We start from the raw sequence: 144,179 nt of genomic DNA, 5'->3' as shown, positions 1-144,179 counted from the left end.
CTCTACCAGGAGCTAAGATTCAGCCTGCTAACACAAGCCATAGATTCATTGAAGAACCGCAGCGATTCTGACAAAGTGATTTTGCTTTTAAATTGCCAGGACTTTAGCTGCTGCCTTTCAGTGGCAAGATTCCTGAATGAAGTCTGCAAACTGAATGTGTAGCAAATGAGAAGCCCTTTTTTATTACGTGTACTATGTTTTATACTCTCTGCCATGTTATGCCAATAAAGGCTTTTGTATTGTTGTATCCTAATATGATCTGTGCATCACTTGGGAAGTGCTCTCAATATTCCTATCTCCACAAAAACAAAAATCTGTTCTAGAAGTGTAATAAAGAGAAGATGCTTATAGACTCTGATATTATCTATAGCAAAATATAGCTAAGATTGATTAATCGTTTTTCCACTTTTGTAAAGGACTGATACATGATTTTAGCCTCAGAAAATCTAAAGGGCAAAGTTGATGAATTTGTCTACATACATTACAATTTTTCAGCTTACACATGTCTTTGCCAAAATGTGGATAACAACATAACAACGTGTGTAAACTAAAGGACATTGTTGTAATGGTTCAGGATTTCCCCCCTTGTTGCTCACTATTGGACTGCTCTAATAGCACAGGGTTTGCATGTATAGTTAATATGAATGACAGACAGCTGCCCAGATAAAGCTTCTTAGAGAAAGAGATATGTTTGTCTGTACTTAGAGGAGGAGCCAATAATGAAATCCGGTTTGACGTCTCCTGAATGACAGGCAGCAGAATACATTCCCAGATGTTTGTACCAGACAGCTAAAGGCTGTGAGTGAGAACAAGATTATTCCCTACTGAAAGGTTGTATCATAAGCAAGTGTTACACCTTGTATCGCCAACGATCCTAAAATGAACTCCGGTGTCAGTATTATGCTACTGACATATCCGTCAGAATTGCTTATTGATTCTTGTGAATGCTATGGCCAATATCCGATTATTATCTACCAGTTCTGTCAAGAATCTCAGTGTAGTTGTTGATTTTAACAACCTATAAGGAATACATTAAACGGTCCATGTCAAAAGCTGTTTTCTCTATTTTGGAACATTACCCACTGGAGACCTTGTCCTTTTGTTATGGTTACAATTGATTACTGTAATTCTCTGTAGGCTGAATTCCTAGATCATGTTCTGAATCATTTTGGCTCGCATCTAACAATGTTGTTTAGTAAAAAATAAAAACAACAACAACAACAGGTACTAAGATTCATCTTGGTCTGATTTATCTAGAGCATCCTTAGCAATTTCATTTTTTTACATCCTGCCAGGACTGAAATTTCCCATTCTTCACTTCTCAGTGGACTGATTTGATAGATGGAACTTGTTTCTAAGATGCTGCAGAAATATGCCAAAGTCCACTGTGAAATTGAGTTTTAAAAAGAAAGGAATATCTGAAAGCTCTTTTTGAGCATGACAGTCAAAAACCCTTGATGGGTCTAGGTGACTATGTCAAATAAGACTTTTAAAAAATAGAAGGTGGGATAAAGTAAAAAACAAATTGCCCCATTTTATTTCATAGAATCATTGAGCCTGAAAGGACTCCGAGGGTTATCTGGTCCGAATGTCTGATACAAATAAACACACAATTGAATCACCCCCAATATGGCCGATCAAGCTCTACTTAAAGACATCCCAAGAAGGACACTCCACTGCTTTCTGACGCACTCCGTTCCACTGGAAAACAAGTCCTTACTATGAGAAAGTTATTTCTAATACTTAAGTGGAATAGTTTGTCTTGCTATTTCCATCTTTTGGTTCAATGGATTGGTTGTTTCGATGGGGGAAGGAGTCAGGTCTCCTATTACTGTGTGTGCTTGTTTTTCTGTTTCTTGCTTTCTTAATAGTTTATGTTTGTCACTGGTTTTCATTTTTTCAGTTTTGATTATTTTCACATTCATATCAATTGTTGTAAACTACCTCGGTTCAGGAACTGGGGGAAAGCTGGAATATAAATAAATAGAGAAGGAGGAGCTGCTGTTTTTCATGTGAGTATGTTCCACCTCCTATGTTATATCCCTTCTGATATTTCAACATGACGATCATTATCAGCTCTCAATCTTCTCATTAAACTGGAATGGACGAGGATTGGAATGAGAGAATATAGCTCTTTTTGAATTGTCATTGCACTGTCTTTTTTGTATAATTGCACTTAACTGTTTTTGCTTTTGTATTATATTGATGGCATGGTGCCGATATGTAGACCGCCCTGAGTCGCCTGCGGGCTGATATGGGCGGGATATAAGTGATGTAAATAAATAAATAAACTACGTATCAAAGTACTTAAGCCATTCCTTGTAGAGCTTGGTTTCTATATTATTGGCCATTTCCCCCTCTCCTCTAAAAGTATTCTAGTTTGTCAGTATCGTGACACCATTACTTTCCTTGATTCGGATGCTGTATTCCTTACATGTATACATCCTGGATAAGAATAGAGTCCTTCTGACCAGACAATGTATACTGGTCTCTATTTCAGTGGGAGTTTTAATTTAATGATATTTTTTCCCCAAAATTAGAAAGATTTTGAAATGTGAAAAAGAGCTCTGGTATATTAAAAGAAAAGGAAGGAAGGAAGGAAGGAAGGAGAAGGGGAAGGGAAAACATATTGATTCACCTATGCCAAAATGGGGCTGAGAAGGAACTTTCACTTTTGCTCACATTTAATTTGGGTTGCTTCTAGTAGCAATATATGGATACAGAGAATCACAGTGAACAATTTAGCTGGTCCTACCAACCACCTTTAAAAATTAGCACATGATAAATTTAGAAATCCCATAAGTTCTCACTGCATTTTGAGAGGAGCTTTATGGCAAATCAACACAACAGAAAAGCGGAAGCCAACTAACCATCTTGTAAAACAGGGTTGAGCAACTTTAGTCTGTCATCTGGAAGGCTACGCCCTCACACCCAGGAGACCTTGGCGGGTACGTCTCACAGCTCCAGCAAAGAAAACAAACTAGATGTGTACTGAAATACTCTCTAGGGGACATGAGGAGCACTCTCTTTGCAGTTTGGGGCCTTTCTCTTCCATCTTAGACCCTAGAGAGACCCTTTTCCAACAATGAGAAGTGGCAGAAGTCCCTTTTTGTTCCCTAAAACTCACAATTGCACAAACAAATGAATAAATCAATTGAAAGCCCAGCAACAAAGATCAACTAAAACTGTAAGGTATCTTTATGCTTTACCTACTTTCATTTTGACCAATATTAGTATCAAAGTATTTTTTGTAGTGTAGGTTTTACTTACAGGTGGAGCGAGTGTTCTTTTGAGCTGGATTTCAGCTTCACCCTGCTTTGATGTTTCGGGTTCTGAAAATCAAGAAAAACAATACCACTGCATTAGAGTCTTGCTGACAAACAACATAATTTGTAAAAGGTGTTAAAATTTTTTCCCATGGAGAATTTTCATACACAACTGAAGTCATCAATTTAAGCAATGATCTTTTTGAATAGCCAAGAAGTGTTAGGTATCATAGGCATCAGTGACACACCTGGATTGGAATGAACAGATTCGGAATCCCCGAATCTTGAATTTTGCACCTTTCCTCAGCTCTCCTTAAGAATTCATTGCACTACCTGAGCCTAGACCCATCCTGATTCTGTTTTTCAGCCATGATATTGTTTTCATGTTGTTGTTGTTGTTGTTGTTGTGATTGTGTTGTGTTTTTATCTGAATGTTTTTAATGCTGTTGTGTTTAATCTGTGATTCTCGGGCTTGTCCCCATGTAAGCCGCCCGACTTCCTTTGGGGAGAAGATGGTGGGGTATAAAAATAAAGTTGTTGTTGTTATTATTATTGTTGTTGTTGTTGTAATTCACTGAAACTCTGGATTAACACATGGAATGGATTCACTGCTCCACTCTTATTTCCAATGGTGTTTAAGTTTAGTTTCACAGAAAGAAGGTGGCAATTGAGATTAAAACAAGTGTTAAATTCAGGTGTTGTCCAGATGTATCCTTCACTTTCCTATCTACTGTATCACACTAGGCATATTAAAACTCAAGACAGCATGCAGCCTCACCCATGAGAAATATCTGAAAGTCAAAGTCTATTGGATTACTATCCTAGCAGCAATTGGGAGATCCTTTTCTCTAGACCAGGACAAAAAATAATCTGGAGAGCAGGCCTTCCTTCTTTGCAATGCCCTTGACCCTGCTCAGTCAAACGCTAGAGCCCGTTCTGCAGGGGCAATTTTAGGGAATGGAGAGGAAGAGCTTCCGGCCACTTAAGAGAAGGAAGAGAGCCCAGGAGTATAAAACTGCTTCTAATAAAGATCCAGGCCAAAAGAGCAATGGACTGTTAGAAGATGCGGCAAAGAGACAACATGGAATCACAGAGGATAATTTCCCAGTTCTGGGTATATTCAGAATCAGATTTGACATTGCCAAGCATGGATGATTTCTAGCTAATTAAATTCCTTCTGGCACGAGAATGGACTGCCTGAGTCAATACAAGAACTGGCCCTTTGTCTCAGATAATGCGTTTTGAATCAGAATCAGCTTTGTTTTTCTTGACATGAACAGGTACTTCCCTTATTCTCCTATCAAACACCATTTAATATTTCAATGGGGTCTGGGGAGAGGGATACTCTTCACCAAGTACCAAACTTTCTACCATTATGTATGACTTTTGGAAAATCACAAAGCTGCTCTGCATTTTGCAGATTTTTTGTGGTTGTGCATATTCATGTCATGGATTCAGTAACAAAACATGAATTAAATACAACTGAAATTTAAACTGAGCAAGCTGATTACTCAAAATACAAAGCCAGTGTTGGCTCTGGAATTTGGAAAGGCAGAGAAAGAAGGCTGAGTATCCCTTATCCAGAATTTCAAAATGTAAAATACTCCAAAGTATGGCTGGATGGTGGAGAGAACGAACCCCTTTGGTGGTTCTATGTACACTGACTTTGCTTCCTGCACAAATTTATTGCAAACATTGTAATAAATGATAGAAATTAATTTCATGCCTTGTCTTTGATCCTGTCTCAAAAGTAATTCATTATGTACATATGTGCAAATCCAGGCATTCAAATATCCAGAAAATATATAAAAAAAAACAAAATCCATAACCTTTCTGGTCCCAAGCATTGTACTTACTCTTATCAATGATGCGATAAGGATAATATATCCTGTTTGGGGCAGGAATGGGCTGAAAAGAGAAAAAATGCATGACATTATTTATCATGCCGCTAAATAATCCATCTGAATAAATAAATGACCCATACATGTTCTTTTTTAGTGGCTTTCCTTTAAAAATGAAATTAACTTTCTTGCTATAGAAATTAAAATTCCCATACTGAATAAAATTAATATTAATTTGATTTTTGTGAGTACTTTACAAAATGGGACTGTTTTTCCTTATTAAAGTTGAAAAAAGCCTATTTAGCACATCTTAATGATTTCCTTTACAGTCTCAATGGTAAATCTTTAAACTTAATTTCTTTCCTGATTAGTATACTCAAGGAACCAGATTACAACACAGATACATTCCAAAATATAGCTAAATGTGATCATCAAAGCCTAAATACCATGAAGGAACCAGATCCATCTGAACTTGGAAGTGAAGCAAAGCTAGCCCTCATTAATATTAATATTTGGACAAAAGACCAGCCATGAACACCAGGTATTTATGCTATGATTCAGTGGGAGAAACAGGCAAAACCACCTCAGAGTATTCCTTGACTAAGAAAACCCTATGAATCAAGGGATCACCATAAGTTGCCAGGTGCATTGAAGGCATGTACACATCCATGCAGCAGTAGCAACAAAAGCTGGCAGATGATTCTGCCAAAACTGTCAACCCAGAAAGCATTTTGGGATATCAGTTACAAGAGGATCTGTCAGTTCTATATTCGATTATCGCAAGGCCATTTATATCCTGTGTTATGCCTTTCATGTTATGCCATCCAGGACATCACTTTTTAACATTGGAAATGCTCCGTGCTAATTGTCACTTCTAATTTGGGGAATGCCACTGACACGCATAAATGCAAGACACAAAGCAGACAATATCAGAATAATGAAAAGACACTTAGAGGTTTTTGTTACTCTCCTGAAGCATTTGCAGCCGTCTGCCATGGAAATCTTTCAATTTATGCAAAATAGATGTGAATATCAGACTGTAAGCCCAGGCATCCTTGTGTGGAAATATGTCCCAGTGGAAGCAGTGAGAAGAATTACTTCCAAATCACCTTGATTTATGTATTTAGAAGACCTATACCACCCAAGGCTGCCACAGGGGTTGAGTGTGGAAAGAGATCCACACCTCTCTGTTGCACATTGAAAAAACAAACCAATATGATCAACCTAAAAACCAAGACGGTCGACTACACTATGTCAACGTGTCTGGGAAGGAAGAAGTTGCAGGGTCGCGTAGCTTCCGGTTTTGTTGTTTCCTCTTGCGACCAAAAGAAACAGTTCAAGTTGCCAGACCTCATTGAGTGTTCGTCCATCCCTCGGAACAAAAAGCAAATTGTTACCCGAGAAGTTGTGGAGGCCCATCCTCATCTGCGAAGGCTGAAGAATGCCATGCCACCTTTTCTGCCAGATGTGGACATTGCCCTTTTGCTTGGTTCGGACTGCCCGAGCTTGTTCTGCGTGAACGACCAAGTTAAGGGACCTCCAGGTGCGCCTATTGCACAACTGCTGCCGTTGGGCTGGACAGTTATAGGCCCAGTATGGATAAACAAGATGCACCCTCCATCATCGTTGGACTCCAAGCAAGCACACGTGCTTAAAGGTGGACGTCCCACGATCATGCACAGCTGTCTGAGCCACATCTCAGTTTACTGTCAAGGAATAACGCCAGAGTATTCCTCCATCTTCGAAGTCTCTGAGAGGGACGACGCCACAGCACTCTCAAAGGACGAACAGAGGTTCTTGGACATCATGAACTCTCAAGTCTCTCGAAGTCCAAAGGGAAATTGGATAGCCCCTCTGCCCTTTAAGTTAAATAGGCCCACTTTGCCTAACAACAGGCACGTGGCAGAAAAGAGACTTTGGTCTCTAAAAAGAAAGATGCAAAAAGACCCCAAAGTTAAAGAACAGATCATTGGCTTTATGGAGGACATGTTTCAGAGCAACTATGCAGAGGCCTCTAACCAAGGTGAGGACGGGGAAGAACATTGGTTTTTACAATTCCATAAAGTCACGCATCCCCAAAAGCCTGATAAGGTCCAAATTGTTTTTGATGCCAGTGCCACATGTTGGGACGTTTCACTTAACAATGTTTTGTTAAAGGGACCAGATCTCTTAAACAGTTTGCTCGGCGTCATCTTGAGATTTAGAGAAAAGGAGTTTGCTGTCATCGCGGACATTCACAAGATGTTCTATGCCTTCTTAGTCCGCCCTGATCATCGCAGGTACCTCAAGTTTTTGTGGTATGCTGACACCCAGAATTTGAGTGACGTTCGAGTCTTCCAGATGCGCGTACACGTCTCCAGCCGTTGCAAACTACTGCCTCAAAAGAACTGCAGAAGAGTTTGGTCACCTGTTTAGTCCCGAGGTCGCCAGCATAGTCAACCACAATTTCTATGTAGATGACCTTTTGGTTTCTTTTGGATCTGTCAATCAAGCCATCCAAATAGTACACGAGGTGCAGACTTTGTTAAAGGGTGCCAACATTCGCCTGCACAAACTGCTGTGCAGACAAATTTTGCAAGCCTTTCCCTCAGAAGACCTGGCGGAAAGCAATGTTTGTGAGTTATTTAAAGAGTTAAGTTCCCAGTCTAGTTTAGGGCTTCTCTGGGATGTGAAAACGGACCATCTTTCTTTGAGAGCGTCCAAATTTCAGTTTGTGAGCACTAAGAGACAGATGCTTTCTGTCATCAACGGGGTATTCGATCCCTTAGGCATAGCTGCCCCTGTTCTGATCACTGCTAAGCTTCTGTTCAGGCAGGTGATTCAAGAAAAGACAGGATGGGACCAGGAGCTGACCCCATCAGTGAAAGCAGCTTGGGCAGACTGGACTTCCCAAGCTGAAGGACTAGAAACCATCACAGTTCCCAGACAATTTGTTCCCTGCAAGACGATGATAGAACCTACCACAGAACTTCACATCTTCTGTGATGCATCTGAGCGAGCCATAGCGGCTGTAGGATACATGCGGCAAAGGGACAAGGATGTTTGCCACATTGGTTTCATCATGGCAAAAGCCAAAATAGCTCCTATGGGGACTTCCATACCCCGGCTGGAATTGTGTGCAGCAGTTCTTGCAGTCCAGCTCTGGCGCATCATACAGCAAGAAATAGGAGATTTGTTTCAAGACTTTCATTTTCACACAGACAGTACGGTTGTGCTTGGCTACATCAACAACACAACCAAACGATTTAAGGTATACGTGGCTAATAGAATCAACAACATTCTATCTAGTTCTGCGCCTAGCCAATGGCATCATGTCGGCACCAGCGACAACCCAGCGGATATCGCTTCCAGAGGAGCTTCAGCTCAACGTGTTTTATGTTCCAGTTGGCTAACAGGTCCCAAATGTTTGACAGATGTCAACTTTCCGTTTGTTTTTGCTCCCTCAGAAAGCATAGAATTGCCAGAGTCTGTTCCAGAGATAAAGGCCTGCAAGACGACCACAGAGATTCAGTTGGGCCAAAGATCTTGCCTGGAACCACACCGTTTCGAGCGTTTTTCGGAGTGGCATAGTCTTCAGAGAGCAGTTGCTAGACTCATACATCGTTTAGCTTGCAAAGACAGTGAGCCTTTACAGGTCCAGGACATGATAAAGGCTAAGGGAGTCATACTCAGATCAGTTCAGAGATATGAGTTCAAACAGGAAATAGCTAGGTTAGAGCAAGGGCTCAACACCCCTAACCAGAGTTCTCTTCATGAGTTAAACCCATTTTTAGACAAAGAGGGCATTTTGAGAGTGGGAGGGAGGTTAGCTAAGGCTAAACTCAAAGTGTGCATTAAAAACCCCATCATCATACCCCCCAATAGCCACATTGCACTGTTGCTCGTTCGCCATTGTCATGAGAAAATCCATCACCAGGGTAGAACCCTAACTGAGGCAGCCCTTAGAAATGAGGGTCTGTGGGTGGTTAATGCCAAAAGGTTGGTCAACAGTGTAATTTTCAAATGTGTTAAATGCAGGCGCCTTAGACGTAGCTGCCAAAGCCAGATAAAGCCAGATAATGGGGGGTCTGTCAAAGTCCATCTGAACATTAGGAAGAACTTCCTGACTGTGAGAGCCGTTCAGCAGTGGAACTCTCTGCCCCGGAGTGTGGTGGAGGCTCCTTCTTTGGAAGCTTTTAAGCAGAGGCTGGATGGCCATCTGTCAGGGGTGATTTGAATGCAATATTCCTGTTTCTTGGCAGGGGGTTGGACTGGATGGCCCATGAGGTCTCTTCCAACTCTTTGATTCTATGATTCTATGACAAGGGTTTCAAAAAGCAACAGCTGCTGAATTTCCTGACTTGGAGGTATCCATCATCTGAGGTTGTTTGGTGATTGTTAGACTTTAGTGGCCATCCTGTTCTAGCTTATAAAAATCCAAGGCTCTCCAAAAGCCATCATTCCCTCTTCCCAAAAGGGCGCCCAGAGTATCTAACAAATAGAGGATCAATAATCAAATCTTGGCTGCCATGATACCCTAGAGAGACAGGGACAACACAAGGAGCCCACAGGACCCTGATGATGATGATGACGCCGTGATCGTAGTTTAATTAAAGGACTGCGCAGAGCCACTGAGATCTCAAGTGGCTTCACATAATGTTGCTGACCTGTTTTTGATTATAGCAGGCCCTGGGGATCATGAAGTGCTGGGGTAAGGCACCTTAGTATGTTGGGTGCCAGCACTTCTCCAGGAGCTTCAGGGATTGGACCAACCACACAACCTGTTTGGGTATGGGCTTCACCTCAATGGGTACCATCAAATAATTATGCCCTAGAATAGCAACTCAAGCATTGCAGGGTAGGGACTGAAGAACTAGGGTCACTTCATTCAACACACCCAGGAGACCTTGGAGGGTAGGCCTCACAGCTCCAGCAAAGAAAACAAACTAGATGTGTACTGAAATACTCCCTAGGGGGCATGAGGAGCATTCTCTTTGTGTTTTGGGGCCTTTCTCTTCCATCTTAGACCCTAGAGGGACCCTTTCCTAACAATGAGAAGTGGCAGAAGTCCCTTTTTGTTCCCTTCTATATTATTGGGGGCGGGGGGGGGGGGGCTATCTTGGGCATGAATTGACCCAGGAGGTCACAAAACATGGTGTAAATGTATTGTCGAAGGCTTTCATGGCTGGAATCACTAGGTTGTTGTAGGTTTTTTGGGCTATATGGCCATGTTCTAGAGGCATTTTCTCCTGATGTTTTGCCTGCATCTATGGCAAGCATCCTCATGAATGAACTGAAAGCCCAGCAACAAAGCTCAGCTTAAACTGTAAGGTATCTTTATGCTTTTCCTGCGTTCATTTTGACCAGTATTGGTATGGAAGTATTTCTTGTAGTGTATAGGTTTTACTTACTGGTGGTGCTGGCGGCTGTTTTGGCGGAGCTGCCTGGACACTGGAGGAAGGGGTGTCCTCTGATGTTAATCTATCTGAAAATCAAGAAAAGCAATACCACTGCATTAGAGTCTTGTTGACAAACAACATAATTTGTAAAATTATTGTGAAGAAAGGTGTTAACATTTATTCCCATGGAGAATTTTCATCAACGACTGAAGTCATCAATTTAAGCAATGGGGACTATTTTTTGTTCTCTTAGATCAGGGGTCCTCAAACTAAGGCCCGGGGGCTGGATGTGGCCCTCCAAGGTAATTTACCCAGCCCTCGCTCAAGGTCAACCTAAGTCTGAAATGACTTGAAAGCACACACAACAACAACAACAACAACAACAACAACAACAACCCTATCCATCAGCCAAAAGCAGGCCCACACTTCCCATTGAAATACTAATAAGTTTATATTTTTAAAATTGTTCTTCTTTTTTATTTATTGTATTGTTTTAAGTTTATTTGCACTACAAGTAAGATATGTGCAGTGTGCATAGGAATTCATTCAAGTTTTTTTCAAATTATAATCCGGCCCTCCAACAGTTTGAGGGACTGTGACCTGGCCCTCTGTTTAAAAGGTTTGAGGACTCCTGTCTTAAAGCATCAAGTACTGTGCTGGCACATCATCATCATCATCATCATCATCATCATCAACTGCACCTGCATCTATAATGCAAGATGGCAATATTTCAGATTTTTGACTTGTCTCATGACAAAATTGACAAAAGATTATTCCAGCTATGCTGGTAATAATAGCTCCATATTGATAAAGCAAATTTTACAGGCTTTGAATTAAAGCAGGAGAAATAATGGTTGGTGTGCCTCTAGTGGCTGCAGGTCGCTCCCATGTGAGAGAGGTAGAGAGATCCATCCAGGTTTCGGCTAGATTTAAAGGTGGACTTTTTCAAGTGCTGTGCCTGTTTAGGAATATGATTCAGGGCACCAAATAAGGACTTCAAAACCTGGATGTTCTCTTGTGCCTTAGATTAAGCAGTCCACCAGAGAAGGACTTGACGCTATCTATGCTCCTGCACTTTAGTTCGGCTCACTCCACCAATCTCAACACTTTATCGCCGAGGTATTCGGTCTAGATGGGCACACTTGAATTTTGCACCTTTCCTCAGCTCTACTTAAGAATTCATTGCACTACCTGAGCCTAGACCCATCCTGATTATGTTTTTCAACCATGATATCGTTTTCGTGTTGTTGTTGTTGTGATTGTGTTGTGTTTTTATCTGAATGTTTTTAATGCTGTTGTGTTTAATCTGTGATTCTCGGGCTTGTCCCCATGTAAGCCGCCCCGAGTCCCTTTGGGGAGAAGATGGTGGGGTATAAAAATAAAGTTATTATTATTATTATTATTATTATTATTATTATTATTATTGTAACTCACTGAAACTCTGGATTAACACATGGAATGGATTCACTGCTCCACTCTTTTTTCCAATTGTGTTTAAGTTTAGTTTCACAGAAAGAAGGTGGCAATTGAGATTATAACAAGTGTTAAATTCAGGTGTTGTCCAGATGTATCCTTCACTTTCCTATCTACCGTATCACACTAGGCATATTAAAACCCAAGACAGCATGCAGCCTCACCCATGAGAAATATCTGAAAGTCAAAGCCCATTGGATTATTATCCTAGCAGCAACTGGGAGATCCTTTTCTCTAGACCAGGACAAAAAATAATCTGGAGAGCAGGCCTTCCTTCTTTGAAATGCCCTTGACCCTGCTCAGTCAAACGCTAGAGCCCATTCTGCAGGGACAATTTTAGGGAAAGGAGAGGAAGAGCTTCCGGCCACTTAAGAGAAGGAAGAGAGCTCAGGAGTATAAAACTGCTTCTAACAAAGATCCAGGCCAAAAGAGCAATGGACTGTTAGGAGATGCTGCAAAGAGACAACATGGAATCACAGAGGATATTTTCCCAGCTCTGAGTATATTCAGAATCAGATTTGACATAGCCAAGCATGGGTGATTTATAGCTAATGAAATTCCTTCTGGCATGAGAATGGACTGTCTGAGCCAATACAAGAACGAGCCCTTTGTCTCAGGTAATGCCTTTTGAATCATAATCAGTAGGCTTGGGTGATCAAAAAAAAAAGGTTCAAAACTCATTTCGGATGTAGGGGACACTGGCAATTTGATTTTGAGATTATTTCCAAAATTTTCTTGAAAAAAAAGATCGGAAATATCAGGAAATACGAATCGCTTCATTTGCTTCGTTAATGGGAGGTGCCCCTCCCTCCCTCTAGAACCATTAAAATCTCGCAATTTCTCTTCCTTCCCTTGCGGCGAGCTGTGATGCAGAGGGACGAGGCGGGCGTGGCTAAGCACAGCTCTTCTTGAAGGCCACGCCCCCAGTGGCCTTCAGGAAGAGCTGTGCTTAGCCACGCCTGCCTCGTCCCTCCGCATCGCAGCTCGCCACCAGGGAAGGAAGGGAACTGCGAGATTTTAAAACTAACCTCGCAGTTTCCCTTCCTTGGGTGGCGACAAACGGTGATGGATTGCAGAGGGAGGTGGGCGTAGCTAAGCACAGCTCTTCCTGAAGGCCATGCCCCCAGCGACCTCCAAGGAGAGCTGTGCTTAGCCGCGCCCCCCTCGTCCCTCTGCATGACAGCTCGTCAGGGGAGGGAAGCTGCGAGATTTTAAAAGTGTTCGTTTTGAAATCTTGCAGCTTCCCTTCCCTGGAGAGCTGCCATGCAGAGGGACGAGGGGGGCACGGCTAAGCACAGCTCTCCTTGGAGGTTGCTGCGGGCATGGCCTTCAGGAAGAGCTATTCTTAGCCATGTCCACCTCATCCCTCTTTGCATCGCTGAGCGTGCAAAGCCACATCTGAAAATAATTCCGAACAACAGGCAAGTTGTTTCAGTTCGGAATTGCTCCTCCCACTATTCCTGCATGGCTCGAAATTGGATCAAAAGGTAATTTTAATCCGAATTAATTACGATTTTAGAAACTAATGAACAAATTTACCCAAGCCTAATAATCAGCTTTGTTTTTCTTGACATTAATAGGTACTTCCCTTATTCTCCTATCAAACACCATTTAATATTTCAATGTGGTCTGGGGAGAGGGATACTCTTCACCAAGTACCAAACTTTCTACCTTTATCTATGACTTTTGGAAAATCACAAAGCTGTTCTGCATTTTGCAGATTTTTTTGGTTGCGCATATTCATGTCATAGATTCAGTAACAAAACATGAATTAAATACAACTGAAATTTAAACTGAGCAAGCTGATTACTCAAAATACAAAGCCAGTGTTGGCTCTGGAATTTGGAAAGGCAGAGAAAGAAGGCTGAGTATCCCTTATCCAGAATTTCAAAATGTAAAATACTCCAAAGTATGGCTGGATGGTGGAGAGAACGACCCCCTTTGGTGGTTCTATGTACACTGACTTTGCTTCCTGCACAAATTTATTGCAAACATTGTAATAAATGATAGAAATTAATTTCATGCCTTGTCTTCAATCCCGTCTTAAAAGTAATTCATTATGTACATATGTGCAAATCCAGGCATTCAAATATCCAGAAAATATATAAAAAAGCCAAAATCCATAACCTTTCTGGTCCCAAGCATTTCAGATAAAAGGTACTCGACCTGTACAACTGAAACGTGGTTGGGCTCCATTATAGCCTTTTACAGGCATTCAAGAACTGTAAGCAAAGAGACCAGAAAGGGACACTCTCCCCCCCCCCCCCCCCGAGCATCCCTTGTTGGTGGAACAGTCTGAAGAGGAATGGCAACAATATTCAACTGATTGTACGTATTCCACGGAATAAGGAACCCTCTTTATATTTATGTTAGCATGTAAGAAATTTCTACTGTCCTAGTAGACTACCACTGGCAGAAACATCTGTTTGTAGAAGACATGTTGGTGAAGGGAGGGCAAGAAACAAGAATGAGGAATTGTGCCTCCTTTATAATTAATAACAGTGTACCCCAAAACAACTATTATTTATTTATTTATTTATTTAGGACTTTTATATACCGGTCTCAGGCCCGTAGCCAGGATTTCCTTTCAGGGGGGACTGAATTTTTTTCAGGGGGGTTCAGGGGGGGCTAAGTTTCGGGGGGGGGGGCTGAGTCTGAGTGAAAGAGGGTCTAGCCTAGCAAACCTTTTGTATCATTACCCCAATACCTCCATGCATATGGGATATATTGAGTATGGTGATCAGATCATGATATGAATAAACATAACAGTTTAAATAATGCACCAGTAAAACCATCATGAGAATTTCGGGGGCGGGGGGCTGAAGCCCCCCGAGCCCCCCCCCCCCGAGCCCCGCAGAGGGACTCAGTCCGATTCACAGCAAAAGATTCATAAACAATGATTTAAAACATTGCATCCCATAATTCACTAAAACATTAAAATACAATCATATAATTACATAATGCCAAAACGTCAAAAAGAAGTCAAAAAGAACTAGTGCATTGTACTTACTGTCGTCAAAATTTTGGTAATAAACTATAAAGTCTTTTGACATTGGTGTTTTCTGAAAAGGAAAAAAAAATGCATGACGTTATTTCTCATGCCGCTAAATAATCCACCTGAATAAATCAATGACCCATACATGTCCTTCCGCTCTTCTGCTTGCCTAGGAAAGAAATCTCATTTTAGGTTTCCCAAAACTGCAATTAAAAACTCAGTCATATTTAGCAAACTTGGATTTTAGGGGAATGTTTCACATGTTCCCCACTACTTTTCACTGATCAATTTCATTTTAAGGTCTAAGCCTCCCGGTGTTTCCAAAACGTGTGTTGAATCTAATTTGCAGGCTTCAAATTAGCCAATTTTTAAAATGATAATGCTGTAGCGGTTTTTATGTCTACAAGATGTCAGGGCGTATGCGCACAACACCCCCCCCCCCCCAATCTTTGGGCTTCTTGGTCTCTTCTTCCTCTCCATGTGTCACGAAGGCTCCCTCCCGAATGCCGGATGGTTCTGTCCAGCGCTGGCCCAGCCCCTCCCTCCTCCCCGGTGTGCTCCCTGCCGACCACCACTGCTGCCTTCCTTCCAGTCCACCCGGGCTGCCCCACTGAACTTCCCCGAGGAGCTGCACAGGCAGAGAGTGAGGCTCCTGGTCCCCACAACCCCAGATTGAGCCGGGGAGGGGGCACCCTCAGTGGGACGGAGACTGCTGGTCGCTTAACATACACCCCCTCCATTTTGTATATGGTTTTGCCCTCCTCAGCCCCCCTCCCTTTGGACATGTTCACCCTTCTTCTCTCTCTCTCTCTCCTGCTTTGCGCATAGGGGTTTGCCAGGATGTTTTACTATCCTGTGGGAGGTTTCTCTTTATATATCGATGGAAGATTCAGGCTGGGAGGAAGGACTCTTTTCTACTAGACCCAAGTGACACCTTGATTAACAATAAAGAGCCTTGCTGCTTCAAAGCCTGGCATCTTCCTGTCTGGGGGAATCCTTCGTTGGAAGATGTTACCTGGCCCTGATTGGTTTATGCTGGAATTCCTCTGTTTTCTGAGTGGTGTGCTGTTATTTACTGTTCTGATTTCAGAGTTTTTCAATGCTGGTAGCCAGAGTTTGAAAAACAGAGAGAAGGAGACACTGGGGTCGCTCCCTGGGAGGGCCCTATGGCCTATCTCAGCAGGAAATAACACGGGGACACGGCCAACGAGGAAGCCACACCCCTGCTATTCTCCCCAAAGGGTTAGCGGACAAAGAAAGAGATCAATATCCAGTGGAGCCACCACAAATATTACCTACCCACAACCATTACAAAATCACATCCAGTATATCTGAAACCTCCTCTTTCCCTATCCTTTCTCTTCCATTGAACCTGAGTGGCCCACAGGCAGGCCAGGCAAAAAACACCAACAAAGCCCTCCAGGTTGATGGCCAGCCAGCCACATAGACTCACATGCACACCCATGACAGGTATCACACATCTGAAGAGACCCCAAGAGCCATCCAGCCCAACATTCTTCTACCATACAAGAAGACACCATCAGAACCCTCCAGGCAGATGGCCAGCCAGCCACAGAATTGAAAACACACACACATATACATACCCATACATAGACACATGATAGAGAACATACATCTGGAAGAGGCCCCCAAAGACCATCTACTCCAACCCTCTTCTATCATGCAATAATACACCATCAAAGCCCTCCAAACAGATGGCTAGGCAGACATAGATATAATAAACCATATACCTATCTGTCTCTACATCTCCACAGACAATGGAACATCAAAAACATTGTATACCCACAAGCAATATCAAACCACATATATTAGAAACCAGTTATTTCTCTTTTCTTTCTTTCCTATTTCTCCACAAAGTGCCACGACAACACATGGCCAGGAAGGAAAAAGGGAAGAGGTAGAGAAGGAAGGAAGGGGAGACAGAAGGAAATAAGGGAAGGAAGGAAGGAAGGAAGGAGGAGTAAAGGAAGGAGAGAAAGGAGGGAGAAAAAGAGGGAGGGAAGGTTGGTCACACCAACGTGTGGCGGGTACAGCTAGTCATGAAATAAAATGTTAAATTAAGGCTGGGATCTTATTGGAAGCTGGCAGAGTGTACACCTTCACTAGCTTATTTATACTGGAAGTCCAGAAAGCTCCTTTTCTCTTAGCTGCCAGGTATGCCCTTGCAGTCAATGGGCATCTGTGTTCTCTCCATTGTAGAGTTGGGAGAAGTACTGCTTAAGGATGTACTGTATACACCTCCTTGTACGTGCCTAAAAAAGTACTAAATTGGCATCAATCATGGACAGACCATTGTTAACCACCAAGAGGATCCTGTCCTGAGTTTGCCTACAGTTCAGCCTGCAAAACCAGTATTCAAACATAGATTAAAATGTGATCTAAAGCAAAACTTTCCATGAAAACTGGACTGTTTTGATAGCTTCTGGTAGCTCAAGTTCTTCACCATTCTTGATTTCCACACTTCTCATTAGTTCACTGCCTCTCGGCAAATATTCCAATTAGTGGGTTGTTGTAGGTTTTTTCGGGCTATATGGCCATGGTCTAGAGGCATTCTCTCCTGATGTTTCGCCTGCATCTATGGCAAGCATCCTCAGAGGTAGTGAGGTGACCTCACTACCTCTGAGGATGCTTGCCATAGATGCAGGCAAAACGTCAGGAGAGAATGCCTCTAGACCATGGCCACGTAGCCTGAAAAAACCTACAACAACCCAGTGATTTCGGCCATGAAAGCCTTCGACAATACATTATTCCAATTAGATTTTCTTTCCCAGCATACATTGGTAACTCATCTGCCATATCTAGAATAGTAGTAACTGATCTCAACTGCCTGCAAACACAGACCTACAATTTCCAAGTTTTTCATTTCCACCAATGCCTTACAAGAGAGGAATTTCTTAACTGACCAAGGAGATAAAAATGGGCAATTCTACTTACCAGCCGCCTCTCAAACCTCCTCCTTCTTGCTGGCAATTCAAGGTTTTCATCGCTACAAAAGAACAAAAGAAGATACTATAACAACACAGAAATCCTCCAGCTGCTTCCTGATAAAGCTAGCAATAGCCCTGCGGTTTTAACCGGTTTTAAATGTGGAAAACCCAGAAAACTGGACAAAAAGTTGATTGGATAGTATCATTTATTAGTAACCTGTTGATGTAAACATTCACATGACAAAGCACTGTGATCCAATTTGTGTAGCTTTCTCAAGCCTGAAAGGGTAGTTATGTCTAGTGGTACTTTTGAGGTGACAATTGCTGAAGCTTAATGCAGTACAAACCCTGGGGAAATAACGGTTTGAAAAGTACCTTGTGTTTCTAAGGAATTGTGACCCAATGCACTACAAAGAACTGGATGGTTTCTCGTTTGTTTTGAGACTCCCAAAGATAGAAAGAACACTGCGCCTAGTGCAGTGGTTCTCAACCTTCCTGATGCCGTGACCCCTTAATACATTTCCTCATGTTGTGCTGACCCCAACCACAACAATATTTTCGATGCTACTTCATAGCTGTAATTTTGCTTCTGTTATGAATCGTAATGTAAATATCTGATATACAGGATGTATTTTCATTCACTGGACCAAATTTGGCACAAATATCTAATACACCGACATTTGAATGCTGGTGGGGTTGGGGGAGGGTTGATTTCGTCATTTGGGAGTTGTAGTTGCTGGGATTTATAGTTCACCTACAATCAAAGAGCATTCTGAACTCCACTAATGATGGAATTGAACCACACTTGGCACACAGAACTCCCACGTCCAACAGAACATACTGGAAGGGTTTGGTGGGCATTGACCTTGAGTTTGGGAGTTGTAGTTCACCTACATCTAGAGAGCACTGTGGACTCAAAGAATGATGGATCTGGACCAAACTTGGCACGGATACTCAACATGCCCAAATATGAACCCTGGTGGAGTTTGGGGAAAATAGACCTTGACATTTGGAAGTTGTAGTTGCTGGGATTTCCAGTTCACCCACAATCAAAGAGCATTCTGAACCCCACCAAAGATAGAATTGGGCCAAACTTCCCACACAGAACCCCCCATGACCAACAGAAAATACTATGTTTTCTGATGCTCTTCAGTGACCCCTCTGACACCCCCTCAGGGGTCCCTACCCCCAGGTTGAGAAACACTGGCCTAGTGGTATCGTCTGAGTTTAGGATTCTTTTTCACTACGCGATTGTAGTGCTATGATTTAATTTTACCTGGCATGGATCCATCCAATGGAAATCTGAGTATTTTAGTTTGGTGAGATGCTATATCTCTTGACAGAGAGCACTAAGCATCCTACCCTCAACTGCAGATCCTGGGGTTCCACCAAATATTATCATGGAAGTAAAAGTAGGAATTTAGTGCTATAATTGTTTGGCTTGGTTGAGCCAAAAAAAATGGCTCAAAACCCGTTTCGGATGTAGGGGGCGCTGGTGGTTCGATTCAGAATTGAATTCCGAATTTTTCTTTAAAAAATTTAGAAACTTTCCGAATGTTTTGAAATTTCTGAATTGCTTCGTTAAAGTTGATTTCACACCTTTAGGAGAATATTTTGACTATATGGGATTTGTAGTGTCTTTTCTGGCAATGCAAGGCAAACAAAGGAAACAAACAGCAGAGAGAGGCCTTTGTGGTTTTGGAAGTTGATTTCACACCTTTAGGAAGGATAGTTTGTGTTCAAAGAGTGGCTTGAATTGATGGGAGATCTAGATTATTGAGGCAATGTACAACACAGAGGCCAGGCCAGAGAGACCTGCTACAACGCTGGTGCTTTGTTTCCTCCATGCTGTTCCTTCCTTCCACCCACCCACACCACGCCACGCACCCTCACACCCCAATATGGGTAATATTGGCCAAAACACCTGGGGACCCACAGGTTGAAAACCACTGCACTAGTACCTCCACTGACTAAACTTGGATCTATGTCATCAAATAATGCAGTTTGAACTGCATTATATAGGCACTGCAGTGTGGACCCATATAATGTAATTCAATGCAGTTCAAACTATAACAGGTTTCCAACCTGTTTTTGACCAGGGACCACTTGACCACTCTTCACCATTAGCACCAAAAGGGTTACAAATCAGTTTTTGGTCAACTTTAGATTTAGTTTGGTTATTTGTGATGCTGATTCAGAAAATTATATTGGATAGAGCACATCAGTTCTAGTTTCTGATACAGAACATATGCCATCAAGAAGTGGCCATCTGCTCGCTCACAGAAAACCATATTTAATCATCTAGAGCTAATGTGGTCTATCCAATGCAATTTTCTGAATTAGTAAACCAAATAACCCCAGGAACAGGCCTAAAAATGAAGACACCTATAATTTTTTTGTGTTATTATCTATGGATTTTGTTAATGCTCATGTAAAAAAGAAAGGGGAGGGGGCCGAGGTTGAAAAAAAATACAAAAAGCAGAGAGCAAGACCAAAGAAACTGTCCTTAACAGTTATAACAACAACAACAACAACAACAACAACAACAACAACTTTGGGGGACTCAGCGGGGTTTTGCAAAGGGCTCATTCCCATTACCACTCTTGTGTTTGGAATGAGAGATAATAATAATAATAATAATAATAATAACTTATCTACTTTGAACTGAGTTATATGACAGTGTGGACTCAGATAATCCAGTTCAAAGCAGATACTGTGAATTATAGGCTATGTGGAAGGTCTTGCTAGGTTGGAAAAGGAAAAGAGAGCAGAAAAGAGCATCAGAGGAAGCCCTCCTTCCAGTCAAAAAGGAAAAGGGAGGAGGTGGACTGAGCGACATGAAGCCTGCTTGTACCTGTGCCTGAGCAAGGCCTGCAGTTCATTCACCTTTCAACAGTGGAAGGCCTGGATTTCCAATGGACCTAATGACCGTTCCTATAGAAAATAAACCTCGATGCACCTCTTCCAAGCAGGCAGCCTCAATGCACCTCTTCCAAGCAGGCAGCCACCAGTCCAGCTTTCCAGTTTGTCGAGCCAGTCCCTGGGGTTGTAGGGGTCCCCCCACCACCTCTGCTCTTGGGATGCTTCAGAGCCATGGCAAAAGGGAGAGGCACCTGACAAGCAGACCCTGGACCCAAACATCAAGCCAAGACATCGCCTTGCCAACCAATGACAGCCTGCCCTCTTCCCCATGCGCGGACTGACCCACCGGATCCATGCTCTTTAGTGATGTGTCTCCATGCCAACCATGGGGCAATTCTCTCCCTCAGCTTCTCTCTCCCCCCCTCGTGCGTGTCACCAGGTGAGTCTTATCTGCCATCCGAGAAAGCATGGGCGAGGGCAATGTGCTGGCGTCTCCTTCCTTCCTTCCTTCTGTCCCTCTCACGGACTTTATTTTAGGTCTCACGGCCCACCTATGGGCTGGGGCCCACAGGTTGGGTACCACTGTACTACACTGACCATATAATGCAATTCAAAGGCCATTATTTGGCAGTGTATATCCAACACAGATGCTAACATGCTGCCACTGGAAGAAAGCATGGTCTCTGCTGGAGAGGAGAACATGTGAGTGTGTATTTTAAGTGCTTCTTATTAAAATAGTCCTGCTGTTAAGAATTGTGGGATCTGAAGTTCAAAACATCTGGAGGAGAACAGTTTGAGAAACTCTGCTCTACTACACTGATGACATTTGATGAATTGTCTTGCTTTTCAGGATATGTGTAACAAAATTAAGACGGCTGCAAACCCTGCTGTGAAATGGAGCAACCACATGTTCAATATGATTTTTGTGTGTTTTCCTCTTGATGTTACCCTTAAAAAACAGTGAGGTGAGTCAGTCTGAAACACAGTCACTATGCAAGGTTCACCTAGTGTGTTTCATGAGCCAGCAGGGATTACAACTCCCAAGTACTCCAACCACTACACCACACTCGGACATATCTCAAGAAATAAAATAAACATAATCAAACTATGGTACTGTTCACGCTATTCTAAAAAATTGGGTGTGCAGAAACCTCCTGTACTGATGAAGGGAATGCAATTCTTGGGTGCAGTTCAAATTATTTATGATTTGCTGCTCATCTAGAAAAGAAGGGGGAAGTCATAGAAGGGAATACATCCTCTATAACTACTACAACAACACATACACATACAAGGGTTACGAAAAGTGTATAAACTTACAGAACCAGCAGATCGATGGCGTTGAAATTTTCTTTAATATTGAATTCCTCTAGGAGGCTTGGTGTTTTGCTGGGCTTGCGAGCCATCTGTAACAAAATATAGGGAAATATGTCAGCCCTGCATCAGCATCCCTTGTTATTTTCACTAATTTGTTTTTAAAAAACCTATAAGCTTATATAGGACCAAGCAGGGCTGCCCAGGGAATGAGAAGATAAGGCTGAGGCAATGGGCTCTCACAAAGCAAGCACCCTTCATGCATCACTTTACACATTGATCACCAGAGATGCTCCCAAAAACTTGTAACAAAATGTAGATAAACAAAATATAAAAATCTAGCCAAATTTAATACATTGGCTAATGAATGCACCACTTTCTTCAGCAGTCAGTGAACTGGCAAAAGCCAGCCCGAATAAAAGAGCCTTTCCCTGCCACTGGAGTGGATTTCCATAGTCTGGGAGAGACCACTCAGAAGGGCCTTCCTCTTGTCCATGTGAAATGTGCCTGTGGAGATGCTGGGCCTGAGCAAACCTGAAAGTCTGCACAGATTCATGTAAAGAAATGAAGCATTCATGATCAGCTGTGAACCTAGAAGATGACTTTAGTTGTGTTGTTACATATTAGCCCAACGCAACCATGCCTGCCGTGATCAACAGGGATCTGTTCCCTTGTGAATCAGGAAGTACCTGATTGACATTTCCATTCCCTTTTGTGAGTGACATACATTATGACATGCAGAAGCAGGGTCCTTGCCTCAATTCCCCTCTCACAGTAGAAAATACCCTAAATAAGAACTGGATGACTTCCACAGTCCCTGTATAGTATCTAGATTGAGGGAAGACATGGTGTCCCTCTATTTGGCTTTGGTCAGATTTCACCTAGAGTAGTGTGTCCAATTCTGGGCACCACAGTTCAAAAGTGATATTAATAAGCTGGAAGGTGTTCAAAGGAGGGCAACTCAAATGATTAAAGATCTAGAGACCATGCCCTATGAGGAGCGTCTTAAAGAACTGGGCATATTTAGCCTGCAGAAAAGAGGTTGAGAGGCGACACGATAGGCAGGTATAAAGATGTGAAAGGATGTCATAAGGAAGAGGGTGCAGGCTTATTTCCTGCTGCCCTCGAAACTAGGACTCAGAACAATGGGCTGAAATGACAGGGAAGGAGGTTCTACATGCTCACGAGGAAGAACTTCCTGACCATAAGAAGAGCTGTTCAGCAGTGGAACTCTCTGCCTCAGAGTGTAGTGGAAGCTCTTTCCTTGGAAACTTTTAATCAGAGGCTGGATATCCATTCTCTTAGGGGAACTTTCATTGTGTTTTGCCTGAATGGCAGGGGTTTGGATTTGATGGCCCATGTAGTCTCTTCCAACTCAATTATTCTACTATTCTTTGACCCAGTTATTGCCTACTCCCCCCTCTCACCAACAACCCTGCAATTTAGTGGCCAGTGGAGTGTAAGGAAAGGGAACTATGTCCTGGCAGCTAGATGCAAAACAACACCATCCTCAGGACCTCTAGAGGACCCCAGGGGATGCCTTTCTCACTGCATAGCCAGCTATAGAGAAAGAGCTGGAGATTTCATCACTACCAAGTTCTCTCCACCAACCACTAAATGGTCATGCCAGTGATGTGTGTACTTCTATAGGTGACGTATGAGTTTCAAATGGTGGTGGTGGTGGTGGTGGTGGTGTGGGGGGAGAGATTACACAAGGTAGGCAGCAAAATCCTCCCTGTTGTGGCTGGCATTGGTCACTCATAGAACGCCAGCCACTCGTCCCTTATATGAGCCCGCCCATATTAAATAATAATAATAATAATAATAATAATAATAATAATTTTATTTATATAACCACTCTGAGTCTTGCCGAGGGGTCTCAGAGCAGTTCCCAGGTAACATCACAAAACATGCAAAGTAAAACAACATAACCATAAGATTAACAAAACAACATAAGCATAAAAATTATCGCCATAACAGACATAAATTAAAAATAATCCTGCCTGTTCAAGGCAATTTAAAAATTTAAAAGGCCGGGCCAAGATTTGTGCAAGCAACAATAATATTAGTTACGGGTCTGTGGCTGTTCATTCCGGGGCCGATTAGAGGAAGTGATCTGGGGAATTGGTAGGAAGAAGAAGGCCGTATTCGACAATGTGTAAGACTAAGTTAGAACTGGTCATTTTCAAAGTCTTGTGGAAACCACTGTTGCAGCTACGGTGTTGCTACTTTATAGTTGGGGTTGTTTTTCGAACATTCAAACCCCCTTCTTGGAAGCTGCGCCCGGTTGAGAAAAATAATACAATCCACAGAAGACAAACTTTCTTCCAATAAAGTAAATGTTTATGCAATAGTCACAAATAACAGTTTCAATCCATGGATCCCAATATTCTAGCAAACTTTCCTTGAGCTTTTACAGGAATCTATTCCTCTTCTTCTAGCTCTCATGAGAGTCTCTCATCTCATCATCACCATCAGCATTCTCCACTTCTTCTCTACTTTCTACATTCTCAGTCTCTTAATTTGTAGTAGCTAAGCTCTCACAGGTGGCTTGACTGTTGCTGGTCATACAATGACTGGACATGATTCTTACAATCACTTACCCATTTTTCACTTAAGAAATGATCTAAATAATAGAAAACTCTGACAACCACCAGGTCTTCAAGCTCTTACAAAAGGAGGGGAGGGATGGGGCCTGTCTTATTTCCTTTGGAAGGGCGTTTCAGAGGAGGGGGGCTACCACCGAGAAGGCCCTCTCTCTTCTCCCCACCAACCATGCTTGTGACGGAGGTGCAGACACAAAATATACATGGGCAATTATTCCTAATTAGAACTATGTATGTAAGAAGAAGTCATCTCAGATTAATTCAGCACAGTCTGTCTTACAATTGTGCAGGTGAGCATTAATGTGTGAAACACCTTTCATCACCTCAGCATCAGTAGAAATATGAATGCTTCTACCATAATGTGTTTTGCCAAGCTTCTTATCTTATATACCAGACTGCTGAAGAGCATACGCAGAGAGGTGAAAGGGGAGATAACGTTTTTATGGCACCAGCTGAGGCAATACGGAGCACTGGGAATGGGGGGGGGGGGGGGGCTTAAGGTCTGGTTTGGCTCAGACTGAGAAAGAGTTGGAAGCAATATTCTCCATCTTCAGCTGCACATACATCCCCCCCATGCCTGCTTCAAACATATATCCACACATACATTCAACAGTGGAACTCTCTGCCCCGGAGTGTGGTGGAGGCTCCTTCTTTGGAAGCTTTTAAACAGAAGCTGGATGGCCATCTGTCAGGGGTGATTTGAATGCAATATTCCTGCTTCTTGGCAGGGGGTTGGACTGGATGGCCCATGAAGTCTCTTCCAACTCTTTGATTCTATGATTCTATGATACGTCCCATTGAATCATGCAGCATTCATTGGTAGTATTTCAGATTTATGGAAAATTTCAAAAAAATATTCCCCTTCCTTTATTTTCCTTTTAACAAAGCAAACCAAAGTTCAGTAACTCAATAAATTTTGCAAATGCTCTTTGTCTCTCTCACACATACTCTCGGACTCCTATTTCCCACACAAAGAGAGTTGGTGTCTTTGGAGAAGGAGTCATAGGACCTCTTCACACACCATGCCGTTTCACCAGCAGGTGCCCAGCGTGCCCTCTCTCCTTTCCCCATCATATGGTGGGGATGGGACAAGGCACGTTGGCACCCTGTCCTCATCAGAGGACAGCAACGCACATTGCCCCCTTCCCCATCCCAAAGAGGGGAAAGGGGCCATTAAAACCCGCATGTGAAGAGGTCCATAGAGTTACAGAACTATAGAATCTAAGAGTTAGAAGGAAGTTCTAGGGTCATCTAGTCCAACACTCTGCTCATTGCAGACTCTCCCTAGCAGATGTTGAGAGAAGGACTTCAATGGTCCTGCTCTTAGGCACAGGTAGGGATCTCAAGCAGCTGTTTTAGATGTTGTGAAGGACCAACAAATTAGTTTTTATTTAATCTGCCAACGTTGCATTTCCACTTCCAAGGTCTAAGCAGAAAAGTTTGAAGACTTTTTTACCCCACTCTCTGCTCCTCCCCGGTAGCATTTTGGCCATCTTCCGACCTGGGAGCCCCATCTTCCCATAGCATACTGACATATCTCTGGTTGTGCTGGTCCATTTAGTTTTCTTGGTGGTTTGCCATTGCCTCTCTGCCATGACCGACCCGTCTTGGGTGGCCCTTCACGGTTTTGCTCGTGGCATCATTGAGGTGCTCAAGCTCCAGCGCCATGACAAGGCAGCGATCCGTTGCCAATTGCATCTTCTGAAATATAGCCTACAGCACATGGGATTGATAATTTAGTGTCTCCCACCCAAGGATGAACCAAAGAGGAAAAGAAGGCCTGAAGGAGAGTAACTATGCTGAATATCCTCCAGCTTGTCTTGTGCGAGATCACTGGGCCCTGACGTTGTTTCCGATTGGATTTGTGGTGGGATGTCACTTTGACAGGAGAAATGATGAGCTTCTTCAGAAACAAAAGCAAATTATATCACAGGGAATTGAAACCTGGAGAAGTCGTCACATGGAGATAATGTTTCAAATGAGATGATTGTGTCATTGAGTGAAACAAAAATTGTTAGTCCCAGGCCATCTATTCAATTCATGACTTTAGCAGGAGCTTAAGAAATTACTTTTAAGAAGAAACACATAACATTTTTTTCCCAATTATGAATGGATGTCATTGCATTTATTTTTCTTTAGAGTAAAATTCTAAAGTTTGCATTTCTGGAATTTCTTCTCTGGGGACATACACATGAGATCTTTTTTCCACCTTTAAATAAAAAGAAAATGACAACCAGCCTTAAAAAAAAGGAAAAAAAAGAATGAACCAGAACTAATGTCAGATAGATATATACCCAATTTGGGTGTTTGTTTTCCTGTGTCTTTTTCTGACTCTAGAATCATTTCACAAACTAAGACAGGATAGAGCTTACCACTTAAAAGGATGAAACTCTATATCTCCTATCCTCAGAATATTCGCTTTTCCTCAATGGGAAATACACTCCAACACTCGATACACTCGAAGGCAACCAATACACTCGATGGCAACCATCAACTGATATTTTTTTAACTGTCTTTCCGGTGTCATCAGTTTCCATGGCGCTCCAGCTGAGGTCACCATGTGTCATTGTTAAATGCTGTGATTTGCTGTAGTGAAGGGCCAACTGCTTAGGTAGCCCTTCACTCAAGAAGATGAATGAGTGTAAACCAATGTATTTGTTCATTCAGCATATTCAGAAAAACATTGGTACAGCCATGCTTTCAGAACTGACTGGCAGGCAGTGCCCCCACAAACCAGTACAGAAATGAACTGTGAATGAATGATCTTGATTTTAACTATGAGACGAGATGAGATGTTATGATGTTTATTGATTGTTATAATGTTATTCTTTTAACTTGATTTTAACTGTTTTTATCATGTTTAAGTATTGGATTTGCTTTGTTAACCGCTCTGAGGGCTGAGAAGAGTGGTATGCAAATATAGTAAATAAATAAATAATAAGTAAATGTGACTTTCTTTCTATCCCGCCCTATCTTCCTCAGGGGACTCAGGGCAGATAGCAACATATAGACAGGTAAACATTCAATGCCATATAAAGATGCAAAACAACATAAACAAAAAGATAAAAACCCAATTTACATTCACACAAGCAATTACAGCTCAGGATGGACCCATTTTTATTTACCGTGTCTAGACCAACAACACATGTGACATTTCTTCACCAGAAAATGGTTTGATCTTATTCTGTGGAAATATTATCATTTGAAGTAATGTTTAAATCCTGGAATCATGATGTCAGGATCCAAATCTCAATGGATCAGGTCCAGAGGTGGATGAACAGAAGTTTCCCCATAGGAAGTAGCTTCTTGGCTCTTTCATCCTACAACAGCCCATGGCTCTCACACCCAGATTGGTTCCGGGGTGTAAGGAACATTCTAGATTTGCAAGTCTAGGATACTGAAATCAAAGGAACGTAGTAGGTGGACAAGTGCCTTTCTAGTCAAGTAAGACAACTCTGGATTCATATCAGTGTATCTTGTCCAAATATTGACATTGGACTTCTTCCTTTTGAAAGTTAGGCATGAATGAAGTGATATCATTTTGGTTCAGTTGTGTCACTATTGAAACAAAATATTAGACTTTGGTGATCAGATTGCTTCAAATACATTTCACCATCTTTTTACAATAAAGGGGTGACATGCACGTCATCTGACACCCAAGACAGGTAATCTGATTATTAATAATCAATTCTGCTTGGGGCCAGGGGCACCGCGACACCAAACTGACATCAGGAGTGACAACATTTCTATTTTCATGTTTGCCCTTTTCACATTTGTGTTGGTTGTACGTGTACTAAGGGAACAAAGCTGCCGTATTTTGCAGTTTTGAGAGTCTGGGTCCATCTGGGAATGTCTCTTTTAAAATAACTTGAGCAATTTAAGGGGTGTTTTGAGCTGGATTCAGCAGCTGCCAAATGGGTATAAGGGGACTCATGTAACCCCCATGACACATTTTTCTCACACCATTGTGATCAGCCAGGCATGAAATTTGTTGATAGTTGAATAAACAGATTATTCTTGTGGGCTGTTGTAGGTTTTTTCAGGCTATATGGCCATGTTCTAGAGTCATTCTCTCCTGATGTTTCACCTGCATCTTTGGCAAACATCCTCAGAGGTAGTGAGGATGCTTGCCATAGATGCAGGCGAAACGTCAGGAGAGAATGCCTCTAGAACATAGCCATATAGCCCGAAAAAACCTATAACAACCCAGTGATTCCGGCCATGAAAGCCTTCAACCAAACATATTATTCTTGTTATTGCTTTTCCACTGTGATGCATCAGCTCATTATAAAATAAACAAAGTCATACAAATAAAAGTGATTTTTTTCCTGTGTGTTACACATCTAATCAATTCAGCTTTGAAATTTAATTATTAAATGGTGCAAGAAATACAAGGGTTGGTCACGAAGTCTATCCCATGAGGGATTCTGTTCAAAGATGAAGTTAGAATAGATTAGTATAGCCAAGATGTAGAATTATAACACTTTTATAACACTTTAACTACCATGGATAAATGATATAGAATCCTGGGATTTGTAGTTTGCTGTGGTACTAGAGCTCTACATAGCTGACAAAACTACAAATCGCAAGATTCTATAGCATTGAGACATGGCTGTTAGTCATTTCAAGATGCTATAATTCTGCAGCTTGGCTACTAAGTGCCTTCTCTTCAACATAGGCAATCTGAAACACTGGGTTGTTGTAGGTTTTTCGGGCTGTATGGCCGTGTTCCAGAAGCATTCCAGAAGCATTCAGAAGTTGTGAGGTCATAGACAGACCTCACAAAATCCGAGGATGCCTGCCATAGATGCAGCAAAATGTCAGGAGAAAATGCTTCCAGAACATGGCCATACAGCCCGAAAAACCTACAACAACCCAGTGATTCCAGCCATGAAAGCCTTCGACAGTACGTCAAACTAAAACAGTTAACAGCAGTGCACTTTCTGTTTTTGTTATACTTAGAATTGTATTTGATTCAAACATATGTCTTAAAAAACATGATCAGAAATATTTTTTAATTCTCCATTGAGGTAAGAAGCTCTCCGGTTGTTTGCTATCATAATTTTCGGCAACCTAAATTTAGGTATTAGTTCCAACTCGCATAGGCTCATAAAATCAAGGGCATTTACATAGGTGTCGACACTGTTGTTTATGTCTTCATATCATTTTCGAGTTTTGTTGACCCTACAGTAAACACATCGGAGGGAACAACCTTGGAAAGAGTCGTTCTGAGGGGGTCTACCATGACCTTCCTTTGAGACAGGCTCTCTATCCCAGGATATGTTCCCAGGTTTTCTGCTTTAAAGTGGATTATGTGAGTCTGCATTGCCAGATAATCTGAGATAAACAGAAAACCCGGGATCAGATCCTGGGATAGAGGACCTGTCTGGAAAGACCCTGAGACAGTATTTATTTATTTATTATTTATTGCGGTTACTTCTACCCCGCCCTTCTCACCCCGGAGGGGACTCAGGGCAGCTTACAAAGGCACAATTCGATGCCGGCATCAGCATAACAATAGAATAAAACAATATAGCAGCAATTCAACAATTAACACTCAGTTTCTGCATTACAACAATAAACCCAATAAACCCAATAAAACCAGTTTCATCTAATTAACGCTCAGCGTTCGCCATCTCATAGTCCAAATTCCAATTCCACTTTGTCAGTCCTGTCAGTCCAGTCGTCTGATTGTCCTTATCTAGTTGTCAGATTGCCCGAAGGCCTGGTCCCACAACCATGTTTCAATTTCCTCCTGAAGGAGAGGAGGGATGTTGATGCCTTGATTTCCCCCGGGAGTGAGTTCCACAGGTGAGGGGCCACCACTGAGAAGGCCCTGCTCCTCGTCCCCACCAACCCCACTTGTGATAGTGGTGGGGTCGAGAGCAGGGCCTCCCCAGATGATCTCAAACTCCCGGGTGGGACGTAGAGGGAGATGTGTTCAGACTTCTTTCCATTCCCATTTTTATTTTGTATGAAGTTGTGCCACTTTTTTGTTTTGTTTTTAACAAAGTAGTTAGCGCAATCTTGAAAGCTAAAGAAGAAATGGAAGGATGGGAGAGCTGTGTGGAATAAGGTAAGAAAACCATCCTATTCTTCCTGTCTTCTATCTGGCTCTCATTTCCAGTAGAGATTGGGTACACTCCAGTGGCCATGGTAGGCATTACATTTTCTTGTCATTCATCCACTGCTAGAATTCTTTCTTTCATCTATCTATCTATCTATCTATCTATCTATCTATCTATCTATCTACACACACATATATTACATTTCCATTTTTTCCACACACATACAAGGGAGAGAGGTTTAAAAGTCAGGTGAGAATGAAAAGGGGAAGAAAGGGGTTTGGGAATTCTCGTTAGTAAATTAAATCTTTACCATATATAATATTTCACAGGGGGAAGAGACAAGAGAAAAGGCAATGTACACAGTTATGATTATTACATCTAATTTGTCATTTCCATTACACTCATTTTCATTACTTAAAGCAGGGCTCCTCAAACGTTTTAAACAGAGGGCCAGGTCACAGTCCCTCAAACTGTTGGTGGGCCGGATTATAGTTTGAAAAAAACATGAATGAATTCCTATGCACACTGCACATATCTTATTTGTAGTGCAAAAACATTTAAAAACAATACAATATTTAAAATTAAGAACAATTTTAACAAATATAAACTTATTAGTATTTCAATGGAAAGTGTGGACCTGCTTTTGGCTGATGAGATTGGATTGTTGTTATTATTACGTACTTTCAAGTAGTTTCATACTTCGGTTGACCCTGAGCGATGGCCGGGTAAATGACCTTGGAGGGCCGCATCTGGCCCCCGGGCCTTAGTTTGAAGACCCCTGACTTAAATATTACAGAGTTTGTTATGTGCTCTGTAGAAAAGAGAAAAGGGATATCAATTAGTTTCAGATCTGATAGTTGTTTTCTTATAGGTTCTTGTGGGTTTTTTCGGGCTATAGGGCCATGTTCTAGAGGCATTTCTCCTGACGTTTCGCCTGCATCTATGGCAAGCATCCTCAGAGGTAGTGAGGTCTGTTGGAACTAGGACAATGGGTTTATATATCTGTGGAATGGCACTGCAGACTACTTCAACCAGAGAAGTCAGCCATAGCAGAGCACCTGAGGAACCAGCCTGGACACAGCATATTATTTGAGAACACAGAAATGCTGGACCACACCAACAACCACCATGTCAGACTACACAGAGAAGCCATTGAAATCCACAAGCACGTGGACAATTTCAACAGAAATTGTCCACAAGAGACCATGAAAATGAACAAAATCTGGCTCCCAGTATTAAAAAAACTCTAAAATTACAACAGCAAAACAGCAGAGAGGAAACAACCAGGCACATCTTAACACCTCTCAACATAAGATTTTCCCAGGCTCAGCCAGGCCTTCAGATGCTAATGAAGGTGGTCAGTTGAAACACTCACATCTAGGTCCAGTAAAGAAGAGCTCCTTGCCCCACCCCAGCCATTCCACAGATATATAATAAACCCATTTTCCTAGTTCCAACAGACCTCACTACCTCTGAGGATGCTTGCTATAGATGCAGGCGAAACGTCAGGAGAAATGCCTCTAAAACATGGCCCTATAGCCCGAAAAAAACCCACAAGAACCTAGTGATTTCAGCCATGAAAGACCTTCGACAATACATTGTTTTCTTATATCTTCTTGTATTCTATCATATTGTTCTTTCTTCTTTTCCAGCTTTCCTGTTTCCAAGTTCATCTCGGTTATTCTGGTCAGATTGTTTCTTTTAAATCTTTATCTAAATCTAATTATTACTTAAGGAATCTAAAAATTCAAGATACCGGACTCCCCAGACACCAACCACCCAAGGAACGCTTTCATTCAGAGACCATTTCATCCTAGATGTTCTGTTTTTTCTCCAGAATGGACATCCCAATGTTCCTTTCTCTCCCCAAATTTGCAAGACCCTGCCCACTGCCTCTCACTTAACCTTTTCCTAACCATTCCTATGGCACACAGCAAACAGGAATTGATCAACAACTGAACAAGAGGTTTGGGAAGAACTCACCATGATTTAGAGGAGTTGTACTTCACCTTCATCCAGAAAGCACTTTGAACCCAACCACTGATGAATCTGCACCACACTTGCCATGGATGATGGATTTACAGTACTGCCACTCAGTTCCAGAGATTACTGCAACCCCCACGAATGATGGACCTGGACCACATTTGGCACACAGACCGCCCATGACCCACTATACATCCTGGTGCAGTTTGGGGGAGGATGGAGCACAGAGGATGGGATATGCAGTACCTTCACTTGATTCAACTCCAATAGACGACTGCAACCCCCACAGATGACAGACCGGGGTCACACTTGGCACACTTGACTCCCCATGACCAAGAGGTTTGGGGGGGGGAATGACCCATCCATGCGGGAGTTGTAATTGAACCTGAATCCAGAGACATTACCAAACTTCCTATAACAAACAATGCCCTTCTCAAGGAACCCGGGCATTGACGGGTCCCCAAGCTGATACTGAATAAATATAATGGCTCAGAATATGTAACAAAAAAGGTCACATTACAAATAATGTTGCAACTGGTTAGTAACTCTGATAAAATACTGCAGTAATAAAGAGTCCCTAACGTAATTACAAAGAAAAGACAAGCAGAAAGGACCAAGGCAGGCACAACAATAGAGCCGCTAACATCTTCTTTTTTTAAACTTATTTTTATTGAAAAGAGTTTAACAACATAGACAAACTGACAGACAAGACAAACAAATCGACATACAAGTTAAAAGGGCTACTACCTTGTTGGCAGAGTGCTTTCCTCTCTATATATTACATTCCTACAAAACGTCGCCTGCATCCCCCCTCCCCCCCCCCACAACGCATTACAATACCTATACACATATCGACATATATACATATAAATTACCCTTAACTTCCTGTTTTATTTCGTTCCCACCTTATCTTAATAATCTTTGACCTAATTTTAACATCAATTCCAGGATTCTTCTTTCCTTCCCCTTTAAAAATATTTAAAATTGATTTTCTTTAAAAAATTAACGAAGTTGTTCCAGTTGGTGTTATTTGCTATTTTTCTGTTTTTCCTTATTTTCCGTGTTGTCAAGTCCATTTTCATAATTTTCATAACTTTATTGATCCATGAAGTGAAGGTCGCTGTAGCCTTGTTTTTCCATATATGGGGAATCCATATCCTCGCTGCCGTAGTCAGGTAAAAAAAAGAAAGAGCCGTTAACATCTCGAAGTCCTCAAAATAAACAGCTCTTTACAGAAACAGGCATGTAGAAAATCCCAACTTCCCCCAAAGTAATGGGATTTTCAAGACGACTTAATTCATGCTCCTAACCCAGGATTTGGTCAACCAATACCATCTGCAGGCTTTGGGCATGAAGTCTCATAGGAGACTTAGTTCCTCCTTGAAGCTCTCAGCAGTATTCATATGGATATTATACACAAGTACAGGCAGTCCCTGAGTTTCAAACGAGATAGGTTCTGTGGGTTTGTTCTTAAGCTGAATTTATATGTAAGTTGGACTGGTACATTTGTTTTTTAAAATTTCTTTACCATATTTATACCCTGCCCTTCTCACCCGGAAGGAGGCTCAGAGCAGCCTTACAGATAGGCCACAAAGTCAAAAATAAGGCAAAAATGTGTGCTCACAAGTGCCATCCAACCCAGCCTGCTTCCATACAGGATACTCACTCAAAGCACTCCTAACAGATGGCCATCCAGCCTCTGCTTCAAAACCTCAAGGGAAGGTTGGCTAAAAATGATGCCTCAATGGTACCCGACCCCTCTTTACAGTCTCCTGTAACAATTAAATTAGGTTTTGGGAAGCGCGATTCTAACATTTTTATAAAATCTTCCAGTTCTGGCCAAGTACGGTTTAGCTCTTCCCTTTTGGGGTTGGGGGTAATATATACATTAACCAGGAGTAGGTGTGTGGGCCCATGTTCTATATGACAAGCCATCCTTATGTGGCTGCAAGTGTCAACCAGTTTGATTTTAGCACCCAGAGAGGTAGCCAGTAAAACGTCCAGTCCTGCTTTCAGTCGCCCGCTGCCTTTTCCCATTCTTGCCGGGGAGCCCATTATGGCAAATCCATTAAATCTAAGGGCTATTTGCTCCACGCCTCGTGTAATGAGATCACATCAACATGACATCACAAATGTACCCACCCCTTTCTCTTTCTCTCTTTCTTTCTGGTCTGCATCCTGCTATGGTCCAGGATAGACAATTTGGGTAAGAGGATTTTAGATGCAAGTTTTTCCCTTTGGCAACTTTGGGGGGTTGCAGGATTATGGACTGAGTGGGAGATGACTCGGTCTTCCTTTTGGACTTACACAGTCAGTTTCCACTTGGAGGGTGGCTCACAGGTTCCGATTGTTGCCCTCCACTGACCCACCCTTGAGGCACTTGAAATGAAAGACTTCCTCCTCAACTTACCTACAGGTTTCAAAGCGAAATCTTCCTCTGTTGTGTTCTCGCTTGCTTCTTCGTAGCTGTCACGTTGCAAGATGTCACACTATTGCCAAAATACAAAGTTGCTGTTAGTCAAGTTCTCAAGTGAGTGTATGCCAGCCAGTAAAGACTGTAGCGTGCACAGGGATAATAGGAGTTCTCTTTCCTCTTTATGCCCTTACCATTTCTGCCTTTTCATTTTTCTTAATTTTTTCCATGGCGTTGGTAGAAATCCCCATCTCAGGCACAGGCAGACGGGAAGCACCCATTTCCTTCTCCAGATTTTTCTTCACAACTTCTTTCTCTTCCCTAGATAGAAATGATAAAAACAGTCAAAAGAGCTGCTCACAATTAGGGAAATTCCTCCTGGGCTGGTATAACTAAATGCCTATGCAACCAAAACCAAATATTGCTATAAAATGCAATAGGGGCATCGTGGGGAATATTAAAGGCCACCTCACATGGAGGCCAAAAAGCCAGAGAGTGGCAGGGGAAACCGTGGGCCTGTGTAAGGCTTTCTCCCCTTACTGTCAGTGGTTGTGGGATCCCACCCCATGATCTTTCCGTGCTGTCCCCAGCTTCTTCCCTCTTCCTTCCTTCCTTCCTTCCTTCCTTCCTTCCTTCCTTCCTTCCTTCCTTCCTTCCTTCTTCTATGAGGAGTGGCCGCTGTCTACCCAACTCCTCTGGGCTCTTTCTCTGTTGCCGGCACAGAACCCAAGGGAACAACCCTTCTTCTCCCCGTGTCATTTCCAATTCAGACTCCATTTGTTTATTTCTTTGAAACATTTCTATTCTGCCCTTCTCACCCCGCAGGGGACTCAGGGTGGAGCACAACATATATATGGCAAACATTCAATGCTGGGACATAAAACCATAAATATACACAAACATTAAAATCTCTTCTATCCACTTTAAAACCAGTAACTTAAAAACCATCTCAGGACACCATTCTATCATTGCCACATTGCACTGCCCCAAGAGCTTGGTCCCACGGCCAGGTCTTCACAGGAGGGAGGGGGCTGATCTAATATTGCCAGGAAGGGAGTTCCATAGATGGGGGGCAATCACTGGGAAGGCCCCCTCTCTCGTCCCCTCCAAACATGCCTGTGACAGTATCAGGACAGAGAGCAGGGCCTTTCCAGAAGATCTTAGTCTTCGTGGCCGTTCATAAAGGGAGATGCGTTTGGACAGGTAAACTAGTTAAGGATAACCCCATGCCAAATTCACTTTACAGCCCTTGCTTTTTCTAGTGATTACTTTATGCCAAGATTGGGTAGACGGGAGCTTGGGGGAACGCAAACCATTAAGATTTGCCATTTTAGCAAATCACCCCAACCCCAAAGTGAGCACTCATCAACTGGGTAATCCCTTTACCTCATGTGTACTCTCTTTTGGATCACTGTTTCTACAATGTTTTGTTTTTTTTCATTGAACAGTTCCGCAGGGATCCTGGGTCCAGACATGAATTCTACAAGGAAAGAGGAACTGTGTTAGTGAATATGAATTACTCAAAAAACCCATATACAGTGAGCTCTTGAAGCATCACCTCGTAGAGCTCATGTCCAACCTGCAGTGGATTAACTGTCCCACTGATGTGGAAGCCAATAGCCCTTTGTGTGTGTGTGTGTGTGTGTGTGTGTGTGTGTGTAAACAGCTAAAGAAAGAGAGAGAAAGCACATTGTTGTTGTTCATTCGTTCAGTCGTTTCCGACTCTTCGTGACTTCATGGACCAGTCCACGTCAGAGCTCCCTGTCAGCAGTCACCACCCCCAGCTCCTTCAAGGTCAATCCAGTCACTTCAAGGATCCCATCCATCCATCTTGCCCTTGGTCGGACCCTCTTCTTTTTTCCTTCCATTTTCCCCAGCATAATTGTCTTCTCTGAGCTTTTCTTCCTTCTCATGATGTGGTCAAAGTACTTCATCTTGGCCTCTACTATTCTTCCCTCCAATGAGCAATCGGGCTTTATTTCCTGAAGTATGGCCTGGGTGGATCTTCTTGCTGTCCAAGGCACTCTCCAGCACCACAGTTCAAAAGCATCTATCTTCCTTCGCTCAGCCTTCCCTATGGTCCAGCTCTCACATCCATAGGGGTTGGCTATGGGGAATACTATTACTTTAACTATCCTCAACATGCGAGTGTGGAGAAGAGCAAACCACTGACCACCTGCTGCAATGCAACCTGAGCCCTGCCACATGCACCATGGAGGACCTTCTTGCAGCAACACCAGAAGCACTCCAAGTGGCCAGATACTGGTCAAAGGACATTTAATCGACTACCAAACACACAAATTGTGTATTCTGTTTTTTGTATTTTTGTATTTTGTCTGTTTGTTTGCTTTGTTCTGTTAGAAATGTAATATAACTGATTGGTTGCTGATGACTCGATAAATAAATAACTATGTGGATCTTTGTTGCCAGTGTGATGTCTCTACTCTTTACTTTTTTATCAAGATTGGTCATTGCTCTCCTCCCAAGAAGTAAGTGTCTCCTGATTTCCTGGCTGAAGTCTGTGTCTCCAGTAATCTTTGCACCTAGAAATACAAAGTCTGTCACGGCCTCCATGTTTTCTCCCTCTTTTTATGTTTAGCTGCAACCCAGCTTTTGCACTTTCTTCTTTCACCTTGATTAGAAGGCTCCTCCGCTCCTCCTTGCTTTCTGCCATTAAAGTGGTGTCATCTGCATACCTAAGGTTGTTAATGTTTCTTCCAGCAATTTTCACCCCAGCCTTGCATTTGTCAAACCCCGCACATTGCATGTTGTGTTCTGCATACAAGTTGAATAGGTTGGGTGAGAGTATACAACCCTGCCAGACGCCTTTCCCAATCTTGAACCAGTCTGTTGTTCCATGGTCAGTTCTGACTGTTGCTACTTGGTCCTTGTACAGATTCCTCAGGAGAGGGACAAGGTGATTTGGTATGCCCATCCCACCAAGAACTTGCCACGATTTATTATGATCCATACAGTCAAAGGCTTTAGAATAGTCAATGAAGCAGAAGTAGATGTTTTTCTGAAACTCCCAGCCTTTCTCCATTATCCAGCGGATATTGGCAATCTGGTCTCTCGTTCCTCTGCCTTTTCTAAACCCAGCTTGAACATCTGGCAACTCTCGCTCCATGTATTGCTGGAGTCTTCCTTGCAGGATCTTGAGCATTACCTTACTGGCATGAGAAATAAGGGCCACTGTAGGGAAGTTTGAGCTGCCTTTAGCATTTCCCTTTTTTGGTATAGGGATATAAGTTGATTTTTTCCAGTCTGATGGCCATTCTTGTGTTATTCATATTTGCTGGCATATGGCATGCATCACCTTGACAGCATCATCTTTCAAGATTTTGAACAGTTTAGTTGGGATCCCGTCATCTCCTGCTGCCTTGTTGTTAGCACACTAGACTCTCAACCCTCATATTACTATAATGAAAACTATTGGAAATACCCCACAAGCCATCTAGGGAGGGGAAGGAAGGGTGAGACTCCTCCACTTCTTCCTTAAATGATTGGGGGGGGGGGGGTTGTGTGTGTTAGCTTCCAGCACAGAAGCTTTTTTTAAATGTTATTTAAGTAGACATACATTTGCAAGTGTTTGTTGCATACAGTGCAATACTTTCTATCTATTAATGTTCTATAATCATTTATCTGATAATATATTTCTATTAAGGGGTCACAGTCTACTATCTAAATAATACATAAAAAGATATCATAGATTCTTACTTTACATCCACTTCTTCCTTGTCTACAGTCTTATAGGATCCTCTATATACATTTTTAATTTAACTTTACATTAAGGTGTTGAATCATTGGTTGCCATTCATTAACAAAGTTGTCTAATATTTCTCCTCTTAATAATACAGTTATTTTGTCCATTATCAACATATCTATTATATATTTTTCCCATTCTTCTAAAGGAGGTATCTCTGAGGTTTTCCAATATCTAGCATATACTATTCCAGCTGCCACTGTTGTGTAAAACAAATTTTTCCAAATTTTCTTTCTATTTCTTCCTCGGGCATATTCAAAAGGTACATTTGAGGTGTCATTTTGAAATTTGTGTTTAACATTTTTTTTCAAGAGATACATGGATCTGTTTCCAGTAACTTTTTACTTTGCTGCAAGTCCACCATGTGTGGTAGAATGTACCTTTTTCTTTCCCACATTTCCAACATTTGTTGGAGCAATTATACATCTTAGCAAGTTTCTCTGGAGAGAGATACCATCGCAGGTGCATTTTATAAACATTTTCCTTTAGGCTTTGACATGCAGTGTATTTCATTCTTCTCTTCCATGTCTTTTCCCACTGGGACATTTTTACCTCTTGGCCTATATTTTGGGCCCATCTAACCATAGAATCTTTTACTATTTCCTCTTCCGTGTGCCAAGTCAGTAAATTTTTGTATATATATGATATAAGTCCTTTCAGTTTCTGAAACATTGTCACATCAAACCATGTTTTCGCTGTCTGGAAGCCTGAGGTTCTAAGTTGTTCTTTAAATTTCTCTCGCAATTGCATTTAAGGCCCTTTTGGTTCAATTCTTCTAGGGATTTCATTTCTGGATTTTCTAAATCAGTCTGGATCAGTTCCCTGTAGGTTAGCCATTTCCCTTGAAAGATGTTCTCCCTTTTATAATATACCTCTTGTGGGGACATCCACTCCGGTGTATTTGTGTAAATTCTGTTTTTATATCTGTTCCAGGTATTTAGAATTGGTCTCCGTATATAATGATCATTAAATATGCCTGTTGGTTTGGTCTTTTGTACGTCCAAATATGCATGCCATCCAAATTGAAGATTTAGGCCTTCTAAATCGAGTAGTTCATTGTCTTCTAAGGTCACCCATTCTTTAATCCAATCAAAACAGCATGCGTGAAAATAGAGTTGTAGATTTGGAAGAGAAAGACCGCCTCTTGTTTTATCGTAGTTAAATATCTTCATTTTTACTCTTGTTTTTTTTTCCAGCCCAAATAAACTTCGAGATATCTTTCTGACAAATTTTGGGGAAAAAATCATTGTTGATGATGGGTATGTTTTGGAACAAAAATAACATTTTCAGTAATAATAATAATGATAATAATAATAATAATAATAAGGCCAAGCCCACAGTACATCAATAAACAAAAGTAATAACAATAATCAATACAAAACAGTTAAAGTAAACTCAAAAACAGAAAATACACAATAAGCAATAGACAATAACAATATCAAAACATACAGCATTTAAAACCTATGGCCGGGCCAAATGTAATAATTCAAATTGAAAATCAAAAAATGATGGGCATGAACAAGGTAAGGCAAATTAGAATAGGGTTTTCAGAGAAAGGTGAGGGTGCGCAGACAATCCTAAGTCAGTATTAAAGTGTATTTGAGGACATATTGCTAAGAGTTTTCTCTATTCTGGGAAGGCACACTGGAACAACCACATTTTCAGGTGCCTCCTAAAGACTGCCTGCATTGGGGCATGTCTGATGTCCTTAGGGAGTGAATTCCAGAGTTGAGGGGCGACCACCGAGAAGGCCCTCTCTCTCGTCCCCACCAAAGGAGGTGGGAGTGTGAGCAGGGCCTCTCTAGATGAGCGAAGAGATCGTGTGGGTTCATACACAAAAATGAGATCACGCAGGTAGGCGGGTCCCAAACCGTTCAGGGCTTTGTAGGTAAGAACCTGCGCCTAGAATTGGGACCGGAAAATGAACGGCAGCCAGTGGAGCTCCTTAAACAGGAGGGTTGACCGCTCTCTGTTGTCATCTTGATGGATGATATCCTTCCTAATAGGGAGAGTCCTCGTTTGTCCATTCCTCTAATTCTTTTCTTATCTCTCTTCACACCTTTTCATAGTTATATTTAAATAGCTCTGCATTCTTTGTTGTTATATATATTTGACTTTTTGTGCAATATTGTATTCTGCATTTTCTTTTAATTCTTGTTTTTTTCCAATTCTGTCAGATTCTTTGCTAAGAATTGACTTTTCTCTTGGTTTACTTTTAACCCAGCTAATTCTGAGAAGTTTGTAAGGATATTTTTTAGTTCTTTCTTTGAGTCATTGGGATTTTCCAGAGTCAGGACAATATCATCAGCAAAGGCACGGATCTTGTAGTCTTTGCTTCCTGCCCGTACACCCTTTATTTCTTTGTTCTCATTTATTTGTTTTATGAGCATCTCTATGCACATAATAAAAAGGAGTGGTGATAATGGACAGCCTTGCCTGGTAGCCCGTCTAATTTTGATTTGTTGTGTTTTCTCCCCATTGATTATTAACTGGGCATATTGGTCTTTGTATATATTTTAACTTAACAATGTGGGTCACAACAGCAGCCTTAGGGCCTGGCTACAAACTATGCAACTCACGTAAGGAGATCCCCAGAATGAGTAGCAGTGCCAGGATACGCAGCTCCGTCCAGGGAGACTTCCTTGGATGCTTGTTTGGTTTTGTCCAAGTGGGGGCTAAGAAAAGAAAAGATTGGTTAGTTTCTGATGTTCATGTTTTGTGCCCCCAGAGGGGGATTTTATAATAAATACCTTTATCCCCAAAGTTTCTAAATCAGGGCAACAGACCACATGATCAGCATAGCCTTTGTGCCCATCTGGCAGGTCTAAGAGAAATAATAATAATAATAATAATAATAATAATAATAATAATTTATTTCTCTACCTCCCTCTCTCCCTGAGGGGACTCAGGGCGGTTTACACATAAGGCAGACATTCGCCGCCTAAGTGAGTACAAAACATATTACAAAACATACATGGAAAAGTTTATTTGTTTATGTATTGTTGAAGGCTTTCATGACCGGAATCACTGGGTGGTTGTGAGTTTTCCAGGCTGTATGACCATGTTCCAGAAGCATTATCTCCAGACATTTTGCCAGCATTTATGGCAGGCATCCTCAGAGGTTGTGAGGTCTGTTGGAAACTAGGAAAATTGAGTTTATATATCTGTGGAATGTTTGTTCATTTTTAGATATTTGTTTATTTTTAGATTTATTGAAAGCAAACAGTTATTATCAAGATTTTTAAAAAGTAGATAACATTAAATATTTCTCGCTACGATCCACCTAGGGCCCTAAGATCATCTGGGGAGACCCTGCTCGTTGTTCCCCCATTGTCGCAATGGCACCTGGTGGGGACAAGGGACAGGGCCTTTTCTGTGATGGCCCCTCGGCTATGGAACTTCCTCCCAAGTGAAATTAGATCTGCTGCATCCCTCTTGACCTTCCGGAAACAAGTGAAATCCTGGCTATGGGATGAGGACTTTGTAGAATAGGTTGACTTGCTGACATGATGTTTATAGAACTGACTGACTGGCCCTTGGATGATGAGTCAAACCAGCGACTGCTGACTGCCTGATGGTTTTTCTATTGTTTTATACTGTTTTATTGCTATACTGCTGTTAAATTGTGTATTTATGTTCTGGTATAGGCACCATGAGGTGCCGATTTGTTAGCCGTCCTGAGTCCCTCTACGGAGGTTGAGAGAGGACAGGATATAAAAACCCAAAATAAATAAATAAATAAATAAATAAATTGAAAAGGCTAAATGGATTTGGTGTATCCTTTAAAGTTGGGATTAAACCCAGAGTGGGTTCTCCCTCCGAGTGGCAGAGGAGCCACTCTCTCCCACCCCACCAGCGGCCAATTGCAGAAAAGCAAACCTTGCTGAAGGTCTGAATGGGCAAGTTCACCCCAAGGCCATCAGATATACATTTACCACAGCAAGGGATGCTGTCCGTCATGTCATAGTCTTCGAAGACTCTTCTCATAGCAGCAGAAGACTGGCTTCTCCTGCGGATCTTTTTGAAGACCCTGAAAAAGAAGATCCTGGTTTGTACGCTCAAAAGAACCTCGAGGTTTCATTCTGCTTCCCTTCCAACACCCTCCTGCCGCCCTGATTTGGCAGAGACTGCCCCAAATCTTCCTCTTGTCACCCCCACTTTTCCCTCTCTTCTTCCCATTGTCCCTTTTGCTTCTCGGCTGACTTCAATTGCTGCCAACTGACTTCAAAGCCCAAAACTAGTTTGCACTCCATTATCTCCCCAGAGAGGAGAGTAGAGGAGCGTGAAACCTTACCCTTTGCAAAAGCTTCAGGCAAAAAGCAAACTGCTGCAACTTCTCCTAACTCATGGTTCTTCTGCATTAACACCTTTTGCTGCCTTGACCACACTCTGTTGCCTTGCCACATGTGTGTGGACTTCATAGATCAATGGAAGTACTGTGCTTACATGACTGTACCTCAACTCTTTTCCTGTCCACCAACATTCTGTTTTCCGTTCTTGAGTTGGGAATATAGTATCTGCTTTGGGAGATGGTGATCGGGCATTTGGTGAATGGTAAGAGCTTATACTGTGCCAGAAGACCCCAAAAGAAGCACCAACCCCTCTACTCTCTCCACCGTTGTGGAGATGCTGGAGAAGCATATGAGAAGCTCGGCCTTTCATTAGACTTTGAGAAAATCGAGGTGCTCTTCCAGCAGTCAGCAGCCAATCCCTCTAAAATGCCAGAAGTACAGCTTAATAGTGTAACATTAGAAAATGTTGACTATTTCCACTACCTTGGCAGCCACTTCTCCATTGACACCAAAATACAACACCACCTGAGCTCTGCGAGAACAGCATTTTTCTGAATGAAGCAGAGAGTGTTTGAGGACTGGGACATCCGTAGGGATACCAAGGTGCTTGTTTATAACCCTGCTCTATGCCTGCAAAATGTGGACGTCATACTCAACTCCTGGAACGATTCCATCAGCGTTTCCTCATGAAAAGACAGGCTGACAAATGTCAGTGTGCTGGAAGAAGCAAAGATCACTAGCATTGAAGCAATGTTCCTATGCCATCAACCCTTTTGGACCTGCCATGTTGTCCAAATGCCCAATCACCGTCTCCCAAAGCAGTTATTATACTTTCAACTCAAGAATGGGAAACATAATGTTGGTGGACAGGAAAAGAGTTATAAAGATGGGGTTAAAGCTAGCCTTGAAAACTGTAGCATAGACACTGAGAACTGGGACGCCCTGGCCCTTGAGCGCTTTAACTGGAGGTCAGCTGTGACTAGCAGTGCTGTGGAATTTGAAGAGGCATGAATGGAGTCACCCTGGACAGTGCTCTGACCTACAAGAAGCACTGCTCAACTGTCAAGCAAAAAGTGGGGGCTAGAAACAATATCATACAAAAGCTGACTAGCACAACCCGGGGATCGCAACCCGATATAGTGAAGACATCTGTCCTTGTGCTTTGCTACTCTGCTGCTGAGTATGCATGCCCAGTGTGGAACATGCTAAAACAGTGGATGTGGCTCTTAATGAGACATGCCGCATTATCACAGGATGTCTATGCCCAACACCACTGGAGAAATTATACTGTATAGCCGGTAATTATACTGTATAGCCGGTGGTATACCGGCTACTGTATAGCCAGTATACCACCTGACATCTGCTAGGAAGCAGCAGCCAGTAATGAAAGGACCAAGGCAGTGACATCTCTGGCCCATCCCGTTTGGATATCAGCCAGTATGCCAATGCCTTAAATCAAGAAATAGTTTTCTAAGATCTACAGAGATACTCGCAAGAACACCTCAGCAAGCAAGAGTCCAAAAGTGGCAGGAAACCTGGAAGCTCAACCAAATGAAGGGACTCTGTCCCCTCCCGCCCCTGGGCATACAGAAGGCTGGGCCAACCTTAAGAAATGGGGCTACAAAGTGGAATCCACGACATGCGAGTATGGAGGAGAGCAAACCACCTCTTCCAATGCAGACTGAGCCTTGCCATATGCACAATGGAGGACCTTCTCACAGCGACACCAGAGGCACTCCAAGTGGACAGCTATTTGTTTATTTATTTATTTAGTGTATTTGTATACTGCCTTTCTCAGCCCATAGGTGACTCAAAGGACATTTAGTATAATGCTAAGTTTTTGAACTCTCTCTGTGTGTTTTTTAAAATACATTGCAACTCTACCCTTGGTTTGCTTCTGATACAATAAATAAATAAACAATTCTTACCTCTTGACTCCTGTTTCTCTGTAGGAAACCGGCTGGAGGGCAGCCAACCTCTCGCTCCGTCGTTGCATGTTTCCGAAGAAGCTGCAAATGTGAGAGATCCCGATCAGCGAGGTCCATGAAAACTTCAGTACCTCTCTTGTAGCCTTCATCAAGAAGAATGAGGGTACATCTACACTAGCCTTTTAGGTCAGCACCCACACAACACTTGGACTGAACCTGGAGAAAGCCACTGAATGTGGCTGCGTCTCACAGAATGTGGCCTTTAAGGAGAGTCTGGATGGCTATTTATTGGGGGTGCTTTGAATGCGATTTTCCTGCTTCTTGGCAGGGGATTGACTGGATGGCCCAACTATGATTCAAGGCCTCCTGCTTTTATATTCAGAAGAGGCAGGGTTTTTTGTTGTTGTTTTTTTTAAAAAAAAACTAAGGATAAATATATTAGTTGCATTTCAGAAATTCAACTTAACCATAACTATTAGATCTGAAAAGCAACTTCCCAAGTTCCACCAAGCTTCCAAAGTTAAAAGTAAACTCCACACAGACAAGTTTGTGCATAAGGAAACATGAAAGCATTGAAAAGTCAACCAACTGGTATGACAATGTACCCATGGACCACACGCCTCCATCCGTTGCTTGGCCAGTCTATATTATCAGGGACCTCATCCCAAGAAGGCGCCCAGAGCTTCTCCACACAAGGAGGAATACTGACTGGAACGAGGCAGTACACACACAAACAGAGTTCCTTCTTGCAGATGGCAAATGCACATCTGGCACACAGAACAAAGGCAGAGGGCACAGCTGCCAGGCTCAGCTATGCTACTCCCCATCCCCCAATTTCATCTGGACACCCCAAAGTGGACAGTGAACACGTCTAAAGAAACCAAATATAGTAAATACATATACAAAAGTAACACGAGGTTCGTAATTGTTTTACAATAGGCCCTCCAGTTTCATTATGCTGCATGAAACCCTCCTGAGTAAAATTATTATTTGTCCCTTCGTGCCTGCAGCAGAGAGTTCCAAAGGCTGCAGACACTAAAAGAGACTTGTTTGCTTTACACGTGTTCAGACAATCAGGAAACTAGCTACAGACTGCTGATGATCCCTTAATAAATCGGTTACCCTGAACTCTGTGCTTCTCTTGCCCCTTCCTTGCTGTAATGTATCTCTCCCAGCTATCATGTACCTCTCCTTGCTGTAATTCAGCTTTTCCTCTTTTCTTCTTTTTCCGGATAGCTGGTTCCCTCATTAGAAAGCCTTTGGTAGTTTAAGCTCTCTCTGCTCATTATATTTATCTCCTGCCACCCTCCCTGTCTCAGAGCACACTCTCTGGCCTCTTCTGGGGCCTAACTCAACCCAGGGATTCTGAAGACTATGCTTTCCAAGCCTGAGAAACTATGTCTCCCAGGGCTGCTGTTAAAAAGAACTCTTTACTTGCAGAATACTCATATGTTCTAAAGTTGTTTTCCTTATCTGTTCCCATCCTTGCAATGTATAACCTTCCTGCCTTTTTGTTCCAAAGTTCCACTAAAAGCCCGTTCTGCATGTTCTCTTTCCCCCAGTATGGAATTGTATTATTTCTATGTTTTTTCCTTTCCTCGTGCCTTGATCTACATACAAGGGAGCCTGGCTTGGATATCTGTATGTACTTGGGAAAACTATGTCTCTCTTGTGCATGAAAAATGCCTTAAAACTCCCTGCCTTTTCCTATGTGTTCCTATGTTTTGTTAATATATTTTGTGCTTCTGAGATTTCTTGTTCCTTTACCTGGATGGGAAATTGTATTGCTGACCCCAAAAGGAAGTCCAGCGTCCCATATGATCATACGGCCTGTGAGAAGAGACTCCAAGCTGGGGATTCTTCAATCAATTCCCGACCTCATCCATATTATGGACATTATCTGGACATATGTAACACAATAGTCCAACGGACAGGACAAGATGCCCCATTGCCTTTTCCTGCCCGCCTCAGGGGAAGTAGCTACTCTTCACAATGCGCCTTTGTGTGCGGGACCGCTCGTCATGCAAGGAAACCTGATTGTCTTTTTTTAAGCCCATCTCCTCTGCCATTTGCATGATTGTGCCAATGTGTACTGCTTTTTGCTACCATGATCCAACATTCTGTTTTCCGTTCTTGAGTCCAGAGTAGAGCAACTACTTTGGGAGACGGTGGTCGGGCATCCGGACAACGTGGCCGGTCCAGCGGAGTTGATGGCAGGGGACCACCACTTCAATGCTGGTGGTCTTTGTTTCTTCCAGCACGCTGATGTTTGTCCACCTGTCTTCCCAGTGGCTGCCAAGGTAGCAGAAATGGTCAACATTTTCTAATGTTACACCATTAAGCTGTATCTCTGGCATTGGAGAGGGGTTGGTTGGTGTCTGCTGGAACAGCACTTTGGTTTTCTCGATGTTCAATGACAGGCCGAGCTTCTCGTATGCTCCTGCAAAGGTGTTCAGAGTGGCTTGTAGATCTTCTTCTGAATGCGCACAGACGACGTTGTCATCAGCATACTGGAGCTCTATAACAGATGTTGTTGTAACCTTGGTTTTGGCTTTCAGACTGCTGAGATTAAACAGCTTGCCATCTGTCCGATAGATGATTTCCACTCCGGTGGGAAGCTTCCCATCAACAAGGTGAAGTATCATAGTGATGAAGATGGAGAATAAAGTTGGGGCAATAACACATCCCTGTTTGACGCCTGATTCCACCTTAAATGGGACACTTTGGGAGCCATTGCTATCCAGGACTGTTGCCATCATGTCATCATGGAGGAGACGCAAGATGTTCACAAATTTGTTTGGGCACCCAATTTTTTGAAGAATGGTCCAGAGAGCTCTGCGATTCACTGTGTCGAATGCCTTTGCAAGGTCAATGAATGATCCAGAACCGCTGGGTCAGCCCCCCCCCCCCCCGGGAGGGGCTCTGCCATGATCATCCTGCATACAATAAACTTTTCCTGGGTAGGTCTAAATGCCCCCAATCATTATTATATTAAAAGACACAAAAGAAAGATTAAAATGTGTTGTCGAAGGCTTTCATGGCCGAAATCACTGGGTTGCTGTGAGTTTTCCAGGCTGTATGGTCATGTTACAGAAGCATTCTCTCCTGACATTTTGTCTGCCTCAGTGGCTGGTGTCCTCAGAGGTTGATAGATCCCTCAGCCTCTGAGGATCCTGCCATAGATATGGGTGAAACCTCAGGAGGGAATGCTTCTGGAACATGGCCATACAGCTTGGAAAAAATCACAATAACCCAACAATTGAAATATAGGATACGAGTTTACTATTCGTGATTTGTAGTGAAGATAAGACCTCTCTCTTGTTCCTCCGGGGTTGTGGAACACCCTGCCTGAAGAGTTAAGATCCGTCCCTTCTTTAATGGCCTTTCAGAAGGGGTGAAGACCTTCCTTTTCACACAGGGAGTTGTTTCAGTCGACAGGACAAAAAACAACTGCCGGGGTTCTAGTCGGTTGAGCCAACATAGAGCTCGGAACCCAGTGATGTCACCCATGAATATTCTAGAGTTGTGGCTGATGTGGTTGCAGATGCACAACACAGGCTGATCACAGGTTGAATATCCATTAAATGCAGAGGCGGCCCTAGGTAATTTTCAACGGTAAGCAAACAGTATTTTGCCCCCCCCCCCCCCCAACCAATCACTGATATATATTTTCTGTTCGTTGGGGGAGTTCTGTGTGCCATATATGGTTCAATTCCATCATTGGTGGAGTTCAGAATGCTCTTTGATTGTAGGTGAACTATACATCCCAGTAACTACAACTTGCATATGTCAAGGTCTATTTTCCCCCAAGAGCGCCCCTGGGAAAAATCAACTATACTGCAAATGCTTACTTTGCGTAATGGGTTGAGCCGCCCCTGATTACATGTAAAGCTTGGGACCAGAAGTGTTTTGGATTTCAGACTTTCTAATTGCAGAATGACTGCATAGAAATGATAAGCTACCATGGAGGTGGGGCCCAAGTCTAAATATGACATTTGTGTATGTTTTACATGTACCTTATACATCCTTGGACATGGAGCCATCAGAAAACAAAGGTGTCACTGTCTCAGACACTTATGTGGGAAATCTTGGGAGTATTTTGCATTTGGGAATTGTGAATAAGGTGTCCACCTGTACCTATTATCATTATATTGGGGAAGACATAAAGAGGGAAAGAGAAGCAGATGTTCAGTGTGGGATTGCTACAGCGTGTCTGCAGTAAGCAAGGCTTTGGCTTGGAAGAAGTAGGCTTCTGCTCTTGTTGATCCTACTGTGAACTGTGTGCCAGTCTACAACTGATTAGGGAAACATCAGGGAACTGCCCAATACCCGATTGAACATGTGCAAACGGATAAAAAAAAGGGGGGGGGAGCAGAGATGACAGCCTCACCAGCTACCCCATGCGTGTTTCCAAAAAGCACAGGCCTTAACATTTGACTTTTAAATTGGAAGTCTTCACCAGACTATAATCTGGCGAAAGAAAGATCGATTCAGGAAGAGTGCCAAGTGTTCTCAGGAGGGCACACAGTGTTTGTGTCCACCTAGGCAAGCCGTCCCTGTTCCCCTTTAAATAAAGGCCTGTTGAAACATGTTGGCATGCTCATCTTTTTCTTAATGTAGGTTCTTATTCATACCCTTTCCATATTATTACCTCTTGTGGTACCACAGGCTCCATTAAAGAAGGATGCCCAGGAAAGCATTTGTTTACTCAACACCTCCCAATGACCGAGGAGACTCAGGGTGTATTGATGTGATTAGACCTGGAGTAGGCTGCCTGGGTCTCAAAGTGATGGAGGGAATACTTACCTGGAGCCCTGAGTCCATCCATAGACCCATGGCCTCGGGGATCAAGGCAAATTCACATTTTGGGGCATCCCATTCCCTCCCTGGAAGGCCTTGGCTTGAAGGTTATTTTAGGAACATCTTCACACTTTGCAGTTTTGTAGATCAAAGGAATCGGGTGTCTCATGTTTGTAAGCGATGGAGACGAGAAGGGAAGGAGAAAGAGATTCCTCTGGTCCCATCTACACTGCCAGATAATCCTGTTTATGAATCCAGATTATCTGCTTTGATTATATGGCAGTGTAGATCCAGTCTCAGAACACATACCTCTGGTGCCTTCTACACTGCCATATAAAATCCAGGTTATTTGCTTTGAACTGGGTTATAGGGCAGTGTAGATTCATAAAATCCAGTCCAAATATGTAATGTGGATTATCTACTTAGATAATTTGGATTATATGGCAGTGTAGAAAGAGCCTCAGTGGCTTCTTTGAGGCCTTCCTATCTCGTTGGGGCTCTGCTGAGCATCTCTTCTGCTAGTCGTCTTGCTGGAGGGCTTTCCCTGAAGTACAGTCTGTACTGGGTATGTAACTGGGATTGTCTGTACTGTCTGTAACTGGGATTCCCCCCATGGGACCATGGCTTTCCATTAATATATACCAACCTTCACAATATCTCTTTTCTTGGTTCTGCAGCTCAGCAAGTAGATCCTTTCCAAGTCAACAGTTTTCAGATATTGGGCAGAATTGACCAGAATTGGGGCACCATTGTATCCTATCATTCATGTGGAAAACATGAAGGACTGGGATCAAGTCTTGCTTTTGCTAAAAATGATTTACCTTCATGCCTAGTTGTGGAAGTCAGAGAAAGCGGAAGAGGAAGGCCCGAGTAATGGCTAAGCAATATCTTCACATTGTACATCATAGTGCAGTTGTACTAGACCATTAGGTAAGGCAGAATATTTTAGCCATTCCCAGAATAGATCTCTAGTGTTTCAAGTTAAGCAATATCTGTATGTTTTTGCAACAGAACTTGTGCTGTATTTCCAGCAACCTAGCTAGTTTAGAAATGATATGTTGCTATGTTATTAGGTTTTCATAATGGGGAAAATATTCCAGTGCAAAATGATATTTTGATTGCAATGGGATCAACCTATTATTTTTCAGTGGAGCACTTTAGAATGTAACATGTCATTTGCTCCGACCTGGACGCCACAGATACTGAAGTCTCTGAAGATGTACTAAGAAGACCTGCTTGTCTGGTTTTAAGGGATTCATTTCACTTTGTGCAACCCAAGGACGTTGGCAAGATTCATGGAGAAGCGAAGGCAACTACATGCATCCTGGCCCCCTGCCCATCCTGGATGATAAAGGAAGTCAGAAGGGGTTTGGCAGAGTGGGCAAAGGTGGTGACTATCACTGGACCCCACTGATTTGATCACCTTTTGGCCAATTTTCAATCTCCCCTTTTTGCGCAAAGTTTTGGAATGTGTGGTCACCTCGCAGCTCCAGGGGTTCTTGGACGAAACTGACTATCTGGATCCGTCGCAGTCTGGTTTCATACCGGGACATGGAACTGAGACAGCCATGATTGCAGAGAGCTCAAGAGGGGAAGTATGTCCCTGTTGGTTCTCCTGGATCTCTCAGCGGCCTTCGATACCATAGACCACTGTATCCTTCTGGGTCGCCCTATGAGGATGGGCTTTGGGGATACTGTTCTGCAGTGGCTCTGGTCCTTCCTTAAGGATCATAGCCAGAAAGTGTTGTTGGAGGACACCTGCTCGGCCCCACAGCCATTGCCCCGTTGTGTCCCACAGGGCTCGGTATTGTCCCCCATGCCGTTTAACATCTACATGAAGCCATTGGGTGAGATTATCCAGAGTTTTGGAGTTTGATGCCATCTGTATGCAGATGACGTCCAACTCTATTACTCATTTCCACCACATGCTAAGAAGTCTGTCCAGGTCATGAACCAGTGCCTGGTTACACTCCCCTTGAAGGTGCAGGTTCTCAGCTTAGGAGTCCTCCTGGAACCTCAGGCGGTGGAACCTCAGGCGGTGGCTGGGGGGGCTTTCGCACAATTAAAACTTGTGCGCTAGCTGCACCTGTACCTTGGGAAGCAAGACTTGGCCACAGTAGTCCACGCACTCTTTACATCTTGGATAGACTACTGCAATGCGCTCTTTGTGGGGTTGCCTTTGAAGGAGGTTTGGAAGCTTCAAAAGGTCCAATGAGAGGCAGCCAGATTAATAACTTCCATGTTACATCCGCTCAACAGGCTGCCTGTTTGCTATCGGGCACAATTCAAAGTGCTGGCTTTGGCCTATAAAGTGCTAAATGGCTCCGGCCCAATTTACCTGTCCAAATGTAATGTGTCAAGTGCTGTGAGTTTATCTGATGAGACATGCAGTACTAATGAATGTTCATGCTATATGGCCATGGTCTATAGGCATTCACTCCTGACGTTTCGCCTGCATCTATGGCAAGCATCCTCAGAGGTACTGAGGTCTGTTGGAACTAGGCAAAAGGGTTTATATATCTGGTGAGACTCTTCTCTGCTGGAGCTGGGTGTGAATGTTTCAACTGAGCACCTTGATTAGCATACCATGGGCTGACTGTGCCTGGGGCAAACTTTTGTTGAGAGGTAATTAGATGTCCCTGCCTGCTTCCTCTCTGTTGTTGTGCTGTTGCAATTTTAGAGTCTCATAGACTTAGCATGGGGATTTGGTTAACCAGTTAAAATTCATGACTAAACCAGGGTTTTTTTTAAAAAAAACTGAAAAATTTCGGGGGGGGGGGTTGAACCCCTTTCATATTCGGTTCACTTGGGGTGGAGGTTGAGTGTCATAGGGTCTCTGCTTTCTTTATCTACTCTAGATTTAGATGTAGCCATGTTTGCCTTTTAAATAGATTCCTTTCTTCCCTTTAATTCTAAAAATTACTATTCTCTGGTCTTCAGTTTAAGTTACTCTGTAGTTTGTTTAGTATACTTATATCTGTATTTGTTTTATTTTTATTTATTTATTTATTTCATTTTTATCTATCAATCAATCAATATTTTTATTTTTATTATTATATTTTTTATTTTAATTTTTATATATATATATATATATATATATATATATATATATATATAATTTATTTATTTTCTCCCCTTATCACTTCTTTATTATATTCTTTATTATATTTGTTCTATTTATTATTTTGTTTTGTTCTCTTCTTTGTTTCTTGCTTCAGCAGCTCTGTTAAACACTTCCTTTATTTCCCTTAGGGTGTTAATGTGGTGTCTTATTTGGTGTTTTATTATTTTATTATGCCTAAACTATCTTCTTTCTATCTTTCCCCCCTCTGCTATGGAGTCAAGGATTTTCTGTCTCCTTTGTTAGGCTATCTTTGGACCCTAGCTCGCCCCGGCACGATCCGCTATGCCCTGTGGACCACCTTTGCCGGGTCCTTTGGACACCACCCTTGAGGGGAGAGTGTCTCTTAGGACCGTCGGCAGGTCGCCCTGCGGGCTCTGCGGAAACCGTCCTGCAGCCGTCACGCCAACCCGGAAGTGGCAAATCTTTTTTTCTTTTTCTGTTTTAAATATTGTTTATCAAGTTTTCATAGTACATAATAGAGAAAAGCACTTGTTAGGGAGAGAAAAAAAGAAAGAAAAAAGAAATAAAAGGGGAGGAGATGTAGGGAAGGGAAGGGGAAGGGGTGTGTGGGAGTGGAGTGGTGGGAAGGGGGTTCGGGAATTTAAAACAAGAACCGGAAAAAGTGAGTCTGGAAGCTCTGAGAGGCTTCCAATTCCATCTCACTTCCAGGTGGCCTGACTGACACCTCAGGGACCATTGAGGCCTCTTTTGGCTGCAAAATAAATTCTTCATTCTTTCTTTCCTGGACTTTGGGAGCGGGATCCAACAAGGTTTCACGGTTGTCAGCACATACTTTCTCGCTCTTTTTTTTAAAAATAGATTTTTATTAAGTTTTGCATATATAAACATATATAGACATATATTAACATACAATACGATACAATACAATACAATCGGGTGAACAGGGGGAGGAAGGGGGAGGGGAGACAGATCTATCTGTATTGGAATCCCCCTATTTCTAATATAGTCTTTAAACGCGGTCCAGTTTTCCCTTATATGCGTTCTTTTTAATCTTTGTGAAAGACAGTCCATTTGAATAATGTCAAAGACTTTGAGAACCCATTCATCCAAGCTTGGGACTTCTTTATGTTTCCAGGATCTAGCAAGTACTATCCTTGCCGCCGTACTAAGCAGGAACAGTATTCTTTCCTGACTCTTGTCTAATTTCATATTCACAATTCCTAGCAAATATGTCTCTGGCTCTTGTGGAAATTTGTACTTTCTCGCCTTTGAAAGGCTCAGGTGCTGGAGTCACAGGAATCGGTATGGGCTTCACCTCCGTCAAATACAAGGCGCGGGAGAGCACCAACAAAGAAGGGGACACATTCTCTCTAAGATGCAGGTCCAGCCACGGGTTGAGTTGCTCCTTCGGCTGCTCCTTCGAAATGCCCAAGGACCTCATGCATGCGGCCTGGAGCTCAGACACACTCAGCCCATTGACACCTTCCCTGGAAATCATTTCCTTGTCTGCTTTGATAGACCTGAGCTTCATCAGAAGCTGGAAGCGGAGGAGGTTGTTGGTGCCAATGGGCTGCAGGTCCAGCAGTTTGCAGAGGATGATCAACTGCAGCCTCTCCAGGTGCTCCAGGGTCAGTTTGTTCTCAAAAGCTTGGAAAACTGAATAATCTCCTGGGTGCTGGGCTACTGGCTGCTTTGCCGGACCTTTTGAACATAGGAAGAGAATTGCTGTGTGGCTTCTCCTGTACTGGCTTTGTTCCTTCTGGCCAACTCCGCAATGGTCTCCTGTAAGAACTTGGCTAGCTCCAGCTTGGCACTCAGTTTCTTCCTTTGTTTTAATTCCTTTTTGGATTCGGTTTCAAAGGTTGAGGGAAGCATTTCAGGGAAGAGTTTCAAAAACACTGGCAAAAGTGAGCCGTATTCCAATGTTTAGTGTTGAAGAAAAGTAGTAATAACTAAAGTTATTATCAGGCAGTCTTCAACCTTTGGAAATATAGTTGGCATCAGAATAGCTTCTGTCCTCCCTCAGGATACTTGCCAGTCTATAGAGCATTCCAAACACTTTTCTTGAATAAAAGTTAACATACTTACAATTTTAACACTTTTACTGTTTTGTATTGGGATACTTCAAAGGGCTAATTTTGTATTAGACAATATTAACATAAAATTGGTTTACTGTACCCTCAACATTAGCCAAGACTATTAATAAATATGACATATTAAAAAAAAAACACTGGCAAAAGGAATTCCATAAAGGGTACGATGATGAACACCAGGAAAGGGACCAGGCGGAAGAGATCAGCAGACGTTCTCATCAGCCTTCACCTTTTCCTCTGCGTGAGCACCTGCCCATATAACAGTCTCCACACCATCCTAGCAGCAACTTTGGTATCTATCCAAAGCAAGTGGAATCCATTGTAATAGTGTTTCAGTTCATCTACAATCCTCTGTCGGAGTGATTTCTTGGCAATGGTGGTGGCTTGGTCAACGGGGACCTTGGTCACCTCACTGTCTGTTTTTGGAGTGCTTTGATCAGGTGGAGGCTTGTCCTGGAGTTCTTGCTGCCAGTAAGCGGACGTGTGAAGCATTAGCAGAGACTTATTCCCCAAATGAGGCAGCCCAACACCCGGTCGTATTCTGCAGAAAGGCTGTTGGCTTTCAGAGTCCCTCCGAGGTGTGCAGTTAAGGTGAGAATCCACCAAATGGACAAATGCAACTAATGGGGGTAATGGAGAGCAGTTGGAGTGAACAAGCAGATGAGGTCCCCTGGACCTTTCATTTTTTCTTCATAGTTCTGAAATAAAAAAAACAGATGAAGACATTTAGTATGTTATAGCCAATGGCAGAGAAACACGCAAATCATGTCAGTCTATACATAAGTGGTACTTTTACAAGTAGAGAAAATATCTTGCTCATACGTTGAAGAAATTGGAGAATACCAACTGGTACAAACATGTAGGTTCTAACCTGAATTAAATCTCAGATGTTTGAGAGTGTGAGGCTGGGTGTGTTGTCTATCTCTTCCTTGAATCGGTGGGATTTATAGAGGCACTGATTTATCCTTAAGCAACTGATTCAGTAGATCTATTCCAGCTGGATAAGAAAGTGGATTTAGGGTGATAAACCACCACCATAGGTTTAGATTAAGGTTATGAACACGATTTGTTAAAAATATATATAAAAATATGGGATCTCCCACGCCTTGTCTAGTTAAGATGCTTTGGCTGTAATACCCATACATAGAGAAGCAAGCTCCAATGAACTCAACTGCACCCACGTCGAAGAAAATATTCCCCGAATTGCACTGCACCAGGGAAATGATCAACTGTTTAAAAGGGCATGATAGTTGAGTACAACTAAATGAGATTCAATCACTTCTGTGCTTTCAAGTTGTTTCTGACTTAAGGTAACTGTAAGGCAAAGTGATGACAGGGTTGGTGATTAACCCAAGGTCACCCAGTGGCTTTTCATGGCTGAGTGGGCAAACTGAGGAGAAAGCACGAGGAGAAAAACATAGAAGACGTATGCCCCAGTGTTAGTTCTCCTTTATAAATGGTACCAGCAATACACTTGAATCTGTGTTTTTGTTGATTGATTAGGAATTTGGGTTGCCTGAGTTCCACTTAACTGGGAGTCTTATGTACTTCCCTTCTCCTAAAGCCTGCAAAAGGAAACCCTTATTCACATAGCCCAGCTTAGTAAACTGCCCCGAGTCGCCTGCGGACTGAGAGGGACGGTATATAAATATTTTGTTGTTGTTCATTCGTTCAGTCATTTCGAATGTTGTTCATTCGTTCAGACTGGTCCATGAAGTCACAACTCTTTGTGACTTCATGGACCAGTCCACGCCAGAGCTCCCTGTTGGTTGTTGCCATCCCCAGCTCCTTCAAGGTCAATCCAGTCATTTCAAGGATACCATCCATCCATCTTGCCTTTGGTCAGCCCCTCTTCCTTTTTCCTTCCACTTTCCCCAACGTCATACTTTTCTCTAAGCTTTCCTTCCTTCTCATGATGTGGCCAAAGTACTTCATCTTGGCCTCTACTATTCTTCCCTCCAATGAGCAGTTGGGCTTTATTTCTTGAAGTATGGACTGGTTGGATCTTCTCGCTGTCCAAGGCACTCTCAGAACCTTCCTCCAACACCACAGCTCAAAAGTCTCTATCTTCCTTCGCTCAGCCTTCCCTAAGGTCCAGCTCTCACATCCATAGGTTACCACGGGGGATACCATTGCTTTAACTATCTTTGTTGCCAGTGTGATGTCTCTACTCTTTACTATTTTATCAAGATTGGTCATTGCTCTCCTCCCAAGAAGTAAGTGTCTCCTGATTTCCTGGCTGCAGTTTGCGTCTGCAGTAATCTTTGCACCTAGAAATACAAAGTTTGTCATTGCCTCCACGTTTTCTCCATTTATTTCCCAGTTGTCAATCAGTCTTGTTGCCATAATCTTGGTTTTTTGTATGTTTAACTGCAACCCAGCTTTTGTGCTTTCTTCTTTCACCTTGATTAGAAGGCTCCTCTGCTCCTCCTCACTTTCAGCCATCAAAGTGGTGTCATCTGCATATCTAAGGTTGTTAATGTTTCTTCCAGCAATTTCCACCCCAGCCTTGCATTCCTTAAGCCCAGCACATCGCATGATGTGTTCTGCATACAAGTTGAATAGGTTGCATGAGAGTATACAACCCTGCCGGACACCTTTCCCAATCTTGAACCAGTCTGTCGTTCCATGGTCAGTTCTGACTGTTGCTACTCGGTCCTTATACAGATTCCTCAGGAGAGAGACAAGGTGGCTTGGTATGCCCATCCCACCGAGAACTTGCCACAATCTATTATGATCCACACAGTCAAAGGTTTTAGACTAGTCAATAAAACAGAAATAGATGTTTTTCTGAAACTCCCAGCCTTTCTCCATTATCCAGCAAATATTCGCAATTTGGTCTCTCATTCTTCTGCCTTTTCTAAACCCAGCTTGTACATCTGGCAACTCTCTCTCCATGTACTGTATAAATATAGTAAATAAATAAATAAATAAATAACTTGGTTTTGGGAACATGGCTCTCTGTTACTTCTCTGTTACTTCTCTGTGGGCACAAGTTGACTAACATTGTGTAGATTCTCCATCCAGGCCTGCAGCTTGAAGCATGTGCAGTGTTCTTCGACTGACAACACAGAGGGAGCCTTGCATTCAGGAGGGAGTGTATTTTTAATTACATCTTTTAAATGCCCTTGATGGAGATTTTCCAGTCCATCACTTCCTCCCTTTGTCAGCGTTAAAATTTACAAATTGCATTGATTATGCAATTTGTAAATTTTGCCAGTGGTACATATAGCACGGTGAAATTGATCCTTCTAATTGATTTAATTGATTACATTTTGAATTTTATTAGGGGCTAAGCATTGTTCAGGATATCAAATATTCAGAAGGGCATGTACTTGCCTTGCATCAGAACTGCAAAGCCGTTTGTACATAAGGGTCTTTAAAATACCATTATGATGAAAGCTCTGAGGGTTTTTCTAGTCACAGCATTTTACTCCTATATTAACTTCAGTAGTAAAGTACTCCACTTCTGCACTGTTTGCATTGACAGTTCACTAGAGAGCAATCAGTTGTGGTGCCCCACAGCGCCTTCTTTAGATAACAATGAAGGAAAAGGACGTACAGGATTTTTCCTTTGAGAAAGAGGGAGGAGAGTAGTAGTAGTTGATTTATATCACCTGTTTTATTCTCACCTTTGTCTTGGCTTCGCCAGTTCCTCCAATCGAGCTGAGCACCCTTTTTTGTTGTTCCGGACTTTAGGAGCGGGCGGTTCTATTGGAGACATAATGGTAAAAAATAATCCACTTTGTTTTGCTGCACATTATTATTATTATTATTATTATTATTATTATTATTATTATTCTGATGTTGCTTGGTCACACGTGTCTCAGTTTTCACTTGTGACAGGTTGGAGGGTATGCTTTGGTCTGATCCAGTTGGAGTTTCAGTTCTTATGATTTCAGAAGCGTCCATCTACTACATCATTACCTCGACCAGCTTCTAGTCTTTCAACAGCCTCTGGGCAGAATTGAAATGAAGGTGGAAAAAACAGACAGCTGGCCAGCTTAGCTGTGCAGGGAATCCACTGCGGGGAGAGGCAAGGGTCAGACAATGTGAATGGTTCAAGGCAGTAGAGAAGACCTTTGGATCTCTGCTTGCCAAGCCCCTCTTATCCTCCCCCACGACAATTGCAAACTGTATTCAGTCAGCAAATACAAAGCAAGCTCTCCTGCAGACTAAGCCGCCTGTCGACAGGAAAAGAAGAAGATTGAACCAGGTGTGCTACTTTAACATGGCCAACTGACTGCAAGAGTTGCAATCCTTTCCTCTGGTATTTGCAGAAGGAGAGAGGGGGACTTCCATATAGTTGAACTTAAAGGCAAGCTACCATTGTCCCTTAATTGTAGTGGTTTAGCATGCCAAATGTAAAGGGTATTTCAAAATGATGGACCCAGTTTCAAAGCAGTCTATTTCATGATGGACATATGTTAGAATTACACCAAACATGACAAATAGTTTAATGAGTTATCAAGTGGTGCCTTTTGTTGTGGGGCTCCCACCTTGACAATGACTGGGGCCAGGCGCTGTTTGTGTGCTGGGAGAACACCCAGTGACAATCTTTCCAAATTCGAGGCTCCATCCTTCCAAGTGGTAAAGGTGCCATTCATGGACAGTTTGGGGTTGCAGAAATATAGTGATTTCAAACTGGGTCCATCTTTTTGAAGCACCCTATACTTTACTAACCAATATGTATAATGAACCTTTCAAATTACATAAGCTCACATTTTTCTGCCTTTTGGCCTGTTTGATTGCCAAGGGGATTGTGGTATGCCACAACATATAGGTGGCGAGTCCTGCATTCCAGGTAGTGTGACATAATTTACAAAGCCTTGTATTGAAAGGAAGCTCTACCTTTCTATGGGAACCAAGAAGCTTGCTGTTCAGATAGGGCAGTTGTTCTCAACCTGTGGGTCCCCAGATGTTTTAACCTACCACTCTCAGAAATCCCAGTCAGTTTACCAGCTGTTAGGATTTCTGGGAGTCCCCTGCTTGGGATCAAGAAAGTGGAGCAGAGAAAAGTAATGCCCACAACATACTCAAAACAATATCTATTTTTCCAATGTTGCTGCAGCAGGGCTTCTGATTCCTCTGAAAAAACTGGAATAAGACTTTTCATGGGTTTCCCCTGTGCATTCAAAGATATGGCCAAACAACAAGGGAAAACTAGAAAGCCATTGCTTTGAAATGGTATCATGGGATATTAAATAGTGTTAACACTCATTGTTAAGAAGCTGCTAACACACATGCACCAAACCAACTTTGTGCAATAATATCCTCATGCAACTAGCTTGGAAAATGCTACTCAGAATGTGAAAACATACTCCAAATATGAAAATTCAGAATGCATTTCGGACATTTCAATGAGTTTTGAATATGGCCATACCTAAACAAATACACAAAGCGTAGAGACAGCTTAAGGAATTGAGGAAAATGGAGAAGAGGTGACTAGCGAAAGTTGGACTACAAATAGTTGGAATGCATGGACAGTCAGGCGGGGAATTTAGCTCACACAAGAGGTAGCTCACACCATAGACCCGGGGGAGCCTCATATCTGACTCTAGAGCAGTGGTTCTCAACCTGTGGGTCCCCAAGTGTTTTGGCCTACAACTCCCAGAAATCTTGTTAATGTAACTGATTTTCAACATTTTAGCAAGTGTCTTTCCTCCCAGAAACACAGATTACATTTTTTTTAAAAATTACAGTTACAGATATGTCCACTTTGGAGGTTTAAAACAATTTTTTTAAGGGATGGAAGTGCTAATATTATTATGAAACTGTGTTTTTCCAGGGAGTTAAGGAAAATTTGGATGCTGTATTCATTTATTTCAAGGATAGTTCACTCCATCCAGATGGGGATTAAAACACAAGTTATTTTTAAACATAAGTCATTTTTAAAATGCTGTTTGGTATAATAATCTTTATTTTAGGACCTGATCATACTGTGATTATTTATTATTGTGAGAAATAAATGCCTTGATGTAGAAAAGTCAATTTGTCTAATTTCTTTTCCAGATGTTGTTGCTGCTGTCATTCCAGGCATCAATTGAGAAAAGAAGAGGTCATAATCATTCTCTCATATCTGATGCACATATGGAGCAGCGATCACCTTGATAAACCAGAAGATGGGAGAACTGCTTATGAAATGTGGCTTCTCCTGTCACCCAGTATAAATAAATGGCCATTCGTGCAATGGTAGGTACATCACTCAAGGTGGAGCCGTTTTTTTTTTAAATTTAGGGCCCTTCTACACAGCCATATAACCCAGAATATCAAGGCAAATAAGGCACAATATTTGCTTTGAACTGGGATATCTGAGTCCACACTGCCATATAATCCAGTTCAGTGTGGATTTCATACAGCTGTGTGGAAGGGGCCTAAGTCTTAAAGTGAGGGCCTTCCTCTAGGTTGCTTCTGGATTTCATATGTGACAATGAAAAATGAATTTGGTATTTTAAATGTGTAAATGTGAATTACCGTATATACTCAAGTATAAGCCGACCCGAATATAAGCCGAGGCATCCAATTTTACCACAAAAAACTGGGAAAACTGATTGACTCAAGTATAAGCCAAGGGTGGGAAAGGCAGCAGCTACCGGCAAATTTCAAAATAAAAATAGATACCAATAAAATTATATTAATTGAGACGTCAGGAAGTGAAATGTTTTTGAATATTTACATAAAACTGGAATTTAAGATAAGACTGTCCAACTCTAATTAAAGCATTATTCTAAGCTTCTCCGATGTAAATGTGCTTAAATATCCTTCCAATTATTCATTTTGTTTATTTACAACATATGTATCCCGCCCATATCAGCCCAAAGGCAACTCATAATAATAATAATAAAGAGAGGAAAATCATAAATGTTAAAATAAGGGAAATATAATAACAGTAATAATAGAGTAAAATAATAAACATAATAATAACAATAATAAAGTAAAATAATAAATGTAATAATAAAAGAGTAAAATAATAAATGTAAAATAATAATAACAATAACAGAGTAAAATAATAAATAACCTTGACTCGAGTATAAACCAAGGCGGACTTTTTCAGCCTAATAAAAGGGATGAAAAACTAGGCTTATACTCGAGTATATACAGTAAGTTTCCTTTCAATGTATTGTCAGATTTTCTTTCTTTCTGATTTTTGGAGAAAATCAGGGTCTCAGGAGGAAAGGGGAATACAGGACTGGCGTTGAGCAAGAGTCGCGTGATATCCCACCAGTAAAACAGCAAAAACTGAGAAATTTAAATGTTCAGTTGCCTATTTCTCCAGAGTATTTGGTACTGTGAATAAGAGAATTCTGTTGTTTTTCAAAAATAATATTTTTCAATCAAATGTATGAGTCCTAATTATATCATGCAGTATTGATCAAATTGGGAACTTCACTCATTCCCTTCCGGTAGGTTAGACGGATGAGAAAGGGAATTCTCAGTGATTCATGGGTCTGCTTACTTTTTTCCCAGCCTGAAAACAGGGAGGATAGCAGAACAGAAAGGATTCATCAACTTTACTGTTTAGTGTAGCAATGTAATATAAATTTAACTGCCAATATATAATTAGCATATGTGTAATAAACATCCCCTTTTCTACTAAAACATAATGTAAGGTTTATGTAAGTGTGTTAGCTACGGGCACTGCCTTTAAAAAAAAGTGATACTGTACCTGGAGGGGTTATCGGTGGAAGCGTGGTCTTATTTAGGTTCTCCAGTAACTGCGCCCTCCTCTCCTGCGCTCTGATGCCCTGTAAGCAAGAATACTGGGATTAGACAAACTGAAAGCCTCAGTGTTACTGCTACTAATTCTTAATAAGGGAAATGTGCAGAGACACTATTGTTAAGGTTCTGGTCTTAGCTGTGGGACAATGAAGAGATTTCCATGACTCAGTCAGTAATAGAGATCTCTCTGCCCTCTCCCCCTCTCTCTTTTCCCCTCCTCCTCCTCCTCCTCCTATTACACACTTCAACTTCTATTGTGTGAAAATATTGTTATCTTGGCTCTCTTCACCATGGAATAGCTTTCCGATCACCTCATCTTCCTTTTCAAGGAAGATTTTGGGAAAGATGTCAAACATCAAACGTGGCAAACTTTCCTGGTGGAGAGAGTTGACTCCTTTAATCTTAGATACATCTACACTATGCAAAGAAGGTAGATTGACACCACGAACTGCCATGGCTTAATGTTATGGAATCGTGGGAGCTATACTTTTTACAAGGCTTTTGGCCTTCTCTGCCAAATAGCAGTGATAGCTGACTGAACAAGAACTCTCGTGATTCCACAGGAATGAGCCATGCCAGTCAAAGTTGTATCATACAACATTATTATTTGACTGACCAAAAAAAAAACACTTTATGTCACAGCAAATGAGATCTATATGTTGGATTATTATTATTATTTCACTGACACAAAAACACAGCATGTCACAGCAAATGAGCTCTATATGCTGGATTTCACACCACAAAATCACAAGTCACACTTCCCAAGCGTCATAGAATCCTAGAGTTGGAAGGGACCTCATGGGCTATCCAGTCCAACCCCCTGCCAAGAAGCAGGAATATTGCATTCAAAGCACCCCCAACAGATGGCCATCCAGCCTCTGCTTAAAAGCCTCCAAAGAAGGAGCCTCCACCACACTCTGGGGCAGAGAGTTCCACTGCTGAACGGCTCTCACAGTTAGGAAGTTCTTCCTCATGTTCAGATGGAATCTCCTCTCTTGTAGTTTGAAGCCATTGCTCCATTGCATCCTAGTCTCCAGGGTAGCAGAAAAGAAGCTTGCTCCCTCCTCCCTATGACTTCCTGTCACATATTCATATATGGCTATCATGTCTCCTCTCAGCCTTCTCTTCTGAAGCCTAAACATGCCCAGCTCTTTAAGCCACTCCTCATAGGGCTTGTTCTCCAGACCCCTGATCATTTTAGCCGCCCTCCTCTGGACACATTCCAGCTTGTCAATATCTCTCTTCAACTGTGGTGCTCGGAATTGGACACAATATTCCAGGTGTGGTCTAACCAAGGCAGAATAGAGCATGGGTAGCATGACTTCCCTGAATCTAAACACTATGCTCCTATTGATGCAGGCCAAAATCCCATTGGCTTTTTTTTTTTTTTTTTGCCGCTGCCGCATCACATTGTTGGCTCATGTTTAACTTGTTGTCCATGAGGACTCCAAGATCTTTTTCACATGTACTGCTCTCAAGCCAGGTGTCCTCCATTCTGTATCTTTGCATTTCATTTTTTTCTGCCTAAGTGGAGTATCTTGCATTTGTCCCTGTTGAATTTCATTTTGTTAGTTTTGGCCCATCTCTCTAATATGTTAAGATCGTTTTGAATTCTGCTCCTGTCCTCTGGAGTATTGGCTCTCCCTCCCAATTTGGTGTCATCTCAAAACTTGATGATCCTGCCTTCTAATCCTTCGTCCAAGTCATTAATAAAGGTGTTGACCAGGACTGGGCCCAGGACGGAGCCCTGCTTGTGGCACTCCGCTCGTCACTTCTTTCCAGGATGAAGAGGAAGCATTGGTGAGAATCACCCTCCCTTGGGAGGGAATGGGGACAGCAACCAAGGAGGCCCCCTCCCTTGTTCCCAACAAACAAGCCTCAGAAAGTGGCAGGATAGAGAGAAGAGCCTCTCCACAAGATCTTAGGTCTCCAATGGGCTCAAAAAAAAGGAGATTTAATTCTTCAAATAGCTTGATAGGTCCTCACTATCACTTTGAATCATACCCAGAAATGGACCAGGCAGGGGAGATATTGCAACCATAGAGCCATATGCTCCCTGTCACCAGCCCCAGTTAACCATCGGGATGCAGCTCTTTGGACCACCTGAGATTTCTCTGCAGTTTTCAAAGGCAACCCAAAGCTTAACTTCTGTTGACTTCAAAAGGACAAAAATGCAGTTGGTCTACTTTATTCACAGACTCAACCTTCTCTGGTTTGAAAATGTTTTAAAAATCACAATCCAAACTTTGTTTTCGTCATTTTATATAAGAGACATGATTTTACTAAACAACAGTATTTATAATGGGACTTAAACCTCTATGGGTTTTGCTATCCACACAGGTTCCTAGAACCAAATCCCAGTGGATACCAATTAACCAATGCATCTCATTAAAGCCACAATGTACTCCTGTGACATTAGGATCCAGAAAGGGGAAATAAACTCAGCAGAAGAATCGGTTGGCCCCAGAATGTTCCAAAAAAGACACTGCCAGATAACATGGGATTCCTACATGTAAACACAGTTTCAGGCTTTGTATTTGAAAAAGGAGAGTAGATAATAACATTTTTATTTTATTTCAATAAATACTAAAAATGAAAATTTCCCAGTATGACACTAAGCTGTTAGTCCTCAAATGGCAAACACAGCAGTGATACAACTGAGACTATTTAGACACCGTATTTCTCTGACTGTAGAAGTCACTCCGCTAACATGTACATGAGAAAATGATTCTCAAAAAATAAATAGAGGTCTAATGTATGCTCTGTCTGAATGACTTTCATTCCTGGTTGTACATGTTCTAGAGCAGAGCTTTCCAAACTGTATTGTGACGCGTTAGTGTGCCGGCTGCAGACTGATCCAACTTACTTCACTCGCGATAATAGCGAGGAGCTCCCTTTTCCTATCTTCTGTGACTCTTAAGTCTTCATCGGTCACAATAGGTGGCAAATGCCACTTAGAGCGCTGAAAATAAAGAAGAAAAGGAACATATTTATTGTTTCCATCTCACCTGAGATCAGAACTGAAGCTCTAGTCTGTATGAGTGGCAGCTGCCTATACAGGTTAAACATCGTTTATCTGTAATTCTTAATTCCAAAATACTCTGAAATGCATTTTTTTTCTACATGGGCAACTCACATAGTGACACCTTTGCGCTATGATGGTTCCAATGTACAAAAACTTTGTTTCATGCCCAAAATTGTTCAATTACTTCCAGCTATGTTTATAAGGTGCATATGAAACATAAATGAACTTAGATCTCATCTCCAAGATATCATATTATGCAAATATCGTGATTCCAAAATCTCCTAAAATTTAGACACTTCTGGTCCCAAGTATTTTGGAGAAGGGATGCATAACCTCCACTTGTGGAACTGTACTAAATGCTTTGGGGGGAAACCCGCTTGGTTTGCATGAAAGGGAGTGTTTTTATGCTTTTCTCATATTGAATATATATTTTTGTAATTTTGTCTAAAATACACATCTGGGCAAGTCATTTCTCCTGAATATTTTCCCCTGAAGTAGTGAATACAAATGTTCTTTTCTGAATTTGAAAACTTAGTTGTAAAATTTAGAAAAGTGTGAAATTAGGTAAGTGTGCAGTAAAATGTGAGAAGAACATGATTTTAGTTAGGTTTTACAGGTCCCAAAGTTTAAAATGTTTATTTATGTTTGTTTTATTGATTGCTTATTATGTTTTGTGTTTGTATTTTGATTGGTGCTGATTTTGTATTGTATTTCAATGTATTTTAGATGTTGGAAGCCACTTTAGGTCCCTTTGTAAGAAAAAAGGCGGGATATATTTATTTATTTATTTATTTACTTTACTTGTATACCGCAGTTTCTCAGCCTAACCGGCGACCCAACGCGGTTTACAACAAGGGTAAAATCAATCACAATATACAATTTAAAACACAAAAGCACAATATACAGTATTACACAACAATAACAACACAATGCTTCTCATCACTAGAGTCATGATCCAAATTCGTCGTCCATATTTCCATTCCATTACTACTACTACTACTACTACTATTGTCTACATCATCACAGCTTAGAAAAGTCAGTCAGCATATGGCTGGTGGGGCAAGAGTGCAACCTGAAGAATGTGGGAATGGCATTTGCAGCAATTTGCTTCTTTGGGAGAAAGTTGAACAACCATTTCATAGGCTTAGATATAGGAAATAATGTATCTCCTCACAGCATATTCTCAATTTTGATATAATGCTAATTCATATTATTGCACTGGATAGCTGTGGATCAGAAAAAAATCCCAGTCCAAAACCAATACTCCCAAGAATTTGTCAAATGCAGCAAAAGCAAAACAAAAACAGACTCTGTGCACTATTTGATGTACTTCAATAAAGCGTGATGAATTGAATGATTGGGTGGTGGAAGAGATGGACATCTCAACCTGAAGAATGATAGAAAACTCCACAATGGGACAAGTCTAAATTTTGTAGTTAAAAATTGGCTCAAGAACTGGGTCGACTTATCCATAGGTCATTGTAAGTACCATTCCTCAACTTTTATTTAAGAAGGAAATTTCTCTGAGCAGAATGTCGAAAGGCGAGGTCTTAGTGTATCCTGGAATCATCTAAAAGAAGCACCGATTCCCTCTCTTCTTTCCACTGGGCAGGAGAATGGTGGCCATTGCCACCAGAAACAACTAGACTCCTGAAGCTTTTCCTTCTGTATGAAATGGCCTTTGACTTTTCCACAAGTTATATCAAATTTCATAAATGTGGCTAGCAGGCCTGTCCTCGACTTATACAGGAGGTCAATTTATGTGCCAGTGTATAGAGTATCTTAGAAACATCAACATTAGCTATGCAATCTCATCAAGACTCAGAATGGAATAAATGATTTCTTCGTATGGCTTTACATAGTTGTGAATATTTGGCAATGAAGTTGTAACTCTAACTTTATTTACTTTTTCAAGATGCTTAGCTGAATACCAATGATCTGAACTGCCTCCTTCAGTCAGATTAATAGAGATGCATGGACAATAAAAATATCCCAAGCCACAAACCACCAGCAGGTTATGCAGAAGCCCCATATTTAATCTACTGATAAATTATTCAGTGTACTTGGGAGTCCAACCTACTACTTAATGTATATCTGGAGGTCAAATTAGAAGCAGTAATTTTGCATTGCCGTATTTGCTAAGATATTAGAGCCCTCTCCTCCGCTCTTGCAATAATGGCTCCTGTTAGCTCACTTTTGTTGTATTAGGAAACAACACAAGCTTTGTCCCATCCAAGGCTGATTAATTATCTATTCAGAAACCTTTCAATGATATTTTATTCCTGAAAATGCTAATGTATTCAGTAGGGCTGGGCAACCACGGAAAAATTTGTTTCTAAAATCGATTTGTTTTTTGGGGGTTTTTGCGTTTTGATTTTTAAAAGAATTCCGAAATTTTTCTTTTAAAAAGTTCGATATTTACAATATTTCGTAAATTACGAAACAATTACGAAACAATTACGAAACAATTACGAATCGATTCGTTAATGGCGGACGCAACCGCGCAATATGCTAAAAAACCTCTAAATGGGACAGGGGGAACTTCTGAAGCTTCCCTCTCCCTCTGTTGTTGACTGTTGGTGTGATATTTATAATTTTTTTTCACTGATTAAACAAACAACAACTATAAAACTTGCCCCAGACATGCGGAAATAATAACGAAACGATTTCAAAACAATAACGAAACGAATACAAAACGAATCCGAAGCAATTACGAAATGTTTCGTTTTTTAGTTGCTCCTGAATGGTTCGTTATCGCTTCGTTATAAAAAAAAATAACGAATTACGAAATTACGAAACGAAACCGCCCAGCCCTAGTATTCAGGTGCCTGAGAAATAGCATGCTCATCAAAGAAAGGTGAATGAACACATCTTTGGGGGGGGGGGAGGTGTTTGATGGCATAGTCTTCCCAGAATAAACAACAGGTCATGCCCTGTAATATTTCCTTGATTTGAAGGAAATCTTCATCTCCCTTGATATGAAAAGTTGATTTCAAGAAGGCCTGTGAAACAGACCTTGGAAAAGTAACTTTTTGGGTATAACTTGATCTCCCCTGGAGAAGTGTTACAGGGCTGTAACCTATATTTCTCTAAAAGGACTATTCTTAAGAAACAGCCTAATCTACCCATACATCTCTTTGGCCATTTTCACTATGTGACACCGCCATAGGAGATATAGTGGTGTCCATCCCTTGTTGCCAGTTCGAAGTCCAAGTCAGGGTGAGTACCTGACCTTCAACCCAGCTTACTGTTCACCTAAGCAGTTCGAAAACAGCTGTGAGCTATGAGTAGAGAAATTAGGCACTGCTTGAGCAGGGAGGTATTTTATAAAGGAAATACCAGAAAAATGCCGGTGGCCAAAGGAAGGAGGAAGTCTGTGATCAAGGCTCTTCATCATAGAGGATGGAGTGACAGCACCCCCCTTTTGACAGAGTAGAGCACAGCCTCCAAGAGGCCAAAGTTGGGAAAAATGCCTCTATCTGTTGTCTGTCCTGTTTAACGGCATTGATGTTTGCCATGTAAGTGTTCTGTGATCCGCTCTGAGTCCCCTTCAGGGTGCGAAGGGCAGAATATAAATGATGTAAATAAAATAAATACATATTTTTGGATATGCCATGAGTTATGTCTCTGCTTTTTAGTTTATTGGAAAACATTAGTACTCTACTATAAACGTATCATCCTTTGTACATAATTCTTATTGAGAGGTACGGTTCATCTGTTTACGCAGTGGTGAACCTCTTCTGAATAATTCTTGTCCAGAAAACTCCATGATCAGCTTGTTGTTGTTGTTCATTCGTTCAGTCGTTTCCGACACTTTGTGACTTCATGGACCAGTCCACGCCAGAGCTCCCTGTTGGTCGTCACCACTCCCAGCTCCTTCAAGGTCAATTCAGTCAATTCAAGGATCCCATCCATCCATCTTGCCCTTGGTCGGCCCCTCTTCCTTTTTTCCTTCAGTTTTCCCCAGCATTATTGTCTTCTCTAGGCTTTCCTTCCTTCTCATTATGTGGCCAAAGTACTTCATCTTGGTCTCTACTATTCTTCCCTCCAATGAGCAGTCAGGCTTTATTTCTTGAAGTATGGACTGGTTGGATCTTCTCGCTGTCCAAGGCACTCTCAGATCAGCTTAGGGGTTTGGAAATGATTTCATGTTGTGTGTGAGCCTGTTCAGCCTGTGATTGATGGGAATGACAATGATGTTCATGTTCAAGTTGATTCCTGTGATGGGAATGGGGATGCTGTTCATGTAGATGTTCCTGAAGGGAATGTGATGGGAACGGGGATGATAGTCTCTCTCCTGAGCCTAGTTTTCAGGATGTGGGGCCTGAATAGAGTTCAGTTGATGTCTTAGACAGGCCTGTGTTGCGGCAAAGGGAATCTCAAGGTCTTGAGCCTGGGAGAAGCTCTGAGCGACAGTCACAGGGTCAGTTATCACCAGGTGTAAAATTTAATGAGGCCTTGAATAGACGAAGAGCTTTCAGACAGCAGAGACAAACAAATGAGAATCTATGGCGCTCAGCCAGATTGCGACAAACGCTAGTAGACAAACCAAAACTAAGAAAAAATCAATTTCTTGCTGTTTGGGAAACAAAGTAAATATATTGTGTCAAGTACGGAGCTTAACTTCAGACAAAGCATCGTTGGATTCTAGGGATAGTTCTGTATGTTATGCTCCTGGACCTTGTTATTTGATTGATTCCTGTTTAAATACCTTTGCTGTTGTTTTTTGCCTCCGGTTCATTGTATTTTCCGGGACTCTTTCTTTGTGGATTCATTGCTCTTTTTACTTCCAAATCTATTGGATTTACCTTTTTGCTGTGGATTACTTTATTTGCTATGGCTTTTACTATTTTCAATGAACTGCTTGCTATTTGTAACTCAACTGTATGATGTAGAGAGTCAGAGGGGATCCTGCCCTGGAATGCCACATTTCATAGGATGTTGACACGGCAATGAAAGTTGCATCTTAGTGCTAGAACAGTCTAGTATGAAAGTTCCCAAATGAAATAAAACAGCACCAAGTGTATTCTGAGCAGTTTCAGACCACAATACACTCTTTTTACATAGCTATGTCCAGCTATTATGTCAACATAAAAGCCCAGCAACAAAGCTCAACTAAAACTGTAAGGTATCTTTATGCTTCACCTCCGTTCATTTTGATCAATATTGGTATGGAAGTATATCTTGTAGTGTATAGTTGTACTTACTGATGGAACAGCCCTTTCTGGCTTGGGAGCTTCTGTTGATGTTTTAGCTTCTGAAAATCAAGAAAAACAATATCACTGTAATTGAGTCTTGCTGACAAACAACATAATTTGTAAAATTATTGTAAAATTTGTAAAAATATTGTGAAGAAAGATGTTAAAATTGATTCCCATGGAGAATTTTTATCAACAACAACAATATCCAACTGGTTGTAGATATTCCATGGGATCAGGAACCCTCTTTATATTTATGTTAACATGTAAGAGGTTTCCACTGTCCTAGTAGACTACCACTGGCAGAAACATCTATTTGTAGAAGACAAGTTGGTGAAGGGAGGGCACAATTGCATGATAAGTCAAAGTCTGTGCAGGGAGCATTTTAAATGCGACCTCCCAAACTGCAGCGTTAATCCGCACAGCCCAAGAATATTTTTTCCTATCCCTGGAAGACCTTGTGGTAATTTCAGTAGGAAACCTTTTGACAGGATGCCCTGGTTATGAAGGATTATTAGAGCATCAAACTGGGCAAGAAACAAGATCCTTCCCTTAGACACAATAATGGGCAATCACCCCTCCTTTATAATTAATAACAGTGTACCCCAAAACAGCTAGTGCATTGTACTTACCTCCATATTGTGCCCTATAATAGGTGACCCACTTTGGACCTTGTGTGGACTGAAAAGGAAAAAATGCATGACATTATTTATCATGCCGCTAAATAATCCATCTGAATAAATAAATGACCCCTACATGTTCTTTTTAGTCACTTTCCTTTAAAAATGAAATTAACTTTCTTGCTAAAGTGGTTGAAATTCCCTTTGCAAGTGCATACTGAATAAAATTAATATTAATTTGAATTTTGTGAGTACTTTACAAAATGGGACTTTTTTCCTTATTAAAGTTGGGGGGGGGGGGAGCCTATTTAGCACATCTTAATGATGAGTGAAATATTTCAGGAAGACTTTCAACAGCAGCCCTGAAGGATATGAGGCAGATTTCAGCCCTGAGATTTCAGCTAAGTAGTTACCATAAGATTTCTGTGTAATCTGGCTGCAAATTAGTGCGAAACAATTTTCATCTAATTTCTTTGATTCTCAGAGGAATAAGACAGAAAAATGCAAAAGCATCATATCAAAATAGAAACTCTACATGGGTTCTGGTAGGATGCTCTATCCACAAGAAAGAGATCCATCTTTTTCTCGCGAAAAATACAGTTAGCCGTCCTTGTTAATGAAACCGATGGGCATGCCTCTTTTATACTGTTTCCCGACTGCATCTCTGCTGCCACAGGGGTTGAGAGTGGAAAGAGATCCACACCAAATATGGTCTAAACGATTCTATTTTACTTGGTTTTTATCTGTTTCTGTAACAACTTGAAGTAGGTTTCCATAAAATACTTAGGGGTGCATATACCTAACATTTTAAATAATATAATTCAGATAAATTATCATCATCATCATCATCACTTTATTTCTTAATTAGTCGCTCTCTACCAAGGTGCTCCGAGCGACTTACAATTTGAAACAGTTTATACACAATATAAAAGATTCAATATAAAAACATTCAACATAAAAACATTCAGCAGTGACTATGGCAAAATTTGATCCGGTTACTTAAATGCACAACCAAACAGCCAGGTCTTGAGCGCCTTTGCAAAAGGTCGTAACTCCGACATTGCTTAATATATATGGAGGCAATGAGTTCCACAGTTATAACAAAGTAAGGAAGGAAACAAGTAAACAAATCAAGAATTGGAAAAAATGGAATTGGGATATAACAACAAGGGTAAAGCCATATAAAATAATGATACTGCCCAAATTTTTGTACTTATTCCAATGCCTCCCATATAGCATTCCACCTAAAATAATAAAGAAATGGGATAACTCAATTAAAACATGGGCAGTAGGTTCTAGTAAAACCGGAATTGCAAATTCAATATTCTTTACTCCACAAGAAAATGAAGGAATTGAAAGCCCAGCAACAAAGCTCAACTAAAACTGTAAGGTATCTTTATGCTTTATGTGCGTTCATTTTGACCAATATTGGTATGGAAGTATTTCTTCTAGTGTATAGTTTTACTTACTGGTGGTATTGGTCTCTCTGTCACCTTGGTCACCGGCTCCTGACTCTGCTTTGTGGCTGCAGGTTCTGAAAATCAAGAAAAACAATATCACTGCATTTGGAGTCCCCTTGACTTAATCAGTCCTCCTTCCTTAGTCAGTTAGAAGAAGCTCATATGGCTGGCCAGGCCTCAGAGGGACGAAAGAAATCAGACACAGCTCTATCATGCCCAGGCCAAGAAGCTGATGACAATCTTTCCCATGTCCCAACTGTCATTGTTCTAGACTCAGAGGAAGACAAGAACCATTATGTTATGTACCAGAAGCAGATGAAAAGTCCTCCATCCATTTCAGTTTCTGCTGCCATGACCTCAGAAGGAGAGAAGGCGGCAGTACCTACTGAACTCAATTCTCTACCTTTGCCTTTTGTTTCATGTCTAAATTAGACTGTAAGCCTGTAGATAGGGGGACAATTTTCTTGTTCTCTTAAAGCATCAAGTACTGTGCTGGCACATCATCGTCGTCGTCGTCATTGTCATCATAGAATCATAGAATCAAAGAGTTGGAAGAGACCTCATGGGCCATCCAGTCCAACCCCCTGCCAAGAAGCAGGAATATTGCATTCAAATCACCCCTGACAGATGGCCATCCAGCCTCTGCTTAAAAGCTTCCAAAGAAGGAGCCTCCACCACACTCCGGGGCAGAGAGTTCCACTGCTGAACGGCTCTCACAGTCAGGAAGTTCTTCCTAATGTTCAGATGGAATCTCCTCTCTTGTAGTTTGAAGCCGTTGTTCCGCGTCCTAGTCTCCAAGGAAGCAGAAAACAAGCTTGCTCCCTCCTCCCTGTGGCTTCCTCTCACATATTTATACATGGCTATCATATCTCCTCTCAGCCTTCTCTTCTTCAGGCTAAACATGCCCAGTTCCCTAAGCCGCTCCTCATAGGGCTTGTTCTCCAGACCCTTGATCATTTTAGTCGCCCTCCTCTGGACACATTCCAGCTTGTCAATATCTCTCTTGAATTGTGGTGCCCAGAATTGGACACAATATTCCAGATGTGGTCTAACCAAAGCAGAATAGAGGGGTAGCATTACTTCCCTAGATCTAGATCATCATCACCATCATCATTTGCACCTGCATCTAGAATGCAAGGTGGCAATATTTCAAATTTTTGACTTGTATTCTGTCTAGATTGGCACACATGAATTTTGCACCTTTCCTCAGCTCTACTTAAGAATTCATGGCACTACCTGAGCCTAGACCCATCCTGATTCTGTTTTTCATCCAGATATCGTTTTCATGTTGTTGTTGTTGTGATTGTGTTGTGTTTTTATCTGACTGTTTTTAATGCTGTTGTTTTTAATCTGTGATTCTCGGGCTTGTCCCCATGTAAGCCCCCCCCCCCCGAGTCCCTTTGGGGAGAAGATGGTGGGGTATAAAAATAAAGTTGTAATTATTATTATTATTATTATTACTAGCTGTGCCCTGCCACGCATTGCTGTGGCCTTTAGTAAGAGTTTTGAAGTCTCTGCCTGGCCTCTCTTCCTTCCTTCACTCGCCCTCTTTCCCTCTTTCTCTCTCTCACACTCCTTCCTTTCCCCTCTTTCTTTCTCTCTCTCTCTCTCTCTCTCTCTCTCTGGCATCCCTCCTTCCTCCCCCTTCTTTGTGCTTGTGTGTAAACTTGAGTATCTTCTGTTGGTCATGGGGGTTCAGTGTGGCATGTTTGCCCCAATTCTGTCGTTGGTGGGGTCCAGGATGCTCTTTGAGTGTTGGTGAACTCTGAATCCCAGTGACTACAACTCCCAAATGTCAAGGTCTATTTCCCTCAAACTCCATCTGTGTGGATATTTGGGCATATTGAATGCTTTGGTCCGGATCCATCATTGTGTCTTCAAAGTCGCCCCCTCCCTTCTCCCCACCCCTTCCCTCCCTGAGTCACTCCTTCCCTCCTCCCACCCCCTCCGGAAAGACACGCCCCCTCCCTTCGCCCCACCCCTTCCCTCCCTGATTGACTCCTGGAAGGAAAGGGGTGGGGCGAAGGGAGGGGGCGTGTCTTTCCAGTGGGGATGCGGCGCGGCGAGGCTTGGAGTGTGCGGAGTGGGGCTTGGAGGCAGCGTGGGAGGAGTAAGATGAAGGAGGGGGTGGAGGGAAGGGGGCGGGGGGAAGTGGCGTTGCTTGTGTGTGTGTGTGTGTGTGTGTGTGTGTGCCCTGGGGAAGTGCGGTGACGTGTTCGCGCTGGGTGGGGCGAGGGAGGGAGGGAAGTGCGTTGCCCGTTCGGCCATGTGTGCGCGCGCGCTGGGGACTTTGCGCCAGTGCGCATGCTCAGTTGTTTTGCCGTTTTTTCTGTGTGTGGTTGTGTTGTTTTGATTTCTGACTGGATTAGTTTGTACCTAGTGGGTTGTCCTTGGGGCATGGCAATTTTGGTGGAGTTTTGTGGAGGGGTTTTAGAGTTTTGCTTCCCCGTTGGACGCCAGTAGGAAATTTATAGATATAGATTATTATTGTAACTCACTGAAACTCTGGATTAACACATGGAATTGATTAAGTTTAGTTTCACAGAAAGAAGGTGGCAATTGAGATTATAACAAGCCTGGGCCTAGTTGGCCCTCCAGGCATTTTGGACTTCAACTCCCACAATTCCTAACAGCCATGCTGTTCTGGCTGTTAGGAATTGTGGGAACTGAAGTCCAAAACATCTGGAGGGCCCAAGTAAGCCCAAGCCTACAGACATATACAAACAACACGCACATGCACATATCTACACAAACACATATCCACTCATATATACATACACATACATACACACACACACATACACATACGTAGCACATATATACACATGCACACACATATACATATGCACATACATAAACATATACACATACATATATATACACATGCAAACCACACATATATACATATACACAAGCACACACAACTATACACATATATACACATGCAGACATACATACACATATACATATACACATACATTGCCTACCTTCATAACCTTTGAAAACCCTTACAGCTTAAAAGCCTGGCTTCTTCCTTCCTACAGGAAATCTTTGTGGGGTGGTCTTCCCTAGCCCGGATTGCTTCATGTCCGCGATTCCTGTTTCCCGAGGCCACAGCAACACGTGCCACAGGAGACAAGGTGGAACTGTCTTCTGCCCCCCCCCCCCCTTCATTCTGGCCCAGAGCAGCAGTTGCATATGTCCCCAACGATGACATATGCAGGAGACAAGATGGAACTGTCCCCTGGCCCGCTCTCTAAATAAAAATCTAATGTTCGTTTGTGGGATTAACGTAACTCAAAAACACTGCACACCAAATTTGGACACTATACACCTATCAGGCCAATGAGTGACCACTACTCATTAAAATATTGAAAAACGCAGCAGAAGAGACTATAAAAGCAAAAAACAAAACAAAACATTACAACGCATGCGCAAACTACATATATACACAAACACACATATACAGAAATATATACACACGTATATGCATATATACACCATATACACAGAAAGCAAGGAAGTAGAGAAGGAGGGAGAGAATGAAGGAAAGAAAGAAAGGTAGAGAAGGAAAAAAAGTGAAAGAAGGAAAGAAAGAGAGAGGGAAGAAAGGACAGAAGGAACAAAAGAGAGAAAGAGGGAGGGAACGAGGAAGGAAAGAGACAAGGAAGGATGGAACCAAAGAGCAAAGGAAAGGAGGAAAGAAACAGGTAGAGAAGGAAGAAAGAAGAAGGAAAAGAAAAAGAGGGAGGGAAGGAAAGAGAGAAAGAAGAAGGGAGGAAAGGTTGGCCACAGCAATGCGTGGCGGGCACAGCTAGTATTTAATAACAGTGTACCCCAAAACAGCTAGTGCATTGTACTTACTCTTACCGATGTTGTCATATGTTTTCATCCAGTCTAGGGCAGGAATTGGCTGAAAAAGGAAAAAATGCATGACATTATTTACCATGCCGCTAAATAATCCATCTGAATAAATAAATTACCTATACATGTTCTTTTTTAGTGGCTTTCCTTTAAAAATGAAATTAACTTTCTTGCTAAAGCAATTGAAATTCCCTTTGCAAGTGCATACTGAATAAAATTAATATTACAGTAATTTGATTTTTGTGAGTACTTTACAAAATGGGACTTTTGTTCCTTATTAAAGTTGAAAAAAGTCTATTTAGCACATCTTAATTATTTTCTTTACAGTCTCATTGGTAAATCTTTAAACTTAATTTCTTTCCTGATTAGTATACTCAAGATTAATTGTTTACCCTTATTCCCAACACAGATACATTCCAAAATATAGCTAAATGTGATCATCAAAGACTAAATACCATGAAGGAACCAGATCCATCTGAACTTGGAAGTGAAGCAAAGCTAGCCCTCATTAATATTAATATTGGGACCAAAGACCAGCCATGAACACCAGGTATTTCATGCTATGATTCAGTGGGAGAAACAGGCAAAACCACCTCAGAGTATTCCTTGACTAAGAAAACCCTATGAATCAAGGGATCACCATAAGTTGCCAGGTGCCTTGAAGGCATATATACATCCATGCAGCAGTAGCAACAAAAGCTGGCAGAGGATTCTGCCAAAACTGTCAACTCAGAAAGCATTTTGGGATATCAGTTACAAGAGGATCTGTCAGTTCTATATTCGATTATTGCAAGGCCATTTATATCCTGTGTCATGCCTTTCATGTTATGCCATCCAGGACATCACTTTTTAACATTGGAAATGCTCCGTGCTAATTGTCACTTCTAGTTTGGGGAATGCCACTGACATGCATCAATGCAAGGCACAAAGCAGACAATAGAAGACTATTGAAAAGACACTTAGAGGTTTTGTTACTCTCCTGAAGCATTTGCTGCCATCTGCCATGGAAATCTTTCAATTTATGCAAAATAGATGTGAATATCAGACTGTAAGCCCAGGCATCCTTGTGTGGAAATATGTCCCAGTGGAAGCAGTGAGAAGAATTACTTCCAAATCACCTTGATTTATGTATTTAGAAGACCTATACCACCCAAGGCTAAGAAGGGCTGCCACAGGGGTTGAGAGTGGAAAGAGATCCACACCTCTCTGTTGCACATTGACAAAACAAACCAATATGATCTAAATGATTCCATTTTACTTGGTTTTTATCTGTTTCTGTTACAACTTCAAGTAGGTTTCCATAACATGTTCACCATGCCTGATAAATCTGTACAGAAACCTTGAAGTATCTACTATGTTGTTACTTTCTTAGAAGTACAAAAAGAGAAAAAGATGTAAAGCAAGGCTGGGGGAGAGCTTGGTTAATCATAAAGCGGTGGAGATCTGACTCCAGGAGTAATCCGTGCCTTTGCCCTCCTATTGATACCTGCTTTTCACTAACCTCTACCACATCGTTACAGCCCAATGGGAGCTCACATTATTAAAGTGAAGAAGGGATGTGTCACGCAGACACGGTGGTGTCTTTCTGCTAGCTGTCCGTGTTTGTTTACTCAATGTCTTTATAGTCATATTAGTCATTTTAGCTCATGTAGATGCCAACTATAGATCAGGAACTCAACTTGCTATGTGTCTTTTGACCCCCCCCCCCAAAAAAAAGCATAAATGAGGCCAGTTGGGAAGCATGCCCCTCCGTCAGGCTGAGGCTGACAAACACAAGGGTCTCATTCAGTTCCCAACTGGCCTCATTCATGAGGCCATCAAACCTGAATGGGAGTTTTTGAAGGCCTTGTGAATTAGGCTACTTGGGAACCACAATGAAAGCAAGATGAGTGGCCAAGCCCTGGTCTAGAGAGATGTGGCAAGGCTGATGTTTAATGCTCCTTTGACCAGAAAGAGCTGAAAGACTTCCTGGTGAAAGCGGCTAAGTGCAGGAATGATTGGGTCACCAACCAGGAGTTCCTCCTCTGGGTGCCGTGGAGCCCTGAGGCTGCCACCATCACCAGAAACAGCCTCTTAGGGCCCTTCCAGACAGGCCCTCTCTCCCAGGATCTGATCCCAGGTTTTCTGTTTATCCCAGATTATCTGGCAGTGCGGAGACATATAATCCAGTCTAAAGCAGAAAATCAGGAATCAGATCATGGAATATACGGCCGGTTGGCCTCCTCATCCAGCCTCTGGAGTTCTTGGCCTTTTCACAGAGGTGGGTTTGTGTGTGCAATTCTAACATGCCATCAAATCTAATGTGCACTTCAATTTTAGTGATATAATTTAGCCAAACCAAGGTGAACATTAGACATGAGCAAATTTTAAGATGCATGTCATATTTGGTATAGGAGACAGTTTAATAGATCAGAATACAATATCATACCATTTTATTTGAATAAAAAGTACACATCTCCTACACCAAATAGTTTCGCTCTACCTTATATCTTATCACTTGTCCATCGTCTCCAGGGATTCAGAGAGGAGTAAGAGCTTATCCATTCCCTGGTCTAGCAGCTCAACAGGAGGCAGTTGTGTCTGGCTCAGCTCTCCCAGAGAATTGGCCTCATATACTAGAACTGGTCATCATCTGTGGACTTTAGCAGATCTCTACTTTGAGCCTGGGCAGGGCTCCTGCTGTAGGAGCCAAGCTTATGCAAGCTCTCCCCCTGGTTTCTACTTTTCTAGTTCCCATTCATAGCTGCCTGACTTTTCTGTCATACTGGACACCTGACTTTCTTGGCACTCTTTGAAAGACTTGATTGTCTCTGAAATATCTTCACAAACAGACCTGTATTTTCTAGATAAAAGCTTTCAGATTCACCTTTATAGAATCAAACACACTCTGTCTCATGTCCAAGCCCATGTCTGCTCTCTGACATGACGTCAAACATAAGAGCCCTGCTGGGTCAGAAAACATGCCGTACCAGTGAGCAGACAAGCAATGAATAGCTTGAAGGCTGGCTGGCTGGCTGGCTAGCTATAAAATGGGGACATGGTGATGCTGCGGTGACGTTTTACAGATTTCACCATGGGGTGATTGGCTGACATTCAGTGTCCCAGTTTGGGAATGGGAAGATTTCTGGCATGACATCTAGAAGTGTGTTGAGATATCTGAATAGTCAAAGGCCATGCCCCTCCACAGACCTATAAGCCCGGAGAGACCACAGTGGGCATTCATAGGATGGGGAGATGTCAGCCATCCTGCTGATACCTGCCATTTTTATTGGGATCAGACTTGGGAGTACATCAAGCTGGTGAGTCATAGCTTTGAAGCAGACCCAGTTTGGATTCTATAAGGCCCAATGTCCAGTTTATCATTATTTTGGGGGGGAGGGGATATTTGACCTAAATAATAATAATAATAATAATAATAATAATTTTATACCCTGCCTCCATCTCCTCTAAGGGACTTGGGATGGCTTACAAAGGGACAGCACAATAAGATAGCATCAAAACCAACCCAAATAAAAACATATCACAATAAAACATAACATCGTAAAAACAGTACCATACAGAACGATAAAAGTGCTGAGTTCAGAGGGCTCTGGGTTTGTGCAAATTCCTAGAGAGAGCGAAGGGAAAGTGTATGCCCTCATTACGGCACGAAGCCTCTTTAGATAATTGTGGGTTGGCCTTTGGAACTCCAGTAGTTCAGTCGACCTCCCACATCACCTGAAGTTACGTGTAAAGGAATAGCTCTTGGCTGACTTGCGTCCTGCCATTTCATCTCATTCCCCAAAAGGCAGCATGGAATCAAAAGACAAGGGTTTCAAAAAGCAACAGCTGCTGAAGTTCCTGACTTGGAGGTATCCATCATCTGAGGTTGTTTGGTGATTGTTAGACTTTAGTGGCCATTCTGGTCTAGCTTATAAAAATCCAAGGCTTTCCAAAAGCCATCACTTCCTCTTCCCAAAAGGGCGCCCGGAGTATCTAACAAATAGAGGATGAATAATCAAATCTTGGCTGCTATGATACCTTAGAGAGACAGGGACAACACAAGGAGCCCACAGGACCCTAATGATGATGATGCCGTGATCGTAGTTTCATTAAAGGACTGCGCAGAGCCACTTAGACCTCAAGTGGCTTTACATAATGTTGCTGATCTGTTCTTCATTATAGCAGGCCCTGGGGATCATGAAGTGCTGGGGTAAGGCACCTTAATATGTTGGGTGCCAGCCAGGCATGTAGCCGGGGGGGGGGGGGGGGGGCTTGGGGGGCTTGGAGGGCTTGAGCCCCTCCTGGAATTCTCATGGTGGTCCGTGAAAAGGCCTTACTGGTACATTATTTTAACTGTTACGTTTATTCATATCATGATCTGATCACTATGCTCAATATATCTCATATGTATGGGGGTATTGGGGTAACAAAACAAAAGGTTTGCTAGGGTAGACCCTATTTCACACAGACTCAGACCCCCCAAATCAAACTCAGCTCCCCCCGAATCGAAATCCTGGCTACGGGCCGGGTGCCAGCACTTCTCCAGAAGCTTCAGGGATTGGACCAAGCACACAACCTGCTTGGGTATGGGCTTCACCTCAATGGGTACCATCAAATAATTAGGCCCTAGAATAGCAACTCAAGCATTGCAGGGTAGGGACTGAAGAACTAGGGTCACTTCATTCAGCAGACGACATAGAAAAGTTCCATTTTTGCCCTAAGTATCTTGACCAAACACTCACTTTTAGTGATCATCTCCTTGAATCTACAAGGGAACTGATATTGCAAGGAGAATATATATATTTGTGTTCACCCTACTTTATCAGGCGATAGAGAAGAAAGTTAAGGAAGAAAAGAATTACAAGGAAGGGGAGAAGCTGAGATGGATAAGACATAGGCAAAACGACTGACCACCTTTTTCATTGTTCTGCTTTTATTGTTAGAGCACAGCCTATGCAAGCCTTTTCCTTTAGCAAGTGCATAGATATTATTTATTACTCAGATTTGTCTTTCTTCAAAAGCTTGCATAATGTATTTTCTGATTGGTTTTTTTGGTTGGCTAATAAAGGTATTCAAACATTTTGAATTTTTGTATTTTGTTCCATGGTCAAGATGGCTATACATATGAAGGCAATATGTACCGTAAAATACATTCCTCTTATGTATCCTAATATGATCTGTGCATCACTTGGGAAGTGCTCTCAATATTCCTATCTCCACAAAAACAAAAATCTGTCCTAGAAGTGTAATAAAGAGGAGATGCTTATAGACTCTGATATTATCTATAGCAAAATATAGCTAAGATTGATTAATCATTTTTCCACTTTTGTAAAGGACTGATAAATGCTTTTAGCCTCAGAAAATCTAAAGGGCAAAGTTGATGAATTTGTCTACATACATTACAATTTTTCAGCTTACACATGTCTTTGCCAAAATGTGGATAACAACATAACAACGTGTGTAAACTAAAGGACATTGTTGTAATGGTTCAGGATTTCCCCCCTTGTTGCTCACTATTGGACTGCTCTAATAGCACAGGGTTTGCATGTATAGTTAATATGAATGACAGACAGCTGCCCAGATAAAGCTTCTTAGAGAAAGAGATATGTTTGTCTGTACTTAGAGGAGGAGCCAATAATGAAATCCGGTTTGACGTCTCCTGAATGACAGGCAGCAGAATACATTCCCAGATGTTTGTACCAGACAGCTAAAGGCTGTGAGTGAGAACAAGATTATTCCCTACTGAAAGGTTGTATCATAAGCAAGTGTTACACCTTGTATCGCCAACGATCCTAAAATGAACTCCGGTGTCAGAATTATGCTACTGACATATCCGTCAGAATTGCTTATTGATTCTTGTGAATGCTATGGCCAATATCCGATTATTATCTACCAGTTCTGTCAAGAATCTCAGTGTAGTTGTTGATTTTAACAACCTATAAGGAATACATTAAACGGTCCATGTCAAAAGCTGTTTTCTCTATTTTGGAACATTACCCACTGGAGACCTTGTCCTTTTGTTATGGTTACAATTGATTACTGTAATTCTCTGTAGACTGAATTCCTAGATCATGTTCTGAATCATTTTGGCTCACATCTAACAATGTTGTTTAGTAAAAAATAAAAACAACAACAACAACAACAACAGGTACTAAGATTCATCTTGGTCTGATTTATCTAAAGCATCCTTAGCAATTTCATTTTTTTACATGCTGCCAGGACTGAAATTTCCCATTCTTCACTTCGAAGTGGACTGATTTGATGGATGGAACTTGTTTCTGAGATGCTGCAGAAATATGCCAACGTCCACTGTGAAATTGAGTTTTAAAAAGAAAGGAATATCTTAAAGCTCTTTTTGAGCATGACAGTCAAAAACCCTTGATGGGTCTAGGTGACTATGTCAAATAAGAGTTTTAAAAAAATTGAAGGTGGGATAAAGTAAAAAGCAATTGCCACATTTTATTACATAGAATCATTGAGCCTGAAAGGACTCCGAGGGTTATCTGGTCCGAATGTCTGATACAAATAAACGCACAATTGAATCACCCCCAATATGGCCGATCAAGCTCTACTTAAAGATATCCCAAGAAGGACACTCCACTGCTTTCTGACGCACTCCGTTCCACTGGAAAATAAGTCCTTACTATGAGAAAGTTATTTCTAATAATTAAGTGGAATAGTTTGTCTTGCTATTTCCATCTTTTGGTTCAATGGATTGGTTGTTTCGATGGGGGAAGGAGTCAGGTCTCCTATTACTGTGTGTGCTTGTTTTTCTGTTTCTTGCTTTCTTAATAGTTTATGTTTGTCACTGGTTTTCTTTTTTCAGTTTTGATTATTTTCACATTCATATCAATTGTTGTAAACTACCTCGGTTCAGGAACTGGGGGAAAGCTGGAATATAAATAAATAGAGAAGGAGGAGCTGCTGTTTTTCATGTGAGTATGTTCCACCTCCTATGTTATATCCCTTCTGATATTTCAACATGACGATCATTATCAGCTCTCAATCTTCTCATTAAACTGGAATGGACGAGGATTGGAATGAGAGGATATAGCTCTTTTTGAATTGTCATTGCACTGTCTTTTTTGTATAATTGCACTTAACTGTTTTTGCTTTTGTATTATATTGATGGCATGGTGCCGATATGTAGACCGCCCTGAGTCGCCTGCGGGCTGATATGGGCGGGATATAAGTGATGTAAATAAATAAATAAACTACGTATCAAAGTACTTAAGCCATTCCTTGTAGAGCTTGGTTTCTATATTATTGGCCATTTCCCCCTCTCCTCTAAAAGTATTCTAGTTTGTCAGTATCGTGACACCATTACTTTCCTTGATTCGGATGCTGTATTCCTTACATGTATACATCCTGGATAAGAATAGAGTCCTTCTGACCAGACAATGTATACTGGTCTCTATTTCAGTGGGAGTTTTAATTTAATGATATTTTTTCCCCAAAATTAGAAAGATTTTGAAATGTGAAAAAGAGCTCTGGTATATTAAAAGAAAAGGAAGGAAGGAAGGAAGGAGAAGGGGAAGGGAAAACATATTGATTCACCTATGCCAAAATGGGGCTGAGAAGGAACTTTCACTTTTGCTCACATTTAATTTGGGTTGCTTCTAGTAGCAATATATGGATACAGAGAATCACAGTGAACAATTTAGCTGGTCCTACCAACCACCTTTAAAAATTAGCACATGATAAATTTAGAAATCCCATAAGTTCTCACTGCATTTTGAGAGGAGCTTTATGGCAAATCAACACAACAGAAAAGCGGAAGCCAACTAACCATCTTGTAAAACAGGGTTGAGCAACTTTAGTCTGTCATCTGGAAGGCTACGCCCTCACACCCAGGAGACCTTGGCGGGTACGTCTCACAGCTCCAGCAAAGAAAACAAACTAGATGTGTACTGAAATACTCTCTAGGGGACATGAGGAGCACTCTCTTTGCAGTTTGGGGCCTTTCTCTTCCATCTTAGACCCTAGAGAGACCCTTTTCCAACAATGAGAAGTGGCAGAAGTCCCTTTTTGTTCCCTAAAACTCACAATTGCACAAACAAATGAATAAATCAATTGAAAGCCCAGCAACAAAGATCAACTAAAACTGTAAGGTATCTTTATGCTTTACCTACTTTCATTTTGACCAATATTAGTATCAAAGTATTTTTTGTAGTGTAGGTTTTACTTACAGGTGGAGCGAGTGTTCTTTTGAGCTGGCCTACTTCACCCTGCTTTGATGTTTCGGGTTCTGAAAATCAAGAAAAACAATACCACTGCATTAGAGTCTTGCTGACAAACAACATAATTTGTAAAAGGTGTTAAAAATTTTTCCCATGGAGAATTTTCATACACAACTGAAGTCATCAATTTAAGCAATGATCTTTTTGAATAGCCAAGAAGTGTTAGGCATCATAGGCATCAGTGACACACCTGGATTGGAATGAACAGATTCGGAATCCCCGAATCTTGAATTTTGCACCTTTCCTCAGCTCTCCTTAAGAATTCATTGCACTACCTGAGCCTAGACCCATCCTGATTCTGTTTTTCAGCCATGATATTGTTTTCATGTTGTTGTTGTTGTTGTTGTGATTTTGTTGTGTTTTTATCTGAATGTTTTTAATGCTGTTGTGTTTAATCTGTGATTCTCGGGCTTGTCCCCATGTAAGCCGCCCGACTTCCTTTGGGGAGAAGATGGTGGGGTATAAAAATAAAGTTGTTGTTGTTATTATTATTGTTGTTGTTGTTGTAATTCACTGAAACTCTGGATTAACACATGGAATGGATTCACTGCTCCACTCTTATTTCCAATGGTGTTTAAGTTTAGTTTCACAGAAAGAAGGTGGCAATTGAGATTAAAACAAGTGTTAAATTCAGGTGTTGTCCAGATGTATCCTTCACTTTCCTATCTACTGTATCACACTAGGCATATTAAAACTCAAGACAGCATGCAGCCTCACCCATGAGAAATATCTGAAAGTCAAAGTCTATTGGATTACTATCCTAGCAGCAATTGGGAGATCCTTTTCTCTAGACCAGGACAAAAAATAATCTGGAGAGCAGGCCTTCCTTCTTTGCAATGCCCTTGACCCTGCTCAGTCAAACGCTAGAGCCCGTTCTGCAGGGACAATTTTAGGGAATGGAGAGGAAGAGCTTCCGGCCACTTAAGAGAAGGAAGAGAGCCCAGGAGTATAAAACTGCTTCTAATAAAGATCCAGGCCAAAAGAGCAATGGACTGTTAGGAGATGCTGCAAAGAGACAACATGGAATCACAGAGGATAATTTGCCAGCTCTGGGTATATTCAGAATCAGATTTGACATTGCCAAGCATGGATGATTTCTAGCTAATTAAATTCCTTCTGGCATGAGAATGGATTGCCTGAGTCAATACAAGAACTGGCCCTTTGTCTCAGATAATGCGTTTTGAATCAGAATCAGCTTTGTTTTTCTTGACATGAACAGGTACTTCCCTTATTCTCCTATCAAACACCATTTAATATTTCAATGCGGTCTGGGGAGAGGGATACTCTTCACCAAGTACCAAACTTTCTACCATTATGTATGACTTTTGGAAAATCACAAAGCTGCTCTGCATTTTGCAGATTTTTTGTGGTTGTGCATATTCATGTCATGGATTCAGTAACAAAACATGAATTAAATACAACTGAAATTTAAACTGAGCAAGCTGATTACTCAAAATACAAAGCCAGTGTTGGCTCTGGAATTTGGAAAGGCAGAGAAAGAAGGCTGAGTATCCCTTATCCAGAATTTCAAAATGTAAAATACTCCAAAGCATGGCTGGATGGTGGAGAGAACGAACCCCTTTGGTGGTTCTATGCACACTGACTTTGCTTCCTGCACAAATTTATTGCAAACATTGTAATAAATGATAGAAATTAATTTCATGCCTTGTCTTTGATCCTGTCTCAAAAGTAATTCATTATGTACATATGTGCAAATCCAGGCATTCAAATATCCAGAAAAATATAAAAAAAACAAAATCCATAACCTTTCTGGTCCCAAGCATTGTACTTACTCTTATCAATGATGCGATAAGGATAAAATGTCCTGTTTGGGGCAGGAATGGGCTGAAAAGAGAAAAAAATGCATGACATTATTTATCATGCCGCTAAATAATCCATCTGAATAAATAAATGACCCATACATGTTCTTTTTTAGTGGGTTTCCTTTAAAAATGAAATTAACTTTCTTGCTATAGAAATTAAAATTCCCATACTGAATAAAATTAATATTAATTTGATTTTTGTGAGTACTTTACAAAATGGGACTGTTTTTCCTTATTAAAGTTGAAAAAAGCCTATTTAGCACATCTTAATGATTTCCTTTACAGTCTCAATGGTAAATCTTTAAACTTAATTTCTTTCCTGATTAGTATACTCAAGGAACCAGATTACAACACAGATACATTCCAAAATATAGCTAAATGTGATCATCAAAGCCTAAATACCATGAAGGAACCAGATCCATCTGAACTTGGAAGTGAAGCAAAGCTAGCCCTCATTAATATTAATATTTGGACAAAAGACCAGCCATGAATACCAGGTATTTCATGCTATGATTCAGTGGGAGAAACAGGCAAAACCACCTCAGAGTATTCCTTGACTAAGAAAACCCTATGAATCAAGGGATCACCATAAGTTGCCAGGTGCATTGAAGGCATGTACACATCCATGCAGCAGTAGCAACAAAAGCTGGCAGATGATTCTGCCAAAACTGTCAACCCAGAAAGCATTTTGGGATATCAGTTACAAGAGGATCTGTCAGTTCTATATTCGATTGTCGCAAGGCCATTTATATCCTGTGTCATGCCTTTCATGTTATGCCATCCAGGACATCACTTTATAACATTGGAAATGCTCCGTGCTAATTGTCACTTCTAGTTTGTGGAATGCCACTGACACGCATCAATGCAAGACACAAAGCAGACAATAGAAGAATATTCAAAAGACACTTAGAGGTTTTGTTACTCTCCTGAAGCATTTGCTGCCGTCTGCCATGGAAATCTTTCAATTTATGCAAAATAGATGTGAATATCAGACTGTAAGCCCAGGCATCCTTGTGTGGAAATATGTCCCAGTGGAAGCAGTGAGAAGAATTACTTCCAAATCAACTTGATTTATGTATTTAGAAGACCTATACCACCCAAGGCTGCCACAGGGGTTGAGAGTGGAAAGAGATCCACACCTCTCTGTTGCACATTGAAAAAACAAACCAATATGATCAACCTAAAAACCAAGACGGTCGACTACACTATGTCAACGTGTCTGGGAAGGAAGAAGTTGCAGGGTCGCGTAGCTTCCGGTTTTGTTGTTTCCTCTTGCCTTTTCTGCCAGATGTGGACATTGCCCTTTTGCTTGGTTCGGACTGCCCGAGCTTGTTCTGCGTGAACGACCAAGTTAAGGGACCTCCAGGTGCACCTATTGCACAACTGCTGCCGTTGGGCTGGACAGTTATAGGCCCAGTGTGCATAAACCAGATGCACCCTCCATCATCGTTGGACTCCAAGCAAGCACACGTGCTTAAAGGTGGACGTCCCACGATCATGCACAGCTGTCTGAGCCACATCTCAGTTTACTGTCAAGGAATAACGCCAGAGTATTCCTCCATCTTCGAAGTCTCTGAGAGGGACGACGCCACAGCACTCTCAAAGGACGAACAGAGGTTCTTGGACATCATGAACTCTCAAGTCTCTCGAAGTCCAAAGGGAAATTGGATAGCCCCTCTGCCCTTTAAGTTAAATAGGCCCACTTTGCCTAACAACAGGCACGTGGCAGAAAAGAGACTTTGGTCTCTAAAAAGAAAGATGCAAAAAGACCCCAAAGTTAAAGAACAGATCGTTGGCTTTATGGAGGACATGTTTCAGAGCAACTATGCAGAGGCCTCTAACCAAGGTGAGGACGGGGAAGAACATTGGTTTTTACAATTCCATAAAGTCACGCGTCCCCAAAAGCCTGATAAGGTCCGAATTGTTTTTGATGCCAGTGCCACATGTCGGGACGTTTCACTTAACAATGTTTTGTTAAAGGGACCAGATCTCTTAAACAGTTTGCTCGGCGTCATCTTGAGATTTAGAGAAAAGGAGTTTGCTGTCATTGCGGACATCCACAAGATGTTCTATGCCTTCTTAGTCCACCCTGATCATCGCAGGTACCTCAAGTTTTTGTGGTATGCTGACACCCAGAATTTGAGTGACGTTCGAGTCTTCCAGATGCGCGTACACGTCTTTGGAAACACCCCGTCTCCAGCCTTTGCAAACTACTGCCTCAAAAGAACTGCAGACGAGTTTGGTCACCTGTTTAGTCCCGAGGTCGCCAGCATAGTCAACCACAATTTCTATGTAGATGACCTTTTGGTTTCTTTTGGATCTGTCAATCAAGCCATCCAAATAGTACACGAGGTGCAGACTTTGTTAAAGGGTGCCAACATTCGCCTGCACAAACTGCTGTCCAACAGCAGACAAATTTTGCAAGCCTTTCCCTCAGAAGACCTGGCGGAAAGCAATGTTTGTGTTTGTGAGTTATTTAAAGAGTTAAGTTCCCAGTCTAGTTTAGGGCTTCTCTGGGATGTGAAAACGGACCATCTTTCTTTGAGAGCGTCCAAATTTCAGTTTGTGAGCACTAAGAGACCGATGCTTTCTGTCATCAACGGGGTATTCGATCCCTTAGGCATAGCTGCCCCTGTTCTGATCACTGCTAAGCTTCTGTTCAGGCAGGTGATTCAAGAAAAGACAGGATGGGAGCTGACCCCATCAGTGAAAGCAGCTTGGGCAGACTGGACTTCCCAAGCTGAAGGACTAGAAACCATCACCGTTCCCAGACAATTTGTTCCCTGCAAGACGATGATAGAACCTACCACAGAACTTCACATCTTCTGTGATGCATCTGAGCGAGCCATAGCGGCTGTAGGATACATGCGGCAAAGGGACAAGGATGTTTGCCACGTTGGTTTCATCATGGCAAAAGCCAAAATAGCTCCTATGGGGACTTCCATACCCCGGCTAGAATTGTGTGCAGCAGTTCTTGCAGTCCAGCTCTGGCGCATCATACAGCAAGAAATAGGAGATTTGTTTCAAGACGTTCATTTTCACACAGACAGTACGGTTGTGCTTGGCTACATCAACAACACAACCAAAAGATTTAAGGTATACGTGGCTAATAGAATCAACAACATTCTATCTAGTTCTGCACCTAGCCAATGGCATCATGTCGGCACCAGCGACAACCCAGCGGATATTGCTTCCAGAGGAGCTTCAGCTCAACGTGTTTTATGTTCCAGTTGGCTAACAGGTCCCAAATGTTTGACAGATGTCAACTTTCCGTTTGTTTTTGCTCCCTCAGAAAGCATAGAATTGCCAGAGTCTGTTCCAGAGAGAAAGGCCTGCAAGACGACCACAGAGATTCAGTTGGGCCAAAGATCTTGCCTGGAACCACACCGTTTCGAGCGTTTTTCGGAGTGGCATAGTCTTCAGAGAGCAGTTGCTAGACTCATACATCGTTTAGCTTGTAAAGACAGTGAGCCTTTACAGGTCCAGGACATGATAAAGGCTAAGGGAGTCATACTCAGATCAGTTCAGAGATATGAGTTCAAACAGGAAATAGCTAGGTTAGAGCAAGGGCTCAACACCCCTAACCAGAGTTCTCTTCATGAGTTAAACCCATTTTTAGACAAAGAGGGCATTTTGAGAGTGGGAGGGAGGTTAGCTAAGGCTAAACTCAAAGTGTGCATTAAAAACCCCATCATCATACCCCCCAATAGCCACATTGCACTGTTGCTCGTTCGCCATTGTCATGAGAAAATCCATCACCAGGGTAGAACCCTAACTGAGGCAGCCCTTAGAAATGAGGGTCTGTGGGTGGTTAATGCCAAAAGGTTGGTCAACAGTGTAATTTTCAAATGTGTTAAATGCAGGCGCCTTAGACGTAGCTGCCAAAGCCAGATAAAGCCAGATAATGGGGGGTCTGTCAAAGTCCATCTGAACATTAGGAAGAACTTCCTGACTGTGAGAGCCGTTCAGCAGTGGAACTCTCTGCCCCGGAGTGTGGTGGAGGCTCCTTCTTTGGAAGCTTTTAAGCAGAGGCTGGATGGCCATCTGTCAGGGGTGATTTGAATGCAATATTCCTGCTTCTTGGCAGGGGGTTGGACTGGATGGCCCATGAGGTCTCTTCCAACTCTTTGATTCTATGATTCTATGACAAGGGTTTCAAAAAGCAACAGCTGCTGAATTTCCTGACTTGGAGGTATCCATCATCTGAGGTTGTTTGGTGATTGTTAGACTTTAGTGGCCATCCTGTTCTAGCTTATAAAAATCCAAGGCTCTCCAAAAGCCATCATTCCCTCTTCCCAAAAGGGCGGCCAGAGTATCTAACAAATAGAGGATCAATAATCAAATCTTGGCTGCCATGATACCCTAGAGAGACAGGGACAACACAAGGAGCCCACAGGACCCTGATGATGATGATGATGATGATGCAGTGATCGTAGTTTAATTAAAGGACTGCGCAGAGCCACTGAGATCTCAAGTGGCTTCACATAATGTTGCTGACCTGTTTTTGATTATAGCAGGCCCTGGGGATCATGAAGTGCTGGGGTAAGGCACCTTAGTATGTTGGGTGCCAGCACTTCTCCAGGAGCTTCAGGGATTGGACCAACCACACAACCTGTTTGGGTATGGGCTTCACCTCAATGGGTACCATCAAATAATTAGGCCCTAGAATAGCAACTCAAGCATTGCAGGGTAGGGACTGAAGAACTAGGGTCACTTCATTCAGCACACCCAGGAGACCTTGGAGGGTAGGCCTCACAGCTCCAGCAAAGACAACAAACTAGATGTGTACTGAAATACTCCCTAGGGGGCATGAGGAGCATTCTCTTTGTGTTTTGGGGCCTTTCTCTTCCATCTTAGACCCTAGAGGGACCCTTTCCTAACAATGAGAAGTGGCAGAAGTCCCTTTTTGTTCCCTTCTATATTATTGGGGGGCGGGGGGGGGGGGGGCTATCTTGGGCATGAATTGACCCAGGAGATCACAAAACATGGTGTAAATGTATTGTCGAAGGCTTTCATGGCTGGAATCACTAGGTTGTTGTAGGTTTTTTGGGCTATATGGCCATGTTCTAGAGGCATTTTCTCCTGATGTTTTGCCTGCATCTATGGCAAGCATCCTCATGAATGAATTGAAAGCCCAGCAACAAAGCTCAGCTTAAACTGTAAGGTATCTTTATGCTTTACCTGCGTTCATTTTGACCAGTATTGGTATGGAAGTATTTCTTGTAGTGTATAGGTTTTACTTACTGGTGGTGCTGGCGGCTGTTTTGGCGGAGCTGCCTGGACACTGGAGGAAGGGGTGTCCTCTGATGTTAATCTATCTGAAAATCAAGAAAAGCAATACCACTGCATTAGAGTCTTGTTGACAAACAACATAATTTGTAAAATTATTGTGAAGAAAGGTGTTAACATTTATTCCCATGGAGAATTTTCATCAACAACTGAAGTCATCAATTTAAGCAATGGGGACTATTTTTTGTTCTCTTAGATCAGGGGTCCTCAAACTAAGGCCCGGGGGCTGGATGTGGCCCTCCAAGGTAATTTACCCAGCCCTCGCTCAAGGTCAACCTAAGTCTGAAATGACTTGAAAGCACACACAACAACAACAACAACAACAACAACCCTATCCATCAGCCAAAAGCAGGCCCACACTTCCCATTGAAATACTAATAAGTTTATATTTTTAAAATTGTTCTTCTTTTTTATTTATTGTATTGTTTTAAGTGTATTTGCACTACAAGTAAGATATGTGCAGTGTGCATAGGAATTCATTCAAGTTTTTTTCAAATTATAATCCGGCCCTCCAACAGTTTGAGGGACTGTGACCTGGCCCTCTGTTTAAAAAGTTTGAGGACTCCTGTCTTAAAGCATCAAGTACTGTGCTGGCACATCATCATCATCATCATCATCATCATCATCATCATCTGCACCTGCATCTATAATGCAAGATGGCAATATTTCAGATTTTTGACTTGTCTCATGACAAAATTGACAAAAGATTATTCCAGCTATGCTGGTAATAATAGCTCCATATTGATAAAGCAAATTTTACAGGCTTTTAATTAAAGCAGGAGAAATAATGGTTGGTGTGCCTCTAGTGGCTGCAGGTCGCTCCCATGTGAGAGAGGTAGAGAGATCCATCCAGGTTTCGGCTAGATTTAAAGGTGGCCTTTTTCAAGTGCTGTGCCTGTTTAGGAATATGATTCAGGACACCAAAGAAGGACTTCAAAACCTGGATGTTCTCTTGTGCCTTAGATTAAGCAGTCCACCAGAGAAGGACTTGACGCTATCTATGCTCCTGCACTTTGTTCGGCTCACTCCACCAATCTCAACACTTTATCGCCGAGGTATTCTGTCCAGATGGGCACACTTGAATTTTGCACCTTTCCTCAGCTCTACTTAAGAATTCATTGCACTACCTGAGCCTAGACCCATCCTGATTCTGTTTTTCAACCATGATATCGTTTTCGTGTTGTTGTTGTTGTGATTGTGTTGTGTTTTTATCTGAATGTTTTTAATGCTGTTGTGTTTAATCTGTGATTCTCAGGCTTGTCCCCATGTAAGCCGCCCCGAGTCCCTTTGGGGAGAAGATGGTGGGGTATAAAAATAAAGTTATTATTATTGTTATTATTATTATTATTGTAACTCACTGAAACTCTGGATTAACACATGGAATGGATTCACTGCTCCACTCTTTTTTCCAATTGTGTTTAAGTTTAGTTTCACAGAAAGAAGGTGGCAATTGAGATTATAACAAGTGTTAAATTCAGGTGTTGTCCAGATGTATCCTTCACTTTCCTATCTACCGTATCACACTAGGCATATTAAAACCCAAGACAGCATGCAGCCTCACCCATGAGAAATATCTGAAAGTCAAAGCCGATTGGATTATTATCCTAGCAGCAACTGACAGATCATTTTCTCTAGACCAGGACAAAAAATAATCTGGAGAGCAGGCCTTCCTTCTTTGAAATGCCCTTGACCCTGCTCAGTCAAATGCTAGAGCCCATTCTGCAGGGACAATCTTAGGGAAAGGAGAGGAAGAGCTTCCAGCCACTTAAGAGAAGGAAGAGAGCTCAGGAGTATAAAACTGCTTCAAATTTACCCAAGCCTAATAATCAGCTTTGTTTTTCTTGACATTAATAGGTACTTCCCTTATTCTCCTATCAAACACCATTTAATATTTCAATGTGGTCTGGGGAGAGGGATACTCTTCACCAAGTACCAAACTTTCTACCTTTATCTATGACTTTTGGAAAATCACAAAGCTGTTCTGCATTTTGCAGATTTTTTTGGTTGTGCATATTCATGTCATGGATTCAGTAACAAAACATGAATTAAATACAACTGAAATTTAAACTGAGCAAGCTGATTACTCAAAATACAAAGCCAGTGTTGGCTCTGGAATTTGGAAAGGCAGAGAAAGAAGGCTGAGTATCCCTTATCCAGAATTTCAAAATGTAAAATACTCCAAAGTATGGCTGGATGGTGGAGAGAACGAACCCTTTTGGTGGTTCTATGTACACTGACTTTGCTTCCTGCACAAATTTATTGCAAACATTGTCATAAATGAAACACATTAATTTCATGCCTTGTCTTCAATCCCGTCTTAAAAGTAATTCATTATGTACATATGTGCAAATCCAGGCATTCAAATATCCAGAAAATATATTAAAAAGCCAAAATCCATAACCTTTCTGGTCCCAAGCATTTCAGATAAAAGGTACTCGACCTGTACAACTGAAACATGGTTGGGCTCCATTATAGCCTTTTACAAGAACTGTAAGCAAAGAGACCAGAAAGGGACACTCCCCCCCCCCCCCCCGAACATCCCATGTTGGTGGGACAGTCTGAAGAGGAATGGCAACAATATTCAACTGATTGTACGTATTCCATGGAATAAGGAACCCTCTTTATATTTATGTTAGCATGCAAGAAATTTCTACTGTCCTAGTAGACTACCACTGGCAGAAACATCTGTTTGTAGAAGACATGTTGGTGAAGGGAGGGCAAGAAACAAGAATGAGGAATTGTGCCTCCTTTATAATTAATAACAGTGTACCCCAAAACAACTATTATTTATTTATTTATTTATTTAGGACTTTTATATACCGGTCTCAGGCCCGTAGCCAGGATTTCCTTTCAGGGGGGGCTGAATTTTTTTCAGGGGGGGTTCGGGGGGGGGCTAAGTTTCGAGGGGGGGCTGAGTCTGAGTGAAAGAGGGTCTAGCCTAGCAAACCTTTTGTATCATTACCCCAATACCTCCATGCATATGGGATATATTGAGTATGGTGATCAGATCATGATATGAATAAACATAACAGTTTAAATAATGCACCAGTAAAACCATCATGAGAATTTTGGGGGGCCTGAAGCCCCCCCGAGGGCCCCCCCCCCCCCCGGCTACATGCCTGACCGGTCTTCTCAACCTCCGCAGAGGGACTCAGTCCAATTCGCAGCAAAAGATTCATAAACAATGATTTAAAACATTGCATCCCATAATTCACTAAAACATTAAAATACAATCATATAATTACATAATGCCAAAACGTCAAAAAGAAGTCAAAAAGAACTAGTGCATTGTACTTACTGTCGTCAAAATTTTGGTAATAAACAATAAAATCTTTTGACATTGGTGTTTTCTGAAAAGGAAAAAAAAATGCATGACGTTATTTATCATGCCGCTAAATAATCCATCTGAATACATCAATGACCCATACATGTCCTTCCGCTCTTCTGCTTGCCTAGGAAAGAAATCTCATTCTAGGTTTCCCAAAACTGCAATTAAAAACTCAGTCATATTTAGCAAATTTGGATTTTAGGGGAATGTTTCACATGTTCCCCACTACTTTTCACTGATCAATTTCATTTTAAGGTCTAAGCCTCCCAATGTTTCCAAAATGTGTGTTGAATCTAATTTGCAGGCTTCAAATGCAAATCATACCTGTAGCCAATTTTTAAAATGATAATGCTGTAGCGGTTTTTATGTCTACAAGATGTCAGGGCGTATGCGCACAACACCCCCCCCCCCCCCCAATCTTTGGGCTTCTTGGTCTCTTCTTCCTCTCCATGTGTCACGAAGGCTCCCTCCCAAATGCCGGATGGTTCTGTCCAGCGCTGACCCAGCCCCTCCCCCCTCCCCGGTGTGCTCCCTGCCGACCACCGCTGCTGCCTTCCTTCCAGTCCACCCGGGCTGCCCCACTGAACTTCCCCGAGGAGCTGCACAGGCAGAGAGTGAGGCTCCTGGTCCCCACAACCCCAGATTGAGCCGGGGAGGGGGCACCCTCAGTGGGACGGAGACTGCTGGTCGCTTAACACACACCCCCTCCATTTTGTATATGGTTTTGCCCTCCTCAGCCCCCCTCCCTTTGGACATGTTCACCCTTCTTCTCTCTCTCTCTCCTGCTTTGCGCATAGCGGTTTGCCAGGATGTTTTACTATCCTGTGGGAGGCTTCCCTTTATATATCGATGGAAGATTCAGGCTGGGAGGAAGGACTCTTTTCTACTAGACCCAAGTGACACCTTGATTAACAATAAAGAGCCTTGCTGCTTCAAAGCCTGGCATCTTCCTGTCTGGGGGAATCCTTCGTTGGAAGATGTTACCTGGCCCTGATTGGTTTATGCTGGAATTCCTCTGTTTTCTGAGTGGTGTGCTGTTATTTACTGTTCTGATTTCAGAGTTTTTCAATGCTGGTAGCCAGAGTTTGAAAAACAGAGAGAAGGAGACACTGGGATCTCTCCCTGGGAGGGCCCTATGGCCTATCTCAGCAGGAAATAACACGGGGACACGGCCAACGAGGAAGCCACACCCCTGCTATTCTCCTGCTATAAAGGGTTTATGCTGGAATTCCTCTGTTTTCTGAGTGGTGTGCTGTTATTTACTGTTCTGATTTCAGAGTTTTTCAATGCTGGTAGCCAGAGTTTGAAAAACAGAGAGAAGGAGACACTGGGGTCGCTCCCTGGGAGGGCCCTATGGCCTATCTCAGCAGGAAATAACACGGGGACACGGCCAACGAGGAAGCCACACCCCTGCTATTCTCCTGCTATAAAGGGTTTATGCTGGAATTCCTCTGTTTTCTGAGTGGTGTGCTGTTATTTACTGTTCTGATTTCAGAGTTTTTCAATGCTGGTAGCCAGAGTTTGAAAAACAGAGAGAAGGAGACACTGGGATCTCTCCCTGGGAGGGCCCTATGGCCTATCTCAGCAGGAAATAACACGGGGACACGGCCAACGAGGAAGCCACACCCCTGCTATTCTCCTGCTATAAAGGGTTTATGCTGGAATTCCTCTGTTTTCTGAGTGGTGTGCTGTTATTTACTGTTCTGAGAAAGTACACCCCTGCTATTCTCCCCAAAGGGTTAGCGGACAATGAAAGAGGTCAATATCCAGTGGAGCCACCACAAATATTACCTACCCACAACCATTACAAAATCACATCCAGTATATCTGAAACCTCCTCTTTCCCTATCCTTTCTCTTCCATTGAACCTGAGTGGCCCACAGGCAGGCCAGGCAAAAAACACCAACAAAGCCCTCCAGGTTGATGGCCAGCCAGCCACATAGACTCACATGCACACCCATGACAGGTATCACACATCTGAAGAGACCTCAAGAGCCATCCAGCCCAACATTCTTCTACCATACAAGAAGACACCATCAGAACCCTCCAGGCAGATGGCCAGCCAGCCACAGAATTGAAAACACACACACATATACATACCCATACATAGACACATGATAGAGAACATACATCTGGAAGAGGCCCCCAAAGACCATCTACTCCAACCCTCTTCTATCATGCAATAATACACCATCAAAGCCCTCCAAACAGATGGCTAGGCAGACATAGATATAATAAACCATATACCTATCTGTCTCTACATCTCCACAGACAATGGAACATCAAAAACATTGTATACCCACAAGCAATATCATATCACATATATTAGAAACCAGTTATTTCTCTTTTCTTTCTTTCCTATTTCTCCACAAAGTGCCACGACAACACATGGCCAGGAAGGAAAAAGGGAAGAGGTAGAGAAGGAAGGAAGGAGAGACAGAAGGAAATAAGGGAAGGAAGGAAGGAAGGAGGAGTAAAGGAAGGAGAGAAAGGAGGGAGAAAAAGAGGGAGGGAAGGTTGGTCACACCAACGTGTGGCGGGTACAGCTAGTCATGAAATAAAATGTTAAATTAAGGCTGAGATCTTATTGGAAGCTGGCAGAGCGTACACCTTCACTAGCTTATTTATACTGGAAGTCCAGAAAGCTCCTTTTCTCTTAGCTGCCAGGTATGCCCTTGCAGTCAATGGGCATCTGTGTTCTCTCCATTGTAGAGTTGGGAGAAGTACTGCTTAAGGATGTACTGTATACACCTCCTTGTACGTGCCTGAGAAAGTACTAAATTGGCATCAATCATGGACAGACCATTGTTAACCACCAAGAGGATCCTGTCCTGAGTTTGCCTACAGTTCAGCCTGCAAAACCAGTATTCAAACATAGATTAAAATGTGATCTAAAGCAAAACTTTCCATGAAAACTGGACTGTTTTGATAGCTTCTGGTAGCTCAAGTTCTTCACCATTCTTGATTTCCACACTTCTCATTAGTTCACTGCCTCTCGGCAAATATTCCAATTAGTGGGTTGTTGTAGGTTTTTTCGGGCTATATGGCCATGGTCTAGAGGCATTCTCTCCTGATGTTTCGCCTGCATCTATGGCAAGCATCCTCAGAGGTAGTGAGGTGACCTCACTACCTCTGAGGATGCTTGCCATAGATGCAGGCAAAACGTCAGGAGAGAATGCCTCTAGACCATGGCCACGTAGCCCGAAGAAACCTACAACAACCCAGTGATTCCGGCCATGAAAGCCTTCGACAATACATTATTCCAATTAGATTTTCTTTCCCAGCATACATTGGTAACTCATCTGCCATATCTAGAATAGTAGTAACTGATCTCAAATGCTTTCAAACACAGACCTACAATTTCCAAGTTTTTCATTTCCACCAATGCCTTACAAGAGAGGAATTTCTTAACTGACCAAGGAGATAAAAATGGGCAATTCTACTTACCAGTCGCCTCTCAAACCTCCTCCTTCTTGCTGGCAATTCAAGGTTTTCATCGCTACAAAAGAACAAAAGAAGATACTATAACAACACAGAAATCCTCCATCTGCTTCCTGATAAAGCCAGCAATAGCCCTGCGGTTTTAACCGGTTTTAAATGTGGAAAACCCAGAAAACTGGACAAAAAGTTGATTGGATAGTATCATTTATTAGTAACCTGTTGATGTAAACATTCACATGACAAAGCACTGTGATCCAATTTGTGTAGCTTTCTCAAGACTGATAGGGTAGTTATGTCTAGTGGTACTTTTGAGATGACAATTGCTGAAGCTTAATGCAGTACAAACCCTGGGGAAATGACGGTTTGAAAAGTACCTTGTGTTTCTAAGGAATTGTGACCCAATGCACTACAAAGAACTGGATGGTTTCTCGTTTGTTTTGAGACTCCCAAAGATAGAAAGAACACTGTGCCTAGTGCAGTGGTTCTCAACCTTCCTGATGCCGCGACCCCTTAATACATTTCCTCATGTTGTGCTGACCCCAACCACAACAATATTTTCGATACTACTTCATAGCTGTAATTTTGCTCCTGTTATGAATCGTAATGTAAATATCTGATATACAGGATGTATTTTCATTCACTGGACCAAATTTGGCACAAATATCTAATACACCGACATTTGAATGCTGGTGGGGTTGGGGGAGGGTTGATTTCGTCATTTGGGAGTTGTAGTTGCTGGGATTTATAGTTCACCTACAATCAAAGAGCATTCTGAACTCCACTAATGATGGAATTGAACCACACTTGGCACACAGAACTCCCACGTCCAACAGAAAATACTGGAAGGGTTTGGTGGGCATTGACCTTGAGTTTGGGAGTTGTAGTTCACCTACATCTAGAGAGCACTGTGGACTCAAAGAATGATGGATCTGGACCAAACTTGGCACGGATACTCAACATGCCCAAATATGAACCCTGGTGGAGTTTGGGGAAAATAGACCTTGACATTTGGAAGTTGTAGTTGCTGGGATTTCCAGTTCACCCACAATCAAAGAGCATTCTGAACCCCACCAAAGATAGAATTGGGCCAAACTTCCCACACAGAACCCCCCATGACCAACAGAAAATACTATGTTTTCTGATGCTCTTCAGTGACCCCTCTGACACCCCCTCAGGGGTCCCTACCCCCAGGTTGAGAAACACTGGCCTAGTGGTATCTTCTGAGTTTAGGATTCTTTTTCACTACGCGATTGTAGTGCTATGATTTAATTTTACCTGGCATGGATCCATCCAATGGAAATCTGAGTATTTTAGTTTGGTGAGATGCTATATCTCTTTGACAGAGAGCACTAAGCATCCTACCCTCAACTGCAGATCCTGGGGTTCCACCAAATATTATCATGGAAGTAAAAGTAGGAATTTAGTGCTATAATTGTTTGGCTTGGTTGAGCCAAAAAAAATGGCTCAAAACCCGTTTCGGATGTAGGCGGCGCTGGTGGTTCGATTCAGAATTGAATTCCGAATTTTTCTTTAAAAAATTTAGGAACTTTCCGAATGTTTTGAAATTTCTGAATTGCTTCGTTAAAGTTGATTTCACACCTTTAGGAAGGATAGTTTGTGTTCAAAGAGTGGCTTGAATTGATGGGAGATCTAGATTATTGAGGCAATGTACAACACAGAGGCCAGGCCAGAGAGACCTGCTACAACGCTGGTGCTTTGTTTCCTCCATGCTGTTCCTTCCTTCCACCCACCCACACCACGCCACGCACCCTCACACCCCAATATGGGTAATATTGGCCAAAACACCTGGGGACCCACAGGTTGAAAACCACTGCACTAGTACCTCCACTGACTAAACTTGGATCTATGTCATCAAATAATGCAGTTTGAACTGCATTATATAGGCACTGCAGTGTAGACCCATATAATGTAATTCAATGCAGTTCAAACTATAACAGGTTTCCAACCTGTTTTTGACCAGGGACCACTTGACCACCGACCACTCTTCACCATTAGCACCAAAAGGGTTACAAATCAGTTTTTGGTCAACTTTAGATTTAGTTTGCTTATTTGTGATGCTGATTCAGAAAATTATATTGGATAGAGCACATCAGTTCTAGTTTCTGATACAGAACATATGCCATCAAGAAGTGGCCATCTGCTCGCCCACAGAAAACCATATTTAATCATCTAGAGCTAATGTGGTCTATCCAATGCAATTTTCTGAATCAGTAAACCAAATAACCCCAGGAACAGGCCTAAAAATGAAGACACCTATAATTTTTTTTGTGTTATTATCTATGGATTTTGTTAATGCTCATGTAAAAAAGAAAGTGGAGGGAGCCGAGGTTGAAAAAAAAAATACAAAAAGCAGAGAGCAAGACCAAAGAAACTGTCCTTAACAGTCCCTGGGGTTGTAGGGGTCCCCCCACCACCTCTGCTCTTGGGATGCTTCAGAGCCATGGCAAAAGGGAGAGGCACCTGACAAGCAGCCCCTGGACCCAAACATCAAGCCAAGACATCGCCTTGCCAACCAATGACAGCCTGCCCTCTTCCCCATGCGCGGACTGACCCACTGGCTCCACGCTCTTTAGTGATGTGTCTCCATGCCAACCATGGGGCAATTCTCTCCCTCTGCTTCTCTCTCCCCCCCCTCGTGCGTGTCACCAGGTGAGTCTTATCTGCCAACCGAGAAAGCACGGGCGAGGGCAATGTGCTGGCGTCTCCTTCCTTCCTTCCTTCTCTCCCTCTCATGGACTTTATTTTAGGTCTCACGGCCCACCTATGGGCTGGGGCCCACAGGTTGGGTACCACTGTACTACACTGACCATATAATGCAATTCAAAGGCCATTATTTGGCAGTGTAGATCCAACACAGATGCTAACATGCTGCCACTGGAAGAAAGCATGGTCCCTGCTGGAGAGGAGAACATGTGTGTGTGTATTTTCAGTGCTTCTTATTAAAATAGTCCTGCTGTTAAGAATTGTGGGATCTGAAGTTCAAAACATCTGGAGGAGAACAGTTTGAGAAACTCTGCTCTACTACACTGATGACATTTGATGAATTGTCTTGCTTTTCAGGATATGTGTAACAAAATTAAGAAGGCTGCAAACCCTGCTGTGAAATGGAGCAACCACGTGTTCAATATGATTTTTTGTGTGTTTTCCTCTTGATGTTACCCTTAAAAAACAGTGAGGTGAGTCAGTCTGAAACACAGTCACTATGCAAGGTTCACCTAGTGTGTTTCATGAGCCATCAGGGATTACAACTCCCAAGTACTCCAACCACTACACCACACTCGGACATATCTCAAGAAATAAAATAAACATAATCAAACTATGGTACTGTTCACGCTATTCTAAAAAATTGGGTGTGCAGAAACCTCCTGTACTGATGAAGGGAATGCAATTCTTGGGTGCAGTTCAAATTATTTATGATTTGCTGCTCATCTAGAAAAGAAGGGGGAAGTCATATAAGGGAATACATCCTCTATAACTACTACAACAACACATACACATACAAGGGTTAAGAAAAGTGTATAAACTTACAGAACCAGCAGATCGATGGCGTTGAAATTTTCTTTAATATTAAATTCCTCTAGGAGGCTTGGTGTTTTGCTGGGCTTGCGAGCCATCTGTAACAAAATATAGGGAAATATGTCAGCCCTGCATCAGCATCCCTTGTTATTTTCACTAATTTGTTTTTAAAAAACCTATAAGCTTATATAGGACCAAGCAGGGCTGCCCAGGGAATGAGAAGATAAGGCTGAGGCAATGGGCTCTCACAAAGCAAGCACCCTTCATGCATCACTTTACACATTGATCACCAGAGATGCTCCCAAAAACTTGTAACAAAATGTAGATAAACAAAATATAAAAATCTAGCCAAATTTAATACATTGGCTAATGAATGCACCACTTTCTTCAGCAGTCAGTGAACTGGCAAAAGCCAGCCTGAATAAAAGAGCCTTTCCCTGCCACTGGAGTGGATTTCCATAGTCTGGGAGAGACCACTCAGAAGGGCCTTCCTCTTGTCCATGTGAAATGTGCCTGTGGAGATACTGGGCCTGAGAAAATCTGAAAGTCTGCACAGATTCATGTAAAGAAATGAAGCATTCATGATCAGCTGTGAACCTAGAAGATGACTTTAGTTGTGTTGTTACATACTTTAGTTGTGTTGTTACATATTAGCCCAACGCGACCATGCCTGCTGTGATCAACAGGGATCTGTTTCCTTGTGAATCAGGAAGTACCTGATTGACATTTCCATTCCCTTTTGTGAGTGACATCCATTATGACATGCAGAAGCAGGATCCTTGCCTCAATTCCCCTCTCACAGTAGAAAATACCCTAAATAAGAACTGGATGACTTCCACAGTCCCTGTACAGTATCTAGATTGAGGGAAGACATGGTGTCCCTCTATTTGGCTTTGGTCAGATATCACCTAGAGTAGTGTGTCCAATTCTGGGCACCACAGTTCAAAAGTGATATTAATAAGCTGGAAGGTGTTCAAAGGAGGGCAACTCAAATGATCAAAGATCTAGAGACCATGCCCTATGAGGAGCGTCTTAAAGAACTGGGCATATTTAGCCTGCAGAAAAGAGGTTGAGAGGCGACACGATAGGCATGTATAAAGATGTGAAAGGATGTCATAAGGAAGAGGGTGCAGGCTTATTTCCTGCTGCCCTCGAAACTAGGACTCAGAACAATGGGTTGAAATGACAGGGAAGGAGGTTCTACATGCTCACGAGGAAGAACTTCCTGACCATAAGAAGAGCTGTTCAGCAGTGGAACTCTCTGCCTCAGAGTGTAGTGGAAGCTCTTTCCTTGGAAACTTTTAATCAGATGCTGGATATCCATTTTCTTAGGGGAACTTTCATTGTGTTTTGCCTGAATGGCAGGGGTTTGGATTTGATGGCCCATGTAGTCTCTTCCAACTCAATTATTCTACTATTCTTTGACCCAGTTATTGCCTACTCCCCCCTCTCACCAACAACCCTGCAATTTAGTGGCCAGTGGAGTGTAAGGAAAGGGAACTATGTCCTGGCAGCTAGATGCAAAACAACACCATCCTCAGGACCTCTAGAGGACCCCAGGGGATGCCTTTATCACTGCATAGCCAGCTATAGAGAAAGAGCTGGAGATTTCATCACTACCAAGTTCTCTCCACCAACCACTAAATGGTCATGCCAGTGATGTGTGTACTTCTATAGGTGACGTATGAGTTTGAAATGGTGGTGGTGGTGGTGTGGGGGGAGAGATTACACAAGGTAGGCAACAAAATCCTCCCTGTTGTGGCTGGCATTGGTCACTCATAGAACGCCAGCCACTCGTCCCTTATATGAGCCTGCCCATATTAAATAATAATAATAATAATAATAATAATAATAATAATAATAATAATAACAACTTTATTTATATAACCACTCTGAGTCTTGCCGAGGGGTCTCAGAGCAGTTCCCAGGTAACATCACAAAACATGCAAAGTAAAACAACATAACCATAAGATTAACAAAACAACATAAGCATAAAAATTATCGCCATAACAGACATAAATTAAAAATAATCCTGCCTGTTTAAGGCAATTTAAAAATTTAAAAGGCCGGGCCAAGATTTGTGCAAGCAACAATAATATTAGGTACGGGTCTGTGGTTGTTCATTCCAGGGCCGATTAGAGGAAGTGATCTGGGGAATTGGTAGGAAGAAGAAGGCCGTATTCAACAATGTGTAAGACTAAGTTAGAACTGGTCTTGTTGAAACCACTGTCGCAGCTACGGTGTTGCTGCTTTATAGTTGGGGTTGTTTTTCGAACATTCAAACCCCCTTCTTGGAAGCTGCGCCCCGTTGAGAAAAATAATACAATCCACAGAAGACAAACTTTCTTCCAATAAAGTAAATGTTTATGCAATAGTCACAAATAACAGTTTCAATCCATGGATCTCAATATTCCAGCAAACCTTCCTTGAGCTTTTACAGGAATCTATTCCTCTTCTTCTAGCTCTCATGAGAGTCTCTCATCTCATCATCAGCCTTCTCTTCTCTTCTCTACTTTCTACATTCTCAGTCTCTTAATTTGTAGTAGCTAAGCTCTCACAGGTGGCTTGACTGTTGCTGGTCATACAATGACTGGACATGATTCTTACAATCACTTACCCATTTTTCACTTAAGAAATGATCTAAATAATATAAAACTCTGACAACCACCAGGTCTTCAAGCTCTTACGAAAGGAGGGGAGGGATGGGGCCTGTCTTATTTCCCTTGAAAGGAAGTTCAAGATAGATCTTACACTTAAAAGGATGAAACTCTAGATCTCCTATCCTCAGAATATTCGCTTTTCCTCAATGGGAAATACACTCCAACACTCGATACACTCGAAGGCAACCAATACACTCGATGGCAACCATCAACTGATATTTTTTTAACTGTCTTTCCGGTGTCATCAGTTTCCATGGCGCTCCAGCTGAGGTCACCATGTGTCATTGTTAAATGCTGTGATTTGCTGTAGTGAAGGGCCAACTGCTTAGGTAGCCCTTCACTCAAGAAGATGAATGAGTGTAAACCAATGTATTTGTTCATTCAGCATATTCAGAAAAACATTGGTACAGCCATGCTTTCAGAACTGACTGGCAGGCAGTGCCCCCACAAACCAGTACAGAAATGAACTATGAATGAATGATCTTGAGACGAGATGAGATGTTATGATGTTTATTGATTGTTATAATGTTATTCTTTTAACTAGATTTTAACTGTTTTTATCATGTTTAAGTATTGGATTTGCTTTGTTAACCGCTCTGAGTCGCCCTGAGGGCTGAGAAGAGTGGTATGCAAATATAGTAAATAAATAAATAATAAGTAAATGTGACTTTCTTTCTATCCCGCCCTATCTTCTTCAGGGGACTCAGGGCAGATTGCAACATATAGAGAGGTAAACATTCAATGCCATATAAAGATGCAAAACAACATAAACAAAAAGATAAAAACCCAATTTACATTCACACAAGCAATTACAGCTCAGGATGGACCCATTTTTATTTACCGTGTCTAGACCAACACCACATGTGACATTTCTTCACCAGAAAATGGTTTGATCTTATTCTGTGGAAATATTATCATTTGAAGTAATGTTTAAATCCTGGAATCATGATGTCAGGATCCAAATCTCAATGGATTAGGCCCAGAGGTGGACGAACAGGCGTTTCCCAATAGGAAGTAGCTTCTTGGCTCTTTCATCCTACAACAGCCCACGGCTCTCACACCCAGATTGGTTCTGGGGTGTAAGGAACATTCTAGATTTGCAAGTCCAGGATACCGAAATCAAAGGAACGTAGTAGGTGGACAAGTGCCTTTCTAGTCAAGTAAGACAGCTCTGGATTCATATCAGTGTATCTTGTCCAAATATTGACATTGGACTTCTTCCTCTTGAAAGTTAGGCATGAGTAAAGTGATTTAATTTTGTTTCAGTTGTGTCACTATTGAAACAAAATATTAGACTTTGGTGATCAGATTGCTTCAAATACATTTCACCATCTTTTTACAATAAAGGGGTGACATGCACGTCATCTGACACCCAAGACAGGTAATCTGATTATATTAATAATCAATTCTGCTTGGGGCCAGGGGCACCACGACACCAAACTGACATCAGGAGTGACAACATTTCTATTTTCATGTTTGTCCTTTTCACATTTGTGTTGGTTGTACGTGTAATAAGGGAACAAAGCTGCTATATTTTGCAGTTTTGAGAGTCTGGGTCCATCCGGGAATGTCTCTTTTAAAATAACTTGAACAATTTAAGGGGTGTTTTGAGCTGGATTCAGCAGCTGCCAAATGGGTATAAGGAGATTCATGTAACCCCCATGACACATTTTTCTCACACCATTGTGATCAGCCAGGTATGGAATTTGTTGATAGTTGAATAAACAGATTATTCTTGTGGGTTGTTGTAGGTTTTTTCAGGCTATATGGCCATGTTCTAGAGGCATTCTCTCCTGATGTTTCACCTGCATCTTTGGCAAACATCCTCAGAGGTAGTGAGGATGCTTGCTATAGATGCAGGCGAAACGTCAGGAGAGAATGCCTCTAGAACATGGCCATATAGCCCGAAAAAACCTACAACAACCCAGTGATTCCGGCCATGAAAGCCTTCGACCAAACATATTATTCTGACTATTGCTTTTCCACTGTGATGCATCAGCTCATTATAAAATAAACAAAGTCATACAAATAAAAGTGATTTTTTTTCCTGTGTGTTGCTCATCTAATCAATTCAGCTTTGGAATTTAATTATTAAATGGTGCAAGAAATACAAGGGTTGGTCACGAAGTCTATCCCATGAGGGATAGAAGTTAGAATAGATTAGTATAGCCAAGATATAAAATTATAACAGTTTTATAACACTTTAACTACCATGGATAAATGATATAGAATCCTGGGATTTGGAGTTTGTTGTGGTACTAGAGCTCTACATAGCTAACAAACCAACAAATCGCAAGATTCTATAGCATTGAGACATGGCTGTTAGTCATTTCAAAATGCTATAATTCTGCAGCTTGGCTACTAAGTGCCTTCTCTTCAACATAGGCAATCTGAAACACTGGGTTGTTGTAGGTTTTTCGGTCTGTATGGCCGTGTTCCAGAAGCATTCCAGAAGCATTCAGAAGTTGTGAGGTCATAGACAGACCTCACAAAATCCGAGGATGCCTGCCATAGATGCAGCAAAATGTCAGGAGAAAATGCTTCCAGAACATGGCCATACAGCCCGAAAAACCTACAACAACCCAGTGATTCCAGCCATGAAAGCCTTCGACAGTACGTCAAACTAAAACAGTTAACAGCAGTGCACTTTCTGTTTTTGTTATACTTAGAATTGTATTTGATTCAAACATATGTCTTAAAAAACATGATCAGAAATATTTTTTAATTCTCCATTGAGCTAAGAAGCTCTCCGGTTGTTTGCTATCATAATTTTCGGCAACCTAAATTTAGGTATTAGTTCCAACTCGCATAGGCTCATACAATCAAGGGCATTTACATAGGTGTCGACACTGTTGTTTATGTCTTCATATCATTTTCGAGTTTTGTTGACCCTACAGTAAACACATCGGAGGGAACAACCTTGGAAAGAGTCGTTCTGAGGGGGTCTACCATGACCTTCCTTTGAGACAGGCTCTCTATCCCAGGATATGTTCCCAGGTTTTCTGCTTTAAAGTGGATTATGTGAGTCTGCATTGCCAGATAATCTGAGATAAACAGAAAACCCGGGATCAGATCCTGGGATAGAGGACCTGTCTGGAAAGACCCTGAGACAGTATTTATTTATTATTTATTTATTTCGGTTACTTCTACCCCGCCCTTCTCACCCCGGAGGGGACTCAGCGCAGCTTACAAAGGCACAATTCGATGCCGGCATCAGCATAACAATAGAATAAAACAATATAGCAGCAATTCAACAATTAACACTCAGTTTCTGCATTACAACAATAAACCCAATAAACCCAATAAAACCAGTTTCATCTAATTAACGCTCAGCGTTCGCCATCTCATAGTCCAAATTCCAATTCCACTTTGTCAGTCCTGTCAGTCCAGTCGTCTGATTGTCCTTATCTAGTTGTCAGATTGCCCGAAGGCCTGGTCCCACAACCATGTTTCAATTTCCTCCTGAAGGAGAGGAGGGATGTTGATGCCCTGATTTCCCCTGGGAGTGAGTTCCACAGGTGAGGGGCCACCACTGAGAAGGCCCTGCTCCTCGTCCCCACCAACCCCACTTGTGATAGTGGTGGGGTCGAGAGCAGGGCCTCCCCAGATGATCTCAAACTCCGGGGTGGGACGTAGAGGGAGATGCGTTCAGACTTCTTTCCATTCCCATTTTTATTTTGTATGAAGTTGTGCCACTTTTTTGTTTTGTTTTTAACAAAGTAGTTAGCGCAATCTTGAAAGCTAAAGAAGAAATGGAAGGATGGGAGAGCTGTGTGGAATAAGGTAAGAAAACCATCCTATTCTTCCTGTCTTCTATCTGGCTCTCATTTCCAGTAGAGATTGGGTACACTCCAGTGGCCATGGTAGGCATTACATTTTCTTGTCATTCATCCACTGCTAGAATTCTTTCTTTCATCTATCTATCATCTATCTATCTATCTATCTATCTACACACACATATATTACATTTCCATTTTTTCCACACACATACAAGGGAGAGAGGTTTAAAAGTCAGGTGAGAATGAAAAGGGGGAGAAAGGGGTTTGGGAATTCTCGTTAGTAAATTAAATCTTTACCATATATAATATTTCACAGGGGGAGGAGACAAGAGAAAAGGCAATGTACACAGTTATGATTATTACATCTAATTTGTCATTTCCATTACACTCATTTTCATTACTTAAAGCAGGGCTCCTCAAACTTTTTAAACAGAGGGCCAGGTCACAGTCCCTCAAACTGTTGGTGGGCCGGATTATAGTTTGAAAAAAACATGAATGAATTCCTATGCACACTGCACATAGCTTATTTGTAGTGCAAAAACATTTAAAAACAATACAATAATTAAAATTAAGAACAATTTTAACAAATATAAACTTATTAGTATTTCAATGGAAAGTGTGGACCTGCTTTTGGCTGATGAGATTGGATTGTTGTTATTATTACGTACTTTCAAGTAGTTTCATACTTCGGTTGACCCTGAGCGATGGCCGGGTAAATGACCTTGGAGGGCCGCATCTGGCCCCCGGGCCTTAGTTTGAAGACCCCTGACTTAAATATTACAGAGTTTGTTATGTGCTCTGTAGCAAAGAGAAAAGGGATATCAATTAGTTTCAGATCTGATAGTTGTTTTCTTATAGGTTCTTGTGGGTTTTTTCGGGCTATAGGGCCATGTTCTAGAGGCATTTCTCCTGACGTTTCGCCTGCATCTATGGCAAGCATCCTCAGAGGTAGTGAGGTCTGTTGGAATTAGGACAATGGGTTTATATATCTGTGGAATGGCACTGCAGACTACTTCAACCAGAGAAGTCAGCCATAGCAGAGCACCTGAGGAACCAGCCGGGACACAGCATATTATTTGAGAACACAGAAATGCTGGACCACACCAACAACCACCATGTCAGACTACACAGAGAAGCCATTGAAATCCACAAGCACGTGGACAATTTCAACAGAAATTGTCCACAAGAGACCATGAAAATGAACAAAATCTGGCTCCCAGTATTAAAAAACTCTAAAATTACAACAGCAAAACAGCAGAGAGGAAACAACCAGGCACATCTTAACACCTCTCAACATAAGATTTTCCCAGGCTCAGCCAGGCCTTCAGATGCTAATGAAGGTGGTCAGTTGAAACATTCACACCTAGCTCCAGCAGAGAAGAGCTCTTTGCCCCACCCCAGCCATTCCACAGATATATAATAAACCCATTTTCCTAGTTCCAACAGACCTCACTACCTCTGAGGATGCTTGCCATAGATGCAGGCGAAACGTCAGGAGAAATGCCTCTAAAACATGGCCCTATAGCCCGAAAAAAACCCACAAGAACCTAGTGATTTCAGCCATGAAAGACCTTCGACAATACATTGTTTTCTTATATCTTCTTGTATTCTATCATATTGTTCTTTCTTCTTTTCCAGCTTTCCTGTTTCCAAGTTCATCTCGGTTATTCTGGTCAGATTGTTTCTTTTAAATCTTTATCTAAATCTAATTATTACTTAAGGAATCTAAAAATTCAAGGTACCGGACTCCCCAGACACCAACCACCCAAGGAACGCTTTCATTCGGAGACCATTTCATCCTAGATGTTCTGTTTTTTCTCCAGAATGGACATCCCAATGTTCCTTTCTCTTCCCAAATTTGCAAGACCCTGCCCACTGCCTCTCACTTAACCTTTTCCTAACCATTCCTATGGCACACAGCAAACAGGAATTGATCAGCAACTGAACAAGAGGTTTGGGAAGAACTCACCATGATTTAGAGGAGTTGTACTTCACCTTCATCCAGAAAGCACTTTGAACCCAACCACTGATGAATCTGCACCACACTTGCCACGGATGATGGATTTACAGTACTGCCACTCAGTTCCAGAGATTACTGCAACCCCCACGAATGATGGACCTGGACCACATTTGGCACACAGACCGCCCATGACCCACTATACATCCTGGTGCAGTTTGGGGGAGGATGGAGCACAGAGGATGGGATATGCAGTACCTTCACTTGATTCAACTCCAATAGACGACTGCAACCCCCACAGATGACAGACCGGGGTCACACTTGGCACACTTGACTCCCCATGACCAAGAGGTTTGGGGGGGGGAATGCCCCATCCATGCGGGAGTTGTAATTTAACCTGAATCCAGAGACATTACCAAACTTCCTATAACAAACAATGCCCTTCTCAAGGAACCCGGGCATTGACGGGTCCCCAAGCTGATACTGAATAAATATAATGGCTCAGAATATGTAACAAAAAAGGTCACATTACAAATAATGTTGCAACTGGTTAGTAACTCTGATAAAATACTGCAGTAATAAAGAGTCCCTAACGTAATTACAAAGAAAAGACAAGCAGAAAGGACCAAGGCAGGCACAACAATAGAGCCGCTAACATCTTCTTTTTTAAAACTTATTTTTATTGAAAAGAGTTTAACAACATAGACAAACTGACAGACAAGACAAACAAATCGACATACAAGTTAAAAGGGCTACTACCTTGTTGGCAGAGTGCTTTCCTCTATATATATATTACATTCCTACAAAACGTCGCCTGCATCCCCCCTCCCCCCCCCCCCCCCCCAACGCATTACAATACCTATACACATATCGACATATATACATATAAATTACCCTTAACTTCCTGTTTTATTTCGTTCCCACCTTATCTTAATAATCTTTGACCTAATTTTAACATCAATTCCAGGATTCTTCTTTCCTTCCCCTTTAAAAATATTTAAAATTGATTTTCTTTAAAAAAATTAACGAAGTTGTTCCAGTTGGTGTTATTTGCTATTTTTCTGTTTTTCCTTATTTTTCCGTGTTGTCAAGTCCATTTTCATAATTTTCATAACTTTATTGATCCATGAAGTGAAGGTCGCTGTAGCCTTGTTTTTCCATATATGGGGAATCCATATCCTCGCTGCCATAGTCAGGTAAAAAAAAGAAAGAGCCGTTAACATCTTGAAGTCCTCAAAATAAACAGCTCTTTACAGAAACAGGCATGTAGAAAATCCCAACTTCCCCCAAAGTAATGGGATTTTCAAGACGACTTAATTCATGCTCCTAACCCAGGATTTGGTCAACCAATACCATCTGCAGGCTTTGGGCATGAAGTCTCATAGGAGACTTAGTTCCTCCTTGAAGCTCTCAGCAGTATTCATATGGATATTATACACAAGTACAGGCAGTCCCTGAGTTTCAAACGAGATAGGTTCTGTGGGTTTGTTCTTAAGCTGAATTTATATGATAATTGGACTGGTACATTTGTTTTTTAAAATTTCTTTACCATATTTATACCCTGCCCTTCTCACCCGGAAGGAGGCTCAGAGCAGCCTTACAGATAGGCCACAAAGTCAAAAGTAAGGCAAACATGTGTGCTCACAAGTGCCATCCAACCCAGCCTGCTACCATACAGGATACTCACTCAAAGCACTCCTAACAGATGGCCATCCAGCCTCTGCTTCAAAACCTCAAGGGAAAGTTGGCTAAAAATGATGCCTCAATGGTACCCGACCCCTCTTTACAGTCTCCTGTAACAATTAAATTAGGTTTTGGGAAGCGCGATTCTAACATTTCTATAAAATCTTCCAGTTCTGGCCAAGTACGGTTTAGCTCTTCCCTTTTGGGGTTGGGGGTAATATATACATTAACCAGGAGTAGGTGTGTGGACCCATGTTCTATATGACAAGCCATCCTTAAGTGGCTGCAAGTGTCAACCAGTTTGATTTTAGCACCCAGAGAGGTAGCCAGTAAAACGTCCAGTCCTGCTTTCAGTCGCCCGCTGCCTTTTCCCATTCTTGCCGGGGAGCCCATTATGGCAAATCCATTAAAATCTAAGGGCTATTTGCTCCACACCTCGTGGAATGAGATCACATCAACATGACATCACAAATATACCCACCCCTTTCTCTTTCTCTCTTTCTTTCTGGTCTGCATCCTGCTATGGTCCAGGATAGACAATTTGGGTAAGAGGATTTTAGATGCAAGGTTTTCCCTTTGGCAACTTTGGGGGGTTGCAGGATTATGGACTGAGTGGGAGATGACTCGGTCTTCCTTTTGGACTTACACAGTCAGTTTCCACTCGGAGGGTGGCTCACAGGTTCCGATTGTCGCCCTCCACTGACCCACCCTTGAGGCATTTCAAATGAAAGACTTCCTCCTCAACTTACCTACAGGTTTCAAAGCGAAATCTTCCTCTGTTGTGTTCTCGCTTGCTTCTTCGTAGCTGTCACGTTGCAAGATGTCACACTATTGCCAAAATACAAAGTTGCTGTTAGTCAAGTTCTCAAGTGAGTGTATGCCAGTAAAGACTGTAGCATGCACAGGGATAATAGGAGTTCTCTTCCCTCTTTATGCCCTTACCATTTCTGCCTTTTCATTTTTCTTAATATATTCCATGGCGTTGGTAGAAATCCCCATCTCAGGCACAGGCAGACGGGAAGCACCCATTTCCTTCTCCAGATTTTTCTTCACAACTTCTTTCTCTTCCCTAGATAGAAATGATGAAAACAGTCAAAAGAGCTGCTCACAATTAGGGAAATTCCTCCTGGGCTGGTATAACTAAATGCCTATGCAACCAAAACCAAATATTGCTATAAAATGCAATAGGGGCATCATGGGGAATATGAAAGGCCACCTCACATGGAGGCCAAAAAGCCGGAGAGTGGCGGGGAAACCGTGGGCCTGTGTAAGGCTTTCTCCCCTTACTGTCGGTGGTTGTGGGATCCCACCCCATGATCTTTCCGTGCTGTCCCCAGCTTCTTCCCTCTTCCTTCCTTCCTTCCTTCCTTCCTTCCTTCCTTCCTTCCTTCCTTCCTTCCTTCTTCTATGAGGAGTGACCGCAGTCTACCCAACTCCTCTGGGCTCTTTCTCTGTTGCTGGCACAGAACCCAAGGGAACAACCCTTCTTCTCCCCGTGTCATTTCCAATTCAGACTCCATTTGTTTATTTCTTTGAAACATGTCTATTCTGCCTTTCTCACCCCGGAGGGGACTCAGGGTGGAGCACAACATATATATGGCAAACATTCAATGCCGGGACATAAAACCATAAATATACACAAACATTAAAATCTCTTCTATCCACTTTAAAACCAGTAACTTAAAAACCATCTCAGGACACCATTCTATCATTGACACATTGCACTGCCCCAAGAGCTTGGTCCCACGGCCAGGTCTTCACAGGAGGGAGGGGGCTGATCTAATATTGCCAGGAAGGGAGTTCCATAGCTGGGGGGCAATCACTGGGAAGGCCCCTCTCTCATCCCCTCCAAACATGCCTGTGACAGTATCAGGACTGAGAGCAGGGCCTCTCCAGAAGATCTTAGTCTTCGTGGTCTTTCATAAAGGGAGATGCGTTTGGACAGGTAAACTAGTTAAGGATAACCCCATGCCAAATTCACTTTACAGCCCTTGCTTTTTCTAGTGATTACTTTATGCCAAGATTGGGTAGACGGGAGCTTGGGGGAACGCAAACCATTAAGATTTGCCATTTTAGCAGGTTCTCCTCACCCCAACCCCAAAGTGAGCACTCATCAACTGGGTGATCCCTTTACCTCATGTGTATTCTCTTTTGGATCACTGTTTCTACAATGTTTTGTTTTTTTTCATTGAACAGTTCCGCAGGGATCCTGGGTCCAGACATGAATTCTACAAGGAAAGAGGAACTGTGTTAGTGAGTATGAATTACTCAAAAAACCCATATACAGTGAGCTCTTGAAGCATCACCTCATAGAGCTCATGTCCAACCTGCAGTGGATTAACTGTCCCACTGATGTGGAAGCCAATAGCCCTCTGTGTGTGTGTGTGTGTGTGTGTGTGGGTGTGTAAACAGCTAAAGAAAGAGAGAGAAAGCACATTGTTGTTGTTCATTCGTTCAGTCATTTCCGACTCTTCGTGACTTCATGGAACAGCCCACGTCAGAGCTCCCTGTCGGCCGTCACCACCCCCAGCTCCTTCAAGGTCAATCCAGTCACTTCAAGGATACCACCCATCTTGCCCTTGGTCGGACCCTCTTCTTTTTTCCTTCCATTTTCCCCAGCATAATTGTCTTCTCTGAGCTTTCCTTCCTTCTCATGATGTGGCCAAAGTACTTAATCTTGGCCTCTACTATTCTTCCCTCCAATGAGCAGTCGGGCTTTATTTCCTGAAGTATGGCCTGGGTGGATCTTCTCGCTGTCCAAGGCACTCTCCAGCACCACAGTTCAAAAGCATCTATCTTCCTTCGCTCAGCCTTCCCTATGGTCCAGCTCTCACATCCATAGGGGTTGGCTATGGGGAATACTATTACTTTAACTATGCGGATCTTTATTGCCAGTGTGATGTCTCTACTCTTTACTATTTTATCAAGATTGGTCATTGCTCTCCTCCCAAGAAGTAAGTGTCTCCTGATTTCCTGGCTGAAGTCTGTGTCTGCAGTAATCTTTGCACCTAGAAATACAAAGTCTGTCACTGCCTCCATGTTTTCTCCCTCTATTTCCCAGTTGTCAATAATTCTTGTTGCCATAATCTTGGTTTTTTTTATGTTTAGCTGCAACCCGGCTTTTGCGCTTTCTTCTTTCACCTTGATTAGAAGGCTCCTCCGCTCCTCCTTGCTTTCTGCCATCAAAGTGGTGTCATCTGCATACCTAAGGTTGTTAATGTTTCTTCCAGCTATTTTCACCCCAGCCTTGCATTCGTCAAACCCCGCACATTGCATGTTGTGTTCTGCATACAAGTTGAATAGGCTGGGTGAGAGTATACAACCCTGCCAGACGCCTTTCCCAATCTTGAACCAGTCTGTTGTTCCGTGGTCAGTTCTGACTGTTGCTACTTGGTCCTTGTACAGATTCCTCAGGAGAGAGACAAGGTGGCTTGCTATGCCCATCCCACCAAGAACTTGCCACAATTTATTATGATCCACACAGTCAAAGGCTTTAGAATAATAAATGAAACAGAAATAGATGTTTTTCTGAAACTCCCTGCCTTTCTCCATTATCCAGCAGATATTGGCAATCTGGTCTCTCATTCCTCTGCCTTTTCTAAGTCCAGCTTGAACATCTGGCAACTCTCTCTCCATGTATTGCTGGAGTCTTCCTTGCAGGATCTTGAGCATTACCTTACTGGCATGAGAAATAAGGGTCACTGTAGGGAAGTTTGAGTTGCCTTTAGCATTTCCCTTTTTTGGTATAGGGATATAAGTTGATTTTTTCCAGTCTGATGGCCATTCTTGTGTTTTCCATATTTGCTGGCATATGGCATGCATCACCTTGACAGCATCATCTTTCAAGATTTTGAACAGTTTAGTTGGGATCCCGTCATCTCCTGCTGCCTTGTTGTTAGCACACTAGACTCTTAACCCTCATATTACTATAATGAAAACTATTGGAAATACCCCACAAGCCATCTAGGGAGGGGAAGGAAGGGTGAGACTCCTCCACTTCTTCCTTAAATGATTGGGGGGCGGGGATTGTGTTAGCTTCCAGCACAGAAGCTTTTTTAAAATGTTATTTAAGTAGACATACATTTGCAAGTGTTTGTTGCATACAGTGAAATACTTTCTATGTATTAATGTTCTATAATCATTTATCTGATAATATATTTCTATTAAGGGGTCACAGTCTACTATCTAAATAATACATAAAAAGATATCATAGATTCTTACTTTACATCCACTTCTTCCTTGTCTACAGTCTTATAGGATCCTCTATATACATTTTTAATTTAACTTTACATTAAGGTGTTGAATCATTGGTTGCCATTCATTAACAAAGTTGTCTAATATTTCTCCTCTTAATAATACAGTTATTTTGTCCATTATCAACATATCTATAATATATTTTTCCCATTCTTCTAAAGGAGGTATCTCTGGGGTTTTCCAATATCTAGCATATACTATTCCAGCTGCCACTGTTGTGTAAATCAAATTTTTCCAAATTTTCTTTCTATTTCTTCCTCGGGCATATTCAAAAGGTACATTTGAGGTGTCATTTTGAAATTTGTGTTTAACATTTTTTTTCAAGAGATACATGGATCTGTTTCCAGTAACTTTTTACTTTGCTGCAAGTCCACCATGTGTGGTAGAATGTACCTTTTTCTTTCCCACATTTCCAACATTTGTTGGAGCAATTATACATCTTAGCAAGTTTCTCTGGAGAGAGATACCATCGCAGGTGCATTTTATAAACATTTTCCTTTAGGCTTTGACATGCAGTGTATTTCATTCTTCTCTTCCATGTCTTTTCCCACAGGGACATTTTTGTCTCTTAGCCTATATTTTGGGCCCATCTAACCATAGAATCTTTTACTATTTCCTCTTCCGTGTGCCAAGTCAGTAAATTTTTGTATATATATGATATAAGTCCTTTCAGTTTCTGAAACATTGCCACATCAAACCATGTTTTCGCTGTCTGGAAGCCTGAGGTTCTAAGTTGTTCTTTAAATTTCTCTCGCAATTGCATTTAAGGCCCTTTTGGTTCAATTCTTCTAGGGATTTCATTTCTGGATTTTCTAAATCAGTCTGGATCAGTTCCCTGTAGGTTAGCCATTTCCCTTGAAAGATGTTCTCCCTTTTATAATATACCTCTTGTGGGGACATCCACTCCGGTGTATTTGTGTAAATTCTGTTTTTATATCTGTTCCAGGTATTTAGAATTGGTCTCCGTATATAATGATCATTAAATATGCCTGTTGGTTTGGTCTTTTGTACGTCCAAATATGCATGCCATCCAAATTGAAGATTTAGGCCTTCTAAATCGAGTAGTTCATTGTCTTCTAAGGTCACCCATTCTTTAATCCAATCAAAACAGCATGCGTGAAAATAGAGTTGTAGATTTGGAAGAGAAAGGCCGCCTCTTGTTTTATCGTAGTTAAATATCTTCATTTTTACTCTTGTTTTTTTTCCAGCCCAAATAAACTTCGAGATATCTTTCTGACAAATTTTGGGGAAAAAATCATTGTTGATGATGGGTATGTTTTGGAACAAAAATAACATTTTCAGTAATAATAATAATAATAATAATAATAATAAGGCCAAGCCCACAGTACATCAATAAACAAAAGTAATAACAATAATCAATACAAAACAGTTAAAGTAAACTCAAAAACAGAAAATACACAATAAGCAATAGACAATAACAATATCAAAACATACAGCATTTAAAACCTATGGCCGGGCCAAATGTAATAATTCAAATTTAAAATCAAAAAATGCTGGGCATGAACAAGGTAAGCCAAATTAGAATAGGATTTTCAGAGAAAGGTGAGGGTGCGCAGACAATCCTAAGTCAGTATTAAAGTGTATTTGAGGACATATTGCTAAGAGTTTTCTCTATTCTGGGAAGGCACACTGGAACAACCACATTTTCAGGTGCCTCCTAAAGACTGCCTGCATTGGGGCATGTCTGATGTCCTTAGGGAGTGAATTCCAGAGTTGAGGGGCGACCACCGAGAAGGCCCTCTCTCTCGTCCCCACCAATTGTGCCTGCAAAGGAGGTGGGAGTGTGAGCAGGGCCTCTCTAGATGATCGAAGAGATCGTGTGGGTTCATACACAAAAATGAGGTCATGCAGGTAGGCGGGTCCCAAACCGTTCAGGGCTTTGTAGGTAAGAACCTGCGCCTAGAATTGGGACCGGAAAATGAACGGCAGCCAGTGGAGCTCCTTAAACAGGAGGGTTGACCGCTCCCTGTTGTCATCTTGATGGATGATATCCTTCCTAATAGGGAGAGTCCTCCTTTGTCCATTCCTCTAATTCTTTTCTTATCTCTCTTCACACCTTTTCATAGTTATATTTAAATAGCTCTGCATTCTTTGTTGTTATATATATTTGACTTTTTGTGCAATATTGTATTCTGCATTTTCTTTTAATTCTTGTTTTTTTCCAATTCTGTCAGATTCTTTGTTAAGAATTGACTTTTCTCTTGGTTTCCTTTTAACCCAGCTGATTCTGAGAAGTTTGTAAGGATATTTTTTAGTTCTTTCTTTGAGTCATTGGGATTTTCCAGAGTCAGGACAATATCATCAGCAAAGGCACGGATCTTGTAGTCTTTGCTTCCTGCCCGTACACCCTTTATTTCTTTGTTCTCATTTATTTGTTTTATGAGCATCTCTATGCACATAATAAAAAGGAGTGGTGATAATGGACAGCCTTGCCTGGTACCCCGTCTAATTTCGATTTGTTGTGTTTTCTCCCCATTGATTATTAACTGGGCATATTGGTCTTTGTACATATTTTAACTTAACAATGTGGGCCACAACAGCAGCCTTAGGGCCTGGCTACAAACTATGCAACTCACGTAAGGAGATCCCCAGAATGAGTAGCAGTGCCAGGATACGCAGCTCCGTCCAGGGAGACTTCCTTGGATGCTTGTTTGGTTTTGTCCAAGTGGGGGCTAAGAAAAGAAAAGATTGGTTAGTTTCTGATGTTCATGTTTTGTGCCCCCAGAGGGGGATTTTATAATAAATACCTTTATCCCCAAAGTTTCTAAATCAGGGCAACAGACCACATGATCAGCATAGCCTTTGTGCCCATCTGGCAGGTCTAAGAGAAATAATAATAATAATAATTTATTTCTCTACTGCCCTCTCTCCCTGACGGGACTCAGGGCGGTTTACACATAAGAAGGCGGACATTCGCCGCCTAAGTGAGTACAAAACATATTACAAAACATACATGGAAAAGTTTATTTGTTTATGTATTGTTGAAGGCTTTCATGGCCGGAATCACTGGGTGGTTGTGAGTTTTCCAGGCTGTATGGCCATGTTCCAGAAGCATTATCTCCAGACATTTTGCCTGCATTTATGGCAGGCATCCTCAGAGGTTGTGAGGTCTGTTGGAAACTAGGAAAATGGAGTTTATATATCTGTGGAATGTTTGTTCATTTTTAGATATTTGTTTATTTTTAGATTTATTGAAAGCAAACAGTTATTATCAAGATTTTTAAAAAGTAGATACCATTAAATATTTCTTGCTACGATCCACCTAAGGCCCTAAGATCATCCGGGGAGACCCTGCTCGTTGTTCCCCCATTGTCGCAATGGCACCTGGTGGGGACAAGGGACAGGGCCTTTTCTGTGATGGCCCCTCGGCTATGAAACTTCCTCCCAAGTGAAATTAGATCTGCTGCATCCCTCTTGACCTTCCGGAAACAAGTGAAATCCTGGCTATGGGATGAGGACTTTGTAGAATAGGTTGACTTGCTGACATGATGTTTATAGAACTGACTGACTGGCCCTTGGATGATGAGTCAAACCAGCCACTGCTGACTGCCTGATGGTTTTTCTATTGTTTTATACTGTTTTATTGCTATACTGCTGTTAAATTGTGTATTTATGTTCTGGTATAGGCACCATGAGGTGCCGATTTGTTAGCCGTCCTGAGTCCCTCTACGGAGGTTGAGAGAGGACAGGATATAAAAACCCAAAATAAATAAATAAATAAATTGAAAAGGCTAAATGGATTTGGTGTATCCTTTAAAGTTGGGATTAAACCCAGAGTGGGTTCTCCCTCTGAGTGGCAGAGGAGCCACTCTCTCCCACCCCACCAGCGGCCAATTGCAGAAAAGCAAACCTTGCTGAAGGTCTGAATGGGCAAGTTCACCCCAAGGCCATCAGATATACATTTACCACAGCAAGGGATGCTGTCCGTCATGTCATAGTCTTCGAAGACTCTTCTCATAGCAGCAGAAGACTGGCTTCTCCTGCGGATCTTTTTGAAGACCCTGAAAAAGAAGATCCTGGTTTGTACGCTCAAAAGAACCTTGAGGTTTAATTCTGCTTCCCTTCCAACACCCTCCTGCCGCCCTGATTTGGCAGAGACCGCCCCAAATCTTCCTCTTGTCACCCCCACTTTTCCCTCTCTTCTTCCAATTGTCCCTTTTGCTTCTCGGCTGACTTCAATTGCTGCCAACTGACTTCAAAGCCCAAAACTAGTTTGCACTCCATTATCTCCCCAGAGAGGAGAGTAGAGGAGCGTGAAATCTTACCCTTTGCAAAAGCTTCAGGCAAAAAGCAAACTGCTGCAACTTCTCCTAACTCATGGTTCTTCTGCATTAATACCTTTTGCTGTCTTGACCACACTCTGTTGCCTTGCCACATGTGTGTGGACTTCATAGATCAATGGAAGTACTGTGCTTACATGACTGTTCCTCAACTCTTTTCCTATCCACCAACATTCTGTTTTCCGTTCTTGAGTTGGGAATATAGTATCTGCTTTGGGAGATGGTGATCGGGCATTTGGTGAATGGTAAGAGCTTATACTGTGCCAGAAGACCCCAAAAGAAGCACCAACCCCTCTACTCTCTCCACCGTTGTGGAGATGCTGGAGAAGCATATGAGAAGCTCGGCCTTTCATTAGACTTTGAGAAAATCGAGGTGCTCTTCCAGCAGTCAGCAGCCAATCCCTCTAAAATGCCAGAAGTACAGCTTAATAGTGTAACATTAGAAAATGTTGACCATTTCCGCTACCTTGGCAGCCACTTCTCCATTGACACCAAAATACAACACCACCTGAGCTCTGCGAGAACAGCATTTTTCTGAATGAAGCAGAGAGTGTTTGAGGACTGGGACATCCGTGGTGAGACCAAGGTGATTGTTTATAAAGCTATTGTCCTCGCAACCCTGTTATACGCCTGCAAAATGTGGATGTCATACTCAACTCCTGGAACGATTCCATCAGCGTTTCCTCTTGAAAAGACAGGCTGACAAATGTCAGTGTGCTGGAAGAAGCAAAGATCACTAACATTGAAGCAATGTTCCTATGCTATCAACTCCTTTGGACCTGCCATGTTGTCCAAATGCCCAATCACCGTCTCCCAAAGCAGTTACTATACTTCCAACTCAAGAATGGGAAACATAATGTTGGTGGACAGGAAAAGAGTTATAAAGATGGGATTAAAGCTAGCCTTGAAAACTGTGGCATAGACACTGAAAACTGGGACGCCCTGGCCCTTGAGCTCTTTAACTGGAGGTCAGCTGTGACTAGCAGTGCTGTGGAATTTGAAGAGGCATGAATGGAGTTAAACTGGACAGTGCTCTGACCTACAAGAAGCACTGCTCGACTGTCAAGCAAAAAGTGGGGGCTAGAAGCAATATCATACAAAAGCTGACTAGCACAACCCGGGGATCGCAACCCGATATAGTGAAGACATCTGTCCTTGTGCTTTGCTACTCTGCTGCTGAGTATGCATGCCCAGTGTGGAACATGCTAAAACAGTGGATGTGACTCTTAATGAGACATGCCGCATTATCACAGGATGTCTATGCCCAACACCACTGGAGAAATTATACTGTATAGCCGGTAATTATACTGTATAGCCGGTGGTATACTGGCTACTGTATAGCCAGTATACCACCTGACATCTGCTAGGAAGCAGCAGCCAGTAATGAAAGGACCAAGACAGTGACATCTCTGGCCCATCCCGTTTGGATATCAGCCAGTATGCCAATGCCTTAAATCAAGAAATAGTTTTCTAAGATCTACAGAGATACTCGCAAGAACACCTCAGCAAGCAAGAGTCCAAAAGTGGCAGGAAACCTGGAAGCTCAACCAAATGAAGGGACTCTGTCCCCTCCCGCCCCTGGGCATACAGAAGGCTGGGCCAACCTGAAGAAATGGGGCTACAAAGTGGAATCCACGACATGCGAGTATGGAGGAGAGCAAACCACCTCTTCCAGTGCAGACTGAGCCTTGCCGCATGCATAATGGAGGACCTTCTCACAGCGACACCAGAGGCACTCCAAGTGGACAGCTATTTGTTTGTTTATTTGTTTGTTTGTTTGTTTAGTGTATTTGTATACTGCCTTTCTCAGCCCGTAGGTGACTCAAAGGACATTTAGTATAATGCTAAGTTTTTTAACTCTCTCTGTGTGTTTTTTAAAATACATTGCAACTGTACCCTTGGTTTGCTTCTGATACAATAAATAAATAAACAATTCTTACCTCTTGACTCCTGTTTCTCTGTAGGAAACCGGCTGGAGGGCAGCCAACCTCTCGCTCCGTCGTTGCATGTTTCCGAAGAAGCTGCAAATGTGAGAGATCCCGATCAGCAAGGTCCATGAAAACTTCAGTCCCTCTCTTGTAGCCTTCATCAAGAAGAATGAGGGTACATCTACACTAGCCTTTTAGGTGAGCACCCACACAACACTTGCAACTGAACCTGGAGAAAGCCACTGAATGTGGCTGCGTCTCACAGAATGTGGCCTTTAAGGAGAGTCTGGATGGCTATTTATTGGGGGAGCTTTGAATGCGATTTTCCTGCTTCTTGGCAGGGGATTGACTGGATGGCCCAACTATGATTCAAGGCCTCCTGCTTTTATATTCAGAAGAGGCAGGGTTTTTTGTTGTTGTTTTTTTTTAAAAAAAAAAACTAAGGATAAATATATTAGTTGCATTTCAGAAATTCAACTTAACCATAACTATTAGATCTGAAAAGCAACTTCCCAAGTTCCACCAAGCTTCCAAAGTTAAAAGTAAACTCCACACAGACAAGTTTGTGCATAAGGAAACATGAAAGCATTGAAAAGCCAACCAACTGGTATGACAATGTACCCATGGACCACACGCCTCCATCCGTTGCTTGAGCAGTCTATGTTATCAGGGACCTCATCCCAAGAAGGCGCCCAGAGCTTCTCCACACAAGGAGGAATACTGACTGGAACAAGGCAGTACACACACAAACAGAGTTCCTTCTTGCAGATGGCAAATGCACATCTGGCACACAGAACAAAGGCAAAGGGCACAGCTGCCAGGCTCAGCTATGCTACTCCCCATCCCCCAATTTCATCTGGACACCGCAAAGCGGACAGTAAACACGTCTAAAGAAACCAAACATAGTAAATACATATACAAAAGTAACACTAGGTTCGTAATTGTTTTACAATAGGCCCTCCAGTTTCATTATGCTGCATGAAACCCTCCTGAGTAAAATTATTATTTGTCCCTTCGTGCCTGCAGCAGAGAGTTCCAAAGGCTGCAGACACTTAAAGAGACTTGTTTGCTTTACACGTGTTCAGACAATCAGGAAACTAGCTACAGACTGCTGATGATCCCTTAATAAATCGGTTACCCTGAACTCTGTGCTTCTCTTGCCCCTTCCTTGCTGTAATGTATCTCTCCCAGCTATCATGTACCTCTCCTTGCTGTAATTCAGCTTTTCCTCTTTTCTTCTTTTTCTGGATAGCTGGTTCCCTCATTAGAAAGCCTTTGGTAGTTTAAGCTCTCTCTGCTCATTATATTTCTCTCCTGCCACCCTCCCTGTCTCAGAGCACACTCTCTGGCCTCTTCTGGGGCCTAACTCAACCCAGGGATTCTGAAGACTATGCTTTCCAAGCCTGAGAAACTATGTCTCCCAGGGCTGCTGTTAAAAAGAACTCTTTACTTGCAGAATACTCATATGTTCTAAAGTTGTTTTCCTTATCTGTTCCCATCCTTGCAATGTATAACCTTCCTGCCTTTTTGTTCCAAAGTTCCACTAAAAGCCCGTTCTGCATGTTCTCTTTCCCCCAGTATGGAATTGTATTATTTCTATGTTTTTTCCTTTCCTCGTGCCTTGATCTACATACAAGGGAGCCTGGCTTGGATATCTGTATGTACTTGGGAAAACTATGTCTCTCTTGTGCATGAAAAATGCCTTAAAATTCCCTGCCTTTTCCTATGTGTTCCTATGTTTTGTTAATATATTTTGTGCTTCTGAGATTTCTTGTTCCTTTACCTGGATGGGAAATTGTATTGCTGACCCCAAAAGGAAGTCCAGCGTCCCATATGATCATACGGCCTGTGAGAAGAGACTCCAAGCTGGGGATTCTTCAATCAATTCCCGACCTCACCCATATTATGGACATTATCTGGACATATGTAACACAATAGTCCAACGGACAGGACAAGATGCCCCATTGCCTTTTCCTGCCCGCCTCAGGGGAAGTAGCTACTCTTCACAATGCGCCTTTGTGTGCGGGACCTCTCGTCACGCAAGGAAACCTGATTGTCTTTTTTTAAGCCCATCTCCTCTGCCATTTGCATGATTGTGCCAATGAGTACTGCTTTTTGCTACCATGATCCAACATTCTGTTTTCCGTTCTTGAGTCCAGAGTAGAGCAACTACTTTGGGAGACGGTGGTCGGGCATCCGGACAACGTGGCCGGTCCAGCGGAGTTGATGGCAGAGGACCACCACTCCAATGCTGGTGGTCTTTGCTTCTTCCAGCACGCTGATGTTTGTCCACCTGTCTTCCCAAGAGATTTGCAGGATTTTCCAGAGGCAGCACTGATGGAATCGTTCCAGGATTTGCATGTGATGTCTGTAGACAGTCCACGTTTTGCAGGCATAGAGCAGGGTTGGGAGGACAATAGCTTTATAGGCAAGCACCTTGGTATCCCTACTGATGTCCCGGTCCTCAAACACTCTCTGCTTCATTTGGAAAAATGCTGTGCTCGCAGAGCTCGGGCGGTGTTGTATTTCGGTGTCAATGTTGACTTTGGTAAAGAAGTGGCTGCCAAGGTAGCAGAAATGGTCAACATTTTCTAATGTTACATCATTAAGCTATATCTCTGGCATTGGAGAGGGGTTGGCTGGTGTCTGCTGGAACAGCACTTTGGTTTTCTCGATGTTCAATGACAGGCCAAGCTTCTCGTATGCTCCTGCAAAGGTGTTCAGAGTGGTTTGTAGATCTTCTTCTGAATGCGCACAGACGACGTTGTCATCAGCATACTGGTGCTCTATAACAGATGTTGTTGTAACCTTGGTTTTGGCTTTCAGACTGCTGAGATTAAACAGCTTGCCATCTGTCCGATAGATGATTTCCACTCCGGTGGGAAGCTTCCCATCAACGAGGTGAAGTATCATAGTGATGAAGATGGAGAATAAAGTTGGGGCAATAACACATCCCTGTTTGACACCTGATTCCACCTTAAATGGGACACTTTGGGAGCCATTGCTATCCAGGACTGTTGCCATCATGTCATCATGGAGGAGACGCAAGATGTTCACAAATTTGTTTGGGCACCCAATTTTTTGAAGAATGGTCCAGAGAGCGCTGTGATTCACTGTGTCGAATGCCTTTGCAAGGTCAATGAATGATCCAGAACCGCTGGGTCAGCCTCCCCCCCCCCCCCCCGGAGGGGCTCTGCCATGATCATCCTGCATACAATAAACTTTTCCTGGGTAGGTCTAAATGCCCCCAATCATTATTATATTAAAAGACACAAAAGAAAGATTAAAATGTGTTGTCGAAGGCTTTCATGGCCGAAATCACTGGGTTGCTGTGAGTTTTCCAGGCTGTATGGTCATGTTACAGAAGCATTCTCTCCTGACATTTTGTCTGCCTCAGTGGCTGGTGTCCTCAGAGGTTGATAGATCCCTCAGCCTCTGAGGATGCCTGCCATAGATATGGGTGAAACCTCAGGAGGGAATGCTTCTGGAACATGGCCATACAGCTCGGAAAAAATCACAATAACCCAACGATTGAAATATAGGATACGAGTTTACTATTCGTGATTTGTAGTGAAGGTAAGACCTCTCTCTTGTTCCTCCGGGGTTGTGGAACACCCTGCCTGAAGAGTTAAGATCCGTCCCTTCTTTAATGGCCTTTCAGAAGGGGGTGAAGACCTTCCTTTTCACACAGGGAGTTGTTTCAGTCGACAGGACAAAAAACAACTGCCGGGGTTCTAGTCGGTTGAGCCAACATAGAGCTCGGAACCCAGTGATGTCACCCATGAATATTCTAGAGTTGTGGCTGATGTGGTTGCAGATGCACAACACAGGCTGATCACAGGTTGAATATCCATTAAATGCAGAGGCGGCCCTAGGTAATTTTCAACGGTAAGCAAACAGTATTTTGCCCCCCCCCCCAACCAATCACTGATATATATTTTCTGTTCGTTGGGGGAGTTCTGTGTGCCATATATGGTTCAATTCCATCATTGGTGGAGTTCAGAATGCTCTTTGATTGTAGGTGAACTATACATCCCAGTAACTACAACTTGCATATGTCAAGGTCTATTTTCCCCCAAGAGCGCCCCTGGGAAAAATCAACTATACTGCAAATGCTTACTTTGCGTAATGGGTTGAGCCGCCCCTGATTACATGTAAAGCTTGGGACCAGAAGTGTTTTGGATTTCAGACTTTCTAATTGCAGAATGACTGCATAGAAATGATAAGCTACCATGGAGGTGGGGCCCAAGTCTAAATATGACATTTGTGTATGTTTTACATGTACCTTATACATCCTTGGACATGGAGCCATCAGAAAACAAAGGTGTCACTGTCTCAGACACTTATGTGGGAAATCTTGGGAGTATTTTGCATTTGGGAATTGTGAATAAGGTGTCCACCTGTACCTATTACCATTATATTGGGGAAGACATAAAGAAGGAAAGAGAAGCAGATGTTCAGTGTGGGATTGCTACAGCGTGTCTGCAGTCAGCAAGGCTTCGGCTTGGAAGAAGTAGGCTTCTGCTCTTGTTGATCCTACTGTGAACTGTGTGCCAGTCTACAACTGATTAGGGAAACATCAGGGAACTGCCCAATACCCGATTGAACATGTGCAAACGGATAAAAAAAAGGGGGGGGGGAGCAGAGATGCCAGCCTCACTAGCTACCCCATGCGTGTTTCCAAAAAGCACAGGCCTTAACATTTGACTCTTAAATTGTAAGTCTTCACCAGACTATAATCTGGCAAAAGAAAGATCGATTCAGGAAGAGTGCCAAGTGTTCTCAGGAGGGCACACAGTGTTTGTGTCCACCTAGGCAAGCCGTCCCTGTTCCCCTTTAAATAAAGGCCTGTTGAAACATGTTGGCATGCTCATCTTTTCCTTAATGTAGGTTCTTATTCATAACCTTTCCATATTATTACCTCTTGTGGTACCACAGGCTCCATTAAAGAAGGATGCCCAGGAAAGCATTTGTTTACTCAACATCTCCCAATGACCGAGGAGACTCAGGGTGTATTGATGTGATTAGACCTGGAGTAGGCTGCCTGGGTCTCAAAGTGATGGAGGGAATACTTACCTGGAGCCCTGAGTCCATCCATAGACCCATGGCCTTGGGGATCAAGGCAAATTCACATTTTGGGGCATCCCATTCCCTCCCTGGAAGGCCTTGGCTTGAAGGTTATTTTAGGAACATCTTCACACTTTGCAGTTTTGTAGATCAAAGGAATCGGGTGTCTCATGTTTGTAAGCAATGGAGACGAGAAGGGAAGGAGAAAGAGATTCCTCTGGTCCCATCTACACTGCCAGATAATCCTGTTTATGAATCCAGATTATTTGCTTTGATTATATGGCAGTGTAGATCCAGTCTCAGAACACATACCTCTGGTGCCTTCTACACTGCCATATAAAATCCAGATTATTTGCTTTGAACTGGGTTATAGGGCAGTGTAGATTCATAAAATCCAGTCCAAATATGTAATGTGGATTATCTACTTAGATAATTTGGATTATATGGCAGTGTAGAAAGAGCCTCAGTGGTTCTTTGAGGCCTTCCTATCTCGTTGGGGCTCTGCTGAGCATCTCTTCTGCTAGTCGTCTTGCTGGAGGACTTTCCCTGAAGTACAGTCTGTAACTGGGATTCCCCCCATTGCACCATGGCTTTCCATTAATATATACCAACCTTCACAATATCTCTTTTCTTGGTTCTGCAGCTCAGCAAGTAGATCCTTTCCAAGTCAACAGTTTTCAGATATTGGGCAGAATTGACCAGAATTTGGGCACCATTGTATCCTATCATTCATGTGGAAAACATGAAGGACTGGGATCAAGTCTTGCCTTTGCTAAAAATGATTTACCTTCATGCCTAGTTGTGGAAGTCAGAGAAAGCGGAAGAGGATGGCCCGAGTAATGGCTAAGCAATATCTTCACACTGTACATCATAGTGCAGTTGTACTAGACCATTAGGCAAGGCAGAATATTTTAGCCATTCCCAGAATAGATCTCTAGTGTTTCAAGTTAAGCAATATCTGTATGTTTTTGCAACAGAACTTGTGCTGTATTTCCAGCAACCTAGCTAGTTTAGAAATGATATGTTGCTATGTTATTAGGTTTTCATAATGGGGAAAATATTCCAGTGCAAAATGATATTTTGATTGCACTGGGATCAACCTATTATTTTTCAGTGGAGCACTTTAGAATGTAACATGTCATTTGCTCCGACCTGGACGCCACAGATACTGAAGTCTCTGAAGATGTACCAAGAAGACCTGCTTGTCTGGTTTTAAGGGATTCATTTCACTTTGTGCAACCCAAGGACGTTGGCAAGATTCATGGAGAAGCAAAGACAACCACATGCATCCTGCCCCCCTGCCCATCCTGGATGATAAAGGAAGTCAGAAGGGGTTTGGCAGAGTGGGTAAAGGTGGTGACTATCACTGGACCCCACTGATTTGATCACCTTTTGGGCAATTTTCAATCTCCCCTTTTTGCGCAAAGTTTTGGAACGTGTGGTCACCTCGCAGCTCCAGGGGTTCTTGGACGAAACTGACTATCTGGATCTGTCGCAGTCTGGTTTCATACCGGGACATGGAACTGAGACAGCCATGATTGCAGAGAGCTCAAGAGGGGAAGTATGTCCCTGTTGGTTCTCCTGGATCTCTCAGCGGCCTTCGATACAATAGACCACTGTATCCTTCTGGGTCGCCCTATGAGGATGGGCTTTGGGGATACTGTTCTGCAGTGGCTCCGGTCCTTCCTTAAGGATCATACCCAGAAGGTGTTGTTGGAGGACACCTGCTCGGCCCCACAGCCATTGCCCCGTTGTGTCCCACAGGGTTCGGTATTGTCCCCCATGCCGTTTAACATCTACATGAAGCCATTGGGTGAGATTATCCAGAGTTTTGGAGTTTGATGCCATCTGTATGCAGATGACGTCCAACTCTATTACTCATTTCCACCACATGCTAAGAAGTCTGTCCAGGTCGTGAACCAGTGCCTGGTTACACTCCCCTTGAAGGTGTAGGTTCTCAGCTTAGGAGTCCTCCTGGAACCTCAGGTGGTGGAACCTCAGGAGGTGGCTGGGGGGGCTGTCGCACAATTAAAATTTGTGCGCTAGCTGCGCCTGTACCTTGGGAAGCAAGACTTGGCCACAGAAGTCCACGCACTCTTTACATGCAGGATAGACTACTGAAATGTGGTCTTTGTGGAGTTGCCTTTGAAGGAGGTTTGGAAGCTTCAAAGGGTCCAATGAGAGGCAGCCAGATTAATAACTTCCATGTTACATCCGCTCAACAGGCTGCCTGTTTGCTATCGGGCACAATTCAAAGTGCTGGCTTTGGCCTATAAAGTGCTAAATGGCTCCGGCACAAGTTACCTGTCCAAATGTAACGTGTCAAGTGCTGTGAGTTTATCTGATGAGACATGCAGTACTAATGAACGTGATGTTGTCAAAGGAAGAAGGCTCTGTGAGAGGAAAATTGGGACTTACAACTTTAGAGGGACTGGATTGTTGTAGGTTTTTTTGGGCTATATGGCCATGGTCTAGAGGCATTCTCTCCTGACGTTTCGCCTGCATCTATGGCAAGCATCCTCAGAGGTAGTGAGGTCTGTTGGAACTAGGCAAAAGGGTTTATATATCTGGTGAGACTCTTCTCTGCTGGAGCTGGGTGTGAATGTTTCAACTGAGCACCTTGATTAGCATACCATGGGCTGACTGTGCCTGGGGCAAACTTTTGTTGAGAGGTAATTAGATGTCCCTGCCTGCTTCCTCTCTGTTGTTCTGCTGTTGCAATTTTAGAGTCTCATAGACTTAGCATGGGGATTTGGGTAACCAGTTAAAATTCATGAGTAAACCAGGTTTTTTTAAAAAACCTGAAAAATTTCGGGGGGGGGGGTTAAACCCCTACCCCCCCCCCTCGCTACAGGCCTGGATGTCTTTCATATTCGGTTCACTTGGGGTGGAGGTTGAGTGTCATAGGGTCTCTGCTTTCTTTATCTACTCTAGATTTAGATGTAGCCATGTTTGCCTTTTAAATAGATTCTTTTCCTCCCTTTAATTCTAAAAATTACTATTCTCTGGTCTTCAGTTTAAGTTACTCTGCAGTTTGTTTAGTATACTTATATCTGTATTTGTTTTATTTTTATTTATTTATTTCATTTTTATCTATTATTATTATTATTATTATTATTATTTACTATTCTTATATACCGCTGTATCTCAAGCGCGAGGGCGACTCACAGCGGTTTACAAACAGCAAAGACAATAAAAACAGCAATAGTTAATAAACAATGACAATTAATTTACACATTTCCATTAATAACTAATAAGCAATCCCAATACACAATTATTACAAACCCCATCCCCTATCTATCAATCAATATTTTTTCTTTTTTATTATTATTATATTTTTTATTTTTATTATTTATATATATATATATATTATTTATTTATTATATATTTATATTTATTCTTATTTATTTATTCTTATTTATTTATTTTCCCCCTTATCACTTCTTTATTATATTCTTTATTATATTTGTTCTATTTATTATTTTGTTTTGTTCTCTTCTTTGTTTCTTGCTTCAGCAGCTCTGTTAAACACTTCCTTTATTTCCCTTAGGGTGTTAATGTGGTGTCTTATTTGGTGTTTTATTATTTTATTATGCCTAAACTATCTTCTTTCTATCTTTCCCCCCTCTGCTATGGAGTCAAGGATTTTCTGTCTCCTTTGTTAGGCTATCTTTGGACCCTAGCTCGCCCCAGCACGATTCGCTATGCCCTGTGGACCACCTTTGCCGGGTCCTTTGGACACCACCCTTGAGGGGAGAGTGTCTCTTAGGACCGTCGGCAGGTCGCCCTGCGGGCTCTGCGGAAACCGTCCTGCAGCCGTCATGCCAACCCGGAAGTGGCAAATCATTTTTACTTTTTCTGTTTTAAATATTGTTTATCAAGTTTTCATAGTACATAATAGAGAAAAGCACTTGTTAGGGAGAGAAAAAAAAGAAAGAAAAATGAAAGAAAAGGGGAGGAGATGTAGGGAAGGGGAAGGGGTGTGTGGGAGTGGAGTGGTGGGAAGGGGGTTCGGGAATTTAAAACAAGAACCGGAAAAAGTGAGTCTGGAAGCTCTGAGAGGCTTCCAATTCCATCTCACTTCCAGGTGGCCTGACTGACACCTCAGGGACCATTGAGGCCTCTTTTGGCTGCAAAATAAATTCTTCATTCTTTCTTTCCTGGACTTTGGGAGCGGGATCCAACAAGGTTTCACGGTCGTCAGCACGTACTTTCTCGCTCTTTTTTTTTTAAATAGATTTTTATTAAGTTTTGCATATATAAACATATATAGACATATATTAACATACAATACGATACAATACAATACAATCGGGTGAACAGGGGGAGGAAGGGGGAGGGGAGACAGATCTATCTGTATTGGAATCCCCCTATTTCTAATATAGTCTTTAAACCCGGTCCAGTTTGCCCTTATATGCGTTCCTTTTAATCTTTGTGAAAGACAGTCCATTTGAATAATGTCAAAGACTTTGAGAACCCATTCATCCAAGCTTGGGACTTCTTTATGTTTCCAGGATCTAGCAAGTACTATCCTTGCCGCCGTACTAAGCAGGAACAGTATTCTTTCCTGACTCTTGTCTAATTTCGTATTCACAATTCCTAGCAAATATGTCTCTGGCTCTTGTGGAAATTTGTACTTTCTCGCTCTTGAAAGGCTCAGGTGCTGGAGTCACAGGAATCGGTATGGGCTTCACCTCCGTCAAATACAAGGCGCGGGAGAGCACCAACAAAGAAGGGGGCACATTCTCTCTAAGATTCAGGTCCAGCCACGGGTTGAGTTGCTCCTTCAGCTGCTCCTTCGAAATGCCCAAGGACCTCATGCCTCTTGCCCTGCATGCGGCCTGGAACTTAGACGCACTCAGCCCATTGACACCTTCCCTGGAAATCATTTCCTCGTCTGCTTTGATAGACCTGAGCTTCATCAGAAGCTGGAAGCGGAGGAGGTTGTTGGTGCCAATGGGCTGCAGGTCCAGCAGTTTGCAGAGGATGACCAACTGCGGCCTCTCCAGGTGCTCCAGGGTCAGTTCGTCCTCATAAAGTTTGGAAAACGGAATAATCTCCTGGGTGCTGGGCTGCTGGCCGCTGTGCCGGACCTTTTGAACATAGGAAGAGAATTGCTGTGTGGCTTCTCCTGTACTGGCTTTGTTCCTTCTGGCCAACTCCGCAATGGTCTCCTGTAAGAACTTGGCTAGCTCCAGCTTGGCACTCAGTTTCTTCCTTTGTTTTAATTCCTTTTTGGATTCGGTTTCAAAGGTTGAGGGAAGCATTTCAGGGAAGAGTTTCAAAAACACTGGCAAAAGTGAGCCGTATTCCAATGTTTAGTGTTGAAGAAAAGTAGTAATAACTAAAGTTATTATCAGGCAGTCTTCAACCTTTGGAAATATAGTTGGCATCAGAATAGCTTCTGTCCTCCCTCAGGATACTTGCCAGTCTATAGAGCATTCCAAACACTTTTCTTGAATAAAAGTTAACGTACTTACAATTTTAAGAGTATATTATTAACACTTTTACTGTTTTGTATTGGGATACTTCAAAGGGCTAATTTTGTATTAGACAATATTAACATAAAATTGGTTTACTGTACCCTCAACATTAGCCAAGACTATTAATAAATATGACATATTAAAAAAAAAACACTGGCAAAAGGAATTCCATAAAGGGTACGATGATGAACACCAGGAAGGGGACCAGGCGGAAGAGATCAGCAGACGTTCTCATCAGCCTTCGCCTTTTCCTCCGCGTGAGCACCTGCTCATGTAACAGTCTCCACACCATCCTACTTTGGTATCTATCCAAAGCAAGTAGAATCCATTGTAATAGTGTTTCAGTTCATCTGCAATCCTCTGTCGGAGTGATTTCTTGGCAATGGTGGTGGCTTGGTCAACGGGCACCTTGGTCACCTCACTGTCTGTTTTTGGAGTGCTTTGATCAGGCGGAGGCTTGTCCTGGAGTTATTGCTGCCAGTAAGCGGACGTGTGAAGCATTCGCAAAGACTTATTCCCCAAGTGAGGCAGCCCAACGCTTGGTCGTATTCTGCAGAAAGGCTGTTGGCTTTCAGAGTCCCTCCGAGGTGTGCAGTTAAGGTGGGAATCCACCAAATGGACAAATGCAACTGGTAATGGAGACCAGTTGGAGTGAACAAGCAGATGAGGTCCCCTGGACCTTTCATTTTTTCTTCATAGTTCTGAAATTAAAAAAAAACAGATGAAGACATTTAGTATGTTATAGCCAATGGCAGAGAAACACGCAAATCATGTCAGTCTATACATAAGTGGTACTTTTACAAGTAGAGACAATATCTTGCTCATACGTTGAAGAAATTTGGAGAATACCAATTGGTACAAACATGTAGGTTCTAACCTGAATTAAATCTCAGATGTTTGAGAGTGTAAGGCTGGGTGTGTTGTCTATCTCTTCCTTGAATCGGTGGTATTTAAAGAGGCACCGATTTATCCTTAAGCAACTGATTCAGTAGATCTATTCCAGCTGGATAAGAAGGTGGATTTAGGGTGATAAACCACCACCATAGGTTTAGATTAAGGTTATGAACACGATTTGTTAAAAATATATACAAAAATATGGGATCTCCCACGCCTTATCTAGTTAAGATGCTTTGGCTGTAATACCCATACATAGAGAAGCAAGCTCCAATGAACTCAACTGCACCCACGTCCAAGAAAATATTCCCCGAATTGCACTGCACCAGGGAAATGATCAACTGTTTAAAAGGGCATGATAGTTGAGTACAACTAAATGAGATTCAATCACTTCTGTGCTTTCAAGTTCTTTCTGACTTAAGGTAACTGTAAGGCAAAGTGATGACAGGGTTGGTGATTAACCCAAGGTCACCCAGTGGGTTTTCATGGCTGAGTGGGCAAACTGAGGAGAAAGCACGAGGAGAAAAACATAGAAGACGTATGCCCCAGTGTTAGTTCTCCTTTATAAATGGTACCAGCAATACACTTGAATCTGTGTTTTTGTTGATTGATTAGGAATTTGGGTTGCCTGAGTTCCACTTAACTGGGAGTCTTATGTACTTCCCTTCTCCTAAAGCCTGCAAAAGGAAACCCTTATTCACATAGCCCAGCTTAGTAAACTGCCCCGAGTCGCCTGCGGACTGAGAGGGACGGTATATAAATATTTTGTTGTTGTTGTTCATTCATTCATTCATTTCCGACTCTTTGTGACTTCATGGACCAGTCCATGCCAGAGCTCCCTGTCGGTAATCACCACCCCCAGCTCCTTCAAGGTCAATTCAAGGATCCCATCCATCCATCTTGCCCTTGGTCGGCCCCTCTTCCTTTTTTCCTTCAGTTTTCCCCAGCATAATTGTCTTCTCTAAGCTTTCCTTCCTTCTCATGATGTGGCCAAAGTACTTCATCTTGGCCTCTACTATTCTTCCCTCCAATGAGCAGTTGGGCTTTATTTCTTGAAGTATGGACTGGTTGGATCTTCTCCTTGTCCAAGGCACTCTCAGAACTTTCCTCCAACACCACAGCTCAAAAGTCTCTATCTTCCTTCGCTCAGCCTTCCCTAAGGTCCAGCTCTCTCATCTGTAGGTGACTACAGGGAATACCATTGCTTTAACTATGCGGATCTTTGTTGCCAGTCTGATGTCTCTACTCTTTACTATTTTATCAAGATTGGTCATTGCTCTCCTTCCAAGAAGTAAGTGTCTCCTGATTTCCTGGCTGCAGTTTGCGTATGCAGTAATCTTTGCACCTAGAAATACAAAGTCTGTCATTGCCTCCACGTTTTCTCCCTTGATTTCCTAGTTGTCAATCAGTCTTGTTGCCTAACCTTGGTTTTTGTATGTTTAACTGCAACCCAGCTTTTGTGCTTTCTTCTTTCACCTTGATTAGAAGGCTCCTCCACTCCTCCTCACTTTCAGCCATCAAAGTGGTGTCATCTGCATAGCTAAGGTTGTTAATGTTTCTTCCAGCAATTTCCACCCCAGCCTTGCATTCCTTAAGCCCCGCACATCGCACGATGTGTTCTGCATACAAGTTGAATAGGTTGGTGAGAGTATACAGCCTTGCCGGACACCTTTCCCAATCTTGAACCAGTCTGTTGTTCCATGGTCAGTTCTGACTGTTGCTACTCGGTCCTTATACAGATTCCTCAGGAGAGAGACAAGGTGATTTGGTATGCCCAGTCCACCAAGAACTTGCCACAATTTATTATGATCCACACAGTCAAAGGCTTTAGAATAGTCAATAAAACAGAAATAGACGTTTTTCTGAAACTCCCTGCCTTTCTCCATTATCTTGCAAATCTTCGCAATTTGGTCTCGTTCTTCTGCCTTTTCTAAACCCAGCTTGTACATCTGGCAACTCTCTCTCCATGTACTGTATAAATATAGTAAATAAATAAATAAATAAATAAATAAAGATGGAGGAGAGTAGTGGAAAGGCTGAGCCAACCATAACCTTGATTTGTATCACCTGTTTTATTCTCACCTTTGTCTTGGTTTTGCTAGCTCTTCTAACCGTGACGAGCACCATTTCTTCTTCGTCACTTTCGGAGCAGGGGGTTCTATTGGAGACATAATGGCAAAAAATAATCCACTTTGTTTTGCTGCACTTCGACACAATGCTGACTTGTTTTAGGGACATGGCCCCATGACTCCAGTGCCACTACAATTCTGACATTTCTTCAAATGTCAGAAAGTTTGTTTGTAAAAAGACCAACAGAATTGGTATTGCACCACCTCATGCACAAACTCACTTAAACCAAGGCAGCTGCTAGTCTTTCAAAAGCCTCTGGGCAGAATTGAAATGAAGGTGGAAAAAACAGACAGCTGGCCAGCTTAACTGTGCAGGGAATCCACTGCAGGGAGAGGCAAGGGTCAGACAATGTGAATGGTTCAAGGCAGTAGAGAAGACCTTTGGATCTCTGCTTGCCAAGCCCCTCTTATCCTTCCCCACGACAATTGCAAACTGTGTTCAGTCAACAAATACAAAGCAAGCTCTCCTGCAGACTAAGTCACCTGTCGACAGGAAAAGAAGAAGATTGAACTGGGCGTGCTACTTTAACACGACCGACCGCAAGAGTTGCAATCCTTTCCTCTGGTATTTGCAGAAGGAGAGAGGGGGACTTCCATATAGTTGAACTTAAAAGCAAACTACCATTGTCCCTTAATTGTAGTGGTTTAGCATGCCAAATGTAAAGGGTATTTCAAAATGATGGACCCAGTTTCAAAGCAGTCTATTTCATGATGGACATATGTTAGAATTACACAAAACATGACAAGTGGAAAAGGTGCCATTCATGGACAGTTTGGGGTTGCAGAAATATAGTGATTTCAAACTGGGTCTATCTTTTTGAAGCACCCTATACTTTACTAACCAATATGTATAACGAACCTTTCAAATTACATAAGCTCACATTTTTCTGCCTTTTGGCCTGTTTGATTGCCAAGGGGATTGTGGTATGCTACAACGTATAGGTGGTGAGTCCTGCATTCCAGGTAGTGTGACATAATTTACAAAGCCTTGTATTGAAAGGAAGCTCTACCTTTCTATGGGAACCAAGAAGCTTGCTGTTCAGATAGGGCAGTTGTTCTCAACCTGTGGGTCCCCAGATGTTTTAACCTACAACTCTCAGAAACGGTTCCGGCCCAAAATACCTTTCTGACCGCATCTTGGCCTACGAGCCCACGAGGACCTTGAGATCGTCTGGGGAGGCCCTTCTCTCGATCCCACCTGCCTCACAGGCACGGCTGGCGGGGACGAGGGAGAGGGCCTTCTCGGTGGTGGCCCCCCGGCTGTGGAACACTCTCCCGGCACACATCAGACAGGTGCCCTCCCTCATGTCCTTTCGAAAAAGCCTTAAGACCTGGCTGTTCGAGAGGGCATTTAATTAAGTGCTAAGCAACAACATTACAGTAATGAGAACTGGAATGGTATAAGGAAAATGAGACTGGCTATGATTCTACTAAGAGACGAAGCGGATTTTTATGTAGTTTGTATTTGTTGTATAGTCATATGTTGTTGATACTGGCCTCTGTAACTGTCTTTTTATGTGTACTGTACACCGCCATGAGTCGCCCGTAAGGGCTGAGAATGGCGGTCAATAAGTGCATCTAATAAATAAATAAATAAATAATAAACCCCAGTCTGTTTACCTGGTGTTAGGATTTCTGGGAGTCCCCTGCTTGGGATCAAGAAAGTGGAGCAGAGAAAAGTAATGCCCACAACATACTCAAAACAATATATATTTCTCCAATGTTGCTGCAGCAGGGCTTCTGATTCCTCTGAAAAAACTGGAATTAGACTTTTCATGGGTTTCCCCTGTGCATTCAAAGATATGGCCAAACAACAAGGGAAAACCAGAAAGCCATTGCTTTGAAATGGTATCATGGGATAAACAGTGTTAACACTCATTGTTAAGAATCTGCTAACACACATGCACCAAACCAACTTCGTGCAGTAATATCCTCATGCAACTAGCTTGGAAAATGCTACTCAGAATGTGAAAACATACTCCAAATATGAAAATTCAGAATGCATTTCGGACATTTCAATGAATTTTGAATATGGTCATAACTAAACAAATAAACATAGCGTAGAGACAGCTTAAGGAACTGAGGAAAATGGAGAAGAGGTGACTAGCGAAAGTTGGACTACAAATAGTTGGAATGCATGGACAGTCAGACGGGGAATTTAGCTCACACAAGAGGTAGCTCACACCATAGACCCGGGGGAGCCTCATATCTGACTCTAGAGCAGTGGTTCTCAACCTGTGGGTCCCCAAGTGTTTTGGCCTACAACTCCCAGAAATCTTGTTAATGTAACTGATTTCCAATATTTTAGCAAGTGTCTTTCCTCCCAGAAACACAGATTACATTTTTTTAAAAAATTACAGTTACAGATATGTCCACTTTGGAGGTTTAAAACAATTTTTTTAAGGGATGGAAGTGCTAATATTATTATGAAACTGTGTTTTTCCAGGGAGTTAAGGGAAATTTGGATGCTGTATTAATTTATTTCAAGGATAGTTCACTCCATCCAGATGGGGATTAAAACACAAGTTATTTTTAAACATAAGTCATTTGTAAAATGCTGTTTGGTATAATAATCTTTATTTTAGGACCTGATCGTACTGTGATTATTTATTATTGTGAGAAATAAATGCCTTGATGTAGAAAAGTCAATTTGTCTAATTTCTTTTCCAGATGTTGTTGCTGCTGTCATTCCAGGCATCAGTTGAGAAAAGAAGAGGTCATAATCATTCTCTCATATCTGATGCACATATGGAGCAGCGATCACCTTGATAAACCAGAAGATGGGAGAACTGCTTATGAAATGTGGCTTCTCCTGTCACCCAGTATAAATAAATGGCCATTCGTGCAATGGTAGGTAAATCACTCAAGGTGGAGCCGTTTTTTAAAATTTAGGGCCCTTCTACACAGCCATATAACCCAGAATATCAAGGCAAATAACCCACAATATTTGCTTTGAACTGGCTTATCTGAGTCCACACTGCCATATAATCCAGTTCAGTGTGGATTTCATACAGTTGTGTGGAAGGGGCTTAAGTCTTAAAGTGAGGGCCTTCCTCTAGGTTGCTTCTGGATTTCATATGTGACAATGAAAAATGAATTTGGTATTTTAAATGTGTAAATGTGAATTACCGTATATACTCAAGTATAAGCCGACCCGAATATAAGCCGATGCATCCAATTTTACCACAAAAAACTGGGAAAACTGATTGACTCAAGTATAAGCCAAGGGTGGGAAATGCAGCAGCTATCGGTAAATTTCAAAATAAAAATAGATACCAATAAAATTACATTAATTGAGACATCAGGAAGTGAAATGTTTTTGAATATTTACATAAAACTGGAATTTAAGATAAGACTGTCCAACTCTGATTAAACCATTATTCTAAGCTTCTCCGATGTAAATGTGCTTAAGTATCCTTCCAATTATTCATTTTATTTATTTACAACATATGTATCCCGCCCATATCAGCCCGAAGGAGACTCATAATAATAATAATAAAGAGAGGAAAATCATAAATGTTATAAACTTAATAATAATAGAGTAAAATAAGGGAAACATAATAACAGTAGTAATAGAGTAAAATAATAAATGTAATAATAACAATAATAAAGTAAAATAATAAATGTAATAATACAAGAGTAAAATAATAAATGTAAAATAATAATAACAATAACAGAGTAAAATAATAAATAACCTTGACTCGAGTATAAACCAAGGCGGACTTTTTCAGCCTAAAAAAAGGGATGAAAAACTAGGCTTATACTCGAGTATATATAGTAAGTTTATATATAGTAAGCTACTGGCACTGCCTTTAAAAAAACGGATTTGTAGTGATACTGTACCTGGAGGGGTGATGGGAGGAAGCATGGTGTTTCTTAAATTCTCCTCCAGGAGCCGCTCCCTCCTCTCCTGCGCTCTGATGCCCTGTAAGCAAGAATACTGGGATTAGACAAACTGAAAGCCTCGGTGTTACTGCTACTAATTCTTAATAAGGGAAATGTGCAGAGACACTATTGTTTAGGTTCTGGTCTTAGCTGTGGGACAATGAAGAGATTTCCATGACTCAGTCAGTAGTAGAGATCTCTCTTCCCCCGCCCCCTCTCTCTTTTCCCCTCCTCCTCCTCCTCCTCCTATTACACACTTCAACTTCTAGTGTGTAAAAACATTGTTATCTTGGCTCTCTTCACCATGGAATAGCTTTTCGATCACCTCATCTTCCTTTTCAAGGAAGATTTTGGGAAAGATGTCAAACATCAAACGTGGCAAACTTTCCAGGTGGAGAGAGTTGACTCCTTTAAATTTGGATACATCTACACTATGCAAAGAAGGTAGCTTGACACCACGAACTGCCATGGTTTAATGTTATGGAATCGTGGGAGCTATACTTTTTACAAGGCTTTTTGGCCTTCTCTGCCAAATAGCAGTGATAGCTGACTGAACAAGAACTCTCGTGATTCCACAGGACTGAGCCATGCCAGTCAAAGTTGTATCATACAACATTACTATTTGACTGACCAAAAAAAAAAACACTTTATGTCACAGCAAATGAGATCTATATGTTGGATTATTATTATTATTTCACTGACACAAAAACACAGCATGTCACAGCAAATGAGCTCTATATGCTGGATTTCACATCACAAAATCACAAGTCACACTTCCCAAGCATCATAGAATCAAAGAGTTGGAAGAGAGCTCATGGGCCATCCAGTCCAACCCCCTGCCAAGAAGCAGGAATATTGCATTCAAAGCACCCCCAACAGATGACCATCCAGCCTCTGCTTAAAAGCCTCCAAAGAAGGAGCCGCCACCACACTCCGGGGCAGAGAGTTCCACTGCTGAACGGCTCTCACAGTCAGGAAGTTCTTCCTCATGTTCAGATGGAATCTCCTCTCTTGTAGTGTGAAGCCATTGCTCCATTGCATCCTAGTCTCCAGGGTAGCAGAAAAGAAGCTTGCTCCCTCCTCCCTATGACTTCCTGTCACATATTCATATATGGCTATCTTGTCTCCTCTCAGCCTTCCCTTCTGAAGCCTAAACATGCCCAGCTCTTTAAGCCACTCCTCATAGGGCTTGTTCTCCAGACCCCTGATCATTTTAGCCACCCTCCTCTGGACACTTTCCAGCTTGTCAATATCTCTCTTCAACTGTGGTGCCCTAAATTGGACACAATATTCCAGGTGTGGTCTAACCAAGGTAGAATAGAGCACGGGTAGCATGACTTCCCTGGATCTAGACACTATGCTCCTATTGATGCAAGCCAAAATCCCATTGGTTTTTTTTTTTTTGCCGCCACATCACATTGTTGGCTCATGTTTAAGTTGTTGTCCATGAGGACTCCAAAATCTTTTTCACACGTACTGCTCTCGAGCGTGTGTTCCCCATTCTGTATCTTTGCATTTCATTTTTTTTCTGCCTAAGTGGAGTATCTTGCATTTGTCCCTGTTGAATTTCATTTTGTTAGTTTTGGCCCATCTCTCTAATCTGTTAAGATTGTATTGAATTCTGCTCCTGTCCTCTGGAGTATTGGCTCTCCCTCCCAATTTGGTGTCATCTCAAAACTTGATGATCCTGTCTTCTAACCCTTCGTCTAAGTCATTAATTAAGATGTTGAACAGGACCGGGCCCAGGACGGAACCCTGCTTGTGGCACTCCACTCGTCACTTCTTTCCAGGATGAAGAGGAAGCATGGGTGAGAATCACCCTCTGGGTTCGTCCATTTAACCAATTACAGATCCACCTAACCGTAGTTTTGCCTAGCCCACATTGGACTAGTTTATTTGCCAGAAGGTCATGGGGGACTTTGTTGAAGGCCTTACTGAAATCCTGATATCCAGGGACTGACTATCGATTGCTCAAGGACCAACAACAGTCCAAAAACAACCACGTTGAGTAGCATTGATATGAGACTGGGGTCAAATCCTTGCTCAGCCATAGAAACCTGCTGAGTAACCTTTGGTAAATCATTCTCTCTCAGCTTTAGAGAAAGGCAACGGTAAACCTCCCCTTGATAAATCTTGCCAGAAACGTTCAGTCAAAGATCACTTCTACGTCAGCATCAACTTGAAGGCACAGAGCAACAAGAGCCATGAGGCACATTTCTACACCGTCTCCAAAACTGCCGTCAGCTATGGAAATCATCAACAATTTCTAGGAGTGTTCATCTCTTAGAAAGACCACTAGATGTTCCTGAGGGTTGAAGGTCTTATCAGATCAAGACCTAGATGCCAAAAAATGCTTTGTATTATGACAAATTGGTGTGGGAAAAATATTTTTCCCTTTAGCTATTATAAGACTGCAGATAAGGTCAGAAGGAACAAGGGAGTTGGGGTGTATGTTAGGGTCCCCACGAAACACAAAGTCCTTTTGCTTAAGAGCCTGCCATTGCTTTACGACACCAACAATGAAGGAGACAAACTAAATGCAGTTGGCCTTCTAGTGTAAATGGGAAAGATTAACTGACACTGAGCATCTGGCCCTTCATTGTTTAAGATCACATGTTTTCTTTTTCTTTATGCAGTATGTTAATAATCAAATATTTGTATGCAGTCAGGCTTTAGAGCAAGGAAATGTCCTCTAACTGTAATTTTAGCCTGGTCAAGGTAATAGACCTTTCTCATTAAGTGCTTCCAAATTTCAATCTATCCATGAACGTGAAAAATCTGTGCTAATTAAGGCCTGTCATATCGGCCAATAGTGCAGAGAGAAGGTAAAAGGTTTCCAAGGGACTGTTTTAAAGCTACAGGATATTACATTAACGAGAATAGGATTGTATGGACTTTGTAATGTCATTATGTAGGTTTTTCAGAAAACATTCAGCTGGACTGTTTTAAATATGAGGGCTTAATTGTTTTGATTGGGGTGAAAGAAGACTGTTTTAAATATAGACTTTGAACAATATTTATGATGTACTGGTCTTTGTTTTTGTCTATTTATTCCTAAAGGAAAAAAGAGTTTCCAATTGTTGTTGGCTGACAGCATTCTTATGTGATGCGGATTCCCTTGAGTTGTTGTTTTATTCATTTACAAGACTCAATAATAATAATAATAATCATCATCATCATCATCATCATCTCAATAATGAAATTCAACAATATATTTAAAACAATGGTTTAAAACTGTACAAAAGTTTCAATGAAATATAAATGTACCATATTTAAAAAAACAAATAAAAAATTATATAGTTAAAAACACTGAAAACTACACCACTTAAATTAGTTATACCAACATGGCATTGAATCGTTGCCCTATATGTAAGCTCCCTTGAGTCCCCTACAGGGCTGAGAAAGGCAGGGTATAAATAAGGTAAATAAATCAATAAACAAATTCAAAGACTATATATACATCTTTAAAACAGCACCATACAACATTACAGCCTATCTCAGTCAGTTTCTAAAATCCTGGTGGTAATA

At 42.0% G+C, this 144,179-nt stretch overlaps 1 pseudogene; it reads left to right on the top strand.

The window, feature by feature from the left end:
* The first annotated feature begins 26,476 nt into the window (after positions 1-26,476).
* LOC132761959 (NADH dehydrogenase [ubiquinone] 1 beta subcomplex subunit 1 pseudogene) lies at positions 26,477-26,732 on the top strand (annotated as a pseudogene).
* The last annotated feature ends 117,447 nt before the right edge of the window (positions 26,733-144,179 follow it).

Source organism: Anolis sagrei, chromosome 1, assembly GCF_037176765.1.
Source record: "Anolis sagrei isolate rAnoSag1 chromosome 1, rAnoSag1.mat, whole genome shotgun sequence".
In the NCBI taxonomy this organism is placed as follows: domain Eukaryota; kingdom Metazoa; phylum Chordata; class Lepidosauria; order Squamata; family Dactyloidae; genus Anolis; species Anolis sagrei.
Note: the sequence above shows the minus strand (reverse complement) of the source record. Positions and strands in the feature narration are given on the sequence as shown.